The 120,643-nt window shown below is 41.3% G+C and overlaps 2 protein-coding genes across 4 annotated transcripts in view; both read right to left on the bottom strand.

Annotated features, from left to right (window-relative positions):
- Positions 1 to 18,840: 18,840 nt before the first annotated feature.
- KDM7A (lysine demethylase 7A) lies at positions 18,841 to 80,281 on the bottom strand. Of its 2 annotated transcripts, none has more exons than XM_039707906.1 (20): positions 80,104 to 80,281; positions 54,566 to 54,651; positions 48,546 to 48,663; positions 47,559 to 47,719; positions 45,782 to 45,923; positions 45,336 to 45,522; positions 44,314 to 44,476; positions 41,607 to 41,694; positions 40,763 to 40,869; positions 38,108 to 38,199; positions 34,952 to 35,041; positions 33,889 to 34,098; positions 33,178 to 33,293; positions 32,510 to 32,667; positions 29,274 to 29,371; positions 26,627 to 26,775; positions 26,279 to 26,487; positions 25,859 to 25,944; positions 24,463 to 24,739; positions 18,841 to 23,853 (listed from the first exon to the last, which is right to left on the bottom strand). In XM_039707906.1, the coding sequence occupies exons 1-20, from the start codon at positions 80,217 to 80,219 to the stop codon at positions 23,759 to 23,761; spliced, it is 2,748 nt and encodes a 915-aa protein (XP_039563840.1). In that variant the 5' UTR covers positions 80,220 to 80,281; the 3' UTR covers positions 18,841 to 23,758. The 2 variants fall into 2 exon arrangements, with proteins under 2 accessions (XP_039563840.1, XP_039563841.1); XM_039707907.1 differs by having other exon boundaries at positions 26,627 to 26,772.
- A 26,355-nt stretch (positions 80,282 to 106,636) lies between these two features.
- Positions 106,637 to 120,643, bottom strand: part of SLC37A3 (solute carrier family 37 member 3) — a 22,134-nt gene continuing 8,127 nt past the window's right edge. For both annotated transcript variants that reach the window (XM_039707993.1, XM_039707994.1), the window contains exons 7-15: positions 120,471 to 120,567; positions 119,362 to 119,446; positions 118,177 to 118,361; positions 115,523 to 115,664; positions 114,197 to 114,298; positions 112,648 to 112,695; positions 111,675 to 111,826; positions 109,890 to 109,955; positions 106,637 to 109,095 (exon numbers count right to left, since the gene is read on the bottom strand). In XM_039707993.1, the coding sequence (XP_039563927.1) occupies positions 109,003 to 109,095; positions 109,890 to 109,955; positions 111,675 to 111,826; positions 112,648 to 112,695; positions 114,197 to 114,298; positions 115,523 to 115,664; positions 118,177 to 118,361; positions 119,362 to 119,446; positions 120,471 to 120,567 (970 nt within the window). In that variant the 3' untranslated portion in view covers positions 106,637 to 109,002. The remainder of the gene's footprint in view (positions 109,096 to 109,889; positions 109,956 to 111,674; positions 111,827 to 112,647; positions 112,696 to 114,196; positions 114,299 to 115,522; positions 115,665 to 118,176; positions 118,362 to 119,361; positions 119,447 to 120,470; positions 120,568 to 120,643) is intronic.

Below are 120,643 nucleotides of genomic sequence, written 5' to 3'. Positions count from 1 at the left end.
ATTATGACCAGTCTGCCAAAACAGACAAATGGAGATGTTTTGTAACTGTAGTGCTGATTGATTTCCAGGATGCATGGATCATACAACGTCATCTCATTTTTCTAGGCATCCATAACATCCATTCAGCTGCCACAAGGAACTTGCACTTCTGTGTATCCAAAAATGATTTCCCATTAATGTTGTTGTGCAGGAACATTGGCCCTTTTATGAGTATTTTTTCCTCACATGTTGCCAGTGACATGCAAAACACGAATCTGGAGTGATGCACGCCTGATTAAAAAAGACTTCAGTCTTCTTCCACAGCACCAGCTATTAAAGACTGTCAGGAAAGTGCACCAGCATCCCTGTAAGATGAACTAACATGATTCCTCTTTCTTACAGGAGCAGAGAATACTCAACTTGCCTCCCAGCCCATCAGATCCAAAGGAGCAATAACACCCAGAGCACCAGGCAATGGAGCACATGAATCCTAGGAAAACAAAGAAAGAAAACACTTAACAAGAGACTGTCTTACATAGTTGTGTTTCCTGAGGCAAACATCTTGGCTCTACATTATCTCTAGTGGGGAACAGCACAGAGAAGTGTACTCAGAGCTTTGTTCTTTTGTGGACAGTCCTCCAAGTAGTAAACTGTTTTCACTCTCCAGATCAGACCTCCTCCCTGGAACAAGACAATTTGTCCTATTCAAAACTGTTTTCTTAGCTGCGTAAGACAGAACACAAACAAAAATAAATCTAAATGTTTCTAGCAGAAGACACCCAACAGAGAAGTCTAATGTTGTAGCAAAGTACAGTCAAATTTTCCCCAAAGGAGAATTCTTCTCATGCACTTCAAATTAAAAAAAAAAAAAATCCAAAAAACATAGAAAGAAACATCCTTCCTCATTCCAATGGTTTGTGACAGTGCATCAGTGCTGAGGCCTGGGGGGTTGTCTGCCTTTGATCTGAGGCTGGGCAGTGCCAATGCTCAACAACTCTTGCTCCTGCAGGGGAAATTCCTCCATGAACCAGGCCTTTATTTTACCTCAGGCCTTGGCTGAGGGCTATAAAGGACACTGCTTCCTAGCCACTGCTTGGTGACTTAGAAAAAAACAAGTTTGAGAGGCTCAGGCTGCTTCATGGGAGTTGTTACTCCTCCCTGGGGTTGTTGTTCTGCAGGGCTGCTATGGCAGGGTCTTCATCAAGGCCAGTATTCCCATGAGCAATAGGCCAATGGCACCATCATCCAGAACCAGGCGATGCTTTGGAGCTGCAGACTAATCCCTAAGCCTCTCCATAAATATTCTGCAAGAACAGGACACATTTCCTGAATGGGGGAAAAAGCCAAAATGGCCATGCTCATCACCAGCTTTCCTCAGAAAGAGGTAATTTCTCACTAATACCAGCTATCTTATCCTGCTACAGAGACAGGTCTCTCCTGGTGAAACTGCTGCTGGAGTCAGAAGAAACCCTCTGCTGCTTTTGCTGTTGTCAGATGGTGGGCCCCATTGATAGGGGTTCGTGATCTACCCTGCTTTAACCATCTGCAATGGAATCCTTTGAGAGTTGGCTGAAGTAATAAAATTCCTCTTTCCATATTGCTTCATATATTACATTAGTTTCCCCCTCAGTCTCACTGCAGTGCTGATGATTTATCACCTCAGGCTTCCAGTTCCCCTCAGACTCAACCTCAGCACCGGGGTTTGCTCCCTCTCTTCCCACCTTCAAGGAATTCAAAATGAAATTTAAACATTAAAAAACAACAACCCTTTAACACCTGCATTAGTCACTCTGGTTGCCACGCATGGTCTAATCCACAGTTAAACTTCAGTGTTTTATGCTAAATCACCCACTCTGGCACCTGACTCACACACAGCCCAACCTCTGCCTTGAACATACCTCAGGGTAGGGGGAGTCTCTCTCCATTTGGCCTTTCTGCTCAGCTGTTACTCATTTAATGAAATATAAGCCAAATATACAATTATGCTGGAAGGAACATGTTTCCTTGTTAGGCGTTTTTGGCTCTTATCCAGCAATTTGCAGGCAATGGGGATTTATATTTTACTACACAAAATTTCAGATTAATTCCTTACCATTTTTCAGGCCTCTGATGGAAGGAAGGGGAACCAGAAGGGTTTTCTCTGACCTCTACCTCACCCCCCATGAGACAGCACAGGAACACACGTCCTTGTCTGTACTGGGTAACAGGGAGCAGTGACTTGTAAAGACAGCATGTGTCTTTTTATATAATATGGCACCAAATAATCTCAGGCCCTGCCAGCTCCCCAGAGCCAGAGGGATGGCACTAGAAACTAATCAAACAACTAACTCATATTTTTTTCAGGTAACATACAGGCCACCCCCCATTTTCACTTGTATTTAGTGAGAATCGGATTCTAGGAACAAGCATGTCAACAAAACCAGATCAACATGCTCACTGAGCAGGTTAAGTCAACACAAGGGCATGTTTATTCAATTTTAATGTAAGTACAGTCATGGAAGTATCTGCTGGGAAGGATCTCTGGGTGCCTCTGGCCCTGTCTCCCATAAGAAGCAGGATTGTTGCCAACACTAGCTCAGATCATCCCTTGCTTTGTCTAGCCAAGTCTTAAACCCCCTCCAGAGTCCCTGACCTCTCTTGGTAACCTGTTCCAGTGCTGCACCATCATCCTGTGGAGAAGCTTCTCCCAAAGGCCACTCAGAACATCCCAACCACTGCTTGTGGCTGTTACCCACAGCTATGTCATCTGTCCCTCCAGAGGCCTCCAGGAATTCACCTCCAGACCAGCTCATAGCTGCCTTTGGCGATGGTTCTTGCCACCCCTCCCTCTCCAGCAGCCAGGGCTCCACCAGCCCCCAGAAATTCACTTCTCTTTGGGTTTCTCTGAAGTCTGTGGACTCAACACTGCTGCAAGTTGTGATTGCTTACGTGCAGAGAGCTAGTGGAAATGAAAGGCACCAATCTGGGATGTTCCACCCCAATCTGGAGGCTCCAGCATGTCTCTGATGTCCCCTGAGCCCCACACTGAAATGACCTCTGGCCTTGGAAACTCTATTTTTGGTGCTTTTTGTTCCCCTCCCTCTCTCCTCTTTCCATCCTGGACTTTGAACCTCTCTATGATCTTGTCCAGATGATTGCATCATTCCTGGCAGGTAAGGTCAGCATGAATGGAAGGAAGTACAAACAGCACTTCACACAGCACGCCGGCAGCTGGGAGAGCCTGCAGCCAGCAGAGGTTATGGACCCAGTCAGGTCTAATAAAGACCTGCATCAGTGGAGGGGCAGGAGCTACAACAGCGACCATTCATGTTGAAACAGAGGTCACTGCATCCCCTGCTTCAGAGGAAAATCCGAGCCCTGCAGGGTGTCTCAGGAGGAGATTTCCTTAGCACATAGCACTGAGCCAGGGCAGCCCAGCAAGCCTCTACTGCAGGCTGCACAAGGGAAGAAATACCATGTGTTTTCTTATCACTGTAGCTGAGCACAGATGCAGAATATGCATGGAGAGAGGAAGGGAGGAGTTTCCCTCACAGGACTCAGCTGTAGCCCTGTGAGGCACTTGGATCTGGGGTGACTGTGGCCAGTACCAAGGAGTCACCATCCTGAATATGGAAGATGTGAATTCAGCTCATCTCCTGGGTGCCTTAAAACAATACCAGCCAGTGTATCCCTAGCTCCTGGCATCTCCACGTGGCTCCATCTTGGGAGTCCTTGCTGTGCAGGCACCAGCACTTCAAACCTCTGCTTGTTTCAATCCCCAGCTGACTTGCCATGTGAGACAAGGAGAACAAGGGGACTGCTCAGGGCAGCTACTGCTCCCCAGGTAGAGGCAGGACAAGGAGACTGTTTGCCTGAGGAAGATCTGCCCTGGCAGGGGCTGTAGCACTGTCAGCAATGCTGGCTGCCTCATGGGACACCCTCTATGTGGCATCAGTGCTTTGTGAGAGGTGCCTCATGCAAGTGAGAACATTGCAAAATTCAGGACATCTGTACAAATTCAGATTGATGCAGCTGCTGAAATGTAATTATGAAAAATATTAGCCATTCAATTGAGAAGGAAAAACATGTAAGGAGCAAGAAAATAAACTAGCATGCTGTGATTGATGTAAGCCCATAACAGCCTCCACATATCATTGGGACCAGCACAGGCTGCAGCAGCTGAGGCACTCCTTCCAGAAATAGAAAAGCTTCCAAGGGGAGCAACTACACAGCTGGGGCCAAGCCCTTGTTCCCTGTCACAGTGCTGGTGAACCATGTTGGCCTCTATTGCTGCACAAGGAAGGGTTTTCAGGGGCACAAGGTCTCTGGCCACGGTTTGGGCTTCTGCACTTGTCAAAGCTTGGGACTGAAAATTAGTCAGCTGGGATGAGCTAACTAGATGTCAGGAATACTCCTCAGTCCTGTTCAGAATGGACCTCTGGGCGACCAAGAGTGTTTGCTTTCAGTCAGCAGATGCTGAGCATCCCCAGACTTCAGCACCACTACCAGGAGCTGCCAGTCCCTGCTGGCCACTTTCCATCCCCCTGCACCTTCAGATAACAGCTGACCTGGCCCTTTGGTGCTGGGCTCTGGAGAGATTCAGGGACAATCAAAAAGGGAGGTCATGGTCAGTGCTGCTCCCTGGACTCACCAATGGCCAAGGTTGTCAAACAATCACTCTCTCCTTTGCCAGTGTCTCTTTGGGTGCCCTCAAGAAGCATCCTCGTACCAGTTTGGTGGGAAAAGTTACCATTCCAGCTCAAAAAGGTCAAATCCAACCCCCAGGTCAATGGGTCATGCATTAAACAACTGTTCTCACATGCAAAACACATCTAGCCTCCTGCTGTACTTTCATAAAGTATATCCAGAATAAAGATGCAACATACCCTGCATATCAGTGGAGACAAGACAGTAGGGCAGTATTAAGAGATTATACCACATGCATCCAACTGTTTCTGTTTAACAGGTGGCTGCTCAGCAGCAGGTACAGAGCATACAGGGATTGCCAGAACTTAGTGATTTTGTAACTCTTTCATATCTCCCCAGCTACCTAGTGCTCTTTTAGGTGAAGGAAACATGAAGGAATATGTTTGTTGGGGTTTTTCCCCTTCCTCCTCTACACTCTTTTGTTCTAACCGGAGAAATGTAACTCAAAAAGGCACCAGCAGAATGCCACAAACATGTAGCTGATGGAGAATCAAGCTATAACTTCAGTCCCGACACATGGAGAAGCCAACAAGTCTTCCCACAGATTTCAGCAAGCTCCAGGTAAAGACCTCCAGGATAAGGAAGGAAAGAAAACACAAACCCGTGCACTTTGATCACACCCTCAAGCAGTGAGGAGCCTGGAATCCTCGGGGTGAAGCCTTTGGGAGTGCCCTGTCCCCATGTCATGCAAAGAGGGAACAAGCCAGCAAGTACATCTGGCAGTGACTGCTCCCGCCCAAGTGAGACGCCTGCAGATGGTTTTTCTAGGAGGCCTTTGAGACAGCCTGAGGGTTTGGCTGCTGGATCAGGCTTTCTGCAGCACAGGCAGAGACCCCACTGCTGGCGCCGAGCCCTGCAGCTGCACAAGGCCTGGCACGAGCCAGCAGGGACAATCCTGCCACTGCCACTCGCCCGCTGCCAGCCCAGGGCATCACTGGAGGCTTGCATCCTCTCAGCAGGAAAAGTTGAAAAATAGGCACTGCTGGACAAACCACAGGAAACACGGCCCTTTCTGGGACAGAAAGGACTTGTTGTACAGCACACGTCGTAGACATTGGGACACAGAGGAGGCGTGTAGATTTGGCACTTGAGTGCAAACACTATGTCCCTGCTCTGCCACATCACTGGCTGCCTTAGCCTTAAATATTTTGGGTCATCATCTAAGAGTACATGTTCTGAAATATGTAATTGTCAGGCTTTTCTGAAAGCTCCTCAAATGCAGAATGCCTTGGTCCTTCCTCCCAGACAGCTTCCACATGCAGGAAAAGACCTTGTCCCTAAAAGCCTCATTTTCAACAGCCACCAAGTGTTTATCTCTGCAAAGCAAGCAGCCAGGGCCATTTTTCTTCCTGCTTTGCTGTAGGCTCTTCAGAGCAAGAAGCTGTTGAGCATGAGGCAGCACAGACCTTGGCCAAGCTCTGTGCATACCGCAGCAATGCCTATGTGTACATTCTCCTTCCTTATTTCTCTTTGGAGCGAGTTGTCTTACAAAGGACTTGGGGCAAGCACAGATACAATGCCACCCCTCCACCCAGGTTTTAGTGTCTCCTGGAAAGCCCAGAGCCTGTGCATGCCAGCACGGTGTTTAGTATCTAGCTCACAGGAACGGGCTGGGAAGGGCAGGACCTGTGCGACTTTGTGGCTGTGTTTTCATTTCCTGTGTTTCCAGAGCAGCTCCTCTCCTTTGGCAGATAGCAGGAGTGGGCAGGTAAAGCTGCTTCTGAGGGAAGCAAGGGTCTCGCCTCCCAAGTGTCTCACTCCAACTGGCAAAGGCAGGGGACACACAAGTGAGAGCAGCAGCTCTGGAAAGGGAACCAACAGGGACAACCATAGGAAGACAGGGGAATTGGAGATTAAAACATCAGATTGAAAAGGAACCATAAATCCCTGTTGGGGAATATAACTGGGGGGTTGAGCAGGAACAGAATGCAGCTCAGTAATGAGGCAGATGGCATTTTCTTTGGAAATCCATCTGCAAATCCATTTGGGCTTTCTAGCAAACAAAGATGCCATACTATACAGAAATCAGCTTGATACATGACCTGCCTGCCCCTGTGCTTTCAGTGGCAATAACTGCTGGAACAAGCAGCCCTGGTAGAGCCCACCTGGTCCAGCAGCACAGGCTGAGGCCAGTCTGCTCTCACAGCCAAGTCCCTGCTCTGCTTGGGCCATAAAGAAAAGGTGACAGCCAGGCTCAGTGTCACAGGCATGGCCCCAGACACAAAGGGCTCTCTAGAACCATTAAGGGCTCTAAGGGCATCTGGCAAAACACTGTCCTGCTGCAAGGTCCTTGGAGTACTAAGACCGTGGCTCCTCCACCAGGCAGGACAGCTCCAGCCGATGGTTTGCATGGGTAAGGGCTGCAGGCAGCAATGCAGAGCATTCCAGGTCATGACACCCGTGGCGCAGCGATGTTTCTACCAGCCGTCAGCACTCGTGTTCTGTAAGTGCTGAGGCATTCTTGCAAAACACTTCCAGGGAAGGAGAGGGAGGAAAAACAGCAAGCTGCAGATGCTCACATCTAGCCCCCACCCCTCAGTTCCCTGTATTTCATTAGACAAATAATACTCGGGGTCAATAGCATCAGCCTCTTTCCTGGAAATGAAATAACTACAGCCAGCTATCAGGTTGCCAGGCTGGGGACCTGGGGGTGCAATAGAGGTCCCTGCTCTGTAGTCAGCTTCTTTTGGTGTCTTTAGCACAGCATTGCTTCCGTGTCTCGCCTTTGCTGTGATTTGGGTAACACATGTGTATGAAAGATGGGGCAAGAGTCCCACCCACATATTTGGTTTCCTCATGGAAGCCTTGGCAGAAGTGCTCTGGAATAAATGGGTATCAAGTGGTGCATCAGCCCTTTGAAATGCATCCTTCCATCCATTAGCTGGCATGGGCTCTCCTTGACTAGCAGTCAGCCCACACCACAGGCAGGGGGACAGATACAGACCTCACCTAACAGCATTTCACAGTGTTCCTTCTGATGCAAAGAGTCAAGACCACGTGCAACAATTGTAGACTGGTGTGTGCTTGCAGATGTGCAAATGAACTTACCTCCTCCTTGGCTGCACATCCATTATGTGTTATCACCAGTTTTTGTGTGGACCATCAGATTTAGCTCTTGCATTTTCCTCTCAGGTAGAAGTTTTCATCATGCTTTGGGCTCAAGATCTCTGACTCTTCACAACCCACCTCAGGCCCTTTATTTCAGCCTGTTTGCTTACAGAGGGTGCTGTTTTTCTAGCTAGGGCTGGCATTGCACACAGTGTTTAAAAAACCCATCTGTAAGCCTGCAAGGACAGGGCATTTTCTGAAAAGTAACAACAAATAGGCAGACATCATTTAAAATGCATCTCAGACCTTCAGTCACTAAGGTGCTCAGCTTTATCAGTCTTGCTTGCAAAGGACTGAGTACCAGCCCCTGTGCTTTGTGTTTTTTCATGTTCCTGCCTTATATGAAAAGATGCTTCAAAACACCTGTCTGTCCCAACTTTAAAAAATAAATAAATTTAAAAAACAAACTAAAAAAAATGTGCTCCAGCTCCAGTCATAGAAACACTATGCAAATCCTCATGAGCTGATTTTTTCCAGGGAGGTTCCTTACCTCTAACATTGCTAATAGAAAGTCAATATTTAACAGAATAGATGCCACAGAGATACACTTCTGTTTCTGGAAATAAACCTGAAGGCCATATTGGACATGGCCTCACATCCCCAACACGAGAAACTTACCACATGGCCCCAAGGACATTCATAGCTGGGTCTCAGAAAGCTGGCTGAGTTTATCTGCAGACTGGTGAGGAGATATGAGGGAAAGTAACACAGTAAATTGCAGTCTTGAAAAACTGTAGTAGTTCCAGGGTCTACATAAACATTCTTCCAAAAGACAGTGCAAAACCCAAGGGATAAGTGCAACATCAACTTTCTCCAAGTACTTTCAGCTAGGAAAACAAGTTGCAGAGCAGAGGTTTTCCATATTTAAAGTAGCAATAAAGTGCCTTCAGTGGTAACAAATCCTCAGCCCAGCTGAACAACACATGGCTTTCTAGAACTGTTGAGACATGACATATGTAGCTTTCAGTGGGAACCATTTTTTTTTCCTTCTCTTCTTTTGAATTCCCTCCAATCTTTTCATTTTAGTGACAGATGGATGGATCCCAACAAAGAGATACTTGAACTTTTTCTTTCTTTCCCGTGACACTCAACACTCACTTTAACCAACAACCATAAACCCACAGCAAAGATGGCATTAGATTCTCACCTGTGCTTCCTCGAGCAGTGAATGCCTAAAAATTGATGATGGGTCTAAAATCCTTCTGAATGTTTTACAGCATGCAGAAACATCTATGGAGTGAAGAAGGCTAGGGGAACTCTGTCAGGCAGCCTGGAGCAGGAAAGCTGCAGGGAAGTTTAAAGAACCAAGTAAAAAATAAAAGGTTGTAACACATTACACAAGGAAACCCAGCAGGAAGATGCATTTGCTCTGCCTTCACATGGGTATCTTCAACCACTGACAGCAACAGCCAGGACTACAATGTTGGTTTTCTGATAGAAAGGACTGCTGAAAACTCCAAGCCTACCAGAGTAGCACAACCCCCCCACAGATCCAAGCTACAAAAACTGTCACGAGTTGGTATTTTCACTTCCCTCCTCTCTCCCACAGCCTTCTCCCCTAAAAAGCTATTGAATAATAATAAAAAAAAATTAAAAAACCCCACATTTTGGTTTTATTGTAAGGCAGTGGCTATTTTAAGCCCAAGTTACTTTGAAATAAAAATATAATTGTTTGCTTCCCCCCCTCCCCCACTGAAGGAAAGCAGCATTAAAACCTAATCTCCTTTCACACACAACATAGGTGCAAGGAGTTAGCATTTTCCCTGCAGAAGAATGCTGTGGGAAAGACATCCCATACACATCTCCTGAGTTCAAGGGAACTGGAGGTGAACTTGAGGACCAGCTGAGACATGCAATAAAAAGACTGGCTTTATTCTATTGTAGGAATATCCCTTTGACTGTGACCCTGCCATTCTAGTCATGATTTCTCTGGGGTACCTCATGCCTAACATCTCCCACTGTACATCCCTGAGAGCAGAGGAAGTGCTGGCCTCCAAAACTGTAACTGTCCTTTGTTTTCACCGGATATTTTCAGGGTAGCACAGAAAAAGCAATCACATCTGGGACCACCTCAAGGGGCTGCTGGCAAAAATCCAGAGGCTCCATAGAAGAAGCAGCAGATTGCAGATTTTGATGCCTTGGGCAGGATGTCTGTTTCCACAATGGCTGGGGAAGGAAGCAATATAAAGGGAGATGGTCTGATAAGAGCACAGCTATGATAAAAAAGCCTCTGTTCAGTACTAATTTCTTTCAGCAAGAAGAAAGGTACCCACAGTCACTGGGTTACAGACATAAGACTCTTGCCTCAGTAAAAAGGGAGCGGGTGGCAATGTTGAATACTAGATTTTAAAACAAGTACAAAAATAGACAGGGAGCAGAACAGATGTGACAGACAGTGGGTTCTTCTCATTCATCCTGCAGTTTTGCAGAAAATTGTTAAAATAATTTCTTAATCAATTTCAATGCTGGTGCCTCTGTCCTGCTTTGTCATAGAGGGAAAAACAGCAGCTGCAAGGTGAAGCTCTGTGCTTTGTGGAATCAATCATCATTTCTACAATAGAAACTTCCAGGCTTTAACTTACAAATTTGTTCTGCCACCCCTGGATAACTGGGAACATTCACATTAGCGAAGAGAGTGACATTACTGACTGGCCTATAAAGAACTTTACTAAAACTTTAAAAAACACTGTACCATGGGAACACTCCCCTCTTCTGGCTGCCAGCTGGTGTTTATGCCATCTTGCCTTTTTTCTTTAACCAAGGGGAAAAAAACAGATTTTGGAAGTTAAGTTTGAGGCCAGGATTCTCTGTATAAACAAAGCCATTCACAGTATGATTGATAATCACAATTCTCTTACTTCCCAGCATCTGCCCATGGCACATTGTCCCACCTGCCCTCGGGTTTGGCTCGCTTTACCTTTTCCAGGTGTAGTTTTATTTTGTGCATTCCTATGTCAAATGCCAGCACTGACAGAATCAAGGGGATGGCTGCCCCTGCACTGCTCCGACTTGAAGTTCCCTCTTTGGAGAAATTCTGACAGGCTCGGAGGCAGGAGGCTACCGCTGCAGGCTGTGTCATGAGCTCCTCCTGGCGGCCAGGAACACTGGATTAACTTCCCTGTTCTAAGAGCTCAAGGACAAATATTTAGCTTTCTACTACTCTTCTACGCTCAAGAAACGCATGAAGTGGAAACGTAAAATGAGTCACATATTCTGGGAGTGCTATAAAGGCTTTCATTCCTCACTGCTTGCACGTGTGGCTAAAGGGAATGAACACATCTTTACCCCTCATATTTGGGGAATTTTCATAAAAATCACAAGTTTCACGTTTTGTTCCGAGTGGAAGAATCAATTTCATTTGCTGTGCTTTCCAGTCTTGTATGACCCACAGCCAAGGAAATACACCCTTCCTAAACATTTATGTCTGTTGAAGCATTCTCCATGCTGAGTCTGCAGGACAACAAGAGGGAAAGAGGAAGGAGTTATCCCTACCATCTTCTGGGATTGGAATGGAATGGATAGAATGGGAAACTCTATTCAAATAGCATGGTTAAAAATATTACAGACAGTTGAATTATAACTAATCCTGGCCTAAGGTGTTACCTGAATCTCCTTGTTAGGCACTGCACAATTATCCAGCATCCAACAGCTGCCATCCCAGAACGGATACATCACAAAGGACAAGCAGTAACACCCAAGTGAAACAAGAGGGAGGAAAGAAAACAAAATAGGAGATTTTGCAAAGACTGTCACTTAGCAATGGTCTCCACTCCCTTTCTGGCTGGCCATGAAAATATAACATTATAACACTGCAGAACACCTTCTGATTTCTTTATAAAGATATTTAAATATATGAATATGTGAATACATGTATAAATTAATTTATATTCATTTATTATACACACTCTACCAACCAGGTAGTAGAAACATCACCTTGGCACTACATCTGCCTTTGCTCAGAGCCTTGCCATCAAAAACCAACAGGGGAATTTCAGGAGGGATCAGGCAGTTCCCTCAGGTTGTGCCAACAGAAACTGTTGTTAATCTTGCCAATTTTCTGTACGCGCCCAAGAAGCCTCACATCAGAGCTATTAAAAGACAGTATCTTGCACTAGAAAGGCTCCTTTTAGAAATGTTTTGTCCAGGACATCCTTCTAATGACTTGGCAGAGATTTGTTCAACAGTTGACCAAAGTAACATCAGAGGGTTCATTTTCCCCCCACAAACTTCAGCATCCCTACATTTTCTTTTTCCCTTTGCTGCTTCTACATGATCACTGTCCCTTATTCCATATCTGAGGTGCAAACAGTGGACTTCCAAAACCTAGATTTTGCACAGGTTCTGTCATCCAGAGAGAGAAGCGGATTACGCCATGGATCAGAAGCACAGCCTGGCCCTGTGTCCAACTGCATTTCTGTGAAGACAGTATTTACCTCAGAAGTCAACCCCTACTTGTGGAAAAAGCATGGATTAAATGTGCTGCATTCACATGGACACAAATATGTATCTTTTCTTATGCACACCTCTAAGATACCCTGCAAAATAAAAATTATGCGGGTTCTGTATTTGAAAGTGGTCTAAAAGTCCCTTGCCATAACATCTCCACAAGAGAAAAAAACCCTCTTTTTAAAAATTTTACTGTTACACTTTTTAAATTTCCCAGGTATTGATGTAATTGATTATGATTTGATGGTGTTGATTTGGAAGTTCTTTGGGCTGTTGAGTTTTACTAGCTGTTCACAGGTATTCCTGCCAACCTTCGGGCTCAGACTGTGTCATTAATTAGCACTTTAAAATATCAATAGCATTTGAGGAGACAGGAAAATCAGCTAGCAAAATTACACTCAGAAACATCCCCAAAGATTTGGGGAATTTAAAAATGTAGAAGGGAAGGCCAAAGATGTCTTGGTTTACATATGAGAATCACATCAGTGAGAAGGAACCAGTACTTCACTGCAGAAATACTGCAAAGCATAACCAAAAAAAATTAAGTGGAGAAGAAGTAAAAATCAATATAGATGTCTAAAATGCTCATTGAGATTTTGTAGTTTTCACCTATAAAAACTAAAAATATATAGTAATAATAAATTTTAAAATTATCAGATTTTTCCTGTTCAACTTGTATCAAACTTGGTTGCAACAGTATACAAGTCAAACAATGAGAAATTAAATATATAATTTAAAAAAAAAAGTCATTAAATATCCTCCAGTTCAGATCCTTCGCAAAACCAACTGGAATCTGGACCCATTATAGCCCAATCTTTTTGGCAGCTAATAAAGAAATTCAAGCAGAGGGATCCAGAGTTTTTAAACAAGTCTCCAAGAGATCCTTGGTTTACATATTTTTATACAAAAGCAAAATGTGTCTGTTCAACCTCCTTCCATTCTGTTACTGCAGTGACAGAAATGTTGATGATTCAGTGCCACTAACATGACTTTCCAGGCAAAGCTGCTCCATTATTATGTGACTGGAACATCGGACAAAGCAACATTCTACTCAGTTTCAAAGTAACAAAGGAAGGATGAAACAAACCAAAATGGCAGTGGTTTATAAAGAACTTTTACAAAATTGCAAAATGGAGAGGTTCACTTCATATTATGACAGTAGTGTAAGCGTAAAAACTGCTCTGGAAAAGTAAGACTTCATTAACAATTCAAAATGCTCAAAACCCAAGTTGACCTCATGGTTGCATTTATAAGAAAGCTCACACCATTCCAGGTACAGCTTGAATAACTCTAGGTTAAGAACATTCCTGTGATAAACATGACAAAAATTAACCTCTGAAAACCTGACATCCATGCAAAGGACAAGAGATTTGTCATGTTTATCACAGGAATGTTCTTAACCTCTGAAGACCTGACATCCATGCAAAGGACAAGAGGAGGCCACTGAAGGGAAGGAACACCAAAAGCCCTTTCCTATTTGGCTGGGATGGAAGCTGAACTCTCAGCTGACCCAGGTGAGGCTGGTGAGAGCTGAGTCCAGCTGTGGCTTATGCCCGCAGAGAGAAGGCAGGGATGTCTTTCAGGGTCCCACCCTTTCCATGCTCTCCACACAGGGGCTGGCAGGTCAGAATACTCTGCTGACTTGCGATTCCTCTGACCCCTTCCCTCACCAGGACACCCCTGCCGACCTCATCACATTAGCAAAACAAAAGTCTAGATTCAGCAGCACAATCCAAAGCCTTCACCCTCAAAGAATTCTTGCACAGGAGAAAGCAACTCCCAGGCAGCAGAGGTCATCTTGCCTCCTTCCCACAACAGGCTAGGACAAAGCAAGATCACTTTTTTCCAGAAGAGCACCAGGAGTTCTGAATCATCCTAAATCTTGACCAAGGATCCCAAAAGAGCAAACCGCAGCATCACCTGAAAACCCTCAGAAGAACAAATACATATTTAAAGATACGCCACTGTATCAACAACTGAGGCATTAATACTAATCTCATCAGAACTATCATATGCATGTTCAGTATATGAATTGGTTAGAAGTAAAGGGTAGATATGATGTGCAAATCAAAGCAAATTCTTTCCTAAAAAAACCCCAGTGGTGCTTCTAGCTAGAAACCAACCCTATTATGGCCCTGTTACTTGCAGTGAATTCTATCAACCTCATCTTCCAGGTATTAAGCCTATTCAGTTCAACTCCTCCATGTAGATGAGAATGAAAAATCTAGTACTCCTGTATCTAATTAATAATTACTTCATTTTATATATGTTTTCTTTCTATTCTCTACCACTATGTACATTTTGATCTGATGAGTCAATATGACATCTTTAAGATATCAAGTTATACCTGTGCTCTAGTGCTTCAGCTAATGACTGGACATATGGGCTCCAAAGAATATTTAACAGATCAGTGATTTCTTTTTTGTGTTGTTCCCAATCTATAAGTCCTTTTCAGTGAACCACAATAGTGCAGGCACAGAATAGTAACTCAGCTTTTTCTTCAAGCCATGAACTGTAAAATATAGTGAAATTTTGTAACAGTGCAGGAAAAAAATTACAGAAATAGCTGAATGTCCTAACCAAGGGGAAAAGAATTTAAGTATTTTAAGAGTATTTACAGCACTATTTTGGTGTCCATTGAAATGTGCAATAAAAGGATTAGTGAAGACATTCCTTTAATCATAGCTAATATTACTAGAGTAGCTAATATGTTATACTGTTGAAAATTGAGATTAGTGGCAACAGAAAATTAATGGAAACATTACTGAAAACAGTCTGTAAGTTATCAGGGCATAGCAGTGGCCTTGTATTGTGAGTACATACAGTTTGTCTGAAGGAAATGTCTGACATCGGAAGCATGAGTGCTGCACAGGAATTTCCACTCTCCAAATACGTCAGATGTTCCAACAGAAATCACTTCTGCTTACAAACCTCATTCACAAGGGAACTAGGATGTATAACACGAAGTATCTTTCATGCTCTGTATAAACTGAACTTCTTAAAGTGAAATCCTCTTAATAGTGAAGAGAATGCATTAACAGAAACAGTGTCTAAAATTACTTCCTGCAGCACCAGAAGAGGTGTGTTACACAGTGGTTTTGAGTTTTCCCAAGGCATTTCACCAATTCCTTTTCTGACCTGCTGCAAAAGCCAGAGAAAAGGGCATCCTTCCCATGCCATTCCTCATTTAATGCTTGGTCTCCCTCCCAAGACTACAGGTCAGCAACACTTGCGGTGCTTAATGACAGGCCCAGCTGTCCAGCAGTCTTTGCAATACAATCACCCCAACTGGCAGTAGTGCACTGCACAGCTCACAGATTTATCTTCTCCCCACTCCCAGCAAACCTGGGCTGAATACAAACAGACTGGGAAGCAAAATGGTTCCACTCAAGGAAGAACCTCATCTGAATAACAAGTTCTGACATTACTTTTAGAACAGCTGGCGTGGGAAATACACTTTGAATGCTCTCCTTCAAGAGGTGCAACGCTTTAACACACGGGAACAGCTCTGTTCAGTAACCATATCATGATGGAATTTAAAACTCTTTCTACAAGAGCTGGTTGAGCAAAATTTCTACTGGGCCGGAACTGTGACAAAGCAATTCAAAGACCTTTGTAAAAACGTAAAAAAACCCTTGGTAACTAGAAATCAACTTAAGAATGAATCACAAGATTTAATATCTTCATATTAATACTCAGCTAAAACTGCTGCCAAGTTAAGCCAACATTTCGACAGCCCACATCCTATTTGAGGAGACCAGAACAGCAGTTTCTAGTTTTGTTGGCTTAACCAGAACAAAAAGCCAACTTGTATCTTTATGACTTACCACCAAGGTGTATGATTCATGGGCAAATGTTTCTCCCACACAGATATCATATTCTCCAAGTATGGATGGGAACTTTACTCACACTCATTGCAGCAAAAATTTCTTACAAGGAATAAACTTTGGGGCAAAGCATCACAAACAAGCAGACTCTTTGTAAACTGGTTTTTTTTAGTTGACTTAAAAGTTCCAAAGTAGAGTATTTTTTCCAAGACCAAAGCAAATACAGCAGAAGCAGTACAGATAAATAGATCTATTAAGCCAAACACAATTCTTTGAAAAATTGCAGTAGTTATTCTAAAGATTGAATATAATTGGCTTTTGAGAAATCATACCTTAATCTAGACAAAGCAAACTGTGCTATTAGCCAGCTGTTAGGTGGAATACTACAAGCTCTGGCAATGACAGATTTTATTCACTGTCTTGATCACCAGCTGTTTTTTCTGCAAGTAAAAATTTCAGTCACCGCCATTGTAGAAACCAAGGTGTTCAACAATCCTGGCTGGATCAGGAGTAGCAACATTCTAGTCTTAGTTTCAGTCCTCACTAACTTTTGGCTTCAGACAGCTGACATTACTTACCAGCACTAAAAGTGTAATTTCAAGGGCTCCCAGGACAAGTACTTCTATATAAAGAAAAAAACTAAGTTTCTACAGAAACTAACACTCAGCATGATTGACTTCACCATGTTCATGCTATTAGTCATGTTTCCATCATGAATCCAAAGGTCCACCTAAACAAAACGAACCAAAAAATGTTTGGTTGAATGTGTTAACTCATGAGCCACCACCACAAAAGCTTCACAATTTAAGCAGGTCAGGACAAAACCTCTGGAGAGAGCTGAATTTCACTAAATGTACAGAAATGGAAAGCCAGTCTGTAGGCACTTTACCAGTGGGTACTTTACCTCAAACACAGCAGAATACTATTGATTAAAGACCAAAATCAGCACTTTAGTCTTCAGATACCAAGATGGGTATCTTGTCCATTCCCTGACTTTAGAAATTCTTTTGCTAGATTTGGTAGCTTTGAAATCTTTAAAACCCATATGTCCATCAGGAAAAGAACAATCCAAGTAATTATTTCTCCATTCTCTGCAAACAGAAAAGCAGAAGACCAGAAACTGACTTTTAATGAAAATATGGCTCCAGCTGCTGAAGGCTATCCAGTAGCATTTAAAGCAGCACTTTAGACATTTCACATTTTCCAGTGTATTATCCTGTCATCCACTAAGTGGCTGAGACAGAAAAAAAAATGTCTGAAGTGTAGCTGGCAAAAAACAAAAGGGCAAATAGTAAAGTTGTGTAGGTTTTTATATGGGTATGGTACTTGTATTTGTGGCCCACTAAGGAGCTCTCTTAAGTCTATTACTTTAAGACCAAAACATTAGTCTGAGCAGTGAGTTGAGTGTGGCAAATCCAGATGAGTATTTGATGGAAATGCATAGGTTATAGCATTGCTATTCAATCACAGTGATTAAGACCTTTCCAAAATATGCAGTTGCTCTGACAGACAAACAGCTCTTTCAGATCTTTGGCAAATCTTGGGCAAATCAAATTTAAAATCAGTTTTAACACATTAATTGAAAAGATGTAAAGGCATGTCAAAATACAATGGGAACAGATATCTGGATGTATAAATATTTCATCAGAAACCCCTGTACTTGACTCTGTTTTTCCCTCCAGTCAAATGAAAATTGTTTTTCAAACAGCATAGAAGTTTCTGCTCCCCAAATCTGCAAGACTATCATGTTTTAAACTTTAGGCCACAAAACATCCCAGTTTGTCATGGGTTTTCAACTGTCCCATTAAGCAGTATGTGGTTTGATGTGGTCAGCATTCTCATTCTTTATCTGCAAAGCACCTGGCACAATTAAGTCAATGAACAGATCTCCTAGTCATTACACTCATCCATAAATTCTCTTAGAAGCCAGGCTAAGAAGCAAACCTGAGCAGCTGAACAGGATGCTGATATCAAACCCTTTTGCCATCTGATTCTTCCAGTGCCATTGGTGCATCATTTATCCCAGGCTCCCCTGAATGACCCTCAGCAGAGCACTGCAGCAGGTCAGTGGGGCAGAGGAAAAGTCTGCACACCAAGCTGCAGGATGGGGCAGCCATGCCTTCACCACCCTAGGAAAGCAACCACGTTCAAACACTGCACTGCCACAGGAGCCAAAATAGGAAGCACTGGCAGCTGCAAACCAGATGATGATGTCTGAAAGGAAAAAGCAGCAGGGAAGTCCTCCAAGACAAAAGCAAATATGGCTAAGCATATGCAAGTGTGAAAGAGAAAGCTCTTCCAGAAATTGCACATGCTTCAAGGAAAAACAAAGAACCAAACCAACCAATAAATCAAGAGCTGAGTCAGCCATCAGTAGCATAAGACAAACCTGAACAAAAACCAAGAGCAAGAATACAAAAATACCATCTGACACCCTTCTTAGAAATCTAGATCTGATAATACGATGAATCACAAACACTTCCACCTCCTTTTTATATTAGGATTCAAAAAGAATATACACATCATCACAAAATGCATTTAGTTGCCATATAATATACCTGGATTGAAATGAAATTTGCACTTTGAAAAAAAAAATTTTAAAAATGGTATGAGAATATTCCCTCACATTTCTCCATAAAACTTCTTTAAAATGTAACAAGCAAAGGACACAGATTGGACCTAGAAAAGCATTTTTTCTCCTAATGATACTCTGTACATTTTACTGTATTTACACTGAAATAAATGAGCAGAAGTCTGAAGAAATTAAACACTTTCCAGTGCTAAAATCAAAACATAAGCATACAATTTTTTAATTTCAGTATTTTAAAGTACAGAAAGTGGAAACTATGAATATCAAATACAAATTTAAACAAAGTCACTTGTCCTCCCCTAGAATAATCAATGTGAACTACTTATAGAAACTTACAAATTTAAAGTAAAATCAAAACAAAATAAATACTGTACATACACTTTCCCTGCCTGCAGGCAAAAGAGGATGGGAAATACTGTTATGAATTGAAAAAAATGCTCTTAAAGCTGCAGCATCCCATTTCCCAGCCAAATACTTAACACAGTAGTGCGTTTCTGTAAAAAGGAAGACACACATACACCGACCCCGACTGAGCAGACAAGCTAACATTTTCAGAAACATTAAGAAGGAAAGATAGAAATTAGACTATGAGAGTAGAAAAAGGAGGAAAAGACAAATGGGCCAGCAAAACATTACTACAAAACTAGTAAATATAGCCAAGAACTTGCCCCTTTTTTTGTTGGTTTTTTTTTTTCAAATTCCATGTTTGTTTTTTTTTTTTTAAAAAAAAAAAGATTCATCAAAGCATTGGCAGCAATAGACATTTCCCAGCAGAAGTGACAATACATATCAATAAAATCTCTTAAAGTGATCCCTTTCATTCCCTTCCCACAGCATGAAACTCTTATGGCTTAATTTATATTAAAAGTAGAAAAAGTCCTTTTTATTCCAAACAGAAATGCAGCCTGTGAAGAACATGCATCTCCTTATCAGTGCTACTTTCATTTCCCATCCACTGCATGACTTATCATTCATACTCTTCCACAAAGAGGGTTACCAGGGTGGTTTTTTGTTGGGTTTATTTTTTGGAAAAATGGATGTTGCAGCTTTTCATCTTGTTTAACAATATACAGTAAGGCCCTTGGTTCCATTTGTATTTCTTCTGTCAAAGAGTAGTGCTGGGCTCACTCAGCCCCAGAACTACAAACAGCTTTTAATGGTCTGGAAGTATGTGAATGACACTCTGGAAAGACACAAAGCTTGGGGGTCATGGTGGGAGTGTAAAGGGACAGGTGGGCACGTGGAGCCTAAAGAGGGCACTAGTCACTGGGTCATTCTAGTTCTGCTTAGTCTCCACAGCTACCAAAAAGGGAGTAGGCCAGATTCCCACCACATCTGACTCTGAAATCCTGCAAAAATGTTTAACACTTGCAACTTTATGGTCTCATGAGTGAAGGTAGCTTATTCCTTAGAGCAAAGTTGAAGTGTCTAAAATGTGGTCATGATGCTGTGCTCTCTTACATCTCTACCAAAGGTAACACAAACACTTCAACCACAAAAAAAAAAAAAAAAACACCAAAAAAAACCCAAAAAAACCACAAAACAAACAAAAACAAAAACCACCTAAACCTCACCATGTGATAAGAGAACAATTTTAATTCTCAACATCTAACCCTTCCAAAATTCTCTTTAAGAATGAATTCATGTAGAGTTTCATAGGTTGCATAGGTAATCTACCTCAGAGGTCAGCAAAGGCTACCCTGTAGCCAGGGTTTATTAGCAAGTATAATAGGAGAAGAAAAGGGAAAGTTGCTGGAAGAATCTTAGATATAGTTCCTAACTGGTCTTTCCATTTTCATATTTGTTTCTTTTTTTGCAGGAACGTGAGAACTTAAGAGAGTGGGAAAACCCCTACAGTATTTCATTTTCTACTGTTCTGCCCACAAAAAAAATAATTAAAAAATTGAGTTCTATGCCAAATGTGAGTTCTCTGACTTTTCAAAAAAGATTATCCTTGAAAACAAGTTACCATAAGAGGCATCATCTGCTGTTGTCCAGCCAGTGTTCCCTACTCCCTCCCTCTTCCACCCCAAGTGAGACAGCAAGGAAAAAAATTGGGCTTTTTCTCTCCACTACAACAACACAAGGTTCAGTCCATCTACAGAAAGATTGGTGCAGAAGTGATTTCAGCTAGAATACAATAAATATATCTCTACATACAAGTACACAACACAAGTGAGGTCACCACATCCTCTTCATGAGCTACCAGGAGATTTCTTTTTTCTCCTTTGTTGTTTCTCTTTTTTTTTTTTTTTTTAATACTGCTCAACATGGCAATTTCTTTTGAATTACTTGTTCTGAGTTGGAACATTAGATTTAACTTCTGCTGGAAGCATGGATATTTGAAGAAAATGGGAATGAACCTCTGCCTGTTGACAGCCTGTGAAGAGACTATTACATAAATTCATGACAGTGGAGAGCCACTCAGAAAAAAAAAAGCTAGAAAATTAGAGCAATTGAAAGGATAAAACCAAGAAGAAATAATATATATGGGTCCAGCCATATCTATATTTCAACTGTAAGATACAGATAAATAGCGTGGATGGTCAGAAAAGAGACTCTGTATAAACCAATCACATGTACAAGAAAGCATACTCTATATTTTAAAATTCCTTACTCCAGATTCTATTCTGGCATATTTTTACTTCAGAAAAAATGCATCTTTAAGGAGAGAGAACTCATTCTTTATTCTGCTCTGAATCTGATTGGTGCCCTAAACTGGAATTTTCTATCATTAGAAATTGCACAGCCAGCAGAAAGGAAACAGTTTGTTCAATATGCTAAAGCTGAAACAGTTTCCAAAGCCTGGCAGGCATTAAACCATTTGCTTAAGTTTAAATTAAGACAGAATTTATACGGGTATATAATTTTAACTAATATTGACAACATAGTTTATTTCTTTTACTTACTTTGGTGAGAACATATTAGAAGATAGTTAAAATATTCTCTTTTAACTATATCCATCTAGAAAACATAGCACCTGAGAACAGCAAGTCCTTATAGTCATTTTCAGCATCTGCAGAATACGTCTTAGCTTATCTTCTGCTTTTTAGAAATCCTTGACTACCACCATTCCCAATATTCTAAAGGTTAATAACTTGTGTTAAATTAAAAAAATTAAAAGACTAAAAACCTGGTTTTGTGAAACATTAATTAGCAAACAAAAAAAAAAGTTTAAAAATTAACCCATACAAGTCACAGAAGTTAAGTCATCATAATGTAGAAGTAGGGCTGCAAAAAATCACTCCTAACCTATAATTTCCAAGCTTTAGACAAAGTAAAACTATGAAAGCTACCTTTTTTTTTGCAGTGGTACTATATTTTGATGTTTCTCCATTTAGAAACAGGGTAACATAGTGCTAACTGGTTCTGACCCTGCAGTAATAAAGAACACCTGACATCAGAACTACGTCCACAGATTTCTAAATCCATTCATAGTTTAGCCTAAATAACTCTGCACAAATATTCTGGAAAATAAAATTGACTTTGTTTTTAAACCACAAGAGAAAATTATTCCAGTATAGGATATGGAGGAAGGAAAAATTGGTGTGGAAAATTAAAATCAATTTGATGACTTGGACAGCTATGCAGGAGTATTTTTACTCTTACCAATCAAAAAAAACCAAACAAACAAACCCCAACCAACAATATTGTTGTCATTAGCATATTGACATTTACGTTTTGGCTGGACCCTGCAAAATGCCCTTTTACCAGAAACAAGTAAAAGTATTCCCCTTCCTGCCTTCATCCCCGTCCCTCAAAAGTTAAATATTTAATTTTATATTACAGAAAAATACATATTTTAAATCAAAATTATTTACAATAATTCAGAATTGGCATTTGCTATCAGCTCAGTATGAAGTCTGACACAAATGGTCATTCTGATACCAGTAAGCTACTTAAATGCTTATATATATGGACCAGTTAAGACTTTTAATTCGCTGTCTTGCCCAGCTTTGAAAGCAATACACATTCTCCTGCTTTCATGACTCCTCCTTAAAATGTGTTTAATGTACAATAACAACACTTTAAATGCTTCTTCCATGCTACATTAAGTAAAATGCCCAATCTTTTAACTGCAATGTGTATCTTATGAGTTACTTGAGAGCAACTCTTCTGAAGAAAATTTATCTTAACTCATGTCCCCGTTCCTCCAAAAGATATATTGGGTCTTCCTCCTTTGGACCAACTCTTAAATAACTAGTACAATTTCAGGGAGTCTTTTTACAGAAGAAAATCATCACAGAGAGATCATCAGGAGGAAAATATGAACTCGGATTTGGAGGAAAGAGGTGCAGTTTAAAACAAGTTAGCTACTGGACCAACATAAGAAAATTCTTCTGTCTTTAGGAGTCTCTTCTAGTCCATTAAATAAATAAATCTGATATTAAAAAGGACAGGTCAAAAAATAATCAAGCTGGCAGAAAATATGCAACTTGCAAGTCAACAGAAGCCCAGCCAATAGCTTACAAAAAGCATGAAAAAATAATAAGATGCCTTATGCCTTAATTTAAAAAATAATTAATAATGCATCTCACCCCTATTTAAGACTATAACCTGAATATCAAATTTAGGAGTCCAGACTAATCACAATTAATGTGGCTCTCCACTGCACCAAACACACATTATCAAAACAATTTAAAACTTTCACATTATTAAATCTAAATTAACAACCCCCCACAGAAAAAGTCTTCCAAATAAATAGTTTCTTAAATGAATTTTAAAGTTGTGAAAAATCTATCAGAAATAAATTATTGATAAACCACCTTCATCATCTTCCCCTCATTAATTTAGGTCAGAAACTACCAGCAACAAATTATATTCAAGCCCTGATGAGAGACTATTTCTCACAGTCTGTGTCTCTCTGAAGATTTCCCCGTTCCTGTATGGTTATTGCTGAGCAGGTGTGGCACAGTGAAAATGCAGCATTGGGTTGGGTTTTTTTGTGTGGGTTTTTTTTTCCTTTTTTTTTTTCCACTTTCTTTCTTTTGTTCATCAGGCAGTGTTTTCTATGGTACATGCAAGTCTGCTTCAAGCAGAGGAATAACAGCAGCTCCAGGCTCTGTTGCCCTCAATACTGGTCTGTGTAGGAAAGACAGCAGTAGTAGAAGTAGCAGCTAAATTAAACAAAGAAGCGTGCATGGCCATTCCGGTTCAGCTTCAGGATCTTCCCAAGGCGCTGTTTAGCAGTTGCCATTCCTTTCTTTGGACGTTTGCCTGAAAAACCCAAGCAAGGACTTCAGTCAGAAATTTCAGGATGAATTTTAATCATTGTAGAACAATGGTGAAACCCAGCTTTCAAGCTGAAGCAAGCAAAATTTTCATCGGAATCAGTTTGAAAAACAAACAGGGAACCAGAATAGTTAAAAAGAGCACCTCCAGGAACTGTTTTCCCTGAACTCTGGCTAGAATTATCATAAATAAAATAAGTGTATTATTTACAAATATTTCCAGTCTAGGAAGCACAGTGGGTGCAGTAGGGGAGAACTTGAACTGAGCTTCCTAAATTTTACTCAAGTTATTCTTGAGTAAATTACAGAATATAAACTAGAAACTAAAACCTACATAGTATGCTCATCAGACTACTTCTGAAGTGTTTCTAAAGAGTTTCTAAACCTTCATTTCAATAAGCTAATCTGATTCAGGCCAGTTAGAGCTCTCTCAATTCCACCTCCCCATATTCTGTGCCAAAATTTGAGTGTCCACAGCATGCTCTCTTAGTATTTTTCCTCAAGGTCTAATCCTGTCCTTTACTCAGTTTGTGCATTTAGTCTTTTACTTCCCTACCCCAGCCCGCTTTGGCAAGGGGATGGAGATCAGCATTACCTTTTGTTGCCTGGTTGCTGATAGGGGGTGGATTTGATGCTGGCCTTTTTGTTGGGTGCAGTGGTACAGACAAGGACGTTTCACCATAGGGCCTGTCAGGGCTAAGGCTGCCATCGCTCAGCTGACATTCTGCTTGCATCAGGCTGGAGTCTCGTGTGTATTTGCCATGCTGAAAACTCAAGCTGCTGCTGTGGACTATGCTTCTGTTTTCCTGAACCTTAAGACTTGCTTCTGATGCACCCTCCTTCTTGATATATTTTTGAGTTTTATTTGCATCCTAGTATGGAAATGAGAAGAGAAGATGTACAAGTTAGTAGCTTCTGGCTACAGGTTTACCCCAGTTTTTCTGATTGTACTACTGTCTTTGAAACAGGCGTTTCAGTTCCACCAGTATCTGGACATTTTATGAGTCCATAATTTCTTTTAGAATAGATACCCCTTAAAGATAACATGCAACATAGTCTTTGTGCAAGCTTTTCCATATGCACCTAAGGGCAATGCTACACTTAGGTATACATACTAATGTACTCAATTCCTCTACTTCTTGTTTTCAGCTTGCAGTGACCAAAACAAATGCAATTGTTCTTGATTAAACTAGCCACTATAACAAGACAATCACTGACTACTTCAATAGGTAATTTGTTTTCAATAGTCAGCTGATGAAAGAATAAATACTAAACTGGAAATTACAAACTGCAAAGGAGTACCATGCAGTCAAATATTCTTACAAAGCAAACACCACAAAGCACACAGTCAAAAACAGTGCTAATTTAACGGCTGTAATTTTGCAACTTTAGTTGTTCTAGTTAATTAATTATTCTAATACTTCTAATACAGACAAGTTCAGAAATACTACAAAAAAGTTCACAGTGTAGAAAAGCTCAGACGGTCAGAGTGTAAAACACACAACCTTTCATTCCATGCTGGATTCCATCTGGACATCAGAAAACAAAAATATTCCTACCTGCTGGCTGTTGAAAGCTATCACTTTAGTAGTACCAATTTCCTAAGCAAGTATCTTTACTATACATACTATCAACATGTTCCACTTGTTCTGATGTTCTGGTTGGGAATAACAATGAATAAACAAAGTGCTTCCCCAGCTAGAATTAATATAAATTCACACATTTTTAGTGCAGTATTTTTTCTTTTTCAAGACATGGCTCTGAGCACCTTAATATTAGGCACTATGAGCGAAAAGAATTTGAAAGGAAAAAAACCAAAACAGCAACAACAGTGAAAAAATGCATGACAAAAATAACCCAGTTACCAGAAGCAGAAGTACCTGTCAGATACACAGTGTTTAAAGACCAGTCCACCATGCCTTCTGTATTTACAATTTCATGATCTCTCCTACTATAAAAATGTGTTCAATATGTTCTAAGTATTACTTTACCTGAGGGGTAATCCTCGAAGCGTCATTCAGGTGTCTAGTCCATGCTGAAGTTCCCAAGTCTCCTTCCTCTTCCTTCACAGACCTACCTACACAGAAGTCCAACGAGTTTAAATTTTAATACTTCGAATCTAGCCACTACTTTCCCATTCTGGCAAGTATGCCACAAAACTTTAAGATGGAAATATTTAGAAGGGGTATTCTGATAACAAGCTAAGTTTGCTCTAGTTTTCAGAAGTAATATTTACTTTTTATAGAAGAAAAATAATGCAAAACCACAGAATACACCTTTTTAAATGTAAATGTGATACATTTAAAAGCTACTAATCTAATAGCTACAAATCTAAAAATGTAACTTTAAGTGACTATTCTGAGCACTGTGCCAAAAGCAGGGAGCAGCAGTTCCTTAGTTCAGATACCTACCACATTCCATGGTTTTGTGGCTCTGAGATGGCTGTCTGTCTTTATGCCGACTCCTGGGGTAGCTTCTGTGTTCCTGAAGAGAGGTTCTTTTATTTGTGCAGTCTGTGCTTTGAGTATGACCTGGTAAACATGTAGTATAGTGCAATCCTGCCATAGAAAGCATGCCCTGAATAGCTTCTTCTTCTGTACTTGTCGAGGTAGGACATTCCCTAGGAAAATCAACGGAGTAGTGAGCAGCTCAAAACAGAACCCTTTGAAGGACTGATATTTACATTGCTATAAAGTAGAACCATAAATACATGCTAAAAGATCTAACAGTTCATAAAAAAACGCCAACAATGTGCTTACTTTTTACTGGGAGTTTCATTTCTGGATGGCTTCTGGGTATTTTGACAAAGGTCTTTTGTGACCTTTGATTCCTCTTTGAAATTTGATGTTACTTCCTGCTTCTCTTCATCACCTGAGCTTTCTGACTCCTCTGTGGAGGAATCCTTCTGCTGAAACAAGAGGAAACAGTATGCAGAATGGTCACCAGCCCTAACTGGAGATTCTGTTGATGCCTCAGGTTTTAGCTTTTATATTTTTCAGATTCTATACTGCTTTAGTATGTAGTTCTCAGCTTCATATTAGGGGGTGGTAAGCTCTCTTCACAGAGCAAGTAGACAAAACAATTCCTTTCCTAGCTTGGGACCAAGGACAAATGATCTAAATTCCAGGTCCAAGAGCATAAACAATGCGGAGTGAAGAGAGAAAAACAAGAAGGATGGGACTTCATAAGCTGAAGCTATAATTGGATAATTAACTCCAATATGCTAATGGACCAGACCTTACCAAAGGGTGAGACCTTGTGACCATTTTTGGGTTCATCTTGGCTGTAGCCCTGCCTGGGCTTTTGTACTGCCCAAAGTGTATCCATTGGGGCCTTTTAATAAACACCTACTTCATTCCTTTAGCTCTACCTAGCCTCTGTTATACATCAGCACTCACAAGGCATCACTACCTTAATTTATATTAAGTGAAGAATTCAAAAGCTTCAAGGTCTAACTGTTCTTATACTTATAGTATCCAGAATGCAGTTAATCTGAATATAGCAGCTGTATATATTTGAATATACACATTCAAATTTTGTAATACTGTTAAGTACATGTTCCACAGTACAGAAAGCATCTCCAAAATCCATTTTTTACAAAGCACCTCACATATTACACCATACACAAATCACCGCATTCTCTTTATATAATGAGAGCAGTCATTATTCTTATCTTCAATATTCAAAGTACAGGGAAAAAATACAGAAGCATGGCTCCAAGCAGCAGACAGAATTGATGCCTATTATATATAACAGGACACGTTCTGCCCCAGAAAACTGTTTCTGGTTCCTGCTCTCACAAAATATAGCTTTCAACAGCACCATCGCTGATAAATGACAGATGCTCTCAGGTAAATCCAGAGGACATCAGGAACAGAGACACAACAGCTGTTGCCTCTCTTACAGAGGCACAGCCTCATTTCATGAATGAAAGAGCTTTTCAGCTCCTGCTGAAATTACAGCTTGTATGGGCAGGAGCTTCTCAAAGGTGGAGCAACCATATGTGACTCAATATGCCTTTACAGGAAGCAAGGGCTACAGTACATATGTTCCATCTTGGTAATTCAGACTAATCTATTTTCAACAAGTACAGAGAACATCACAATTTTTTTTCAAGCCAAGGAATATATGTGACACTCAACAGAGGCTTTGAAAACAGATGATCAGAACATTCATAATCCTTAAAGACTGACACCATTATCCCCACCATCAAAAACAGAACTGGAATCAATTAAGTGCATTTTATCACCAAGAGGTATTTTTATACAATAGTTTCATTCACATGAGCAGCTTCCTAAAATTAAAAAGCAGGAGAATAGGGAAAAAACTAAGAGAATAAGTATAGCATAAATTTAAAACATTCACATATTTACAAAGTCATACAAAAATGGCTATATTCTCCGGCAAAGATGGAATATATCACTTCTGAGAACCACTGATTCTGTGTCTTAGAAAAGGAAACCTGAGCCAAAGCTGCTGCCAATGCAGTTTAGGAAACCAGAAGAAACCACACTGTGAAGGTTCCTATCACTTCAACATTTAGATTAGGTGATGATGAAAGAGAGCAAGTATCAAAAAAAAAAAATCTTGACTACCATGGAAAAAGTAGGAATTTGAAGACTTCTTGTAAAGTCATATAACAGGCTGACAACTTAAAGAAAGACCAAGACATTAGCCTTCCAAAGCATTAAACAAAAATGTCAGGTAATCACTTCACCTTACTGCTAACCAATAAAAATTTAAATTATTAAGTACAAACCAAATTTACAAACAAAAAAATAAATGAAGTATTTATAGACACATACACACATCTCTAAATTCTAGAAGTTGTATTAAAAAATATGTTTGTAAATATCTACACACGTGTGCCTTCATACTTCATTTAATTCTGAAGAAACCACCACAATCTAGACCCTCATATGGAGGACTCCCATCTATTTCCAATAGTCTAAAATCCCTGAAAAGGATTTAGCCACTTCAGGCTGTTTATAAAACTGAATACGTGTAAGATTGTTTCCTATTAACTGTGCTCTAAAAGGAAACTATGTGGTAGATACTCATAATTTGAATGATGAAATTTAGAAGTGTTATTAAAGAAATAAATAAAGCAACTAGGATCTGACTTTCCTCAGACTTTGCTTGTTCCAGAGCAGGGTTCATCCTCTGCCAACACTACCTCAATGACAAAGAAGATGAAATTTGGCAAGACAGCATATCTTATCTTTTTTCTCACCACTAGAATAAATGAAGAATGAAGCAGCACATTGTTTGCAGTATTAATCTGAACAAGAACTACATACTTTGTTATTGCTGCTTTAACACAAACTTTGACCAGATAAATATGAAGTACGTGAGCAAAATTATATTTAATGGCTTCATTAATTTCTGAGACTTTTTTATATGTACCTGTGTAGTGCAATCAGGCTCAGATTCTTCTGAATCAGAAATATCAGAGTACTCTGAGGATCCATTCCTGAGTTCTGATTTCACACTTTCAAAGAACACTGAAGAGAGAAGGATTACAATATAAGACACAACATTAACTATGTTAATATTTAACAATTATTTTTGAAGCAAAACCCAAGAAACACATATTCTGTTTTTAATAGTCTGTAAACAAAGGCAAATGCACACACTGATCTGGTTCACAAGTTTGCTTAGGATGACAATGAGTTTTCTACTGCTGACCAATAGACTCCTCAAGCAATTGAGCAGATGAAGACAGGAAAAGAGTTTATATTTCTTCCTTCCCAAAGGGCACTCACTTCAGAGATGGCATTTGGGCAGTTTCTGGTTTTTTGTACAGGCTGGAGTCAGAGCAGCTCTCACCAGCATGTACCCTTAAAAGACTGCATTTGTCCCAAAGAACCAGAAGCAGGAAACACACTGCTAAGTGTTTGGATTCCTGGGCTCAAGGCCAGTGAGCTGTAGGTATACTTAGGTTAAGGCTGCTGGCAAAATTTTTTATGAAGTACAAATTTGTTAAAGATGACAATGCACAGTTCAGGTAGCATAAATTTCTTGGAGAAAAAAAAATAGGGTAAAAAAATAATGACTGTGTGTCAAGAAAATAGGGTCTAAAGAAAAGAACATCACTTTAAAAGTATTTATAGTTTCATACAAAACAATGCTGAAAGCAAAGCTGCACAAATCAGAAATTAACTCTAGAATGAAGACAAGTGAAATTGAAATGTTGGTTTGTTTTCAGCATAGTTTTACAGGAAATCACAAAAAAGAACACAATTCTTCCTAACTATAATTATGCAAGAATAAAGGATGGACCTGTAACTATATAAACACTGCATTTCTAGTCGAGGTTTGCTCCTATTGAAGACTGTGGCAAAGATCTCAATTAGGCATCAAATATATTTGAAGGGATATTAGTGATTTCTAAACACTGCACAGTGATAATTACTTTTAGAGATAGAAGAAAGCTAACATGAGATTTGTCATCAGAAAGTGAGTAAATTAAACAGCTGGGACCAAAAGCTACAGAAGACTAACCAAACTTAAGATAGTATTAGAAAGAACCATGAGGAATATCCAAGCACATTAAATGAACAACACCACTGTATAGGAAATTAAGCTATATAAAGTAATGCTCAACATATAATGATAAATTAATGGTTTCAATTACTGCAGCTCAAAACAACCCAAGGGATTTCTGATTATAACTCAAGCCTTTGGCTCATTTCAAAAAGGCAAATAAGATTCTAGGATAAGCAAGCGCAGGAACAATACAGAAAACATAATTTTAGAGATCAAAAGAACTTTCCTTTAGACTACTATCTTTCCCAATAAACTATACTGCTCTGTATGCCTCCATAGACAAGGAGGAATATTCCCAAATTGGGTGAACGAGAGTAGTCATTATCTGTAAGATCAGGCTAAGATACTGTGAGTTAAGAAAGATCTCAAACCACTTTCCCTTCATTCACATCAAGTATCTTACTCAATTAAGGACAACACTTGATCTTTGTCCCTTTGCTAACACTGGGTCACCATTTAAAACCAGGATCTTGGCATGACACACAAAGCTAGATAGAGCTTGATCTGTTTAAAGGCATCTGTCTGTGGACATTCCTCTTGGCCTCAATCCCAGTAAGAACAACCAAAGTTGGCAGCTGTTCTAGGAACAGGTAGTTCCTCTTCTAAAATTCACTGCGGACAATGCCCTCCCCCGCCTCTCTCTCTAGAGTCTCAGTTAAGGTAAAATAATCACACGTAACACACAGGGAAGTCTGAAGGTGCTCAATATTCAATTTAAAAAATCATGATTAGTGCTGAGTGCTCAATTTTTGGAAGAACAATCTCAACATTCACTTCCAGTTCTAAGTACATTTAATACATTTGGATACTCACTGCCATATTCATTCTGTATCAAATAAGAGCAATAATTTTGAAGAAAAGTTTACCATTTTTCTGTATGATTTAATAATTGATTCAAGTGCAAAATTTAGTTTGATTTACTTAGTTTAATTTTGGAAGTTGAAAACCACTACAGTAAGCCTTCACTCAACAAGCTGTTTGCCCTGTTTCAAGAATACCCAAGAGAGACTTCGCTCACGTGCAGGTTTTTTAATACTGTCCTCTGTGACATATGGAAGCACAGCCAACAGGGATTACAGTTTGCCTCGTTAATGAAAATAATTAAATATTTTATTCAGGCTGACAGCAGAGTCAAATGGTGTGGTCTGCTGTGCAGGAAACTCAGGGAACTGGAAGTCTCCAGAGGAGTCTTATCATCTTTTAAGTGTTTACTTCAGTTTCATAACAGACACCTTCTGAGCCCTTTTAAACTCTACTGTGAATGGATGTGACTTACAATTAAGCAGGGAGCTGAACACCTATGTCAAGGACTAATTCTATCTGCACACAGATAAGAGCTATTAAAAACAGGCATTGGCAACAGGCATTCAATATTGATACTTTAGTAAAACACTATGTGATCATAGCTGCTGAACACTTGGCAGGAGGCTACCAAAAGACCACTAAAGATTAGTTCCCAGTGAAGGGTGGTTTAAAGCACTGGAAAGTGGAATTACAGTATTTTACAGATAACCCAAGTTTTTTCCTAACCTTGCAGATTACAAAGGTTGAATGTATAAGATTTTATGAATGTTACATTATGTATTTTCACTTGTATGGAATAAAGCAATTCATTAGTAAAACATACAAAATTGTATGATCAACTACGAAATTGCCAGGTTTAAAATTAGCTATGCATTATAATCCTTCATTCTCTACAGTGAAATGATGTGATAAGCTTTTCACAATGAGGTATATCTTGATTTACAAAAAAAAAATCCAATCAGCATTCTTACATTATGAAGCAGACCTAGAGTAACAAATATTCATCCAGAACACCAATTAAATCTCCACTGTGAAAAATGCTATCCATAGCATTCAAGACAGCACTAACATAAAAGGTGAGTTTTACTTTTCATCTCTATCCTGTTAGCTTCTTCAGCAGACAGTTAATATTTAAGACATGTTTTGTGTAACTTCTAATACTACTGCTCTAGTTTATTTCTTTATCCTCTATATACTTAGTTAGTCAGATTGAAATATTACAAATGGTAGTTAGACCCTCATTGAGGCCACCAAAATGTTCAACTGATAGGACTTGAAGACATTCTTACTGTTCAGTGGTTTCTGGGCATCTGCATTCCCTTCTCCTTCAAATCCTGAGGGCTGGTCTTCTACCTTCACAGCTGGCTTTTTTGACCTTGTCCTGTCATCTTCATCTTCACTGTCTGCCGTGTAAAGACTTTGATCTGTAAATGGACGTCTCTCATCTCTTCTCACAAGAAAAAAAAAGAAGTCAGTTTTTACTCTCAAAAACCTGAAGCAAACATTCTCCTTCCATTATTTAGCACACACTCTCAAGATATAATAGTAATATTCTCTTATGCTCATCTCTTAATTCTGAATTGTAGGTATTCCCATTTACTTCCTATACAACTGTCATTTCCATAAAGATACGAAGTTTAACACCAGAGTACTTTTAATGAGAAGCAGTCTTATAGATGGATACAAAACAACGTTTTCTACTTTGAAGCATGCCCTTCAGTACAGACCCCACTAAGCAAGTGAATGAAATGCTGTAACAAGGGAAAATGCAAAGAATCCCTTCCTCTTCACTTCCTAACTGGTTCCACTAGGGGACAGCAGACACAGACACTCCTTCTGTATTCCTAACCAGACTCTTACTGGTAAGAACTTAAGAGTTCTACAAATAGAAATATCAACAATTAGCATACTCCAGACCAATGACCAGGAAAAAATATCCACAACCAATCCTTTATACCTAATTATCCTTCCATTTGACAGCAGAAGGCGAAGATCATTGTCTTTTGTTCTCCATTCAGGTACTGTAGAAGAGGGCTTGTTAAACCTCCCATTCAGTTTTGAGCTTGTGATATCCTAAAGAAGTAAAAGCAATTTTGCTTATTATTTCTTCCTATAAACTCAATTGTTCATTATTCTGCACTACATAAAAGATTAAATTCCCTACTAGGATGGTTACCACCTGGATAATCAACTGAAAAAACCTTAGACAAAACATGTTTGGATGTAAAGCACTTCAGGAGATGACTGCACCTTCTCCTTCCTTGAATCTATACTACACTCTCCTGAAGCACCTGAAACAAATACTACTTTCCTACAATACCCCTTTTATGTTTCCTTTGGAGAAATACCAATACACTCAGGCAAGGCAGAAGCTGGGCTTGGAACTGCAACAGCAACTCCTGGACTGGGTACATGCTCCCTGTTATTAGTATCTCAGAACTTATTTAAAGGACAGCAAAGCATCAATAATGGAAAGTAACTTGCCTTAAAAGCAGAACTTTCTTAGCTCAAAACAATTTACACTTGACATGTACTCTGAAACAATCTATCCATATTTCATATGACAAAGAGTTCTAGTCTGTATTCTTATGCATCTTAAAACCATTTTCAACAGAGATTAGAAAACTACTCTGGTTTTGTTTTTCTTTGCACATAATTCAATACTTGCCTCTTCCCATGGTGACATCTCCAGCCTTTTCAGTACCTCCCTAGTGTGAAGTTCCAGGATGTCCAGATTAGAAGGAGTTTTGGTAGCATGGTCTCGCAGCTTCCTCACCCTTCGTCTGGAGTGGTGAGGGGAAGCTGTTTCATGTGAAGATCGTGAAGTTGGAGACACACCAAGAATTCCCTGAGTTTTAACTAATTTGCTGTTTTCCTCCTGTAATTAAAAGCAATTTTCAGAATAGTCTCAGAGGAATAAATCCACATATTTAAGTACTGCTTCTTATTCATCTAATTAAATGTAAATTATGTAAGGAAAACTGTTAGACGTTTTAGAGAAATAACTACATGTTTCATTCAGATTTGATGTACAAAGTTTAGATCTACTGCACCTTTTTTTCATTTAAGGCTTTTATGCTATTCCACAAGAGTAGTGCCACCAAAACACATGGTTTTATTCAGGAAGGCAGCACAGGGAAGACATGTATTGTACACAACACATCACAACCCCTCAGATCCATTCTCTTCACATGGAAATGTGAGAATTTTTCAAGAATCAATAACCAGCAAAACACTGGTATGGGAAAGCAACAAAAAAAAGGAAAAAAAAAGGGAAGCCCTCCCCCACTGACTATAGCACACAGCCATAAAACAGAGGAGTGAGCAAAAGAGATGACAACTGGACCAGAACTAACTAACAAGTAGAAAGGAGAATGGAATATGGACAGAATAGCAAATTAAAGTTTTTAATGATACATTAATAATAATTTTAAGTAGCTATAAATAACAACATTTTAGAAATACTAAACTACAAATAATTTCACCATTAAAATCTAAAAATCAACAAAAAATACATAAAGCACCCACTATCCATTTTCTTTATCTGAAATACCCATAGCTTACCATTCCAAATAGTTTTCCTCTTGACATTCTATTATTAATAGTATAATAAAATAAATGGTAAGTAAATTAAAAGATTAATATGGTCAACCAGAAGCAAAACTATGATGGAGTTCCCTGATTCAAAGATTATTTTCTGAAGACTTGCATAGGGTTGCCTCTGCTCTTACCTCCACAGAACGAATCACTTTAGAGAGCTCTTTGATGAGATGCCCAGGTCTAATGTTGTCTGGAATTTCAAAGGCATGTTCTGTTACAAGCTGTATGCAAAGGGGGAAGAAAAGATACTTAGTTTTGGGGGTTTTTTTTCCCAGATAAAAGCAGAAATAATATGAAACAAACAAAATTACAAGGGGAAAAAAATAAAAGAAAAACCAGTTTCATTTATGTAATAATGACAAACAGCCAGGACTGATATACATATGCAGTAGCTTTCAAGCTTTAGTAGCCAGTAGATATTCCTCAGGGTCTCCAAGATTCCAAAAAAGGGGTAACAGAAAGCCATACTGACAACCACTTAATTTTTTTTATCCTCAGTACAGTAATCACCTTTTTTCCCTTTATCATGGTCAGTATAGAGCAATACTTTGACATTCATTACAGTCATGACTTTAAAAAAACCTTAAGACTAAGGGAATTTCACCATGACAAAAATTTAATCGCAAGAATAAGCATGAGTAACCAAGATGCAGATTTTTAGACATCTTCCTAATATCCATTTCTTAAAAATTACCTTCTTAGCTTATTTAAATCTAGCAGGTTGGAAAATGCAACCCAGAAAAAAACCCCTATTCCTTAAAAAAATGGAGGAGTCGTAAGAGTTTATGTTCCCTTTAATCCTCTGAAACAATATTAGAGACAGATTTCATATATATATACACACAACAAAAATCCAAACACTCTATAGTTAGATCCAGCAAAAAATATTTTGTATGTAGTTTAAATGTCCATTTAGAACACTTTTAGTTAGAATTAAACAGATAAAACATCACTTAACACACAGGTTAGAATGACTGCCATGAATTCCTGCAATCAACTACTTAAATGGAAAAACATCCCAAACACTTTCAGCTACCCACATTTCAAAAATGAGATTCAACAGCAAAATGATTGCTAGAAGCAATTCAATATTGTATGTGCATTTCATTGAACCTGGCTTCCTCTCAGTCATTAAAACAAATGCTTTCTCCCTCTCCCAAAAAAACCCAACACCAACGTATAATCATGATATGATTATTCATTTCAGTGCCCCTAATTCTACAGGGAAGATTAAATCAGCTGCTATTATTTACCATTGTTCATTCCTTGACTGTATTACACCTCTACACATTCACTCTGGAGAAAACAGCAGCTCTGTCCTAAACTGTCTAATTTTTCCATCAAGCTACTGGTCATTTTAGGACCATTCAATCCTTCCTACCTCACTATCTCAAAAACAATCCTGTATTCACCTATGTTTAAAATACATACTCCATGACACAAATGTGAAAGCTCATGAGAAGGGTTCTCATTTGAGGAGCATGTATTTGCCATTTTTAAGGAACTGTCTGAATTCCTCAGCATGAGCAGATCAAACTGCAACTCACGAAGCTCCTCCTGTCCTCACCTGCCTACAACTCCAAATCTACCACTCGTGGTCTGCTGCATAGCAGGACTGGCTGAAGGATGAAGCAGTAGCCAGAGAAGATGCATGTAAGGCATGAAACATGATAGCTGGTGGACAGCAGCCAACACTGTGGCTGAGTCATTGATGCTCTGCACTTCCCTACCAATGGGAAGTGTGTCTGTTCACCCAGTGGTTTAGGAATACTCAAAGGTCTCATTAATAAGCATTCAGAATGCAGCAAGTGCAATTGATTTTTCTTCCACAGAGAAGTAGAGAACGTACCACATTCCACATGAATCAAAATACTTAATGACCTACTAGAGAGTACACAAGTGCTACAATACTACACTACAGCAATCTAGAAAATGAATGCTAATCCAACTGAAAATCAAAACAAGGATTTATACAGGCTGTGTTTGATCTCAGTTCAGTAGCCTGATCACTTGGCTTGCTTATTGTCCATGCCATAGATGCTAAGATGGCTTGGATTCACACGTAGTTCAACAGCCTAGGCCCAACATCCTGTAAACTGTGACACTGCTCACTAACAAGCCTTCATCCAGGACAGCAGAGACCAAGAGACACTGGAGAACCAACTCAGAGGGCCAATGGAGATTCATCTGGCATCAGTAATGCTACACAGGCTGGACCTCAGCACATTCCACACAAAAAAACCACTTCTGCATTTGCACCTCATGTTCAGTTCCACAGAGCTCATACTGTTGGATGCAGCATTGTGCAATATCATCCATAACATCAAACATACATGTTGCATGGTAAGTTCCCTCACGAGTAGAATTTGTGGGCATAAAGAGCCAGTTCAAGTCTGGCTTGCAACAAGGCAATTTCACAAGCAGCAGCAAACTAGAATTAATACCCTCAGTCAGAACCAACGTGCCTGTCAGTGAACAACACTTCCCAGGAGCACTGGTTCCAAGAGGGTTTATTAGCACAGGCACATGAAAAAGCACATGGAGTTAGACCAGACCCAGCTCTGTGCCAAGCTTTCCTGGAGAAAAGAGCACCAGCAAAGCCAGCACTGACTGCATACTTATGATTTTACAAGAGTCAATCAATGTTGAGCAAGGAGAGTATTCAACTGAAGTTAATATTCCTCAATCTGAATCTAAACTGACTCTTCAGCAGGTGTAGCTGAAATGTGCTTTCCACACTATTGACATGAATGGAAAATAAAAAATACCATGGCATTCCACCCCTCCGCTGCCTCAGACGAGGACTAATTGATTGTATATACACATTTCTTAGAAAATTCCCCATCTTATCACCTTATCCTCTAGCATTCTTATCCCATCCTGAGGTAAAGCAAGATACTACCTCAATCAGCTACAATACTTGAGCTTATTAAATGGCCTAATAGACTTGGAATAATCATGGAATCATGATTATTGAAATAAAGTCTTGATGACTCTGGATGCCAAAATCCAATATAAACTTCACCCTAGCCACGGAAACACCAGTTTTGTTTTTGTTTTTAAATGAAGTTTACAGGTCATAGTGTTGTTCAGTGACTAATCATGGAATATTAAATTGCCTTTATGATTCTTCCCCAAATCAGCAGTAATAATTTCAACAGACTTTTTCAGTACTCATTAACAAACAGATAAAAATAATCTTAAACTTTAAAAGGGCATAGACCTTCACTTAGTCTTTAATCAAAACAGAGGTCACCAAAATAGAAAACAAAATCATTTATACGTACTTCTTTTTTCATCCATAATTTTAAAGCAGTAAGTAAAGCCTTCACTCCTTGCACTAAATAGCTTGGAGGCTGGAAACCATCTTCCCTCAGTTCTAAAAAGGATACAGAAACCAATTTAGAAACAAATCAAGAGAGAAAATAGAATGATACCTACCCTTCAGACAACAAAGTTGCCAATGAAGTTGTGTAACAACACAGTAAAGGAAAATTTGTGCAAGCAAATGAAACATGGTGTGCTGCACTTATGTGCATACTGTAACAAGAATGACCACAATAAAACCAAATCCAACCCTAGAGTGATTCTACATAAAATCTTCTTTTTTTAAACTTATACTTGTATGAATTAGGGTTAGTTTACAACATACTAAAGGTCATTTAGGGAAAAAGAATCCAGATCTAAAATACAGAAATCACTTTTATTTCATTGAGAAATATTCTCATCAAAGGGGACCAGCAGGATGTGGGATGTATCTCTAAATTAGAATTTGCATTGCTTATCCCCATACATATGCAAATGGCTCACACTAGCATACTTCCACTTCCCAAACATTTTTGTCACCCTTCCACAATTATCACAGCTCTTTCTCACATGGTTTACATAATTTTTACTCCCAAAATCAAAGGGACAGGGGGTGGAAAGCACTCTGCTTCAGAACCTTCTCTTCTTAAGGAATTTGGTGTTCCCAACTGATTGCAATTCTTTTTCATTCCCTCTTTTGCTTCATAGGGGTAAAAAAAAAAAAAAAAAAGAAGGAAAAATAAAAATCCTCCATAAGCAGCTGAAAGTAGATGAAAACCTCACCTCATGTTCCTGACAAATATTTTGACTTGTCAATAGCAAATGGATCAACACTAGAACCATTTGGCTAATTTTATCCCCTTAAAAAATACTCTAGTAAAACACCATTCTTATGGATGATGTATTAGGAAGCTGGCAGAAAAAGGAAGGTTCTGTGAGTAAACAGCTGTTCTTCTCTCAAAAGCCTCCTACTTGTTAAAGGCTATGAGAGGTAGTGGCAGCAGAAATCTTCCTACCCATTAGCTGACTCAGTTGATAAAATTTTAACAATACAATGGAGTATCACAGACTGAATCTTTTAGATGCAATAGAAACAACTGCATGAACTAAAAGTAATTCAAATTAATGAGTACAGCATACATGAACAACAGCACACACTGCCTATTTTGAAACCCCAAGAATTAAGAAAAATATTTAGGTGAATGCAAGAATACGTATCATGAAACACTTTCTGTCAACAAAAAGTCAAATTCAAAATGTTTGTGACCCTGTTCCCATTCTATAAAATGAAGCAGAAAGACATATTGTGCTGATTTTGCTCACTGACCTGAATTTCATAAAAAGTACTGCTAAAAGCTGGACATCACCATTATCCCACGAAAGTGAACTGGCATCATCCTTTATTCATAAAACAATGGATTCTGACTAGCAAACACCTAATTCATGTGAGTCTTGATGCCGAAATCCAATATAAACTTCACCCTAGCGCTATGGTAACATCCTTTTTTACTTTTTGTGATGTTTATAGGTCATAGTGTTGTTCATAACAAAACATCTGCTAAACCAAAGATTAAACATAACATGAGAATAAGCTTCACAGCCCTTCCCTAAGACACAAGAGACTCATAGGCTATGGACTCAAGGAGGCACGGGATAAAAAGGGGAGAGGGAAGAGTGGGGTGAACAGACACAGCTTATAGTTAGCTAGATCTTACAGAAACATACGTGTGCTTTTCCAGCAGGAACACAGTTGCTATGGCTTCTGACGAGTTTGTAAACATTAAATATGCATGAATGAGACAAACCAAAGCTTTCAAGATAAAAATACTCTTTTTGGAAGGAAAAATTTTCTGCAATTTTGTTCTCTTTGGTAAAATTTCTGAGCTGTTCTGGGGTCACTGAGACTTTAAATGCTCATTTAGGAATCAAGGTTTGTTCAATGTTTTAATTTCCTGAAAGGAGAAGAGATAATTTTCAATAACTTGTACTGTTTTCACACTAAGAAAAAGCTACATGGGATTCTGATCTATTCCAAAACAGAAATTGAATTCAGCGGCCTCTTCTGAAGGTTGATTTCTGTCCTTTGAAATACATTGTGTTATTAAGATTAAACACAGCAGGCAGTGGGCAAGATACTTGAGGAAAAAAAGGTGAAGTCAGATAGGCACTCTCTCAAACACAAATATGAAGTACAATTACAGCAATTAATGAATGGTAAGACCAGCAACTGTTAAGAACTGGAGGCTGTTGAGACACCTCTTGGATAAACATTGATATAAGTAATTTAACACAGCTCATAGGAACTGATGCATCTTTCCTTCCACAACCAATAGCAGCGGACAGCAGGCACTGTGACTGGAAAGGCCGAAGAAAATTGTAAAAGTGCAAGAAAACGTCTACGTTTGGCTGTGAAGCCACCAAAAGAAACTCACAGGTATAAGTTAGGGGGATTGTTTCATAGAACTATTTGATTTACTTTATTTGAAAGTAAAGGCTATCAAAGGATATTCAAAGATCTTAAATTATATGAAAGCAGCCTGGGCGAAAAAACTGATGCCATGGTCCATTATCACTTAAGAGAAAAAGAATTATAAAAGCAGCTATATGTGCATGTGTTAAAATAAAACATGCATTACCTTTCAATGTTTCCAGTAAGTTTTTGGCCACAAACCAACAGATGGCTTCAAAGAAAGGAAATTTGAAAAGATCTGGGGTTTTTAGCCTCTTCTCCATTTCATAACACCTGAATAAATGCAAATATTACAAAGCATGAATGTTTTAATTATCAAATTCATTATTCAACTATGTAATCATTCAAATTTACACAATGTCCAAAATAAAATGAAATAAAATAACCATGGCCATGATAAATAAAAGAAGTCAAGTACCACATAGTTAAACCCCAACAAGACCACAGACAAGATTGAACTCTGGTCTCATTCAGGCTCTGACCTTATCAAGTTTGACTGCGGCACTTCTAAGAATAAAGTTGGACTTCATAAAACTAGGATACAAACCCAATGTGTGATCTTTTAACAGATGGAATTTTATCAGGATTCCACTGTAATAAATAAAAACAATATGTTTAGAAGACAGCTCTACATCTTGGACAAAAACTAAATACAGCTGCCCTTAGAGCAATGCTGACTTGAGGATGCTCATTTCAACTCAGTGTTGCACACCTGGGCTTGCTTACTTTTGTTTTACTCACTTATACTAATCTCCAAAGTAGAATTTTTTCTTTTTATTTTTCCTCCTTTTAGTCACTTAAATTCTTGCATAGCCTTCATTTTGCTTTTGAAACAAACTTTGCAGAAGTAAAATAAGAGAATGTGCTTTATACATTCTAACTGAAAATGCCACTATTGTCTGTTAGAGAGCCTGTACCAATTTGATCCTGGTTAAGCGCATGAAGAAAAATCTTTATGAAAAGAATATCCTACTTACTGGGGAACAAGTACAGGAAGAGCTGAGACTAACCTGAGCTGCATGCCAATGTTGAGGTTGTGCAAAAAGTTTCCTCCAAAAGCCATACAATCCTGAGATGTGAGCACAGCATGAATCCAGCCTGAAATGACAAATTGTGAAACTTAATACATACGTATTAATTATTCTAAGACTGTTCTTAAATACGCATATAAATAAAAATGCTGTTCCTGAAAGGAAAAAAGCAAACAGATTTGTATTCTGTGCTAGGAACAAGTTACAAGTTTTAACAACATGTAAACTACAGTTTTTCAGAAATCTAATGAATTGTAGTTTTCTGAAATAATTAAGCTTAAAACATTTATCACTGGGAGGGAGTGGTAAGGTTGCCAAGCCAACTTGTCAAGTAAAAATTCCAAAAGTTTTCACTCCAATCCACAAATATAAACAACTCAGGAATGGAAAAATATACTGAACAAAAGATCAAGTCATAAAAAAATAAAACAAAACTATACGTCTTTCAGTATTCACATGTTGCTTACAGTAACTGTGTTGTTTGCACAACATAAAATCATTTAGCAATACTGAAGTTTCTCAAATAGGAATTCAGAAGTGGTCCTATAAATTATTCTAAATACAGCCATTCTCAGTGAAATTATGATCAGTTTAACACCCAGTCTAGACACGCTATAAAGTTTGTCACATAACTGAAATATTGTCCTTAAGAAATCCACTATTCAACATGGTAAAGCATGGCCAACATTACGCTATCAATCTAGCTAATTACTAGGGAATAATTTCAACAAAGCATACAAAAAACCACAATACATGAGCTGCCTGATTAAAAATAGTTATCTGTGAAATTTATACTGTGGAGCTTTAGTGTAAGCAAACTACAAGGAAATTTTCTCTGTCAAGATCTGATTTTGCATGCCTGCAGATGCTCTTTGACGCAAGATGAGGTGGCCAGACATTTGCGGAATACTTCATGCTTTCACTGCATGTAGGCAAGATGGATAAACACAGGAAGCTTCTCAATTTGAGGAAAGATCAGACCAAATCACAAAGAACTACATTTTACAAACTAGCATTAAATCTATGCCCTATTCAGGTAATAATGAGCAGTTTCACAGCATACCTGCATCAACCTAAGATTTAATTTTTTTTTTCATTCCTGCTTGCTATTTTTATGCTGCACTTTTGATCCAGGTCTACATAACAAGGAATGAAAATTTGGTGTAGACCACACAGAATATCTTGAATAATATTTAAAAACTCTAAAGAGCCTCCCAGTAGATGTTATTCACCTACATGAAAGATTAATTTTAGATCAGAAAACTACTCTGAATGTATTTCCAAGATTATAAAATAATTATGACATCCACTAGCACCAGTACAAGCAGAAACAGCAAGTGATTTTCACCAGAGATCAGGGGATTTTTTTTCAAATCTTTCCTCAGTCTTACAGAATTTCCCATTTTTTTAAACACCTGTCTTGAAAGCCAGTTTAATTTACAGCTTCTTCTGCTGCACTCCATCATATGTATATGACTAAGTGTGTATACACATACATGCACATGTGTATTTGAAAGTATCTCTTTATGTGTACACACATTGAAATACATGTATACATGAGAAATTAGCAGATTACTCAGAAAGCAGTAACTGCTTTCTGTGAGTCACAGTAAAGTTCTACAGTCTGTAATTCTGCTTTCTCTGTTCATAGATCTATGAACTTACATGGACAATTAATGCTATTTCTTGCTGGAAATACATGGTTTTAAAAGCTCTGGCTGTTCAGGAATGTCAAAAGCACATAGAGGGCCTCATCAGGTAGTACTTATTCTGCACAAACTGTAAACTAGAACAGTAAACATTGAATCCCACAGGTACAGAACTGAGCTATGAGCAAAATGAAGTAGTCTAGAAAATACAGGATGGAATAATGTACTGATTATAATCTTCAAAGCTTCTTCCAGAACTAAAATTGTAAACCACTTTCCTGCTCCATGTATCTAAAGCTTTCTTTCTGCTCTAAAAAGAGAGGACAGCATCCAGTACAAATTTTCAATAATAAAATACTAACAAGTATTTATAGGGATAGGTTGGATAAACAAAAATACCAAAACCTGGCAGTCACTTTATTGGCAAAATATTGTTTGATTTATTAAAGACTTGTAAGCTTATGGCATTTGGGAGTTTGTGTAGGATGAGGTGTTTTGTTTGAACCATTCTTCTCTTTTTTATTCTTTTATTAAAGAATTGTTTTGGCATTTCTCACAACAAAAGCAAACCATAACATCCATCCACCTTGTACTCTTAATACTCTAGCCTACAGCATAAGAAGTTTATTTGATATTTTTGAAATAATTAGGCTTAGTAGGCCTTGCAGTACTAAAATCTGTAAAAATAACCTATATTATAAAATAAGGGTAAGAATTCAGTCTGAATACTTAACAAATAGTGAACAATGTGTGTTTTATTAATTGGAATACTTCCCTGATAATCAAAATCAACTTAAATTTGTTGTATTCAAAGTGGGTAACAAATACCCTTTCATTGCCTGATAATTGTTATGACTGCCAGGCAATCTTAAAAGCTAATTATTTGGTTTGAAAATCTAAATTTCTAATTTTTTTATAATTCTCTCTTATCCGTAACTTTAGAGGATACCAAATGTTGATAATGCAATCATTTTACAATATTCCTAATTCCTGGTGATTGAACTTGCCAAGTCCTAATACCAAGAGTAAACTCTTACCTGTTGGAACAAATAAAGTGTGTCCTTGCTTCACAACACACTTGTAACACTTGTCAACCTTGTCTCCAAAATATACTTCACTCTGGGTGACAGATGAACTCCAGGACTCATAGAGAGCTAAATTTTCATCAGTGGGCTTGATCAAATAGAATATCTTCTCACCCTATTAAACAAATATACCAAACAAATAAATTAATGTTTTCCTAAAGGTACACTACAACCTCTGAGTCACTCCTAATGAAGTAACAGATTGACCTAAATGTAAAGTATTCCATCTTCCCACTATGGCATCTTTAGGCAGTGTCTCACAAATGCAATTCACCAAGAGCATGCAGCCTATTAAACAGGTGGTGTCTTGTGATTTAAAGGAAGCAAACAAACCAACAAGACCTTTTCACTGGAATACAAAAAAAATCCAGTTTTTATAAACAATTCACGGATATGCACCTACCAAAGGAGAAAGGAGATAAAATAGAGATGAATGGATAAAACCACTTTGCCTCTTCTATGACGTACACATGGTCAGATTTGTGAGAATAAAAAATTGCGCATGCCAATGATTTTCATCCAATTATTTTTTTCCTGCTAAAACCTCACTGTATCACCCACAACTCTACTGAAGTGATCAGTCAACCAATTACAGTCTACAAGTCACCAACAGCATACTAAAATAAAAGCATAAAAATGCAACTCCAGTGATCAGTAATTCACTTTCAACCTCCTCCCTTACCACTGCAAGCCCAAAATTTCATGCAGGTGATCATGCCACAACAGATAACTGAATAACATTTGTTTCACATAGTCATAGACATCCAAGATGTGGCTGTGCACTGAAACAGGCTCTCCAGCAAAGTAGGCACAGCACCAAGCCTGACAGAGCTCAAGAAGTGTTTGGAAAATGCTCTCAGACACATGGTGTGACTTTTGGGACGTCCTGAGCAGGGTCAGGAGTTGGACTCAATGAACCTCATGGATTCCTTCCAACAGAGCATGTGATTTTGTAAATGAAGCAGCATTCATACCCAGAGAACGTGGTACCAAACTGATGTTCCTCCAAAATCAATATGAAAATCTGTATAGCTGTCTTGGACACCCATTAAGCAATACTTCTGAACAAAAGGCTTAGGGAAGACAGAATCATCTGGCCAGTAATTTTCCACCCACGAAAGCTTTCTGGCAATGTCTGGTACTTCCACTAATTCAGACATCCTTTTAAAAAACAAACAAACAAAAAAGAACTGTTAATATAAGCAGGAGTAAGTGCACCTCTTTTTAAATGACAGCTTCCTACAAAGACATTACTTATGAACTAATAAATATGTTTTATACCCACATTAAATGACAGTGGCTGTCTACATAAAATACACCTCCTCCTGTCTTTCCCACTACAGGCATTATACTCCTACACATATTGTTCAGGTTAGTGAAAACCACTTCCTACATTCAAGGAATTGAAGTCAATACTCACTTTGTGTCCGAGAATTCCAGGCTGATCACATTCAATACTTTGGGTCGGTCAGGATTTGTGAAGTATTTAATGTAATTATGGAGCTTCATTTTACTGTCTGCTTGCCTTGCTACATCTATGACATCTATCACTTTGTCCCCACCTGTGAAAAACAGGATGACTCTCTTAAGGCTATCACAGATAAAAGACATTTCAGGAATTTAAGAGAAAATCATCTTTTTTCCAATCCTTATCAAAACATTTCTGCAGAAAAACTCCATTACTATTATTATTCTCTTGGAAGAGAGACAGATCAGTATAAAGCAACTTTTTATTAGGTTTAACTTTAATTACTATAATCAGCCAAGGAGAGAACTGAAAACACTCTAAAAATAAATCCTCTTTCCTGTGGTTAACCAAAAAGCATAGAGTAGTATAGAATTTCTGCATTTGTTTAAAAAAAAGGATTTATGGCTGCAATTGCAAAGAGTAGCATGGAGAAAGTTATGAAGGCAGATCTCTTCCTCACTTTTCCTATCAAGTATCACCAAACCACCACGACCTTCCTTACATACATGCATAACTTGCAAGCACGCAGTAATTTCACTGAATAATTATCACAGGTGTATTTCATTTCTAATGACAATAAAGAGGGGGTTACACACCATGTGTTCTGAAGTGATACATTTAGGGAACTAGACAAGCCAAGAAGGACTAACACCACCACTATAACAGCAATTGGTTTATGTCCTTTTAGTTACAATGGCCAAATTTGACACTTAATTTTGGAATGCTGGAAACATGCCTAGATGTACATTATAAACATATTCACTTTAAAACTCTATGTTTGTATCTTGATAAATTCCAGCTGAAATAGTACTCATTCAATTTTCTTATTTTTAATTTCAATAATAGGAAGGTAAATCTGTGGCATTTCAATTTTTTCCCTGAACTGGAAAACTAGGCAGGTCAGGATGAGACAGTCAAGTTTCTATCTGAATCCAAAGAGGCAGTCATCCAGAAAAAAAGATTCAGAAATATCACCATCATAGTTACTCTTTTAAGGCAGAACACACATTACTATTTATCATCACAATGGTGTCAACACTGCTTCTTCTGGTGCCTTTGTAAAATATTGATGCTCAGAAAACCTACTTTCAGCACATATCATTACATCAGGTGATCATGAGAACACACTCAGACTCTCAGCTGTACCATGTGTTACACGAAATGTCCTGCTGCACTTGGCTCAGACTCTGAACGCTTACATGAGGCTGGCACAACTACAGACTGGTAAGAGATATGATAAGAAAAAAGTGGTTCTTGGGAAACCTCTCCTGGCAAAGGATGACAAAGTAGCAAAATTTCAGGAAGGCCAATACACTGAGTCCAAGTAAGTTTTGTCATAGCCTAACCAATTATTAAATTTATTAATCCTAAGAGTGATTCATTCAATTCCCATTATCCTTGGGATAATGTAGCAAAAAAAAACTTACATGTAGCAAAAAAAACAAAACTTCAGCATTCCATATATAACTTGCACTGAAATTAAGAGGTTTGAAAGTTGAGACATAAGGCTGTAGTCCTATCACACATCTACCAAACAGACAAGACACACCAAAGAAAAAAAAAGGGGGGGGGAAGAAAAAAACCTCTCCTAGTCTTGAATTTACAAAAAAATATTTAGCACTCTGGAAGCTCTTATAACAATTTAGTATTTAATAATTTAGTATTAATATGTATTCATTTTAATTTACAGACAGGATCATTTTAATAAGTACTCCAGAGTGACTCTTACCCACATAGCGTTCCACATCTAAAACAGAGAAAGTTGGTGGAGGAAGTCTGAGTCCCAGACCATCTAATTTAGGAACCATAATGGGAACATCAAACCCATGTTTCTCCAGATATCTTTGTGTTAACTGGCTTCCATGCATTTTCAAAATTACTTCATCAGCACTGGTGGAAAGAAAGGATGGAGTATTAGCAGAAAAGCATCCTCCAAGCACTACTGAAGTTAAAAAAGTCTCAGTTTGGGGAAGGACAGATGGGAATGGCTACATCTGAATCAAAAAGAAATTCACAGTATTGTTTTATTAAGCATTTAACCAAAAGACCAAGGAAACAACTTCAACAAGCAAAGAAATTTTTACTGTAATGCATTATCTGGAAACTCATAGTCTTTCTATATGACTGAAGAGAGAAAAGGACAGGGAAAAGGAATTCTCAGAGAAGGCATTAAAGTACATTTTACTAACAACAACCACCAGCTGCTCTGAAGAATTTTAAGTCATTATCTTTCAGTGAGATAGCCAACCAAACTCAGGATTATACTTTAATCACGTTTCTCCACTTTCTTCTAAAGCATGCAAGAATAGGTAGACTCTATCAGTTCACGTGAATGTTCTATGAAACTGAGAACTACTCCTGAACTAAAGGAATAGACAGGCAATATTCTGACACTAAGAGCACAAACACCCAACAAACAAAACCAAAACCAAACAAAGAAAAACCCCCACCCCAAAACTCAAAACCTCTCAGACAACCCTGCAGCAGTCCCAACAGACAACCCATCCCAGTGCAAAACTGAGCAGGGGAAGCTACTGCATGAAAAGGCAAATGCATCCATTAGAAACAGGGATGCACTGGGAAGAATTCTGAAGGAGGAAATCATCTTCAACCTTCACAATGTGAAGCAGAGAAACATTACTCACTTCCTCTAAGGCACACTCAGATGACATTTCACTCTGTTTCCCCACCAGAACACGTAAGGAAGGTTCTGTACCTTGGGAAAGAGCGAGCCCGCAGCTGTTTAACAAAGGTCCGTGTTCCAGCCTGCACTGGTTTGGAGCCATCATCTGGCTCTGTGTAGTCATGTCTGTGCCAGTTTCTCCTCTTCTTCACTGCAAGTTTCAGAAGGATTAAACACGGAATTAGTTAAATCAGATGGCTCAGATTAGCAGTCATCCCATCAGTGAGACAGACATGCCTCAATCACATTAGAAAAATAAGGTATGTTAATCACAGTAATCAGGTAACATTCTACCTCTTTCCAACAAATAACATTGCAAGACGCAGTAACTTTCTGTACTTTTATAGCTCCTTCTGTATGAGAATCTCAGTGCACACGATACAAAATTTAAGACTCCATATCCAGTCCAACACAAGTAAACAGGTGCAGCCTGAAAGCTGTACAAATCCATAAAGACAGCTACAAAACTAACAATCAAACTTTAATTTCTTAAAGCTCAGACTTTTTTTTTAATAAACAAAAGAACCACACCTCTTGAATAGCCAGAGACTTCATTTTACATATTCACACAAGGTTACAAGACTTAATCCTTCTGTGCTATTACATCCCATAAGCAAGCCCATATCCCATCTGATAATATTACTGCTATTCACTACCATTTCTACTGCTTATGTTACAGTTACAGTTGTGTGTGCAAACTGTTTAGGGCAGGTGTGACCTTTACAATACATGTAACAAAAGCACTGCACTCCAAAACCTACAACTTCTTAACAGCTTTAATGCACTGCTACAGCATACAGCGTATTAATAAAAAACAAAGGATAAATTAAAGTTCTATTACAATTTTGGGAATCTGGAACTGATAGTTCAATAGTAGTAAAATTGCATTTCTAACTGCTCCTTATACTTAAAGGTCCAAGGAAATTGAAACACTAGACAGTCTCATAACAGTCTCATAAAAACTTGTTGCGATGATCTCCCTACGACAAATGACAGACACCCAAATGAAAAAAAACTATGTGTAAAAAAAGTGTATGTACTTTCACAGAATCATAGAATGGTTTGGGGTGGAAGGGACATTAAAGATCATCTAGTGACAACATTCTGGCATGAACAGGGACACCTTCCACTATCCAAGACTGCTCAAGGCTCCATCCAACCTGGACTTGAACATTTCCAAGATGAGACATCCACCACTTCTCTGGGCAACCTGTGCCAGCTTTTCACCAATCTCACATTAAAGAGTATCTTCTTTAATCTAAATCTACTGTCTTTCAGGTTAAAGCCATCACTCACTGTCCTACCACTAAAGACCTCAGTAAAATTCATCCTATTTCTTACAAGTCCCCTTTACATATTGGAAAGTTGTTCTATAAAACATAGTAAGCTGTATGTACCTTCCCCATTTGAATTTTTTGACCTTGAGTGAAGGAGAAGACGAAGTAACTTATGATATTGTGGTTAACTTAACTGCCTGTCTTCAAATTTCATAATTCCATAACAAATAATTTCATAATGGATATTTCATTGATTCAGCTTCCTCAACCACTCATTTTTCATCTCCATACACAAAGAACACAAGCTTACAGCCTTGAACAGAAGCCCCTTGGTTGTATCATCTGTTTGTTAGTAAACTGCTCTTTAGAGCACTTCTCCCCTATACAAATAAGCCTCTGTTTCTCATCCTCAAACTCTCAACAGCCTGAGAAGCCCTATTAAATCATCAAGAGGTGCCACTGCAAAAGGGACCACCATCTCACCATTTGGGAAACAAACTCCAAGAGTGTTGAACTTCCTACTTTTATACTTACTGTACTAAGAAGCACACTAAAGGTCCTGTAATTTTAAGGCTGCATTTCAGTTTTTCCTAAAAAAACCAAACTCTGCTCCACAGCTAGACAGCTGCTACTGGAAGATGGCCCCAAAAAGATTTACAGATGCCAGGTCTATAATTTAACCACTAATATTAAACAGAAATTGAGTTGCATAAGCTCAGGAAATTCAGAAGAGGAAAAAGCTAATGTTATTTGTCAACACAAATAGTGTTTTACAGTTGTCTGCCAAACAGCCTGAAATACAACATCCAGCAAACCCACTGCATTAATACAAATTTTAACCTCATAGCAGAGCTCATTCTTAAATTCACTAAGCCATGATGCACCCAAAATGTAAAAAAGCACTAGCAATACCGAAAACACAGCTCACTGTAATAGGCAGCTGAGGAAGTATCAGGAAGGGGAAAATAGTTTCTAAAAAAGAAAAAAAAAACTTGCTGTTTCTCCAGATAAAACAGTTGGTTATACAGGAATAATGGACATTTACAGTCATTACACATAAGAGGGAATAATTCCTGTTGGTATGCTGTTTCCCACAGACATGACAACATGGACCCTTTAGACGACTTTTAAGAGAATAAACTGACATTTATATATCTTTGCTAACCTGAAAACCAGTGCTGCTTAATGAGCCAACTATCTAAATACTGTAAAACTTCATAAATAATGAAGACAGGTTTATTAAGTTTTCAAAGCTATTTTCTCAGTCATAAATAATAATGCAAGAAATTAGTGGCTAATACTAATTTTCAACAGAGTAGTTTCCCATAAATTCACTGCTGTTACAACAGCTCATTAAAATTGTAAGACGATACAGCTGCTTAAGAGATTTTATAGCACAGACACACTTTTTAAAGTCTGTCTTTCCAACACTTACAAATTAGAAAATAAAATCATTCTTTTGCTTGTACTTGGCAATGTACATCATCCTTTCATAAGAGAATACTGAAGAAGAGGAAACAGTAATGAAAACTTTCTGTTTACTTATCCCTTCATTCTAGAGGTTTTTAACCCCTTAAGACATTACAGGAACTGCAAAATAAAACCATTTTATCTGAATGGATCCTAATGCTCAAATGAAGGAAGATGCCAGTGTTCACCTATGGTGTTTATAAAAATTGAGGTAAAACCTGCTATGACAACACTAAGAACTACACAAGAAAATTGCAGGGAGGGTGAGAAAAAGAAGAGTGTACTGGAAGTTTTCATGAAAATTAAGTGCAAAGCTTCCTTTTCCATTTCTTTAATTACATCCCTCCTACACTCAAAACAATGGGCCAATAACTCTACTTAGGCAAACACTCTTCTCTGCCTTCTCCCAACTCTGGACTGCTTCCCACAGAGATCACCATCTGCTAGACTTCAAATGGAGACCATCAAGAGGTGTACACATATACAATGAGGCCCAGGTCTTGGAAGAGGTACTGGAGAATCCCAGTGGCCAAAAAGGCAAGAGCAATGTTGGCAGAGGAAGACTGCAAGATTTTAAGGAGCAGACAGTAAATCACAAAATACCCTGCTTAAGGCTTGGTCCAACATCTCATTCTCACCTCAGACCAAGCACAGGCATTAATACTACAAACAAAGATACTGATTGGAGGGTAGTTACAGAATTGAGAAGGCAAAACCAGATAAAGAAATTGATGTCCTGACAACTACAGTCTTATTAGCATTTACTGAACATTGTGCTTTCTCAAAGCTCTGGACACAAGCTGGTAACACATCTGACTCACAGCATTCATGCAAACAGAGCATTTTAAGACTTAAGGATTGCTGAGAAAATTTTGAAACTAACAAAATTAACATGAATACTCTAAATCAAATAATCTTAAAAAATCCCTCCACTGTAGATTACTATGTTTTTAATTTTTCTCTTTTTAAATTACTTACGTTTTTAGGATTCATTATTTAGCATTTTATACACATGGCTGCTTGCTAAAGGTTTTGTAAAATTGTTCTTTCAAATCACAGAGGATTTTTTTCTTAAATACATGGAGAAATTGATTTGTTAATTTCATCTTTCCGTCTAACTATGCAGTAGCTTTCTTTTCATTACTGGAACTTTTACACAATTAATTTTGTAGGATACTGAAATTAACCACCTATTTGTACTGTAAAGTATGTGTTTCTTGTATATTTTAAGTAAAATCAAACTTATTTGATTACTTATTTGGTTGAAACCACATATATACTTGCCCTCTTCAACAACTGAACTTTTGTCTCTTGGAACTCTTTGGCAAAATGATTTTAGAATATGAAGCTGAAAATTAAAAAGCCTTTTTTTTAATTTACATACATAATTTCATATGACTGAAGTACTCTGGAACATCATTATCAGTCTCTTTAAAAACTGAAGGAAGTAGGGCCCAAACCACAAACTTCCATACATTTGATTCTGACACCTGAGAACAATTCATGAAATTCAATGTGAAGACATATTTGATTATATCACTTCTGTCTGGGTTGGTAATAACAGACATGTCTGAAGCTTCTATTAAATCTAGATAATCTACACACTTGAGGCAATATGAAATAACAAGGATAATTTTTACCACAGATTCTTGTCTTTTTGAAAAGACTTCCAAAACAAAAATCCCTCTTATCTCACTGTCTAATTGCTGCAGGTGAGACAGCACTTACATTACAGGAAAAGTTATTTACAGGCATCAGGGTGAAGCAGACTAGTTCTCACTAATAAAGAAAAGTTTCAAATTTACTAGTTTATTTTTTGAAAAGTCTGATATTATCTCTTGTCTACTGCTCTTCCTAGTCCCTCTATTCCACAGAAGAAAAGAGACAGAAGTTAAGGGGAAAAAAGGCTGCTGTTTGTATTCTGATATTTAACACAAACACGCAATTTTGAACTGAAAATGACCACTGGAGTACTAAAAACTATAAGTACATAAACCAGCATTTATCTTACCTTTTAGATGACAGACCATGAACCCATATATTAGAGAAGCTAACTATCATGCAACATGTATTAATTAAATCAGCAATTGATGCTTAATCACTTTGTTCGTACTCCACAAGATTATCACTGAGGGTGGTTTTACACTTATTTCTAAATGTAAAGTAAATTCATATTTCATTATGTGGTGTCTTCAAGAGGAAAAAACCAAATAAAAACAAAAAAACAACCAAAAAAAACCCTAAAGAAACAAACACCAAATGAACAACAAAAATAAAACTAAACAAAAACACAACAAACAACAAAACCTACAAACAAACCTGCATTAGAAAACACAAATTACCATGGCTCAGTGCTTGGAGGGTGAAGACACATTGCTTATAAATACTTTTCAGGTCTGAATGTAGAAATTTAATTCATGGTTGGAAAAGTGATTTCTTTTTTTTAATATTTTTTTACAACCCTGTTTCCATTTGAGAAAGGGAGACATGGAGGAAAATCTTGGGAATTAGATAAAGCAGTATCCTTTCAGTAGTTAGCAAAAGAAAATCTGTTCCATTTTTCTACTGCAGATCTCTACAGCAAATTTATCTACTGAAAGTAGAATCCAAGAGATGTCTCTTGTTGCTCTGTTCCAGACTCTCCTGACAACTCATTTTGACCCTGGTGGAACCTTGTTTATAAATCAGAAACCTGAGATTTGGAACTGTGTAACTTTTAAGGACATAAATGGGGGTAAACAACAAAATCAAAAACAAACAGCAAAAAAGCACAAACAAATACCATTCACAGGATGTTCATATTCTGCTGTCACTGATGAAAAGTTGTGTTTGACTATTGTAGCATAAAACCTACAACCATCAAGAAAGGAAAGACACCTAACTTGTACATGTTTTCGAAGTTGCCTTCCTAGGTATTTATCAGAACTTGGATAATTAAAATACAGGAACCTTGAAACCATCTTCCGTATTTTCCTTTTTTTTTTTTTAATGATGATTCCCTAATTTTCATTCTCTCACTTTCTGCCAAGTCCAGATTGTTTTCTACTTACCCTGTGCACTTTGATTTCTCCAATCTATAGCCATGCCTTGTATTTTATTCTATCTGCATCTCCACATCAGGGAACGTTTCAAGACGGTTTGTTTGTTTTTCAAGTTTTTAATCGGCTCATAGTTAGTCATGTAGAGCCATTGCCTTCTAAATAATCACACTCATCTTGAATATTCTTCTGAACAGTCCTTTGCAGTTGTATATGGGAAGCAAACAATCTGAACATGGAAGATGAAATCTGAATAACCCATACTTACTTAGAGAAGGTCCATGGAGAATTGCACAGTTGGGACAATGGTATAGATCAATGTCAACAGCATGGTGCTCCTCTACCCCAACGCAGCTGGAATAATATTTTTTACATGTTAATGAGAATGCACACAGGGTTTACTTTTCAAGCTAAAAAATAATTAAATCTTAGGTTTTTATTAAAATGTGCTTACTCTACAAAATTATAATGAGATACCAGATTATCTCCACTACTGGGCTGCCACATAAATTTTGAGCAATAATTTATCATTGAACACAGAATGACATTTTAAAAATTCATAAAGAGGAAACAAGAATCAAATTCCTTTAAAAATGAGCAAATCCACAATATATACACCATTACCCCCAAAAACCTTGGTCCTAATTACAGGAAACAGTTTATACAAAATCATTAAAGCAATTTTCCTCACAGAAGCTATGAGTTTAAAAAAAAAAAAAAAAGAAAAGAAAAAAAATCCAAAACAAACCTGAGGTTTATGTGCTGTTAAATTATAGAAGATATCATGGATATTTTCCTTGTCTTTCTTTATCTTTCTGCAAAAATCATGTAACTGACTCCCACCCCCTAAGACAAATTAATGAAGAATACTATCATGTTATTCTTGAAATCCTTTCAATAGAACTGGATTCATAAACTACGCAAGTGTCCACATAAATAACTTAGAAGAACTGGTTCTGTTTTAAAATAGCAGCAAGTATTTTAAAGAATCCTTGAGAGATGTAATGCTTTCTCAGTCCATATTTTTTCCCAGATAAAATAGTCAAAATCTGATTAAAAGCAAAATTTTTACAACAGTCATGACAAAGCATCTACTCCACTGATACCTAAGCAACAAAATGTTAAAGTCAGTTAAGTACATTTTCTTAGAAGCTGAAACACTAGAGCTTAATTGGAGAACATATGCTTTTGCACAAAGTTCTTAAGGAAAAAGAAAAAAAACAAAAAACAAGTAATCCCTGCTTGCTGGTCTGAATCCTGGCAGAGTTCTTCATTCTCTGAAAAGTTCACTGACACTTACAAAACTGCTGACTTTACAGTTAATACAGAAAATCAGAGTACAACCCTGAACATTTACACCAAAATTAGGTATTTACACTCCATGCACTGCAGTAACACAAGAACTGGAACAGTACCCAGTCACGTAACCCATTTCATATCAAGTGTAATGAGTGCTTATACAGTGAAGTTTTGAAATGATCCAGCTACACAAAGTCTTTTCCTCAGCAGCCTTGTGCCAAAACTGCTGACATGCTCCAGCAAGTGTCAGTACGTGCTGCCAAAACAATACAAGAAACAGTCTAGCACTGAAAGCACAATAAGCAAATCCAATCTGAAACTAAAGAGCATCTCCCATGTAACTATCAATTGGAAGTGCATTCTGAGTTCCTTCTAAACATTCAGCTAGTTCTACTTCCCCATTCCCTACATACCACATGAAATCCAGAAATTATTTCACTTTTTTTATATGCATACTATTTTAAAATCTAAAAACTAGGCTGCCACAGTTCATCGCAATTCTTGCAATATTTAGCAACTGCTTTAAGACCAAAGCTACAAGAATCATTGTTACATGAAAATCCAGCTGACATATAAACAAAAAGGAAGGCAGAAGCGGTCTTTAAAAATGCATATCCCATTTCCTCCTGCTTGTGTTCTCTCTCTTTTTATAGAATAGATGAATGACTCATAATCCTATGTATTATAAGAAAATTGTTTTAAAATGTACATTCTAAAAGCCCCAAATCAGAAGGCTGGTTTTTTTACATCTTTAAGAATCTCATTATTTTAGCTAAATTTCTAATTTTTGAACATCTAAATACATTTATGTTGAACTGTATCTTGATCAAGTTTGCACTTCATTTATTCCCTTCCCTTTTTCTTGATGTTTATCTGATACATTCATCATCATTCCAATCAGATTATCTTGCTAACAGTAAGAAATTTGCATAAAAATATAGAAAAAATAGCTTTGACAACTATTTGTCCTATTCTGTTTAAGAGTCTTAATTCTATTGTCTCTTATTGAGTGTTACAGATAACAAAATTTCTGCTTTATTTTCAGGCTTAGTACTAACGATTAACTCCATAACCTTTCATGGAGGCACATGGGATTTTGCATACAGGGACTGGAATGGTATTATAACGTCTCGAATAGCCATTCAATAAGGGAACCAAACATTTTCAGTCTACTATTTATCCCGTAAACTCAGCACTGAAAACACACAACACTAACTGCAGAGATCATGGAAGCGAATCCAGCCTGACTGAAGCAAAGGGCAAGCGAGGTGCCAGCACCTACAAGAACAAGCACTGCCAAGGATGCTATGGAGCACATCAATCACACACAGCACCACTACAAGTCACTTCCCTGTGTCCCTTTCTCCAACATACACAGATGAATCTGACATTAATCACTCTGGCTACTAGCAAGCAATCAATTACTGTGGTAAATGCAACTTCAGACCTCACGCATCAAAACAAGGTCACCAAGAGGTAGCAGAGAGCCTGGAAAACATTAGCATACTCAAACACTGCAACACTCCCAATCTACTGATGTTTTCCTGTATGAAATATTATTACCCTTCACCTTGCAATCAACCCAATATATTTGGGTTGAAATGTCTTGAGTATATATTACCTAGTTTCTGAATTGCTCATCTCCTACAGGGAGGTCACAGATTAATCCTCAGTTGAAAGCTCACAGTATTAAACAATAAAATACAATAATACTAATTTAAAAAAAAAAACACAAAAAAACAAACAGCAACAAAACCCCAGCCATACAAGACTATTCAAAAATACACCTTTTATTCTGTTCATGAAGATGAAAAGGTTAACCAGGCCCAATTTCACTTGCAATGCTCCAGAAGGAATGGCAAGATAGAAAAAAGTTAGTTAAAAATACCTTCCTTCCATCAGTCTTGGAGTGGTCAGATACTCCAAACATCCCATGGTATCTAGCATCAACGAAAGGTCAACAAGAGGTAGCAGAAGATTTGGGAAGTGGAAAGTTTTTTCACACGCAAGAACATGCCCATCCCTGGCACCTGAAGAAATCCCCTGCTACTCTAAGTTTGAGGAGCCCATTCTCCCAAAGTCTCTCTTAAGACTTCTCTTCTCTAGAAGGTGCATGTGCATGCTTTTGATTTAGTCTCAGCTTTCCACTTGATCATTACATTTGTAGCTATGTAAAAGCAGCAAGTGTAAATCAAAAATAATCAGAAGAGGACTCCAACATATGACAAGTACCAGTAGACCCCTGCTTTTCAATAAAGGACAAATAAGGCTTCTTTCATAGTGCAGGGGGAAGTCCAGCAGAAGCTGTTCTCTTCTTCAGTATTGTTATTAATTTAGATTTTAAGAGATGGGTACTAATAATTCAGAATGACAGATTAAACAACCATTTCACATTTATGCTGGAATGCCTCGTACAAGGAGTTTGCTGAAGTCCAGAACAGTTACAGGAAGTTTTATCCCTGGAGACTGCATGGTTGTACATCGTGAGCCACCCAAGGCACCCAGCACATCTCTCCCCCAGCAGCACAGTGTGAATAAATACTGGATCCGTGTCAGTCACCACATGGGCTGTTGCACCCTATTGTCTGCGCACCTAGCACATCTCTCCCCCAGCAGCACAGTGTGAATACTGGATCCGTGTCAGCCACCACATGGGCTGTTGCACCTATTGTCTGTATCTAATACCTGCTTGCTCTCAACCCAGCCTGGCTTTTCTCTTCCCTCCTTCTGATATGATCAAGCACAACCAAATCATTTTTAGAGGCTACTTAACTGCCTTCGCTAGTATGACTGAAAGAAACCTGATTTAAGAAAAAACTCCAAAGCACTCTTGATCAAAAGCCTTATTTTCAGTGTTCTTAAGGGTATATGACTACTTAAAAATTTAATTTATTAAAACAAATAGTATATGTACCCTACCATTATACAAAATTTCCAGTGTAAAAGGGAACGCTTACATAAAAAAGCACTCAATGATTCAAGTAATTTCTTGACTTGATAGAAGTCAAGAAATGAGCAAAGTGTGGATGCTCATTTTCCTAGTTTAATCCTTAGATTAAACCAGAAAGATATTCCTACTAGGAATATTCCAAGATTTTCCATGTATGAGGCATACTGAGAATAAAATCTTGAAAATTGAGAGATGCAAGCAATTCTCAATAATCTAATAAAAGGACAGCAGAAAACAGATTAATCACCTTCAGCAGAAAAAGAGCTAATTTGTCAAGAAACTGGGTTGTACTCGGGACATCACCCTCTTGGATACCCTCTTGTGTTCCCTCCCCCTACTGCTTCAATTGCATAAGGTCCTTTTCCAACTTTCAGCAGCATGTACAAAACAACTGAACAGGCTCATCTTTCTAGATGCACTTGGACTTTTCAGGAAGTCTCCCACAACAGTTTCCACTCCTCTCCACAGCAGCACCATACTTTGCACCTACTAAGCTTCACCTAGCAGATGACGAAACAGGGCAGGCCATCACAGGCATGTCCAATACTATTTCAACAGATATTGTTGGATAGATATTATTTTACAATTAGATGTTGATTTACAGCTCAAAACTAAGCCTTTTTTTTAAGTTTCTTACTTATTATTGGGACACATGAAGTTCAGGCTCCAAGATCTTTGTTTTCCAGTGTCTAACCTGAACAATCTGACTTTTTGTGGTCACTGTGCAGCAAAAATGCAGGTATGGGGCTCTGGCCAGTATGTTTAGTTAAGCACAAACTCTTGCATCTTTTCCAAGCTAGAAAACTACAAAAAAATGACATTTTTCAAGATCCCCTTATATTCTCCATGAATAAACACTGTGGACAATCTTTTCTCATTCTGAGCAACAACTCAGCATGTCCTTCTTGTCCACCCTTGCATTAGCAACCACAACCTTTCCCTGATACACTTCATTGAGCACTCCAGGCTTTATCCATTAAAGGAGGGGAAAAGCACAGGTCTTGACATCCAGTAAGAAAAAAAGAAAAGAACAAAAAAGAAGCATGGAAAGAGTGAAAAAATACTAGGGGTATTAAAGCATGTTCCCTGTTACCAAGAACACAGGGCTATAGACAATTACTAGGGGTATAGGCACGTTTCCTATTATCTGACAGAGCAGATCACCAAAATCCTTTTTCAATTTCCAGTCATCCACAGAGCAGCCAAGATTCATAGGTAGCGAGCCTCTGCTGGGTCTTAAAAGCAATGAGGACAGGAACAAGGCAATGCTGGACATAGCAGAGATTCACTAGTAACAGGACAGCCTTAATTGTCCCAAAACCAAAGTCACTACCACAGGGTACAGTTTCTCACAGCATTAAGCTGAACATAGCTGTTGCTGCTGAAAAAAAGGTCCCACACTCCTTCCTCCAAACTGCCTGATATGGGCTTCCATTGTTTCTTTCACCAAATCTAAACCATCAGGCAGCCACATGACAAGTCAGTTCAATAACCTGATCCAAAAGAAAAAAAAAACTGCCACTCAACTCACTTTTTCAGATAGGTTTTGAAAACCTTGAGAGTAAGATTCCATAAATAAAAAATAAAATTATACACATTTCACTTATATGCAGTTACTTAACAAATATATAACAATGTTATTTACAAGAAGACACATGAAAGAAAATATTTTGTTACTTCATCTCTACTTTGTATTTCTAAAAGTGATTGCTAAACAATAAGGAGATGACAGTTTAGCAATCTTATGCTGATACTATACCTTTTACTATCAAGCCTTAATATTGAATTTCAAATCACCAGGGATGAGAGCTATTTCTATTAATATACTGAGCAAAACATTATAGCAAACTTTTCATTTTACCTGTAACAAGGTCTGCAGCTGCTACTTTCAGTCCTAATCTGTTTGAGCATAACAAACCAAAAAAACTTATTGCAATTATTGCCAAAATTAGTTAGTGAGCTTGCAAGTTATGCAAACGTTAGCTTCTCCTACTCCATTCCAAGAATGCAAATAAAAGTATAGGGTAGGAAGTCTGTCTGGCAGATTTTAAGGAATTCTGGTTAGTCATTTAATTTAAGCCTATGCTTTCCAAGTGGGAAAAGGATGCCAAGGCAATATTTACAGGTTACAACAATGGAAGTACTAAAGATGTCACTGCCACAACCAGCCACATCTGCCACTTGTTATGGGACAATATTAAAATGCTTAATTAGGAAGAGAAAGACAAAGCCAGTGTGACAATACTATGAACAGACTCCATACTATCCCATAGCACAAGAAGAGTTGAAAAAATGAAGTTTATTTGAAGAAGAATTTAAAACTTAAAATAAATGTTGTGAGCTTTTAAGCTGGATAGATTTCCCCTCCAGCTCATGCTTCAAAAAGCATGAAGTTACAAAGAAAACAAAACAGACCAAAAGAAGCCACAAAGCAACATGAGAAAGCTGGTGATTCTTTCCATTAGCTCTTCATCTTACCAAGATAAGCAGAGTAACAGTTTTGGAATAAACTTGGACTTTGGAATAAACTTAATAAACTTTGGAATAAACTTAAAAAGTATTTACTTCACAAATGAAATAATTTTTGAAAATGACAAAATTCTATACACTAGATACTGAATTACTGCTTTAAATTACAAAAAAAAACAAACCCAAACCACTGCGTAAAAATATTTGAGGTTTTGCTTTTGCCATATTCACTTTGCAAAACAAAATGCCTTTTAAAAGGGAGCAGCTGATATCAGACACAACAAAAAGAACAGGCAAAACTGCACTTTAAAATTGTTTTTTAAATAGCAGTTCTTCTGCTTTTCTATCTGTAGAAAACTTCCCCTAAGTTACCCATTTTCTCCAAAAAAAAGACAAAACAAAACAAAAACCCCGCAACCAAACAACCCACGATGTTTTAAGATATGTATAGAATACACGCATGTTGGCCCAACAGCTTCCTTAATTTTTGTACACATTCACTCACACACATTCCACCAAGCTCTTAAGGGCAGAAAAATGACATGTAAGGCCAACTCTCAAAATACCTAAAAACATACTAACTTATTAAATACTGCATCATCCTTCAACACAGATAAGAATCCCAAGAAAAATAATGCTGCATGCCATAATATACAAACAACTCTGACCTTTGACTGCTGAGACACATCTGTTCTGATATTTCCAAAGTCCTAAGAGGCCTTGGTCTACTTATGATTAACCTTCAAATTGCACATTAAAAATGTTAATGTTCATTACATAGGTTTAGACTTCCCTAATGTAATTCAACCCTACTCCTTTTAAATTATGCAATATTTCTCTGAAATGAAGTATTGCAGTAACACAAACATGCAAACAGGTATATGATCTATTTTGAATTTTCCAAAGGAGGTGGCAAAGGTTCAGACTTCTGGCACCTTCTGAAATAAAACTTAAAAGTTTGATAGTAATGCTAGTGTTGTCCTTTCAGAAAACACTTTTAATGGCAATACTCTTGCACATTTTTCTATTGAGAAAGAATTATATATACTGATTTTCTTTCTTAAGTAACAGTGTTTTTCACACCCTCAAAGCGCAGAGGTTAAAATAAATAAAATCAGTATACGATACCTTGTCAACAAAAGCTCAATTCTAAAAAATAGACTCTGAAATGTAGAAAACTAATAGGAAAATTATGGTCAATGGAACAAAGCTATCAAGTTACATAATTAAATAAATTCAGTTACAAATACAACAAACCTACTTGTATTGAGAAAATAGCCACATAATCTACATAATCATCATGTTACGTCAAATCTCAGGAAAAAACAGTGATGTACATTATTTGTAAACTAATTCTTCCATTCCACAATTCCAGTCCAGTCTGAAAACAAACTGGTATGGTTTTGAAACTCAAAACATTTTTTTTTCCAAGATCTGTTTTTAAGTGCACTACGTTCAATGTATTGAAATTGCTAGAATGAAGGTAAGAGAGAGTTATTACTTTTAGAAATATTTGACAACTGAATATTTGGCATAAACAACAAGTTCTTATTTCTTATTTCATTGGTGAAAATATTGTGTGGAAAGCTGATTTTTCACACAAGTATTTCATGTAACAATTACGAATTTATGCAAAATGAAGTCAAATTACTGTTCAAACTGAAGTCAAATAATTACATGCTCAGAAAATCCAAACAGTTTTATGTGCAAAAATATACACTGAGGTCAAACAACATTTTCACTACAATGTATGACTTCTAGGAAGAGACACACAGTCCAGATTAATCCATAATGGCAGCCACCATCACATATTATGTGGAGCAGCTTTATGAGCAGTTACTTTTCCTAAAGACAATTTCCTGATAGAGCCAAGTTAACATTGCTGAAGTACTTCTGATGTATTCCTCCTGTTTAGTATTGTCTATTAAGCATATAGCAAACTCTTCATCCTTCCTATGCCAAATGAAATTCCTACTTATTCTTCCCAACCAGATTGATTGCATGAAGCTGCTTTAAAAAATAGTATTTACAATTAATTCTGTTTGGATCCTTTTAAAAGTACTGTGTTACAGAAATGAAGGTCTGAAGGAACCTGAATCTTCTAGTGTAGATTTTGGCAAAATAAGCTGCCTCAAGAAAATCAAAGAAATAATATTTAAGAAAACTAGCAGACCTCAAAACTAAACAACTTGTCAGAGAGCAGAGGGGGGAAAAAAGAGGCATTTTGAAAGCAGCTGTGATAGCTGAAGGCCTTATTTCAGTGTGAAACTATTGAGAGAAACAAAGATGATATCAGAAAGTGAATCATGACACAATATTTGTCTGAAAGTAAGAAAAAATACACATTGATCTGACATGAAGAAATTCTTTTTAGCACTTTAAAACCAGTCATCTTTGTAACTCTACACATATGAAGCAAAGCACACTGCTTAGGAATTCAGAAAGATTCTCTACAGCAGTTCAGACTCCTCTTTCTCCATTCATTTTCCCAGCATGGCCAGACTGACACACCAAAGAGAAGAAGGAACAATAGTCCAATCTGACTTCAGGCACTGTGTCTTAGTGAAGTTGCAACTGCATGAAGCCTGTTGAAAAAAATGAGAACTAACCTTCCTTCCCACAACTGATGCAGGAAAAAGGATTAACAATGGATTTCAATTAATTCTAGGAACACTGGAGTACCAATTTATCTGACCACAGCCACCATGAATGTCAGTTCTGGTTATAAGGCACAGTCTGTAAAAGCAGTATTAGGTACTATGGGCCCTAAACATACAGAAGAAAACACATAGTAGTTGTTTGGTTTAGAGAGAGAGGACTTTGAAAGGGAGAAACAAAAAGAGAGAATAACTGCTTCTGTATACACTAATGACAAAGGTTTTCAAAGCAATTAAGGAAGTTCTTCAATGATATATTTATCTCATCCTCAAGACTCCAAGTCAACAGTTAAGTTCTTCCCCCCTAAGATAAAACAGAACCTAGTAAGCCGCCATGACACATAACTACATCTTATTTAGGTAATTAGCCTTACTTCAATTCCCAAACAGGGTTATTCTAACTGTGCTTACTTAAAAAAAAAAAAAAATCCTGAACTTACAATAAGCAAAAATAAGGTACTTTAAAATAATACCTTCAAATCAGAGGCTTAAAGGCAAAACTAACACTCCTGTCTGAATTCTATAAAACAAAAAAACAACCACACTACAAAATCTTCAACCATTTAAAGCAGCCTCCATACACATTTTGAAACAGACATCTTAACTGAGCACCACCGTGTGGTTGCATTCTATCAAAGAACAAACTACTACCCCAAACTGCCATCATTACTTCCCCAGCAGAAACAAGGAAGAAATAACCTAAGCTCTACAGAGACAACAAAAGAGTGGAAAAGGGAAATCAGTATAAAAGTTAATTAAACATTCACTCCTTCAGGAACAAAGCAACTGTGGCAACTTTAACACAGCAAATTAAAGCTGCTTATTATATGTTCCTAATTATTAATTACATGTGTAAATAGATATATATTATTGAATCACCATCTCTTAGTGTTCAAAAAACTTATGGATGTGGTGCCTGGGGACATTGATTAGTGGGGAACATGACAGTGGTAGTTCAATGGTTAGACTCAAATCATCTTATGAGGTCTTTTCTAATCCTAACAATTCAATGATATACGGTCTACACTCGTTTGCCTGCCTCAGCTTTTAGATTCTTAGGTTTTGTCCTAATCTTCCTCTGCTCCAATTTGTGCACAGACTCCTGTCAATTCTCACTAGCCATCTCAAAGAAATACTGCATGTTATCTAGTTTTAAGATCTATTTGCACCCCAACCAAGTCTTTTGACTTAATAAACAGGAATTTCAGTTCCATTTCCAGCGCTGTTTCCTATCACGTAGAGCAAGGGCATTTTATACACAGAAGAGGCATATTAGTTACCTGTCTCAAAGAGAGAGGGCATTGGAAGGGAAAGAAAAAAGACAGAAATTAACAGAATTATAAAAACACACCCTATGAAGAGAACCTGAGGTTCAACAAACAAATTACATTACATAGCTTATATTGATTCAATGGCTTGCAGCCACTGGAACAGGGCAAGTTACCCTCTCCCTTCCAAGCAAGCATCCCCATTCCCCTTCCCTGCAATGGCCCTGATACTTGCCTGGTCACAAGGCAACCTGTTTTTATTCACTAATCTGACAGAAACTAACCTAGCCAGTCTTTTGCCTGTTTATCAAGTCACAGTTGGGCAAGTGTGAGAGGCAATCCATGAGAGAAGAGGACTATGTAACCTGGAGAGAAGGGTATGGGAAGTAGGACAGCTCCTCCCAGCAGTAGAAGTCACTAGACCTGGCTAGGCTTACTGTTGGGACTTCATTATCCACAAAGACTCAGAACTACTGTGGCCTAACAGATACATTGCCAATAACTTATCAATAACATTACACAGAACATCCCCACCTACACCTGAAAAACCTCCTCAACTTTAATCATACACCTGCACAACATCAAGAGAAGCATTATCAAGTCTAAGAGACACATACATTGGCACTAGATGTCATATGTGAACAAAGGTTTTCTTAGCACAGCATTAAGATGGTCCTAGTCTGGCTTCTTTTAGGCATCCTTCTCTGATGAAGTGTCTAATCAGTTCCTTGAGACCAGTTATTTGTAGCTCCAGCTGCAGCAGTAGCTAAGGCAAGTACCCAGCAGGTGTATGACATTATGCCACCAACACTGTATTATTTGCCTACAAACATTCTTTCCAGTAATGCACTGAAGTACAACAGGAATTATAAAACAAATAATCCAAACAGTTCAGAAGCTACATTTCTAAACCACATCAAACACAGTTTTCTGTAAAGCAGGAGAGGATCAAAAGGACAAACCTCCAGCTAAATTCCCACCTTCTAGTTTAAGATACACACGAGGACCACTCCAAAGTGGGAAGATACCTGTGTTTTTTACAGACTGATCAAAACAAAATCTCACTAATGGTTCCTACATACTCACTGACTTGCATACTCTCAGCAGTTTCTAAATTCCATAATTACCTACATCAAAGTCTCACAAAAAACCCATTTATTATATAATTTTTATGTAACAAGTGTCTCTAATATTAGTTCAACCACCTCTTTTAGGCAATCTGCACTCTAAGCATTTTTTAATCCATTTGGGAATTTTTTGCTATGTCTTTAGCAGCTCCATCTCCTTCTCAACAGCTAGAAATGTTGAATGTTCCTCATCTACAAAGTGCACGGACTGCAGACTCCTACAGAGAGAGTACAAGCTGGTTATTCCGGTTGTCTAATAAAGATGAGTTGTTTAGAAAGATCATGTTGCCTAATAAAGATGAGCTGTTTAAAAAGATTATGAAGCCTGACAAGTACTATCAACACTGTTATTTTATGCAATACACAGTCTGCAAAGCTTACGACATCCTGGGTAACGCTGTCAGTAGACACCATCAGATCTGTCTTGTTCTCAAGTATCTCAAGTGATAAAAAAAAGATTTGGAGGTGAACAACAGTAAACCCACAAGGACTTCCTGACCTGAGGGGATTGATTAGTACACTAATGATTGTTTTTACATTGTGTCACTTCAATTGAAAAATTATGTCAGGGATGATTTGAAAATAGGACTTTTTGCTAAAAACATCAGGAGGTACATTTTTCTGTCTCCCACACTGTAGCATGAGCACCAGTATTGGCACAACCTTAAAACTCCATTGCTGCAAATCCCTTACTCTTGAGTTATTGTGTGTCTGTTTGCTTCCTTTACAGCCTGCAGTAACAGCAACCTTGACTTCAGCCTGCTTTACACACCTTTAAGTTGGCTCCTTACACCAAAAACACTTCACCACCCAACTGGGTTAAAAAATTTCTTACCTGGATTAGTTTTAAAGACCTCCTGGAACTGTACACTAAGTAACTTAACACTCACAGTAGCATTCAGAGCCTCTACAGCTGTATCTGAAATAAAGCTTCCTTTGCCTTCAGAATTCAACTCATTAAATAGTTATCCTTTAAGAAAAATTTAAAAATTAAAAATAAAAACCAAGGACATTTTTCAACTCATCTTCTCAACAGAGTAATTCTTCCTCCATCCTGCAATATTTTTCAGACATTGCTAGGGACTTTTTAGCAAGCTTTTTATTAAGCTGAATAATTTCTGCATCTTCTAATCACAACACAAAAATTTACACGATGGCTCCTATAGCTTTGAAATACCTTACTTGTATAAGGCAAATAGATTTGCAGTCAATAGCAAATAGAGACAGATGCTTCATTTCCGAAGAAATCTGAGAGCAAACTGGCTCATCTCTAGCGCATCATGCTCATTTCAAAAGCAGATGGAGTATCTGATTACATTAACTTCTATTTAAGCTATGATACAAGCAAACTGTTTCAGATACACAGATAATGAGTCTAAATATCAGATGTTACACTGGCTGGCTGGCAGAGCAGTAAGTAGGAAAAGCTCCTTCAGTCAACTAGATAATGCCTATAATCTAGAAATCTTCATTGGATTCTCAGCTGCTTATAGAAGTCCAGAGGGGCATGCTGGTCAAAACCGCACCAATGCACTCCATAATATATCAAGAAGTTACTTCTACACATTATTCTAGCTACAGAAATCTAACTGTTCAGTCCTCTTCAGATGGAATTAATGAAGCACAGTAATTTCCAGACCATGTGGAAACTTCAAATAGTGAAGAACAAAGCTAAAAAGAGTTTGGGGGTTGAGTTACATCAGCACTGAATTCTATCTGCATCCATTATTTTTATTCTGGATATAATTGGACATACTGATTTTAATCTAAAATTCTTATGAGTTCAGATCCAGGTTACCAAAACCATTTTTCCTCTATCATATGCTATTTAGAGTGATCTGAAGTATTTGCAAAAGCACAAATCCACATGTTTTAATCTAAATTTTGACACACACACTTTTAGCGGTAACCTTGACTTCACAGTGTGTGCTTCTATAGGAGGAAAAAGAAGATGATTTTATCCATATATCAGTGTATGTGTAGTGTGCACATATGTATCTCTTAAAATGCTTTTTCTTCATAGCGGGCAAAATTTCCATGACTCCAACAAGAATGTTCAAAGAAATGCATTGGAAAAATATGAAGCATGAAGCAGAGGGCCTATTGCAAAAGGTCCCCTGGAGATGAATACTGATTTACCATTCCTGTAAAAATTACAAGAGACATCATGGTTCACTGATTGCGAAAAACACAAAATTAATTCTTTGGGAGAAAATTTCTGACCTTACCAATATGTGTAAATATCAATGTGTGAAAATTGTCCTGATGGAAGGGGAAAGGTAACAGACAGGAAAAATGCCAATGGCCACAGACGAAAGCATATGAAATCCATCTAAACAGCAGGGGAAAAAAGAAATTGCAAGAACACAGAAGAAATCATTCATCTATATATGGCTATTAGGGCAATATCCAGTTAAAGATGCTGATCCCTGAAGCCTACTTAAATTCAGAAGAAAGCTAACCTCAGAAGTACCTACACTCAGCTTGTACCTCACCACTTCACCCAAAAATTCCAGAAGCACCCCCTATTAGTGCTCACCCTGTGCTCCTACCCAGCATGTGCCACGCTCCCTGGTGTCTAAGCCAAACTATCAAAGTGCTGGGCACTAAAAAGTTGTTATGAAGGGAGAAGTTACTTTGTTTTACAAACAGAGATGTGCTTATTCAGGTTATTAGAGTTCAAACCCATACATCTCAGGGAAATGTTCACCTCCAGCTCACTTTTTATGTAAAGATACCTTTTATCTCCCCCACTTAGGACCTCTTACTCTACAGAAAAGTATCCAAGAATTATGGGCCCTGAATAGAATGTAACATGACGCCAGCACCAGGGTCTGGTTAAAACCCTCAGACGCTGACAAGATTATCTTAAGTTCTGGTCCCTGCTCCTGACATCAGTGAATAAATAGATAAAGTGAGCATGAATTGCAGCAGAACCTTTTCCAGCTCTTAAGACATACTAATACTTTTTTTGAGTCTTCAGATTTAATAGCACTTCCTACAGAAATATAGTAGTCTATCCCCTGGACTACGAATGCACCTGTTTTCCTTTTAAAAACAGCAGAACTGTCCATTTCTCTAAATATTTCAGGAACTGGCAAGGACTTGAAATTTGCCAAAGACATGCTGCATACCTGCAAGGCTTTTTGGAGTATAAGCAATACTTGACGGGTGTTTCTTTTCTGGCTTCAAAGTGATAATGATGTTTTGCTTTTCTTTACAACCTCCACTAACATAATGTGAAAGTGCCAAAGAGGTTCTTCTTGGATAATTAGCAAAAAGCAGTAAATACTTGACAGAAGAACAATCTTTTACCAGAAGTGTTTCCTAGATAAAGATTTAGAGGTCAATGATCTCTAAAGAGCCTTTAATGAGTTTGACATAATGCTGAATGTGAACTATTAAGCTATTTTCTTACAATTCAATTACAGAAAAAAAAAAGTTTATTTATCAGTTTGTTTATATTACATAGCATCAGCTATAAAACTAACTGAAACTAAAAATACTGAAAAAAAATTTTAAAAATAATTCCACAACCTTACAATGTAATGTGTAGTACATCAACTTAAATATACCCAGAGTCTTTAAAAAGACATCTTTAAAAAGATGTCTTTTAAAATACATCTTTTCTCCTTTAGCAAGTCAAGACAGAGTTACATAAGACAACCTCAAACCATGTATTTATCTTCATAAAATGCAGTAATTAAAACTGCACTAGCTGCACCTGATTCAGGTTAGATTCCATTCAGAGAAAGATACTGAAAGTTACATTTTAAATTTGAATTAATGTTGATCATCATCCTTATGTTCTGCACACCATAAAGTAGTTTCCATCCAATCAAAAACTCAACCATGCATTTTTATCAGCAAGTTTCACCAAACCCACTGGCTGCTTTAAAACGTGGATCTTCCTCACATTGCTTCAGAGTGACTGGTCACTGTGGCTCCACATTTTCATTGTTTTGGTAAGTTTTCTTCACATTGTCTTTACTCTCCCTGAGTTCTCTGCATCCAGCTTTTCTCCAACAAGACTCCTCTATACAAGGCTGCTTACCCCCTTTGTAGATACCCCACCTGAACAGAAAAAATCTTCTGATCTCAGCTCCAATTTTTCAGACACCTGAAAACTAAGTTCCATTCAATTATTTTGTGTCTGGTACAGTTTTGAAAAGGAAGTATCTACTTTACTCCCATCCTCTTGGCACATAGTCAGTATGTTTCCAACAATAGTAATTCAGAGATTTACAGTTTTTCTTCTAAACACATGGCAAGCATATTAAGAGATAGAGCACATTTCCTAACAAAAACTTGTTCCAAAATAGTGTAGTGCATAAGCTTCATAGAAAGCTTACGGATTTCTCATGGGCTCAGAGCAATGCATATTTTCACGTTAGGAAGATGCTTGTCCAGCTTCCTCAGGTTGGCATAAAAACCTGAATTTTATTTTACTAGGTTAACCAACACATTTATACAAAGCATTTGTCTGCTACTTCAATCTCCAAATTCCCTATTAAGAGGTACAAGAAAAAAGAAAACAAGGGAAAAAAAAAAAAAACCCACCACCCCAAAAAAATAGACTATTCAAAGCATTTAATAATGTGCCATGAAAATCATGTCAGAGTTTACTATTGTTGCCCTGGAATGGACTGGAGAACTGCAAATAGACGCTTTACTGCTTCAAGTTGCTCTGTGGTCCATTAGCAACTCCTTGAGAATTTTCCATGTAGCCTGCATTGAGAACTACCATCACACACTGCAGGGATGCATTCACTTCCCTTCTGGGCACAGGTGTATCAGAAGCAGTAAGGAATGCACTGCAGCTCACTCTTAATCACATGGTGTAAATGTACCCATGCCTGTTTCACGTAAATTTAGTCCAGACAAACAAGATGTCTGCTCAACATCATTTCACTGATCATAATGAAAGGCTAAAGCTTTTTTTCCCCATGTTTTACCACTTGTTCATGATATTGGCTCATTTCCTTGTCCCAGTCCCCTCATCACTGTTTCAGACATCAAAGAAAATAAGGAGAATTAGATACACTGCAACCCTATGAAAAACAAAGATCCAGCCAACTAGACACAAGCATATGCGGGGGGAACGATAAAAGGCACAACAGCACTAATATGCAATAAGCCAAGAGGGTTGTAGAGAAATGTCAGATATCTTCCCTAATGTAAGGAACTACCTGCAAGAAAAGACCACTTCTATGCAAAGCATCTTCGTAGGAAGCAAGTAACAGCACCTGACATTGAGAGGCTGAACACTGGTACCAGTGATATTTTCCTTTCACTAATATATAAGATTTTGTTCCTTCTTACAGTGATAGATCTATTCAGTATCATAACCGGCCAGGAGCCGAAAGGCTTATTCTTCTCTAAAGTGAGGGTCTGTGTTTTCTTCATTAGACAATAGCTTTATTTCCACAGACAAATAAGGACCAGGAAATAGAATGCTCAGAATATTCTCACTGGCAATGCTAACTGAGCCATCAATTCCAAAAACTGAAGGGAAGTTAGAATCTGCCCTTACTGGCAAAAATATAGAAGTCAGGAGGTAACATTTGCAGAAGGTCTTCAATTTCTGAATTACTCAAATGATACTCTAACCCTAGTTCATACATAAATCCTTCAGTTTCATGATGCTTCAAGCACAAGCCAGCTGACCATGCTGGAAGTGGAAGGTACAGCCAAGGCATCTGCTTTCACTCAGTTCTAAAGTGCTAAATAAGCACTTCTCAGCAAGGACATCAGGCCAATCACTCAATACTACAGCTGTTCCATCCGCTGTCAGCCAGAGTAAGAACAGCATTCTGAACCACTTCTGTGATACCCATTCCATCAGGGCAGCACATCTTACTGCAGTGTTAGGAGATGCAAAGGGATGCCCCGAGATGTCCTAGCTGTTCACACAGGACAGCACAGCATCAGACGCAGCAAGTTGCTGCTCAACTTTGCCTCATACTGACATGTCGCCTGGGCAGACAAATACTGTAGTCAGAAGGTAGCTTGAGATTTAAGAGACTACATGTGCACACTGATTTTCTTGACATGATTTTGGTCCTCTGTTACATAAGCAATAGAAGCACAGAGAAATACCTAAGACAGAGGGCTTGAGGCTGAGATATGTCAACACTGCACACTTGCATGAAATAAGTGATAACACTATGCTGAGGGGGCAGACTGTTAATATTTTCCTGAGCACAGTGCCCCATTAGCACACATACCTAGCTTTTGGTACTGTTTCTAGACTGCTCCATACAGCACTCTGCACCTCAGAGATGTGCCCAGCAGTACCCTGAAAGCCCTGTGCTGACTTGCAACACCTCATTTCTCTTCTTCTGCTTGCTCTTAACACGAAGTTTTGCAAGTCAACAGCATGATGTAATCCTTCAGCGAAAAGATCCAAATATTCTTGTAATTGAAACAAAACTAAAAATCTGTATGTTGAGCAAGACAACCAGAGGTCTTACAAGTACTGCTGAGTAATAAGATACAGCAATTTCTTTGGCTGCTCTTCATTTATCTGATCTGGACTTCGTTTATTGGCAAACATCAATATTCCAAAAGAAAAATGTCACTCCCTTTAGAAAATACTGCCTGGTAAGTGGCAAGAATGCAAGAACAGAGCAACCACGTATCTTCAATATGAAAGATTCCATTTCTCAGTCACCTTTCCTTGCATTCATTTTCATGAAAACAGCTTTAAGAGCCTTAAAGTGAATAAAGTATTCATGTAAATGGAACAAGCACAATTAAATTTACGAAATTAATTTCCCAGCCTAGCTGGGAAACAAAGTCAGCTGACAGTTTCAGCTGAAAATAAATAGACTTCAGACCACAATATACTAAAAATCTAGAACAATCATACTTACTCCAATTGGCTTTTTTTTAAGACAGAATAATGTGGGAGGATTTAAAAAAAAAAAAAGCTTTCTTGCTTTTGTGGCGAACATCAGCATTTATACCTGCCCGAGCAACAATAAACTCAGTATTTTCAAAAAGAAACACCAGTTTTGAAGTCAATTTTAGTTAATGCTGTAGTAATGGAGAAAACAGTATTAAATATTAATTCCATTCAAAAGCAGAATTGACCTGAAAAGGGTTACCAGCCACATAAATCCATATTACCACCACACAGCAGACATCTCACGACAATTCATACTCCACAGATTGTTAGTTCTGTGTATTCATGAGCTGATGTTGTAATACATTAGAAAGGACTGACAAAAAGAAAAATAGCTTAGCTTTTCCTAAGCTATATATTTCACTAAAATACTTCTCATATGTTGATAATAAAGCAATAGCAATGCTGTTAATTGAATTTTCATACTTGAGCAATGAGACAAAGGTAAAATTTGAGCATATTTACGGTTTTAAGTATGTGCATTGCACCTGTGGAAATCTTTACTGATTACTCAGAGCAGTTTTGAGACAATGGTATTTTATTTCACAGTGATGTAGAGAAAGTACAGATAGTTACACGAAGAGTATTAGTTCATCTTCAATTAGTGCAAACTGTCATGTGAATGGAATGGAGACACTATTACAGCATGATCTTTCAAAAGAAAGTGCACGGAAACTGCACTGATCATAAAAAATCTGCTAATGAATATGAAACTGCACTGATCATAAAAAAAAAATCTGCTAATGAATATGAAAACTATCCAAAAAAAAAAAACAAACTAGAAACCACAAATGAAGAATGAAAACAAAAGTAATGTGATTTTGCCCACTAGCAGTTAACAGAGTGATACTCCACTGTAAGGCTTAAGCCATTTTACTGCAAATGTGCTGCTCTAAGAGAATGCATCATTATCAACATATCAAGATAAGTTTAAAATAAAAAGAATATATTTCATGTTCTGCACTGTAGCACCTAGTAGGTATATACAGAAATTAGGTGCACCAAGCAGCAGTCCACCAACCAGACTCCTTTCACCTCTCTGGTTCTTAGATACAGAAGTCACAAAACTGAGCCTTCTGAAAACATATGAATCGCTCAAATCATTTATATGTTAAACATAAAGAGAAAGGAAGATACTCAAGTGCTTCATGAGCATCAACAAAAAACATTTCAGAATATAAAATTATCATAAATTGACTAGCTAATAAAAAATTCACTGTTCAATTACACAAGTACTTACAGTGCCTTCATTTGCACAGTCAAGACCAAAACAAAACAATTATACCAAAAATATAGGTGAACTATAATATTACAGAAAATTAGAGGTAGCGTTTAAATAACTATATCTGGATCTCTTTTAACTAACACTGAAAAGGTAATAAATAATTTGTGCTTTAGAAATTAGAACTATTACCATTAAATAATTGTTTAGAAACTCACTAGAATCTTGTTGGACTCTAATTTAAAAAGCTGGATTGTGCACCATTCAGTTCTCTTACAGATCTTTATTGGATAATATGTTTTTTTCTTATCCTAGTTACTTTATCAGAAAGCATAAGCTAAACCATCTACTATTTTTAACTCCAGAACAAATGAAAAAAAATTACAAAATTACAGATCTAAAGGAAAGGAGTGTTAACTTTCAAAGTACACCTATTTCCAATAAAGCCAGTTCTTCAAGGAGACCATAAAGAGAAAAACTTCCACACAGTTCTACATGTTATTACACAGTTTCAAAAATTGAAGCAATTTGAATACTTGCAACTCTTCAGTGCTTATTGTGGTAGAACACATCTAACTTTAATATATATTAATAAGTCTTCCCACTTCACAGATGGGAACCAAGAGGAAAAAAATGGTTTGTCCAAATGAAGAATATAAAAGGATTGGAAACAGACACCCAGTTACACAAGTGCTTGTCTGGCATCCTCATTATAACAAGTTTCTTTTCAGTTTAACCAAAACTGTTTCAGCTTTTGTACTGTTAGAAGAGCTTGAAGTCACTTCAAGTTACTTAATACTTTGGCAGAGGGTACACGGCTCATTGGACTGAAGTTGAGACTTCCATCTTACTTCTGAGGAAACATGGCTAAGCCAAAGAAAAGTAAGATAAAACACAACAGCTTTCCCTTGAGGTCTAAAACACTTCCCTAAGATCCACCAAATTGCCGCATAAAGGATTTAAGGCTTATACATCACAAGAGCCAGAAAGTCAGCTTCAAAGTTCTCTGGTGCCAGACCAGAGCTCTGTTGACCAGAGAAGGATTTGTTGATTCAGTTCAGGTCCCTGGATGTTTCTAACTACAAGGCCTTAATTTTCTGTAAAGAGAAGGTCAATATCAGAAAACGTCTGTAAGCAGTCTCTTTGCAACCTCCACATTCCCTGACATGAGCATCACCATGCCCTTGTCCTCCAGCTCCACTGGATGAGCAACTGGGCCCAGGCAGAATCACACATGGTGACTGAACACAAAAACAAGGCTCTACAAAACTGGGTGAGCTATCAATCGCGAAGTGGGCAGTGAGCTAAAAAAATGAGCAACTCTTCTGTCTTTTCCCACCAGTATCATTTCCCACAACACATTCCTTCAAGTGTTTTTCAACACTCTAGGACTCATCCTAGCCTTTGACAAGCCCACTCAACTCAGTAACCCAACAAAAAGCTAACCCAGCAAGAGAATGGGCCCTGTCAGTTTTCTGAGCAGAGTTGATTTACCAATCAGGCAAGCACTGAACCAGCAAAAGAGGAATTATAGTAGCACGCAACCAGGAGCAGGACAGCCTCTTTCAGCAGCAAAGAGTTGGCAAAGCCCATCGTGCAGAACCTCATGTATAAAGCTCCAAAACAAAGAACCAATTCAGGAAAAGTAGTCACTATAGCACATGCATTTCCTTCTTTTCTTAAGGAGAAAGCCTGCCTTGAGAGTACAAATCAGTGCGTTCAGACAGACCTGTACCATGGAACCTAACAGCTGTAAGAGGGAAACCTCAATTTTACATTGAGATCATATTAAGGTATGGATGAGAAGTTTTGTGTTTCTTCAGAGACCAAACAAAGACGCGTTCAAACCCCTACAATATCAGAAAAAATATTTTCTATGTGAACTTCACTCAGATGTGACTTCGGCAACAAATTTTTCCTCCATGTGAGGAAAAAAGGCCTCAAGGCATCTGCACTTTAAATGATAATCTTCAAACAGTACATGAATCACCTTTCTTTTCAAATTATGTTGTTAAATGTTTTCTAATAACTACAAAGCTGTAAAAAAGATCAAACACCTAATGGCAAAATACCACCAATGAACAGCTGTAGGAAAGGGCAAAGTTAATTCTTTCAAGACTATACACAATACAAAATTAATCCTGAGAGCAAGAGCTATCAATTTAAAAACAATTCCATATAAATTTAATCAATTTGACTTTGATTTGCAACAGAAGCATGTACATGTATACACTACATACAGATTAGTGCTGTACTTCCCTGACTGCCCTCTAAGCTGCTCAAATTAAATACTTCTGTAAACATAAAAAATTTTCTCCTTGAGGGGAAGACACCATTTATGAAAGTTGACACCATTATGAAATTTTCAGGTAAACTGCTTATTTTGAACAACAAAAAAAGGATGCTTTCCCTTTCTTATACCCCACTGCTCTAACTTTGAAGAGTAAAACATTTCCTTTGTGTAATTAAAAAAAAAAACAAAACACCTTTTTGTAATGTAAAAATACATTAGAAAGGTTGCAGGCATTTCAAAAGGCAGAGATCTGTAACTGACACACACACATTAGATAATTTCTTAACCTATTCATCACTGAGACATGTTAGAAGTTCACTGTATGTTTGTTGAGAAACAAAACATCCTCAGAAAAGTGCAACACACAGGACTTCATAGTCTGCATAGACTGCATTTTTAATTCTCAGTTTACCTGACTGACTTCTCCACACTCTTTTACAACCAGTACAGTACCACTGCACCTTTACAAAGCCAGCCTCCTCAAAAGGCCAATTCTACAGTGCTTTACTTCTGAAATATCATAGGCAACCTTACACTGTGCAGACAAAAACTGAATTATATGCTTAAACTTCAGTTTGTTCTGACCTGAGATCTAGTCTACAGGAATAAGTCACATCTATGCAAGGCGTATAAATCTAGTCAAGTACATGTATCATGGACAGAAAAAAGGACAAAAATTTCAAAAGGATTTCTGCAAACTTCATAAATATATTTCAAGAACAGAGCTGACTGCAAGAGCAGTTTAAAAAAAAAATTATGTAACTTTGGCACAGCAAAAAACAGAGACAGAAAGAAGTATCATAGATATCATATCATACATATCATTTGAAGATGAAACCAAGAAATTAAACAGGTTTCAAGAGCTACACAACATATCCAAGAAAAAGTTGAACAGGCAGAGCAACATAAAGGACTTCTTATGCTTCATTCTAGCTGGAGTATATTCTAGACAATTCAGAAAGCCGGAATCAGCTTAATGCAACATTTTCATTTAAAGCAGATAAAATGATGGAGAAAACACAAAAATTGTCTAAAATATAAATGGATTTGCACGTCCAAAAGCTTTGACAGTTTGTCACATCTAAAGCTCTGTAGTCTCCGCACTCTTGCAAGCCATTCAGGAAGGCAACGAAGCCTCAAACAGCGCTCAGGCACCCGTGTTACGCTCTTTTGTTCACAAGGGGTAATTACACCAGACTGTGGCTGGATGTTAGGCCCACTCAGAGAGTAACTGAAACCCACAAAGCAGGTTCACAGCCTCGCCAGGCATAACAAAACATTTGCTTTAACACAAATTTATTTAACAAAAGCAATAAAATTCATATTTCATACAACTAATATACTGATGATAACAAACTAAAGTACAAATCATTTGAAGACAGAGTGTGCAAGAAGAATACACAGGAAAAAAAAAATCACAAATTTAAAGGGACTAAATAACAATCTGCCAGAACAGACTTTGTACAGCCTCCACTGTACTGTTCAGGCACTATCCTGACTACACACAGGAAGGCAGCAAAGAGTCCATAATCCAGTAATATGCACTAGGTATCATGCTAGCACACCACAGCCTGGGTTTATATGTTTCTTAAGACAGAACACACATCAGTCCCATTCCACAGGCCAGGGAAAAAAAAATTAAAATAAAATCAAGAATACATGAAACTAAGAAGTTCACCAAAAACTTCAAGATTTGAGAGTGTGTGTTTTCTTTCACAAGCCATGTAACAGTCTTCAGACACTCTTAAAGCAAGGGGAAAGGCACTCCCAGAGCAGACCACAGCTGGCAGGGTGTCTCCCAAAAACCCACTCCTTAGTCATGAGACTGGGTGAGCATGCAACTAAATCCCAAAGCAGCATGGCTGTTGCCAGCTCTTGCTGGCCTGATTATTTTCCACTCTTAGGATTTCAGACTACCAAGGCAGTTCAGTGCTAGCAGGCTTTTTCTACCCATTACATGACAGAGCTCACTCACAGGAACCTGGATGGAGCTTTTTGCATATCAAGATCCAAGAAAGCTACCAAGTGGTCTGTCCCAGCTTAAGATCAGACAATGCTTTCCTCCCCAACAACTTCAGAAATTTAGTTCACCCATACCCCAGCAATACTGACGCACAAGGCTGGCATTTAAGTTAAGCCTGCATGGAACCTGAGCAATTGCCAGGATACTCTGAAAGAGCAACTACACAAATGTAGAAGACTTGGAAGAGAAAGATTCTGTAACTGCACAAACACTTCAGGCAATGCCTGCACCTTTATTGCAGGCAGTGACCGAGTTCTGACAAACTTGTATTAAGCTTCTGTAACCCAGAAGAGCTGTTGTGTGTCTCGCTCTAAACAACAGTACTGGCAAGAGTAGTAGCAGCCTAGTTAGAAATATTAACGAGAGATTGTTTTTAAGGTACAACAATCCTGCTTTGCCAGTTTTTATGGTTTACAAAGCCCTTTTCACACTTTCTATTACACTGCAATTCGAGCCGGGAGAAGCCCATGTACAAAGAACAAATCAAACAAGTAAGCATCTAAGACGCTGCGAGCCTTCCTTTCGTCCTAAAACGTGGCAACAAAACACCCGTGTGTAACAATTACTGTTAAGTAACACCTAGACACGCAACCTACTTTCGGTCCGCGTTTTGTTTTTTGCCGTTTGAGGGGAAGAAACCGGAAAATAAATAGAAGGAAAACAAACCCAAACAACTACGGCCCCGCACACGGCCCCCGGCGGGCAGGCTCGGGGGGCGGCGGTGCGGGCCCTGGCCGGCAGGGGGCGCGGCGCGGGCGGCCGGCGCTGTTGTTGTTGCCGCTCGGGGTATTTAAACGCCGGGCTGTCAATCACGGGCGCCGCGCGCTCCCCGGCGCTCCCCGCACGGCGGGGGCGGCACCGAGCGGCCCCACAGCCCCGGCCCGGCCGAGCCGCCGCCGCCACCGCCGCGGGCCCCCAACTTGTTCCTTTGTTTAACTGCCCGTGAATCCCCGCCGCCGCCGCTTCCTCCCGCTCGCAGCGGCTGCCGACGGGCCTTTTATTATTCACACGCTCGGCTCGCAAAACACACGCGCGGCGGCCGCTCGGGACCGGGCTGGAAACGTCAAAGCGGCGAGAGGCGCGGAGCGACCCTCTTTCTCCTCCTCCGCCGCCCCACGAACAAAACGCACGGGCAGCCCGGAGCTCGCACCCGGCCGGGGACAGCCCCGGTGTCCGCACTTGTCCGCCGGGAGACGGCCCTGTCCCGGGAGAGACCCCCCCGGGGGCGCGGGGGGACACGCGACGCCTCTGCAGAGTCGGCACAACTTCGGGGTGGCCCCGGCCCCGCCAGCCCCGCATCTGTTGCTCTTTCGTAACCAGCCCCCCCCGCTCGGCCCGGCCCGTCCGCCCCCTCACAGCCGCGGACCCATGTGCCCGGGGACGGCCGCAGGCGCCGGCACTGTCCCGGCGGCGGCGGGGGGAGGTGGTGACGGACCGAGCGAGCGCCCGCCGCTCCCCCCGTGCTGCCGCCGCGCAGCCATTGTCCCCCCCGGCGGGAGGGGGGAAGGCGACTGCCACCGCCTGCGCCCGGTGCCGCCCGGCGGCTGCCCCGGCGCGCCGCCCGGCCCCGGCGCGGCTCGCGGCGCCTTACCTGCCGTGGAACCAGTCCTTGCAGATGTCGCACTCGATCATGAAGCGGCTCACGTCGTAGGGCTCGCGGCACACGCAGTACACGGGGGTCGCGGCGGCGGCCGTCGCTCCGGCCATCTTTAAAGAACTCCCTGACTGAGCCGCCCGACCCGCTCCGCTCCTCCCCGTCCCGTCCCGTTTCCGCCGCCGGCTGGCACGCGCACGGGGCGGGCGGCACGGGAGCGAGCGGACAACAGCGCGCGGGGGCGCGCGCACGTGCGTCACCCGGCCCCCGTGGAGGCGGGAGGAGGAGGAGGACGGGGATGGCGATGGGAGGGGGGCGGCGGGAAGCACCGCCCCGACCGGCGGCCGTCCCAGCCGCGCCTGCGCCCCGCGGACCGAGCGGCTCGTGCGGCCCCGACCCGCCGGGCCCTGCCCGCCCGGACAGCCCTCTGAGCAGCCGGTGCTTCCTGCCGCCCAGCCGGGGGTTGCAGTGGTTCATCTCTTGTCCATCTCCCTGCCCACGTGTGCATCATGCGCCGTTCCGTTCCATGCCGTCACCCTTTCTTTCAGGGCACAAAAGTGACACTGATGCTTTCATTACGTGTCATCGAGAACAAAAAAGTAGATTTTAAAACAGAGTTGCGGGTTGTTTTTTTTCCTGCAGCCTATGGAGATTATATTGTGAGAGGGAATGGAGAGCCATGTCCTCCACACTGAATGTACCAATTTAAAAGCAAAACAATAAATATGTCGAAGTGCATGTTACAGTGATCATAACTGTAATAGACACTGCTTATAGCGTTATAATTTTACAATCCATGGCCTTAACCACTAGTAGCCACAAAAAAGCAAAGGCTGTAGGTTTGTTTGGCAGAGGGAAGCTCAGAAGTAAATGTTTCCTTTCCAGACTGTTATTGTAAAGCTTGCTAATGTTAACATTTACATAAGACAAGCAACACGAGATGATGATTTGGCAGGAAAATGGACAGCAAAGAAATATAAAACAAATAAATCCTGCATGCAGGCTCTGTGACTGAATGGAGAATGAGACAGAGAAATAAAGGAAGTGTAAAGGATATCTTCAAGAAATACCCAATTCTCAAACAAAACCCTGACCTATTTAGAAAGTGCACAAGGTTCTGACCTGCAGGACATTGTTTGTGGATGTTTCAGTATTCTTTAATTTTCCAACACACCTCAGTATTTCAGCAACTCAAAATGGGGCCATATACGCATCAGTCTTCTAAAAAGCTAATGTAAAATTTATTAGGGGCAACACACACCAGTAAGGCAACAAATTACAATTTGAGAGTTTCAGGAAAGAATACATACCAAGAGGCTCTCCCATTAAAAATATTGTTTCCCTTTATTAATATGATTCAAAGACACACGCAGGAAGTTGCTTTCTAATGGTAGGGCCTGCAAACTCTTGCAGAATCAATTACAGATACCGTCACGACTACCAAGAGAACTGTTCCAGTCAGATCTGTTACTCTGTGTTTGTACAACAAAGTGTTGGTGTATGTAGCCACTCTGGAGCCTGAAAATGCACAATTCCTTGCTGCTTAGTGGGGTGTTTCTTACATTGTCATGGGGTCAGTCTTATCTGGAAGCTGCAGTTACCAGCTGGAGTCATGGCTTTATCCAAATTTGCCATAGAAACGCAGACGTGTTGTGTATCAGGAAGTGTCTGCAAAGGACAAACCTGCTGAACCCTCTCTTGGTGGGCACATGGGAATAGGGTGGGTATTCCCGGGAGAAATGGGGTGAGGCTGCACTGTGCAGGGCCAGGCCAGGCGAGTCCAGTGCTACTGGGTTGGGTGAGGAAGTTTTCACTTGACACAGGAGAAAGCAACCCTTCAGTGAGAGTGCAAAGAATGAGGAAGCAGGCTGGACTCAGCACCCTGTGGGGAACCTGCCCTTCACTGGCCTTGATTATGGAAAAAAAAACTTAGTTAGTTAGTTAGTTACTTAGTTCGTTAGTTCGTTACTTAGTTAGTTAGTTTGTTTGTTTGTTTTTTAAAGGGAGTAGTTGTAATCTTAAGCATGCAAAGTACCGCTCTCTGTTTAATAAGCACTTTGCCTGCTGCTACAAGCAATGTCATTTTGCCACTGTGATTTATTTCAGAACAAGGTGTGTTAGTGATTCAGTCTGCTGCACCTTAATCAGGTGGGGAATGCCAACTTCATCTGTTGCAAAAAAAGTGGTATAAACCAGCTCCATCTCCATCTGACCTGCTTTTCTCTTTCCAAGCTTTCTTTGAAAAACACTAGACTATACTTGAATGTAACATAGCAAAAGTTGAGGAAAGCTGAGGACCACAAACTATAACAATTACAAAACCCCTTTTAATAAGTATTCTTTCCAGAAAATTGGAGAGCTTTTCTATGACAATCTTACTAAAGACAGTTCAGAAACAAAAATTTGCAATACCTACCTTCAATGTAAATAAGTAAATGAAGCAAGTTTAAAGGCCAATCCCCAAAAAACTTCAGAAGCAAGCTCAGTATTCATATCTACACAACAATATCTGAAGACACCTGAGGCCATAGCACTGTCCATTCTTGTCTCCCAACCAGCAAGACACACCTATGTGAAATACAGTGTGCAGACCTCCTTCTAGTAGGCAGCATAGGGTTCATATGCTTGGCCTCTGGCTGAGCTCTGACTGCCAAAAACAGGTGAGGCAGCAATGACAGAGAGCTAGGGAGGGCTGAAGAACCAGCTCTAGAGCAGCTGGTAGCTCTGGAAATCCAAAGGCTGGAGGAAAATGCTGGGGACAGTGATGAAGAACCAGTGGAAGGGCAGTGAGAGTTAAGAAGGTGGGAACAATGAAGTTTGTTTTAGGAAAGGAGAGTGATCAGTGCCACAGACCATGACTGCCTGCTCACTCACTGATGTACAGATACTGTCACACTGCCCCATGCCCTGTCTTGTACCCAGCCTACCATCCCCTCAGCAGCTGAGCAAGCCACTTAGTTCTTCAAGCCATGCCCAACGTAATCTTTCCACCCTAAAATCCACCAAAACCTGCTCTGCCCCATCAAGCCCAAGCTCTGAAAAACACAACTTACAGCTTGTACACCAAGCAAGTCCCAGTGACTGCCTCCATCTCCATGCCTGGATTCCAGCAAAAACATTAGAAACACAGTCATGTGGGCTGGGGCTGGCAGGGGTGAGTGGCTCTGGCACTCAGAGGTACAGGACTGTGAGTAACAAGCACTGGATCTTCATCAGACACTAAAGTCAGGGTTAGAGACTGGGCACAAGGAATAAAGAGCACCGCCTCTGCTTGCTCCTCAGGGCAAGCCTGAGTGCTGGTGCTCAGTAAGGCACAATGCTTCTGCTTGTGATTCAGGGACTGCTGGCTGATAGTTTATCCTTAAGGCTGGAATCAGGCTGTAGGGTAAAAAGGGCTGTAAGTGTAGGATTATTCCTGAATAATGTGAGGATTGTACAGAAATTATAAACTACCTGTTTATTATCATTATGAGACAAACCTGCAAAGGCACTTGAGTCAGCCACATCAAATGGCTTCTAGTGAGATCTGTAGGGATGATGGATGTGCTCAGGCTTAAGTTTGGCGTGAAATATTACCATGGGTGGACAGTGGAAAGTAGAGAAAATGCCAGGAATAGGAAGAAAATCTTAGGACTGAGGAACTAGAACAATAGGAAGATGATATAGTTGCCTAGTACTGTAATGCATGCTTGTGAATAAATGGGTCAAGTACGGTTCACTGTTGTACGGGCCAGTATAGAGTCAGGATTGTAGTGGGGTTTGGGTCGTGGTGCTAAGTACAGGTCACATTAGGCCATTGCTAGGGACTAAGTGTGGTAATTCTATGGTTGAAATTAACAATCAAATAAGCAGAGTGTATGGAATTAATTTCACTCTGCATGCTCTACAGAATAAATCTACAGGCACATCATCTTCACAGGCAATCTTTGCTGTGCAACACCCTTCATCCACTAGTGTGTAATCTCTAGCCGTTCACAGACCCTCAGCAAGGTCCACAGGGCTGAGGGCTGCTATCAGCAGGGAAAAGTGGTTTATTGGTAGCTCTAGAATGCTGACTTGTGATTACAGGTGAGGGTCTTAGCAAGAAACATGTTGTTATCAAAGACATAATCACCAGCACACTGCACATTAGTAGAGAAGAGAGTATGGGAGAAGAGGGCACTGATTGTTGCACAAAAAAGCATCCAAAGCCTGGATTTGTGTATCTCCCAGAGCACATGCCATACACTGTATATGGCATAAAGGGAGGATAAAGTAGGAGAGCAGGGCAGGGAGGTTGCCAGAAGGGAGAAAGGGGCGTTTTCTGGTACTTCTGGCTGAACCACATACAGGTACACACAAATATGCCTACTTGTCTCTTGGCAGGAGGGGAGAACTCGCAACCATCAGTCACAGGATGGTGGCTGTCACCCAGCAGGACATGGATGGCCAAATAACACCAGAGATTATATGGAGCAGACAAAGAGATGGCCCAGCAGCAACTCAGGCTAGGGAGAATCAGAAAAATCAGACATTGATAGCCATGAAAAAAAATCAGATAAACTGTTGGGAAAACATGGGAGTAGTGGGACTTTCCCCATGTTTGGTCATTTCTTCACTGTATTTATGTACATTTTGGCAAAACACTCATTTTTAAAATTACTTATTTTCACATCAATAGGCTTAAGGCTGCTGAAAAACAAAGCTCTGGGCTGAAAAACTGTTCCAGTTCTCCGCAGGAAACTGTCTGAAATATACCCAGAACTGGCAGTATGATCTTTGCATCAGCAGAGAAAATACTGAGTCATGTTGTCAGCCCACACACATTTAACAAAAATAAAAGCAGACCAACGATTCAAAATTCTCCCACTCATCATTTAAAGAAAACAGAAGTCATTCAGTCATGCCTCATGCTTCAGAGACCTTTAGAAAACACACAGTGCAGGGAACATTCGCCCACATCGTGCCCACGCCCCATTTCAAACCCACGATGTCATTTGCAACTTGTTCTCTCACAGGTCTGGGCACTGTTTGCTTCAGCATCCTCAGAGGAAGTCGCCGAGACTTAAAAGGTTTCTGCTGAAAATGTGACACAATAGCTGGAGCCTCAGCCCTCCTGTAAGCAACACTGCAATGATGTAACACAGCATGCCTGGCTTGAATCTCTGGAGGAGGCAGGAAAGTGCCGTGCACTTCATGGCAACACAAGCTGTAGTTTGAATAAGTGGCTACTGTGCTCTTCCTTCAGGGGTTAATCTTGTACTGAAGCATTGACTGTCCTGTGCTGAGCTCCCCAGTCATTCATTCAAAAGGGAGGCATTTGCACCAACACTGAGACTGGGGGAATTACCTAGGAAGCTCTCCTCCTTTTAACCCTTCCCACATAGTTCTCTGGCAAGGAAAAGCTGGTTTCTGCATTTCACCCAGCTGCTGGCAACATCTCTTCCTCCTTCAGCTCTAAAAGCTGCTTGAAGTATGAGCAGCTGAACCTGTATGAGTGGCAGCCAGCCCAGCTCATGACGGAGGGGGAGACGTCACCACACAGAGCACACACAGATGGAGTTACACAATCTCTGTGGTGTTGAAAGCCGCGCTGGAAACTTGTCAGGAACCCAAAGGCCAGAGCTAATTTGTATTTCCTATTGCACAGCATGATTTTAATCAGAGTGAAAAGCACCCAGTTGTGTTTTATGTACCAAGTGTTATAAGCAGAGACAAGTTAACAGAGAAACTAGGGGCAGGACATGCTCTGAAGACAGCACAGAGGAATATTAGATGGGGAATATACCCAATTTATCAGCATTTCCTTTATTTTTCAGGATGGCCATAGGGCATGAAGCAAGAGAATAGGAGGCAGCTTTCATCAAAATTCTGTGATTGTCCAATACTCGTGACAAGAAGGAGAAAAAAAAAAAAGATACCTGCAAAAACCTTAAAGACAAGCTTATTTTGCAAACCTCTTTCCAAAAGTTCTAGATGTGTAACCAATTAAAATATGCATTCAGGAAACCCATCTTACTTTCTTATTTGACAGCAGTCAAATCTAGGTGATCTCTAACAGAAGCTGCTTTGGCTTCAGCTGTAGATAAGTGTGTGCGAGTTCCTTGTTACAATTAAATTTCTGCCTCATTGAGAGCAGACAACCCAAAGGACTGGCACAGCCCCCAGGCGTCACTGTTCCCAGAAAAGGCTCACCTCCAGCACCCCTTTTCTATGCTGTGATGGCTGGAGAGCTGGAGTCAGGAGCCATTTGGTCACCTTGCCCCAGCAGGGCTCACAGCCGTGCTCTCTCCCCAGCACACAGCATTGGGACACACCTTTGTGTGCTGCCAGCGTGTGCCAGAGAGGGAATGGGGCACCAGGTTAATAGGACAGTAAATACGCCTTGACGTTTCTGGATTGGTTTGCTTTGTACTCCCAATAGATTTACTGGAAACTCAGAGGTGGGGTTTGCTGCTCAGGGAGTGCTATCATTGGAGAAAATCCTTCATTTCAGCCTTTCTCTCTTTACCCACTGGGAATAAATGCTCCTTTCCCCCTCAGTTCAGTTTTATTCCTTGACAGCTGAGATAAAGAAAGAAAGAGGGACAAAAAAAAATCAGATCTTGGACCTTTATTTTGCTCTGGAGAGCCAATGTCTAGTTTAGAGTGGGATAAACTGCATGTCAGGGATATAAAAGGAAGCCTGTCAGACAAGCATATCTGTAGCTTCCTATATTCAGTCTGATAAACCCTATCCCTGGAGTGTTTTCCCCATTAGCTAGGCCCTTTTTACTGCAGCCCTTGAAATCAGCATCCTCTCATTCCTCCTCCACATGGTCCTTTACACCCCTCCCCAATACACATTTGTCCCCCAACTCAAACAACTTCCCGAGGAGGTCAGGCACCACCTGTGTTCAGGGATGGTGAAAAGAGAAGAGCGAGTCAGCTGAATATGCAAACAATTCTATTTGCACCCCAGCATGTACAATTCAGGTCTTTGTCAGCATGATGGAGTGCACTTTGTCCAGTTTGTTTTCCTCTCTGGGATTATCATCCACACCCTTCCCGCAGGAGCATTATCAAATGCTGTACCTGAATCAGCCTTTTCAAGACAGGCTGACTGCTGCCTGGTTAATACCTGTCCACCAGCTGTCTATTTGCTTTTGTTTAAAAATTATAGCCAGTCATGAAATGTAACGTGACATCTACAGCAGCCATAAAAAAAAAAAAAAAAAAAAAAAAAAAAAAAGCAAGCACCACCAAAACCATTTTCCCGATGTCACTGAGGCACTGAATGGAAGTGGTTTTAGTTGCACAAGCCCTCCTTGGACCCAGCCCTGCCTGGACGCAACCCACCTTGCACTGCAAGGTGTTTGGGGAGCTGCCTGCTGCCCACCTGCTTTTTTCCCAGCTCAGCTCCGCGCCGCAGGGACACGCGTGGGGTGCGGGTACCAGACAGTCCCAGCGCCACCGGCCTGGACAGACGGACCGGCCGGGCAGGAAGGACGGCGGGGCCAAGGTGCGAAGTGCTTTTGGGGCAGCGGCAGCCGCCGGAGCAGCACCGGCAGGGCCGCGGGCCTGGCAGACAATAGCTGTCTGCCTGCTCGCTCTCGCTGCCGGTCGCATCCGACGGAGGAGCCTCGTGAATCAAGCCGAGCATCCAGCGACAGGCTGGAGAAATCCATTAATATGCGGCCGCCGCCGCACGCCGCCAGCCCCCTGCCTGGCGCGGCGCTCACCTGCCTGTCTCACCCTGGCAGGCCGCGAGCGAACAAAGGAGCGGCGCAGGGCGGACGGCAGCGCCTGCCCCCGCCACGGAGGGAGGCAGCGGCGGCAGACAAAGGCCTGCCTGCCGCCATGGGTGTGAGCAGTGCTCCCGCTCGCCCTATTGTCTGGGCTCCTTTGTGCTCCGCCGGTCCCCAGCCGCACAGGAATAGTGGGAGCGGGACAGACACGGCTTTGTTGGAGGGAGCCCTCGAATGCGGGAGCTCCCGGGCCTGGCCCTGCCGTACGGGCCCGCCTGGCACACGGGCCCACGCTGCTGCTGCCGCACGGTGCAGGTAGGGAGCAGGGCAGACAGACACACGGGGCACGGGTGTTTCTCCACACACACGGGGCACTCGCCGGCCCCTTTGTAAGCACCTTTTTATCCCTGCAGAGTGACCCTGTGATGCCTTTGGGAGGTGGGGAATGGTCACCAGGTCCTGCAGAAGTGACGGTGAGGGCTGCCCTAACCCCCCATCACTGATCCGCTGGCTAGAGGGGGCAGTGAGGGAGCAGATCTGGGAGCACGGACCACCCATCACACCACCTGTATCCCTCCCAGCCTTAGGAGCAGCACAGACACCTCTGCCAAACCTCCACTGCTTTGTCAAGCAGTAGCTGTGGCACCCCCTGTGCGAGCCACGTCTGTGGCTGCAGCATTGCAAACCCGCAAGTCCTGCAGGGCTGGTGGCAGGATCCAGATTGCCTTGTCTCAGGACGGAGCTGTAATTGCCAAGCGCTCCCGAGGGGTCAGTCCCCAGCTGCAGCACACTGTTAACTCTCCTCCCACTGCCACTGCACACTGGCATTAGAATGGCCAGGACAGAGAGCAGGGGAAAGACAGGGATGCTCTCCAGCGCAGGGAGCAGGGTGTCCTCGTGGTGCCCATGCCACTGCCCAAAGGACAAAGCACTTCCTGGTCCCAGGGCAGCTGTAGCACGTGGATCAGCTCCAGCAAGAGAGCCCCAAAGAGGTATGGCTCACCTGGACTCAGCACTCTGGCTTGTGCAGTCCCTTCCCTGGCCACCCTCAACTGTCTTGATCCTCTCCACTGGCAAAACCAATCCGAACCACGCACAGATATACCTGCAATCATCTGGGTGTCATTTGAACAATATGGCCAATGGAGCATAAGCAAAGAAAGAGAAGAAAGGTCCAAACCTGATCGACAGCACCTAGGACCACAAAGGAGCCCCAGCACACTCTTGTTCCACTGTTGTGACAGCAGTGCTGAGAGCTCTGGCACACAGAACAGCAGGGTCCAGGTACAAGAACCAAGACATTTACTGCAGGGGTGCTGCTAGTGGAGCCTGAGGGTGTCCACAAGGAACAGGGATGAGGAGGAAGCGACATGCAACTAAAAAGCCCATTTCTCAGTCTTGTTCTGGGAAAACAGTTTCTGATATTTTCTGGTTCTAAGGAGTGCCATTAAAGAGGAAGGCTCTACCCAAAGTGCAGTTTCTCTTCCTATTTTTTTATTATATTTGGTATATTTTAAATAAATTATAAATAAATTATTGAAAAAAAACTTCTACGGCCACCAGTAGGGAGGCCTCCAGACAAGCTTTTTTCAGGAATACATTTTTCCTGAAGAAAACTCTAAAATTCCTACTTCAAAGTAAATGTAGAAACCTTGAGTCTAAACAGCATCACTTCCTTCTTTGAGTTTTCCTCCTTCACAGTGAAGCCTCAGCAGATCTTGTAAAGTATATTTGTGCTTTATAAGCAAGAATCATACTAGGCTTGATGGACAAGAGATTCTCAGCAACATCTACGATGCAGAAGCAAGACGGTTGTTCCTAAAGCCACCAAGTAAGAGAAGACTCTGAGAGCAGATAAAAGCAAAAAGCCATGTAGAAGCAAAAGGCCTTCATCTTCAAAAAGTCAGAGAAAGGGGAAATACCTGGGAAAGAAAGGGAAAAGACCTGCTGGGCAGTAGGTTGGTGGCAGAGCTCCTGGCCTCTCTCCATGACCCCTCCCTGTTTCCCCAGGCAAAAAGGGACACGGCAGCTCTCTTCCCCCAATCCAGCACCAAGCTGCAGAGTGGCATTTCAGCAGCTGGAGAACTGGCTGCATCAGCCCAGAGCCGAGCTAATACAAGAGACATTGTGAAATCCAAGATTGGAGGGGCTGCCTGAATTAATGAAGCTGATGGGATTGGGATGAGGTGTAACAAGATGCCTCTTACTGAAAAGCAGAGAACTTCCCCCAGACTACCTTTGGCTCCCGCAAAGCATTCAGGTCAGTTTGTAACTTATTAACACCAACACTCACAGGATCAAAGTTCAGCATGTGTTCAGTTGTTCTTCCGGAACAGCAGACTTGAAAAGCATATTGCACAGGTTTCCTAGCAATAAAAGAGATATGCAGAGAAAGCACCCACTGCCCATCTGCTCAGAGGTGGCCACTGCACCACCTGGGGTCATGAGACAGACTTCCTTCACCACCTCATTCCTGAGGAGCTAGCTCTGCCCAACTACTGCACCCCTCTCCATCAAGGTCCTTCCTCCTTTTGTGACAAAACAGTTTTGCACCCAAGTGATACCTGAAAGGATTCCCACGTTTAGGAGAACCCTTCTCTGTCAAGAAGGCAGATTACACTACATGTTTTAAGTGTCTCCCCGCAGCTAGAATTGTGCCTTAATCTAATTACACATCCAGTGCTCCAACTTAAAGTGTTCAATATATGATGTCACTTGAAAAATTAATCACTTTGCCACTGGAAAAGCAGAGATGGGTGGTGGAGTCAGTGTGGAAGAACAGAGTCCGATGAGAGCAAGAAGGCTGTATCCTCAGCACTGGGAGCTGTGTGCAGGGGCACTGCTGTAGTTCCCACAACCAGCCTCTTGTCAGGCCATTGAGCCCACACAAGCCAGCTCACCTCCAAAGAAATGCAAAGTTCCCAGGACTGGTTTTCTACCTGCTGCTCCTGAGAGGCCTTTCCTTTGGAGAGAAAAGTGACCCTGGCAGACGTGGAGCATGGTCACACCACTGGATGCAGTTGAGGATACACACAGAGGACCTGCAAGAAGGACACAAAAGAAAGGAAGGTGAGTTTGGGCTGCTGGTCAAACCTGGGAGAGAAGCGCTGATGGATGGAGCTAACCAAAGGTGTCACTGGGTGTCACTCGGCAGGATGGCATGAAAAACAAAATCAAATCAAGAGTTTCTGAGCAGGTGACATGCTTTGAATCCTGCTTGGCCTGGGATCACCACTACTTACCCTGGTGTACCTCTGTTGCAGTGATCAAGTTACCCAGCAAGAAGAGGTTGCACAGCAATTACAAGTCCCTCCCCAGAGGGTCCCCAGGGACCAGCAGAGCAACCAAAGATCCTCTACTACTCTCAGCTTCCCTGCAGGCTCATAAGAGAGCCAAACAGGTTTCATGTGCTGTGCAGCTACTGCCCAAACCAGTGTGGGTAACAGCATGGGGCCTGATTGTCAACAGACAAGGCTACACAGAATTGCAGGATGATGCACAGGTGTGCTTGCTTGCTCATCCAAACCTGCAGATGTCCAGAGAGCATATAGTTCTGTTGTTTAAAGGGGGTTTATGTCCATACTTTATAATGAACAGTATAATTGGATTATTCTTTGTAAATATCTGTGCCCTGTGAAGGTCAGAGTTAAAAACACCCAAGTAAAGTTCCTGGAAGCATTCTTAATTTTTAACCATTTTGTCAGAGCAATTGATGATTCATCAACCAGTTCTGACATCAATTGAGAGCACTCTGCTACTGCTTACTGTGACCCATAAAGGGCCACTATTTCAGCTCTATGAGAAGTGAGATGTTCATTGCTGTTTGCAGGGTACCAGTTCCTAGCGCCAAAAATGCACAGATACATCACCTGTTGTCTCTAATCAAAGACAGGCTCTGGTGGGAAGGAAGTTCAGAGGTGATTCCTTTCTGTGTGCTGTTACAAGGCATCACTAAATACTCCCCACACTTACAAATGCACTTTTTGTCTGGTGGGAGAAATCATCCCTTCTCCCTCATGTTTGCAGAAGCAAATACAATTGGAGAAAGGAATGAAGTTCCACTTCTGCAGCCACTTACCAGAAGAAATGACGCATTTTGGCCATCAGGATCATCTGTTTTCCCTGCAAAGATGTATTAACAAGGTCCCTGCTCCTCAGTGACTAAGGAGAATGGAAGAGGAACCTTGACTGCAAAGAGGAACTCAGTCTCTGGGAAACAGGCAAAGAGGATGCTGTAAAACATTTCAGGAAACACTAGGGAAAAGATGGGGGCAGACAGAAGTTTTGAAAGTTTTGATTTCCCCAAGAAAATAAACTGCCTATTCTAACTAGAGGAGAAATGGCTTGTGAGCCCTCTCTCCTGAAGAAGTTTCTCTGATGGTACTCAATACTGTAAAGGGCTGCAGAGGAGGGAACACTTGACTGGATTAAGTTACAAGTTAAGAGTGACTCTTTTTTTCCCCAGGAAGAGTTAAACTGGACTCATGTCCTTGATGAAGAGTGTTTGAAACCCTTCTGCTTGCATGAGGAGTGCAGGACTGCTGCCACTGGAGCCCAGGCATTGCTTAGCCCAGGACCACCCCAGAACTGCCTGAGCGACATCTTTGTGGGAGAAGTTAAATACTTCAGATTCTCTTTTCAACCAGGCTACTTATGCTTTGGATCTGTTTTTGTTAAAGCCTTCTTATTTTAATTAAGAAAGTACTTGTTGAAAAGCAGTACCCTGCCCCTTTGGTTACCATTAACATGTGTCTGCTGAGACCGCCAGCAAGCCTTTGAGATGCAGCAAGGCTGAACTCAGTAGTTCTCAAAGAGTAATAAAAACCTTTTAAATGTAGCCTGGAAGAATGATCATACTCTCAGCAAACTGAGGATACAAAACAGCCCTGAGAAATTCAGCTTTTGGGTCAACAGCAGCCTCATGATGCACAGGAACAGGAGTGCAAAGCTCTGCCCTGGGGAGGAGTAACAGCGGGCATCCACATGGACTGGGAACTGACTGGCCAAGTAATTGCCCACTGAAAAAGGAGCTGGGAGTCACAGGCTTGCCAAGCAGTGTGTGAGTTAGCAGTGTGCTCTCACTGCAAACCCAAACTGCACAGCAGGCAGTGCCAGGGACAGTGTGGCCAGCAGGCCTTGGGGAGAGCATAATTCAGCACTGCTAAGGCTGCATCTGGAACAGAGCTGGAATAGCACGCTTGATGAATTTTATGGATCCCAGAAAAGAGTTCATAGAATTCCTAGAATATATGCTCATTTTTATTATTAGAGGAGTTAAAAAACACCAAAAGGAAAACCCATAAGTTACTATTTCTTCCCAGTTCCCATGTCTTTATAAGTGACCCTACACCACCAAGTTTAGGATGTGTCTCTGAGGAAGAAAGGTTTCCTTTCAAAGCAGAGTTTCTTGAAGGAAGAAGAGTTGAGAAAAGCTACTAAGCTCTGTGTTGTCCAGGACACAAGACAGTGCTGCCAGCAGCCCTCTTGCCAGCAGAACATAAGGAAAGGACAGAAGGAAAAAAAGAAAAGTAAAAACCATGGCTGACAACCTCCCTGCCCTCCTGCAACCCTACCAGCATCATAGCAAGATTTTTTTGAGACAGCAGTGTACTAATAGGTGGTTTTCACAGGGTAAGGTGGAGAAGATCAGATAGGTGAAAGTATGTGTGCACTGAAATGGCCGTGCACTCCTTGGTCTCCTTTGAAGACATGCATTGCTTTTAATCCCCAGGTGCCTGTCCCCTGTGCAGGCCCAGTAGGTAAACAGACACAGACAGTGTTTGTAGCAGGAAGCCAAACCAGAAAGGAATTTTATCCACCCAGAATAGGCCCCTGCCTGGGGCAGCTGGGAGACCTCTCTAGCAGTCAGACACTGACACCAGTGAAGGTCTCACCTGCTCACATGCCTATTGCTTCTCTGCTCTTACTAGCAGAAGGCTGTTTTTCACCTCTGAAAACCAAGACACCCACCTGCATTGACCAAAAATCAGTGTTCAACAATAATTATTAAAGGCAACTGCTGCCCAAGCAGCACCAATAAGCATTTGGCTGGCCATGCTGACAATACTATAGATAATGCCGATGAGCTCCTCTACTCAGTCCGAGGGGAACAGCCCTCAACTTGGGCACTTGGACACAGCCTATAAATCTCAGCTGTTGGACTGCTGCTCATGGTTTATTATTCTCCTCTCCCTTCTTGCCTCTCATCTGTCCATGAGCCCACTGTCCTTCCAACACAGGACAGATTTTTTCTGGAGAGTATCAGCACTTCTCCACAAGACCTCCCAGGCACCGGAGGTGATGGACAGCAAGACGGCAGTGCCTAATCCCCACATGTTATGTGGTTTTTTTCATCCCATCGCCTTCCTTTTACAGCCTAAGTGTGAGAGACTCAGGCCAGACCTCAGCCTCCATCTGCAGGGATTATGATCTGAAGCATAATATTTCTTTATGAGCAAATTTTCACCAAGACTTCAATGTGCTGTTGGCCTTTTAAAAAACTAAGTGTTTAGTATTTTTATTTCTTTCTGCTCTGCAGTTTATAGCTCCCATAAATCAGATGACAGGCTGTGGCACAGAGGGCTGATCTGATCTGTGGGAACTGGGAAAAAGGGGGGAGAAGGGACCGCTGACAGAGCTGTTAACCAGGGGGGGAACCTCTGCACCCTGCTGTAAGAATCCCCATGGGGCAGGCAGGATGCTGCCTACCTGACGCAGTGCTAAAAACCATGCCAGCTCCTTCTTCTCTGACACAGAGTTTTAAATCCTCATTTCTTCTATGCCACCCCACCTCCTTGCAAAAACCCAGTTCTCTCACTTACAGGAGCAGTGATAGATCCACTAGGATTCACAAGGGTGTTGGGACACACACAAGCAAAGTGCTGATCCACTACACTGGTACACCAACCACCATATCTGAAACAATCACATCTAAACCAGTGTATTGCTGATCTAGAAGCCTTGCCTTGTAGCAAATTAAGGATGCTGCCATGGTTAAAATTCCATTTCAGAGTTGGAATGTTGGTGCTGAAGTCCCAGGTCTCACAAGTAAAAGACCAAATCCCTGAAGACATTTATTCACTCAGAGATGCACCAAAGGTTCATTCTAGCAAGCAGCATTCAGGGAATCCTCCTCCTCACATCTCCGTGCTTCCAAATACTGTTAAAATCTGAACTATAGTCAGCCTATGCCCTCTTAGGGAAATGACACACATTCCCACAGCCCTTCCCTTCTCCTGCCCCAATGACTTGGACTCTGCTTCAGGACTGATACTTTCGTACATGTACATACGTGTATGCCTAACACTGCTGAGCAGGCCATCATCTTCACAAAGACCTCACAAGACAAATAATATATACTATTGCAAGGACTTTTTTGGACTGGGGCTTGCAGGGTTCTTCAGTGAGCCTGGGCTTATTGCTAGCTGTACTGCTTTGCTCATTGATAAGAACTGGTCTTTCTTCCTCCCTGCTCAATGCTGCTTTGCTAGGGCAGACTTTGGTACAGGTACCTTATCCTCTTGGCAGTGCTAGGTTTATGGTTGCACTTGATGATCTTAAAGGTCTTTTCCAACCCAAACAATTCTGTGATACTAAGAGAAAGGGAACACAGGCAGCTTAATGCTCTTTCAAGTGAAGGTCTGTGGCAGGCACGATGACTTGTGCAAGGACAAGCCCTTCCACTGGCTCACGTAAGACCAGAAGGTGGTGTAACTTCATGTGGCAATACTCCCTTGAATACTCCCAAAATGCGAATCCTTCCTTTGGTATTTCCAAATCAGTAGAAACTTCCACCAGGAAATTGAAGTCCTATGGATATTTTGCCTACTGAAGCAAAAAATGGTGCTCATCATTTCCCTGCCTGCAATCCAGTCTCTACCACTGTTGTGCCCTTGACCAGTAAGATTATAAAAGGCTGGATAAGAGGCAGGTATTTCTGCCATCCTCAGCAGGGAGCCACCCTCTCGATGGGTGCTGGCAGCTCTGGGCTGTGCATCCATCCATCCATCCATCTGGGTGCCTACAGTTGTCCATACAGCACTTAGTGTGACAACTGGAGCCAGTCTGTGACAGTAAGAACTCCCAGTCAGAGGGCACAGGCAAGTCAGGGCCCTGCCAGTGGCTCACCCCCATGGCTAGGCTGTCACTGGAAGTAACAGGATTAGCAGAGATGAGAGAAAGCTTCCAGGCTAAGAAGAAATAGACAAAGTGAATAAGGAGTTCAGGCCATGTTTTTAAGCAATTTTTGAGCATTAGAGAATATTTTCAATAATAATGAGACTTGAGTATTTTTTAAGAAAAAGGCAAAAAGAGTTGCAAGAACCTGCTCTCTCCCAGAAAACCATGTTGCTGCACAGGGCAATTCCCAAACACAGACAGCAGTCTGGTCCTCCCAAAACTGGGTTGTAAAGCTAACAACTGCTGTGCTATTAAAGTGCCAGATAAGCCAGGCGACAGCACCAGCCAGACTCCTGGAGCTTCAGTACATTCTGGGATCACTCAGATGCATCAGCTTTTATCCTGAAAGTATTGGAATCTAGGAGTGTTAAGACCAGGGTAAACATTATCAGTTGTTGTTCTGCCCTCCCGCAGTGACTACAGCTGACCTGTTTGGACAGAAGGGCTGGGAGGAAGAAACAACACCAATTTCAGAAAGCTATCTGTTCTTTCCCTGAAAGAACTTCGGGGAAATGTAAAATTCAATGTGTGCCTCTGAAAGTCATGCAACTGCTTTCAGTGCTGAAAATGTGCATCTTGTTTCCAGTGCAATGTTTTCTCCATTTTACTCTCCAGTCGTCATGTTGTGTCATGGCTGCTTCTCCATGGTGCTGGACACCTTGGCTCCAGGTAGGTGCTGGCAGCCTGGAGCCCCTCACCACCCCAGATCACCTCCCCTTGCTACAGAGTGAAGGGGCACGTTAGGACGGGGGGGGGGGGGGGGGGGGGGGGGGGGGGGGGGGGGAACAAAAAAGAAGTGAACTAAAGCCAAGTAAAACTACAGGAAAAACACAGGAGACAGGTTGTCATTACCAGAGCTGGAATTTGGCCTGGGTGCCATGGAGATGAAACCTGGCAGATGGTTAAGGTGTACACGGGAAGCATGCGTGCAGCACCTGACTATAGATTTATGACCAATTAATACAACAAAAGAGAAATCTCGACAAGGAAGCCAGAGACCTACAAAATGAGTAAGTGAACCATGAAAAGGGGAGGCTCTCCCATCCAAAAAAAAAGCAGCTGAGTGTACAATACCTACAGAGCCGTGAATAAACTGAAGTTGGAACAGATGGAGAGAGAAACAAACTGCCGTGTGTGTTAGTTGGCTCCCAAGTAAAAGAGCCAGCATGGGGAAAGAGCTTCCCCACAATTCAAGGAGAGAACAATAGGCTCCAGTTCTGCAGCAGCCCCTTCCCCAGGTGCTCAGTGTCCTTCCTACAGCTTAATTTAAGGCTCACAAGCTGCAGCACTCTCAGATACAAGATCCTAACAAACACCAGCAAAGAATATTCTTTTAAATAATGAACCATGTGTCTCTAATTAAAAGAGCCCAGGCACAAGGCAGCAGAGACAGGAACCTTCTCAGGCAACCTATCACACAGACCCCCAACTACATGGCCTTACCTCAGACTGCTTCTGAAGCAGGATCAGAGATAACAAACAAGGGCTTTCCCATGGATGGCGACTGCCCTGAAGTGGCCACGGTTGCAGTCTGATGGGCAAACACTTGGTAACCCCCAGCACTACTTGGAGGCACTGAAGTGACCTTTGCCTTTGCAGGCAAGAACGGCTTCGCACACCAACATTTCCATTTAATTTTGTCTGTCACCTGTACACTAAAGCCCTGGCCAGGTCAGAGATGAGAAAACAAGCAAGGAGGAGATGAGCCAACCCACTCTAGAAAGGGGAGTAGGGAGAGGTTACTGTGGTGCAATTAAGCACAAGGAGAGTAGCCCCTCACTACAGGGCTATTTAAAATCCCAGCCATGAAGAAAAGGAGGGATGCGTCCTGTGGTTCTGTGGAGCACCAGGCACTGCTGCCCCACAGACACCCTCGCCTTGACCCGAGGGCAGCAGCAGGCACGGGGGAAGGCTGAGCCCAGGCAGCAGCCCCCTCCTCGGGATGAGCACTCAGCTTTCCCTCCAGGTCTGCAAACTTGAGGCTGTCCCGCCACGGTATCTGGGATGTAAATGCCAAAGATAACAAGGCAGCTCTACAGACAACATTTATCACCCACTTTAAAGACAGGCGGCTTGGGACTAAGCCCTTGAGGGGCACTCCCCATCCATGGCAAACTCAGCCTGGAAGAAACAAGTTTCAAGTCCTGCCTTGAAGGCGGTGGGCCGAAACTTTACTGACTTCACAGTGAGAGGGCTTTTGCAGAGCCATGTGCTCCCTGGAATCCCTGACCCCAAAAGCCCCTCATTTTGCCCATGCTCCTCACAGACCCTGTATGCTCATGCATCAGCTGGCTCACTTCTTGTGGTGCTAAGCATATTGGCTGAGCTGGGCTTATACAAGAACACTGTCTGAGAGGCAGCAGCACCTCTAATGAGCCCAAGCTGTTAAAACCTCCCCCCACCTCTACCCCCACCTGATTCCCTCTGTGGCTTTAAGCAAATCGCATAACTTTTCCTCTTTAGTTTCTGCACCTAGGAGAGAGTAATATTTACCTATCCCAGAAGGGTGTTGAGGGGATTAGTTAATGTTTGCCCAGCATTTTAAAGGATAAAATATTCTGTATTAATTCCCAGCTGCCAAAAGAACTGACATGTGTGACTCTCATTAGCTCAACTGAAAGATTTTTCACTTGAGTTGGGCTTTATGTTTCTAAAAAGTAGAAGCAAGATGATGTGACATTAACATCTCAGAGAGTGCCTGCAGCACAGGCTGTAAAACCCCCTTCTCTTTTGCCTGCCACCAGCCTCCTGCTACACCGCCTGTTCTGCACAGGTGCACCCGTGCCTGGTAAACATTAAAGCACTCCCAACCCAACAGGGGGCCCTGGGCTGTGCAAGCAGCACCTGGTCCCCCCCAGGTGGGGATCCCTTTGGGGAGCTGTCTCACCTGCAAGGTGGCCTCTTATGGATTAAATACAGCCACTGCACCGGCACTGCCCTTCTGCTCAGCTTTGTCAGCATTGCTCAGCTCTTATTTGGAAGGCAGGTTTGCTTGCCATGACAGCTGTGAGCTGCAGGTGGGATCGTGCAGCACCACACCTGTTGGTGGGTGTGCCAGGTGGGTGGGCATCCCCTCTGCTGCTGTGCCACCGCTCTGGTTGTGTCCCCTGCCACCTGGTACTGGGCAGAAAGAAAAAGCATTAGATAAGAACTGGGCTCCAGCAGCACCCAGCTGTCTCAGCTGGCTTTACAACACAGGACACTCATAGTGCATGGGAAAATACAGCACTGCACATCCCTCAAATCAGACCACCCACTGCTCAAGCCCTTTACATTCCCCATGTGGCACCAGCAGTACCACAACATTGTTGTTCCCTCCCTAAGCACTGGACACCACATTTTTCAGGCTGAGGACAATGAGCTGCCATCCTGGGTTCATTTTCCTTGTCTGTTTCTCATTGCACTTCTCCTCAATGCTGGTATCCCATATGTGATGGGTCCACATGGGGTCTCCACTCATGTGGACAACAAATGGAAATGCCAGCAGCCTTCATGTGCTCCTTTGACAGAACAAGGGGGAGAAAGAGGCTGGCTTTGTCTCTTGGTATCTGTAGTGCTCTAGGGTAAACAGGGCCCTGGGCACCATAGCCAGCCAGAACCCAGCTCCAGCAAGCCCTGAGGCTGTGGTGGATGCACCTCTGTAGGCCTGTCTTCAAACGAAGCACAGCAAGGCTGAGCCCCAGGCAGTGGGGAGGGGGGACAGGGGGCACCCTCCGGAAAGGGATTTGGGTTTAACTGCTGGTTTACTGCCTGCCAGCAGAAGTATATGGCTGTACAATAAGGAAAGGCCACAGGAAGGTGTTTGAAAACCAGGCTAACCCACTTCAGACTCATGAAAGAACAACACCACCAAAGCAGCCCCCCACTGGCCCCACAGTGTCAGGGAGGGAAAGCTGGTTTGAAACCTGAGAACAACAGAGCAACCTTCTCTTCCTTTCTTCTGACAAAGGTAAAAGACCTTGTGGAGGTGTCCACACTGGGGAAGGCACTGAACAAGAAGCCCCACACCAATAAAGCATCCCCTTGTGCCTTCAAACACCACATCCATGCACTTCACAACCTCCATCATTGCTGTCTGCTGGCAGCACCAGGAATTCTTACCCCTTGCTGTGCAAATCCCTGACCAGAGGCAATGGCATGGCCATGCTGGCATGGAGGGCTGTTTGCCAGTGCTGGTCTGTGCACTCCCCATGAGTGGTGGGGAACAGCAGAGGCTTAGTTTTCCTTTCCAGAGGCCTTTGTCCCCATCACTCCCTACCTCTCCTGTCTTGCCCAATGTCCAGGACAGCAGGCAGAGACCAAGGCACTGCAGACAACTGCTGAGCAAAATCAGAAGCACAGACTGAAACATGACTAATTTCTAACACATCACAGCCTACGAGTCGTGCTGTTTGTGAGCCTAAACTGCTCTCTGCTGCTTTCATACCAGCTCGTTTCAAGGGTGAGTAAGCAGACAGTGGCAGACATGACTTTTATTATTCCCAGAGCTTTGAAGCCGTACCATTTCCCTGTGGTTAGCTGGCTGCATCAGCTGTCTGTAGTGACACATTTTGAAGAACTCAGCAATGAGACATAGGTAGCCAGACCAAGCCAAGCTGGAGCTCAGCAAGCTCCACTGGCAGCATTTCATGGTGACTCAGTAGTTGCCCACCCTCTATTATTCATTGTTTTTATCCTGTCATTTTATTTCAATATTCTTGACAACTTCCAAAAAAGCCCTTTCACAAGCAGAGGTCAAAGGCAACAAAATCAGCTTCAAGTTGCAAGTGAAGCCCATTTCCATTAAAGTGAATTTTGGGATGAATATCCTCAGAGAATAAGCAGCACCATATGAAGAGAGAAAAATATAGAAAAAACTGAGCTACAATAGTGTGAGCATTTCATGTATTTATACATGTGTATATACTCATACATATGCAAAAGAATAAAGAAACACAAATCTCTTAGATTGGAAAGTGAAACTTCCTGCATTTTTTAACTACTCTCATAAGCCAGCTTATTGCACAGGTATTTTATATATATATAAAAAAATGTAGCATTTTCACACACCTTGGAGAAAACAGTAAGTTTCCTTTCCATCCCAGGTTAAACTCTGTGGTATTTTCCTGCTGCTCTAGTACTTCCACATTTCTTGTCTATACTTCTACATATAACCAGTTCTACTTTGAATGGCTGAACATTAAAAAGTATCTTTGCATAGCACGAAGCAGCACAAACATCAAAGTCCAAGCAAAAGCACCAGATTGTGATTGTGGGGTTTTTTTGCACAGGCCAGTTCAAATTCTACTTTTAATTCTACTGCCAAAAGTTTAGACCTTGAGATAAATCACTCCTTCCCCTTGAAAGGGGCTGATTGTATTTATGGCTCGTTTCAGAGTCCAAGGGCCCAGGCTGAGATGAAAGGCTGGGGGCAGAGCAGGGCGATGCCCCACGTCCAGTGCCACATAAGAAGAGGGTGAGGGCTCTGGCAACAGTGGGAGGAACTTCCAGATGTATTTCCCAGCAGCGCTCAGCCCCTTTGGGTAACCTCAGATGTGTCATTCAGCCTTCCTCTGACTCAGTTCCTCAGTACTGGGGAAATAACACCACCACTGTGTTACGTAGGAGTTTTGGGCAGATAGACACCTTTTGAATGAGTATTGGAATCCACACTAGAAGCGTAACTAAAATAGAGATCAGTTGCATTTCTAAAGAAGTGACACAAGCGTGGGCTGGGAGGAAGGAACGAGATGTATGGTATAAACACGGGGAGCTCCCTACCACACTCAAAAGGGCTTGATCATGAACTGAAGCACAGATACAGATCCTGGGTTAGGAACCCAGCTGGGATCCTGCTTTGTGACAAATCCTTGGGTCCCCTCAGTGGCTCTGCAGTGCCTTCACCTCCTGGTTGTGGAAGAAGCACCAAGTTGCGTGGCTCCCATGTCCCTGCTGGGGCTACCCAGGAAGGGAAACAAAACACAGTAGCTTTCCTACAAATCTGGTACACCTCTGTCCATACCCTACAACGCCCCCAAAAGCAGTTGGCCCCACCTGAGTTCCCATGCTTGAACCTCTGGGCCATGCCAGGCTTTTGAACCAATGTCATGTTTTGGCATGTCAGACATTACCCAGATTCTTCTACCTAACCATGGAGGGGATGCAAGGGCAGGTCCCAGCCCTGTTACTCTGGCAAGGTCTGATAGCATCTGACACGCAGGGCTGGTGGAGCAGGGCCACCTGGGCCGGGCGCCTCACTTTGTGCTCTGCATCACCTCCCCACAGCGCAGGTGTGGCAGCTACCACAGTGGGAGGGACTGCTTGGCTGGCTGAGAGTTTAAACAAAGTGACCTCGCAGCCTGTTCCCAGCACTGAGGTTTTCTCCTGGCACTCTGTGGCTGACCACAACCCCCCTCTCACCCTCAGCACATTTCAGTGGGCAAGCCAGCGGAGGTAACAATACTCTTTTTTTCACAGAAGACAAAGCTGCGGAAGACACCGATTCCCATGGCAACAAAGGCAGAGAAGTGTCCCAAGATGTGATTTGCTGTCGCTATACCCACCTCGCGGCAGATAAGGACAAGTGATAGCTCTGAAAGGAACTGTTTCCATGGGACCCTTCCCAGCAAGCCCCCGCAATGACAACCATCAACCACAGCTTTTGGCACCAAATAGCTCTGACTGGAAGGGAGCAACGCTGCTTCCCACATCTTGTCCTCTTGTGAGGGACAGGGCTCTGCTGGCTCCTTCAGAGCCTGCCTAACCCCCAACAAGCTACGCTGCTGCTCGCTAATCCACTTACCCAGGCAATTACACTGGGAGAGCAGCCTGCAGGGAGCTGTGCTCAACTTCTCAGCTAAACATCCTCCTGGGTTTTTTAACCCACTGAGTGGTATCTTAGGCAATGGCAAGAGCTCCTCACAGAGCACACATTTGTTCTTAACCAGCATGGCCTATGTTACTGCATTTCCTTCCTATACTTTCGTTTATCATAGTTTTTTCCTCCCAGTCCTGCCCCTTCAGTTCCCTGGGGAAAGTCAGTGAATTTATGAAGGAACAAAGTCACCTTGAACCTTAATCCACACCCTATTAGAAGGAATACATCTGTCGGCAATCAAATCCACCCACTCTGCAACAGCATTACAACAACGCTCACTTTGTTAGCACAGAAAATACTGTCTCCTTCTCTGGTCCTCCAGACAAGCTGCCATGAAGGCTGGAGCAAAGAAAAGACTGGGGACAAAGGAAATGGCCCTGTACATCTAAGGTCAAACAGGTAAACTGAGGTGGAACAGTGGAATTACGAAGAGAAGAGCAAAGACTCGACAAACCTATGATAAACCCTCCAAAATAACTCCCTGCTCCTTTTCTGCATAAGAAGTGAAGGCAGTTGAGAAAATTGTGCTTAATAAAGTTGGAGAAGACAGGCAGAGATCCTCATTCAACTGAGAGCAAAACAGCAACCAAAGCAAGTGACAGAGCAGTGTGGAACTAGACGCATAAGGCAGTTGGGATTTTACTATCTGGAAGCGAAGGACAGATTCCCACATAACCAGGCTGGCACCCAGCTTGCTGGAACCATGGCTCCATGTTCCCCTTTCTCTTTCCCTCAGGGAAACCAGCCCTGATGCCACCTGAGCACATAGGACCAAAACAGTGCTCTAAAATGGGCCTGGGAGCTCAAGAGATACACACAGAGACAAAGCTCTCTCCAGCAGAGGCTGTGCCAGCCCTGCACAGAGAGTGCCCGGACATTTTGGGGGTGTGGGCTGATTCCCAAGTCCCTGATGCTGCCACAGGACTGCTGTCACAGGCAGGGCTCCCACCTTTGGGCCCATCCCCACAGAACAGCTCCTTTGCATTCAACAGGAACAAGCATAGCTGCTTGTTGCCATCTGGCCTTCCTGTTGCCATGACTTGATTATCAGTCCTGGGATGAACCTGCTACTGACTGGAAGAACTGAAATTTTACTATTCCCAGAAGGATGCAGGAGTTACAGCAGAGAGGCGAGGAGGCTGAAGAAGAGGTAAATGGACAGTTGAGCCAGTCCCAATGAAGCTGCTGCCTCTCAAACACTCCCATCCTGCCAGCTGGATAGTGCAGTGGGCTGAAACCCAATTGCTCTGTCATCTTTGGCACTTGCTGCAGGCAAGCACCAGCTTTTGTCAGCCCAACATCCTGTTCTCTGCCATGCACCCCAGAGCAGATGAGTGAGTTTCTAGAAATGGATCCCACCTGACAAACAGGAGATAGGTGAGTGAGGACATAGGTGTCCTGATGCAGGAGTTCTCTGAGCTAGTGTTGGAATCCAAGAGCCCAGAGAAATCAACCCATCCTAAATCCCCAATACTTTGCTAACTGCATTATAAAGAAGATTTAATCAGCACATGTAAGTAATCTCCTCCTTAGCAGTGTCATTCCATTGGTACACTCTGAATTCTGTTGCTACTTATGTGGCCCTCAAGAACAAGAGGTGGGGTTGTATGGATTTCCTTTGCTTCACAAGGCGGGAAGAAGACCAAAACTACAGAGACTTCACCAATTCACCTAGAAGTCCTCCAACTGCCATCAGCCACTTCAAAATGTATTTCCAAACAAAATAGATTGTCGCCAAAGAGCTTACCTGGAATTCTCTGTTCTCAGCTGCAGTCTTTCTTCTCCTGTCAGCACTCAAACTTTCAAGAGGGTAAAAAACTTGCCCTCTGCTCCTGGAGTGCATTTCAGCTTGCCTAGTGCACCTGCATACTGTCACAGCCCTGGTGAAAGCAGACATTCCAAGAGAACCTCCTGGATCCAAATGTACAGAAATATCATCACCAGTTCAGGAGAACCAAAACAAGTGTTCCCAGTAATTGCCTAAATTCATCTTTGTACTAAATACTCTTCTAAGCAACTCTCATTTAGAGAGACTTCAACAGAATCACGGAATGGTTTGAGTTAGAAAGGACCTTAATGCTCATCTAGTTCCAGCCCTCCCTTCTGTAAGCAGGGACACTTTCCACTAGACCAGGTTGCTCAAAGCCCATCCAAGCTGGGCTTAAACACTTCCAGGGATGGGGAATGCTTTCATGGGTGTGTACATAGCACAGGGAGCCCCAGTCCAGCCTCACACATCGTCCTAAGAGCTTGTATTTCCAGGCTCCTGCAAGTGGGAGGCTGTTTACTAAAAGGATTAGACAAGGCTTGACAAAGCAGGAAGGTGGGCATGCTGTGCCTTAGAAAACTTCTGCAATACAGAACCCAAAACATCCCTGTAGGCAATTACGGTTAGAAAAGAACCTGGAAAAGAAGAAGTGGGGAGAAATTTCAAATATGTTTGGCAGAGTACTTTGGCCCCAGCTGGATAGGGGGTTAAATGACAGGAGAGTAACCAAAGAGCAGTGTGTCCAATCATCCCCAAGGAGCCATTGCTTGGACTGGAAAGGTCTGTGGGACTATCTCAAAATACTTTCTCCTTCTATCTCTGAGAGAAAACAACCCCTAAAGCATGCTGCTTCTCCTCCCACTCTCCTGCAGAAGGGAAAGCTGCTGTCCTGGGTTTGGTGAGGACTAGCAACTCACATGCTCTGTAAGGCTGCCCAGCACTTAGAGCAGAAGCTCAATTCTCTTTGCTTTGGAGAGCACGGTGGTACCTACTAGGCAGACATCCATACCTTTCGGGTTCCAGACTTCCAAGGAAACCAGGACACAGCAGCATTGCTTCTAGGGCATTTATTGCAAGGGTCATGGGGCTGAAGCATGCCTTTTCTTTCAGTATCAGTTTGGTCAGTCTGCCATATCCTGGCATTCAGTCTGAAACAGAAATCAGTTCCTTATGCATTCCTTTGCACTTCTGAAGTTAAGCAGTTCCTAGTCTTTTGCCCACCCATTACACTCTGGCGCTCACAGTCACAGTGGTGGTGATGAGGTTTGCTACTGTCAGTATTTTCAGATGCTCAAGCAAAGCTCTACTCCTTCCTCAGAGTACTTCCAGAGTAGGCTGGGAAGTTCCTGATGAGTAGGTGGAGAAAAAAAGTGACAGAAAAGGGGTAAAAACATGAACTGTTACTTTCCTTGAGGAAAAGCATGATAGCACCACCAAACTACTTGGGGTTGAGAGAGCAGAACATGCAGGCACAGGATTTTCTCCAGTGGTCTGGTATTGTGCTCGATTCAGAATTTATTATAAACTATAAAACACAAACACATTTACCAAGTTCCCCACTGTGTCCATTTAAACACAGCAAAGCAAAGAAGCGGATTCATGTTTAATGGAATGAGCCACAAGAGAGAAGGCACAGCAGGACCCACAGCCACATACCTGACTTCTACATGCAGATCAACAAAGAAATAAATTAATAAAACCAAGTATAAGGTCTGGTTCCTTTAGGACCATTAATTACACCGTCTCTGTTAGGGGACTCTCACAAAACTTCCTGTGAGCCCGATCAGGAAGAGTGCCAAACTGCACTCTTCCTGATCGGGCTCACAGCCCTGGGAACATGGTCCCCTTTTAGGCTGGGATGAGGGTTTGGTTTCAGCACTAGTCAGTGCTCAGGTTTTCACAGCAGCTGAGTGAAAAGCAGCTGCTAGAGCCAGACCTGTGAGGAGGAGGAAGGGAGGAGGCTCAGGAGGCTCGGCAGAACTGCACCAGGGAGAGTGGAATAAAGCACACAGAAGAACAAGCCCAGATCAAGTAAAAGAATGTTTATTCATGTGAGGTCAGTTCAGACATGACCAAATTGAAAACCTTTCTCCTTCAGAGAACTCTGCAGAAATACATAGAACCCAGGACAAGCAAGCACAGCAGCAATCCCGAGGCCTTAGGCACACCTCACTAATTGGGGGTGGCCCCAAAGCGCCGTGCACTCGGAGGCAGTGGCTGGGCAGCCTGGGCTTGGTGCTCCATCAATTCTGACACTTCTCAAGAGGGGACAGAACTGTTTACAGGAAGCCATTTGTTACAGGGGCCGGCCTGTCCTCCCCCTTGACCCCAGCAACGTCCCTTTCCCACCCCACCTTTCATCAGAAGCTTATCTGCTGCCCAGAGGCAGCCAAATAGTTCATCCAGGTTGGAATTTGAAACCAGAGATTCTCAGATGTTGTGGCTCAGGCAAATGGTGCCATGATCAATTTTAGAACTAAATTTCAGGGAGTTTTCATTCTATTTGTACAAAGGCTAATGAGTATCTTGGGATGTGAGCACTAACCCCAGGGCATAATTCTGAGAACAGGATGATAGATTATCAGTCTCCTGCTCTAATTATACAGGCAAAAATTGGAATGGGAACGAGAAGAGTCAAGACCAGGACTCAAGCCCTGTATCAGCTTAATGGCATCATTTTCCCAAGCACTGAAATACTTTGAGGGTCGACAAAAAGATGCAACAATCACCTCCACCCAGAGAAAAAGACTCAAAAAAAATATAAAATGGGGCAACTTAGTTCCACATTAAGCAAAGCTCTGCATGGAGACATAACTACAGAAGCAGCAATCACCAAGCAACCGTTCAAAACTGTAAAACCGTAAGGCACTAATGATGTTCCACTCATTACAATCAACACATGACTAAAAATTGACATTCATTAATTAAAATATAAAATAAAATTAATGCACATTTTGAAAAGGCAACTGTTCCCATTTAAAAAGTTTCAAATTCTGAGCTCCAATTTTGCTGTTCCCTACCTCCATCCAGGCAATGACTAGTTAGACAGAACGTTTGCTCACAAGTTCTGCAGGTTAAACAGACCTATTACAATGAAACACCTCAAGGCATAAAGAAAGCATTTTTTTTTAAAGTTACTCAATGATCCCATTAAGATCACCAATAAATGTTAGAGCTGTCAGTTGGTCAACCCCACTTACTACAGTACTGCAGAGCATGCAAACACCACCACAGCAAGCACAGCCACTTGTTTTTAATGCTTGCAGGCAGACTTGCAGCTACCTTTCCCTTCAAGGTACAACTCAAGCTTCCAAACCCTGGAGCTTGAAGTCCCCTATGCAGCCATAGCAACAGGAGCATGAGGAGAAACAGCAGCAGTTGCTCATTAATGCTACTCCATGAGTACACTTCAGCTCCTGTCTGAGAGCAGCCAGGTCCCTTAAATTCCTTTAATTCCTTTCTGATCCTGCTTTGCTAGAGATGAGCAATTGCCCAAGGAGTATGAAGTCAGTGACACCAGTTTCCTTCAGACGGTCACCTCACACTCATTTTGGTCAGTATTGGTCAGGTTCAATAAACAAAGTAGTGAAAGTGTTTGTGTCCCATTACTGATCACTGAAGCCATTCAAGGATCCTTTAGACACAAAGGACCTATTAAGGCTTATTTCAGAGATTACATAAAGTATTGCACACTATTTTGTCTGCTTCAATAGTTTAAAAAAATGAAATCTCCTTTTTCAGAGATTAGTAACATTATTAAAAATGTTAAAAACAAATACAGAGGTAACTTCTTCATATGACTCTACTGGAATATGTAACAGTTAATAGATGCAGGACAGCAGAGGTCCATCTGTGCAGAGATTTAGCAACAGCAGTTTTTAAACAACGGGACAGCATAAATCCCAACTAATTATTTTTGCCCTTTCTAAAAGCTAAGGTGATCTGAAATTTAGGACTACCCATGAACTGCACATGATTTCACCAGCACAAAAGAGCATCAAGATTCATTGCAAGACAGCCTCCTGAGAACCGTCAGTTTCAAAGAGCTGACTTTGGTCAGCACATCCAGAAATAAATAAGAAAAGGTACAGGAATGAGACACCCAACAGAAGACCCTGGTGTGACTGCTGGAAGAGTCTGGGAGGCTGGGATAATCCATCAGTCCCATGGATTGTCTGGCTTAGGTCAGCAGCTCCTTGACACAGGTGGTCTCAGGACAGGTATTTGGTGCTTCACGACTGAGCTCACCACAGGCAAGTCAATCAAGTCTTGTGGAGTTCTTTTGAATCAGTCCAAACCTGGAGGATGTAACAAATAAGTCTCCCAGAGCTTTGATGAGTGTCCAGCTGTCAGTTCCATAGAGCAGTCCAGGCAGAGGGGAGCAGGAGTCACTCTGCCAGCATTCGCAGGCGCCGCTCATGCAGCAGCAACCTGATCTCCCTCACTATCAAGGGTGAAATGAACAGGATCGTTGAACTCGTCTGTGGAAAGAAGCAAATCCAGGACAATTAGCACAGAGCAACCAGTGCTGACTCCCCCCTGCCCCAATGTGCATCCAGGGCCATCCCAGGAAGACACAGGCTTAGAGAAGCAATGACAGAGTGGCACAGCAGAGGAAGGGCTGAGCTTGCAGGAGAGCTCATACAGTTCCAGCCTTTTCACAGAGATGAGCTCTCCAGCTCCTCAGTGACCTTGCTCCTCACCACCTCTGCTGGTTATCAAAGTGGCCTTCTCCCTTGTCAGCGCAGATGCAAAAACATCTCCTGGCACTTCCAGCAGAGAAGTCCACGTAAATAGTGCAGTGTTCACCACTGTGGTGATGCTGAGGACATCAGGGCCTCAACAGCTCTCTGCCCCAGCAGCAAAACAGGGCCAAGGCATTTTCAGTTTGGTTTCAATACCCTCACCACTCTCTCCACTAATCTTCAAGACCTAACAAATGAGCAGCCTAACTTCAGCTCTCTGAAAATATTAGAAACAATGTACCATGGAGATGAAGGAGGGAGAAGCCTCACCTTGGAAGTCAGGTGGTATGAGCTTTAGGAAATGCATACAGGTATTTTTGGGCAAGTACTTTTGTGTCTCTGCTACAATCTTAGTTCCTGTTGGGTAACATGATTTTAAAGGATCCAAAATGAACTCATTTCACTTAGACAACCTGAGGCAAAGCCACTTTGAGAATGGTATCAGAAGTCACAGTTCTCATGCTCCCACAAAAACATCCTATGGCAAATTGAGCTTTGACAAATAATTTTTTAAAAAGGTGATTTCTTACCATTAGAATGAAAAAATAGAAAACCCACATCCATCCCAGGTTCTCCTGGATCAAAGACACTAAATACTAAACAGAAAGGAAAAAAAAAAACATTGTTCAAACTGGGAAGATAAACATTACTTTCAGCATGACACTTTCATTTTCCAGACTTTGTGGGCTGTTGGCACTCCACACAGAGCTGATCACAAGATATTCCAATTGATCTTTTCCTGTCAGAAGGGATGACTCAGGACAGCAGCCGTTTTCTGTACAAAACCCACAGTTTCAGCAAAGCAGAGAAACCACCCTGAAGCTTTACAGTAACTCAGAACAGCACAAAGACAGAGCTGAACTTCAGTTTCAAAGGGTGACAAATTGACTCTGCTGAATACAAGGTTTTTGCACGGAACACTGGGACATAAGTGGATGTAAGTACTCTCAGAAGAACTAAAAGCTCTAGAATGGCTTATAAATTACACAGGACACATTTTCAAGAGCTGTGCTACCAGTAACTACTTAACCCTTCATCTAGGCAAGACACTTGAGACTGCACTCTGCTCTGAGCTGCACCCTAGCTCAACTGGGCAGCCCGGGCCACACAAGAAAATATATCTCTTATTAGTAGATTTATACTCAGATGCTACACAAGGGCCTCCCTTCTTCACCACTGGGTATATCAGAACAGGATCTGAATTTCTAACATGCTCATTGTGCATTTGCTGTCATTCACACGCCCCCAGAATGACGTTGTGGTTGTCTCTGCTGGAATAAATGCAGTGTTGGAAGGCGAGGCAGGTGGAATCTCTCTGAAGCCGAGACCCACTTTTTACGATGACGTGAGTTTGGACGGTATGTGTGTGGGAAGACAAAAACACTGAGATGATGCCAGAAGAACACTGAGTGTAACAGTACACTGATATTTGTCCTCAAAGCACTTGTAATTTTCCATGTTCAGAGAAGATAAGTAGCATCTATCCTACAAAACAGTGACTGAATGATTGTATTTATCAGGCAATGAATGGCAAGCACAAACCCAAAGCTCTTTCTAGAAAAGAAACTCACAAGCCTCGCCTGCATCCATGGTATTTTACCACCACTGGAGGATGCCTGGAGCAGAACTGGCTCCAATCTCTCTGCTAAATCCTCCCCAAAGCACCACTGTGTTCTTTCACATAGCTAACACTTGTATTTGAGAAGAAAACATTCCCAGTGGGCACACTGTCAGCCTCCTCCTCTGCAACGCTCTACTCCTCAGACCTCTGGCAGCATACTGTAAGGACTACTGAAGCAAGTGGGGCTGGATTTACAAGGTGTAAAAGACATCCACAGATAAAAAGAGAAAGCACAAATAAAAACAAATTTTAAATCACTTCATAAACATGGTAACATTCATAATAGGTATTCCAATTTTACTCAGTTATAGAGATACACTTTTCTGTAAGAGAAGGTTTGCCTATCACCTCAAAACAAAAAAAATCTCAAACTTCAAAATATTTTTTTCCACACTTGGCCAAGCTTTTTGATGTTCCAGCTAGGAAAGTCTGTAAAATTCACTTGAATTACAGAAGTGCCTTAACATTAGCACTGTGAATACTTAGTTTAGTTCTTAATTACATTGTTTGCACTGGAAACTGTAAAAACAGACAGGTTCCCTTGGTTGATTCCAAAGTAATTATTTTTTAAAAAACCCCAACCCTCTCTTTGTCTCCCAACACAAATTCAGATTGAGGAATGCACTAACATCTGTAACCACAACAGATACTTCTCCTCCTTCCCCAGACCTCTCTTTTCCTTTGGCAGCCTCACCTGGCCCACGGCAGCACCAATACTGCCTGTTCCATCCACAATTCCTGTGACTGTTGCCAGAGCCTCGCTGCTGCCTTTCACCAGATCCTGACGCCCCAAGTCAGCAGAAATTGCAGAACTGATCATGTTAGAAGGGCCTCCGATGAAAAATCCTGGAAGCGACAAGAAAACAGCCTTGGTGCAAAACAAATACTCACATAGATTCTCAACAAAATATCTTCAAAACACAGATTTTCCACCATGAAAGCTCAGGACAAGAATTAAGACTAGGGACAGTGCTCAGAGACTAACTGCAGGTAGAGGGGTATCTGAAACACACAGTCATGGGACACCCTGAATATCTGGAGTAGTCACACAGAAAGAGCTAACAAGAACATTTTAATCAGCATGGACGCCCATGCTACAGCCTCAGTCTCCAGGGGTTCACGGAAGAGATGGAAGGCAAAAAATTTAAAAAAAAAATTACCCACAACAACAGGACAGAAAGTTCTGAAATCAGAGTGTTTGGAAAGAAAGGCTCTATTCATGCAGACCTAATTCCATAACACAGCACAGTATGTGTGGTAGCACAAAAAGCTTGTGACCTCTCACAGCACACAGGGTATTTTGGATTCTGACAAACACTCTCAAGTTTGAGCTGCAGCTCATGACTGCCATATACCCACTTCCTCAGATACCAGATCACTGCTAGGTATTTTGGCATGAATCCACCTCCATCATACTGAGCCAAGACAGATCCCCTCAGCTCCAGGCCATTGTTCTATACAGTCTGTATTCTGTATCTCCCTCTGTAAGGCAGTTTTCCTACAGCTGTTTTCCAAACAGAAACTGGGGCCCAGTTTTCACTCTTTCTGCAAAACCAGCAGAGATGGCAGCACACACAAACACCTTACCACCACCAGGCTGGTGTTACTGATTGTTCTGCAATGAATTTAGATGTCTACCAGCATAACAGTGGATTTTGAGAAGTTACCTGTAATTGCCATGATCACAGCATTGATAGGTTTGCTGTTTGGGGAACCTGCAAGAGAAAGAGCAGGTGAGTGTAAATAAAACTTGAATAGTAAGAGAATCCTTCATTTATCTCTCTGGGGAAGTCAGACTCAGCTCAAACTCTCTCATCACAAAGTATGCAGCACTTGAACCAGCCCTTTCACTCTTCCTACATTTTCCAAAACCTTACAAAGCCATGTCTGAACACCTACAGGTTCCCCTTGCCTTTCCAGCAGCATGTGTACATGCTGCTAGTTTTCCATTCCAGCCCCTCAGTGCATTTCAGACAGTTTTCCCTGGTATCTCATGTCCAGGCATCACCTGAATTCCTCACTCCCTTCCACTCAGGGCCCACACACAGCGAGTTCCTGCACAAGGCAAGGTGCACCCCCTTCATATATTCTCAGGCCATTATCACTCTTATGTGCAACACACTATGGGCACAACCACGTTTCCTGCCTTGGCTGATGGAAGCTGAATTATCACACTGCAAGAACTTTGGATCACCTGAGGCTTCTGTATCTGCCTGGACAGCAGCACATTTTGAGCTAAGTACAAGGCACCTGGGGCTCTGCCTGTTCTGCTACCTAGTCACAAACTTCAAACTTCATCAGCAATAATTTCATGTTTACTTCCAATTCACTTTTAAAAGCAATGAGTTAACACAAGAGCCTACAAAAACTCCACCAAACCCAATCCTTGCTATTCAATAATAATAACTTACTGACCTTACTTCAAGACCATCTGAGTAAGCCTGCATGCTTCCAAAAGCCACTGTTCATTTCCAGATCTGGCAGAAATTTCTGCCCACAAATCTCAAAGTGCTCTATAAAAGTCTGTCTGGACCACCATCCCATTTTGGAGGAACACAAAGAGAAGTGAAATGGCATCCCAGTGAGTTAAATCACTCTGTACCACAGGATATTGTCTGAAAACACAAACCTGTCACCCCTAAAAGTGCTTCACAGATGTTTCACAGAAATTACATCTTCCCATCTCCTTACCCTCTGTTTTCCCAAGATTCCTTTCAAAAAGTGGACACCAAGAACTATATCTATCATAAAAAAGGCAGAAACTCTCAAATTTCACCATTTTCAGAAGTCTTAAGAGCTTCTCCAGCCTCTGAGTAGTGAATATATACTCCAGCATAGATCTGTCCACAGATTCTCTTTCCTCATAGGATAGGGATGCACCCAAGATTTCTTGCTCTGCCAATTATGGTGTTGACACAATGACAATGTCAAAAATCTCACTGACACTGGAGAAGGATCCGTACCAGAAGGATCAGTACCATAACTCACCACTACAGGGAAATCCAGCCACTCAGAGAATTAATTTCCACCCAATTAACCAGAGAACAGATTTCTTTCTGTGCAGTGCCACACTTGAGCAGAATAGACCAAAAGGCCCCATTCTGATCCAGAAGCAGTTTGAAGGCCAGAAAACATAATGAGAACAGGCTGTGCTCTGGTTCTCTCTAGGAGGTACTGAATGAGCCTCTTATCCCTGTGCAGCACACGAGTACTCACGGCTGTATCCAAAGAGAGAGCCCACAGCAAAGAGCAGGCTCACTGCTAGCACGGGGGCTCTCTTCTGCAGCACATCAGAAATCAAGCCCTGGATAGTCCCACCTGTTAAAAAAAGAAGTCTCACTGTCAGGCTCAGGATGCTGACACCTTGAACAAAGCTCGTTTCACTGAGTGCAGTGGCCTCCTCATCAATACACATTCCCTCTAAAATCCTGAGAGCTAAGCCTCCTACCCTTACTGCCCCAGACACAGAGACAACAGCAAATTTAAGTCTCAGATAAAGCAGAGAAAACTACTCATACTGCTTTACTGGGAATTTATTGCTTCTTTTTTTTCTGGCATGCCACTAGCCAATGCTCCTACTTTCCTTTCTCTTCCCCTACAGGATCACCACAGCTCTACGACCACCACAACCCTGGATTAAGCAAGCTGAATGCTGTGGCTGGCTCCTTTAACTGAAAGTGCAAGAAAAGGCAGCTCTTTGTCACAGGGAAAACATTATCACACAGGGGCCTCACATTCTCTGCTGTCTCACCTACTTAGGGCAGGTGCAACTGAATGCAACAAATGCCAAAGGCCAAGAAAAATCATCTTATGTACCATTGGTACCTCTGCAGGAACTGCTCTGCTGGTAAAAGCCAGAATATTGAGAAAGCCTAATGCAGAAAACACCACAGAGGCAAAACCAGCAAAACTAGACCCTGAATGGACCCAAACAATGATGTCTATTATAAGAAAGCTAACTGAACAAGGGAATAAAGCTAGAACCTGAGCACAGGAGAGTAGAAGTCCAAACACATACATAGAATATACTTTTGATTCTGGAGGAACCGGGTTAGGTTTTGCAGCCAGCAGAAATCAAAGCAGTTACGTTTAATTTCTGAACATAACACAGTTGGTGCCTGCTTTCCTGAGATCTGCAATGAATCTGTGCTTAGAAACACAGGACAGTACAGAACCCACCAAGTCCAGATCTAAATCTTCCCCAAGGGTACCGTCAGAAAGGAAGTAGCAAGCAGGGGCCCCATTTTGTACACAGAACTTTTCAAGAAGTCCTAGTTGGTAAAGAAAAATGCCAGCTGGGGGTAATTTTCAAGGATATGACAGTGCCCTTCAGTTATATGTTGACTCTTTAGGGCGTCATATACTCTGTGTTTAAGGAAAAAAAAGATAAGCCAAGCAGCCACACACAAACCTAGACTTTTCCCACATTAAGTGAACAGCTGGATCCCACTGAACACAACTGCTCTGGCTGCATTCACTGTCTTTCATTCTCAAACACTAGGGAGGCAGCTGCAAGAAGGTGTCCCTCCCCTGCTCACTCACCTATGATTCCTCCCACATCATACCAGATCGAGAGCTGGTCAGCTTCTGCTTCTTTCCATCCAAAGTTATTGCTGAGGTAGAAGGGCAGCCAGAAGAAGAATGAGTAATTCACCAGCTTCAAGCAGGCATAGGCCAAGGAGTACTGGAACAAAGAGAGGGCCAGTGAGCAGTTAGCATTTGAGAAATACAAACAGCATTTCTGCTTATTTCCATAAAGCTCTGGATCCAGCTAAAGCTTTCAGGGGAAAGCACTTCCAAATTTCATGTAAGAAGGCAGCATCATAAAAGTTTAATGCTGAACATCAAAGGGAACCCAAGAATTCAAAAATCATTGTCAAGAAGGTTATTTTTTAAATCACTGAATGCAATGGGTTAAAACACTTTCAGCGTAATCTTGAGAGGAAATGACACTAGGCTTCAGAAAATGAAGAAAATTTAATTCACCTTCTGAAGAGAAGGGAGCCAGCCACATGACACAAAACAAGCTTGAGATTTAGTCAACTGTGCATCATGCTGAGAAAAGTTATGTGAAGTGGCTCCTCTGTGCTATCTTGTGCTGTTCAGAAGGCTCATCTGCTTGCAGCATCAGAAGAGAAAGCTTCACTCGTAATCCCCAGGCAGGTAATCCAGGACATGGGATGAAAGGTTTGGCCAAAGCTGAGCACAGGCTTCCAAACCCAACAGCTGAGACAACTTTTTTTTGGTTGCTGGGCTCAATTTGTCCTTAGCTAGCAGACCTCCTCCTACAGACCCTTCATGTGTGTGGCAAAGATTAGTTCTCAGGGACTGCTGGCCCAGCAGGCAGAGAGACAGGTCACCCTACTTCAGTAAAGATAGCAGTTCAAGGAATCCATTGGAAAAGGCAAACAAGTATAAAGATGTTAAAGCACAGCCTTTGAGGCTCTGTGCATATGGACACTTGACTTTGAATTTCAAAAAGCAGATCTTTTTATATATTAAATGCCACAAAATTATCACTTCTGAATTTTTATTATTTTAATAGATAGAAACTTCTTACCTGTATTGTTAATGCTTTTTCACTCTTACAGGACACAAACTAATTTCCACTATACATGGAAGATATGGGGATGTTTGGTAGGGTTCTCCTACCTCTGGGTGTCAAAAGTACACTGTACAAAGTGATATTTATTACAACACACTAAGAAATTGTCTACCAGACTGTCTGAGTGATTAAACATTGAATTCCTAGAGGCTCAGGGGAAAGCTGTCTGTACTAAAACTCTTCCACTGTATCACTCAGCAGGAGATGAGAGGAGCTACAGAAAAAATATGTCAAATAAATTCTTTGTAGAATCTTGATAAGGCTTTGGAGATTCTCTCAGTATTTGGTCTCTCAACAATCTGACATGTATCCCTGTTTGGCTGGACACTAAGCCAACATCAGATAAAACTCTGGCTCAGAGGTGCTCAGGTTGCTGGATTAGGGTGTGGAACGTATCCCCAAAACCCAAAGTTCAAAGCAAGCAACCTTAGTTGCTGCCATCTCCTTTTGCTCAGGCCAGTGAAAAAAGTCACACATCAACTGAGGCAGATATCATCACTAATGTTTTGTGTGAGACATTTATCCAGAGTAGGAAAGAACTCAAGATGGGTTTGCTTTCTTTTGCCACCCCTCAACTACATCCTTAACAACAGGACTGTGGGTGTTCTGCACTCAACACACTGACAATGCACCCATCCCTTCTAGGTTTTCTGTTGCCTTAATCACAACAGCCAACTGCTCATTAAGGGTACCTGACAACACTGTCCATTCAGTAGTCCTGCTCCATGGCAAATCTGGGCAGCTCTCACTGCTCTGCTGGGCAGCCAGTCTGCCCACTTTCTTCTACAGGTTCCAGTATTCAGGAGGCACACAGAATGTGTGTCCTGATGCAAAAGGCTAACATTGTTTTTTAACGACAGGTTAACTTCGCAGCTGAACGTGAATTGGGCAATACTGCTGATACAGAAGAACAAGTTTTCAAGAGACAGAACAAGGATATGTGGAAACTGCATCACCAGACCTTGTTTCCTGTTGCTCATAAAAAATCCTCCACACTTTGCCAGATGTTACATCATACTGAGTCAGGCTTTTCAGGCCAGCTTTCTGCTTTAAGATAACTAAAAAACTCCAAATCTCAGTATCAGTGCCACAGAGCTCTGTGTGATGCTTAGCTAGGAGTAAGAACCCCACTCCTCGGGGCAGGCATCTACCTTACCAAGGAAGGATGCTACAGCCACCTTTGGCCATGGCAAATTCACAGCAGGAAAGGCAGGATCTCTGCTGCACTTCACTGGCTCCTTACATGCACCTTACCAAGGAAGGATGCTACAGCCACCTTTGGCCATGACCTCCCTTGCAAATTCACAGCAGGAAGGGCAGGATCTCTGCTGCACTTCACCGGCTCATTACATGCAATCCATGAAGCAGGATGGGAAGAGCAACACTCACCACACATCCAGACAGCATCATCCATGTACACAAGGATAGCAGGCTCAACCCCAACATTTTAACAGCATGAGACATCAGATGCCAACCACTACAACATATGGTCAGCATATTAACAATGATGTGTACAAATCCTGACAACACAAAAAGACAGCTTTATGTTCAACAGTTAAGTCAGCTCACTCTTAAGAATCTGTGTGCTCACCAGTACTACACCAGGAAGGCAACAAGCCTGAAAAAAGCCAATGGCCTTGGGCTGGTTGTCATTGTCAGTTGCTTGAATGGAGTAATTCTGGTCATCATCATCTACATCATCATTGCCCATTAGGGGTCTGTTGGCATCTTCTTCCACACTGGCTTCGTCTTCATCTGCTCCAAGCTCAGGGAGGCCTAAGTTTTACAAGGAATAAGCAACAGGAAAAACAGACCACAGCCTGTTCACCCTCTCCCCACTCTAAAGCTATGCTCACTTCTTTTAAGCAATTCTCCCTTCCAGCAGTTCCCTTGCTCTCCCATACCTCCATCCTCCTTTGGCTTAGAAACTCTTCTAGATGGTGTTCTGCAGTGCCGCCACTTTCTACCCCTTGTCTTCTAGGGCTCTTGAAAGTACTGTGTGATCCTGGCGTCGGCTTTGTCTGTTCTGAGTGTCTGGCCATTAGTTGGAAGACACAACAAATTAGTGCACTTCCCCCCTTTTTGAGGGGTTGGGATCCTCAGCCCTGGCCCTGGGTGCCACCTTCCGTGAGCACTGAGGCTGAGAGTGGCAGCAGGGACTCAGACACCTGCTGCCTGTTAATGCCTCTGCTGGAATGGAAGGCCTGGGAACTGCATTGTGCTTCCTGGGATGCAGAGCATTCTTATGAGCACACTTCATGGCAGCTTTAGAGCTCCCAACTTTACAGCCTTTGCAGGCACTTGGGAAACCTCCTCCACAGCCCTGTCAAAGCCCCAGAGTTCTTTTGTTTTCCTGCTGCACTCTGACTTGCCTACCACCCAAAGAAACACATCCAACCCAAGAGTTACTTATCTGGCTGTGGGAGACCTGCAGCCCAAAGCTACTTTCCCTTCCCATTGCACACGTAAGGCTTGCCATAGTTTTCTCCTACAATAGTTATCAGTTTGCCTGCTGTTTCTTTAACAAATACTGATATTTCAGGTGAAGAAAAACTGATAATTAGGCATATTCTAGTGGAGATGTTAGAGCCAGGCTCATGGTAGCATTTAGTGTGATCTTGGCAAGTGAAGCATTTGCTCCATTAAATGCACTAAGGTGCAGCACCATTTGATAAGAGGCCTGAGGATAAATGCTGTCAGAATGAGTAGTACTACATGGAAAGCTGCAGATCTTCTCTCCATGAAGGGACTGCAATAGCACAGCTCTTCCACTCACCCACTTCCTTCGGCGACGTCAGGAGCCCAAAGAACACAATGACTCCTCCAGCAAACTGCACTGAGGCCGTCACCAAGAAAGCATACTGAGAAGAAATAAATAAAACATTCTTTTTTAAAACACTTTCAGTCACATACACCTCCCTCTCTAATGAGGGTTTCTTTACATTCCAACCTCATGAGAGGGCAAACACAGGTACAACAACCCAGACTGCATCCATGACACCTGGAAACAAGTGATCTCTGCATCTCCTAAACAGACTTGGTCCTATGTAGGCTTATCTGTAAGGTGACAGCAGTGAGGAAAGAGCTGAGCCAACACAACCAGACATCCAGCTCTATTGGAAGGGACTGCTCAAAGAAGAGTCAAGCACCAAAGTCAGACAAAGTTGCTCAGATCAATCAGATTCTTGAAGTTCTCCAGAGACAGATCCTCCAGGCTCTGTCCTCTTCCTTGTTCTAGTGTTTAACATACATCAGAGGAAAATGGTTTTCCAAACATCCAAATGGAACCATTCCTGCTTCACTTTACACCCACTGCTTTTTTGCTCTCTCAAAGTGCAGTCCTGGAAAGAGTCTGGCTCTGATTTCCCAGCAAACTTCTCCCAGGCTTTGGAAGACTGCTCTTGGTGCTCTAAGCCTTCGCATGTCCAGAGTGACCAGCTCAGCTCTGACAGCCAGTCCTCAGAGGCCCCATGCCATGAGACGTGCTGGGTCACTCCCATTCCCTATGCTCACTTGTCCACTGCCACACAACAGCCTGGCCTCTTCCCAGTCACAGCAGCTATGCCTCTGTGCCCTTCCAGCTCCAGGGCCTCCAGTCAACTCAGAACCTGTGATGGATGACTCTGAAGAGCACTTGAAGCCACCCAAATCAGAAGATGGTATAATGTGACACTAGACCTCCTTAATAACATCAGTCCCTTTTACAGAGGAGTCTCAGGCTCATTTCTCCCAGCCTGGAAGAGTCAGGAAATGAACAGCCTTTCTATTCTGCCTCCACAAAATTCAGCAAGATGAAATTTTATACACAAGGCTGTTATCTCTCAAAGATGGGATGAAAAACCAGTGTCCCATTCAGACAGGTGTAGCTAGAAGCCAGGTACCTACCTCATAGCCATACTTGAGAACGCAGGAGGCAAGGAATGCCCCAAGGATATTTCCCACAGATGCACAGGCACTCCAGAGTCCAAACACAAAGCCTCTCCTGCAGAAGGGGAAAAAGATTTGAAGCAGACAATGCGAGGACAGATGACATTAAGAACAAGACAAAAACAAAATAT

Source organism: Passer montanus, unplaced genomic scaffold (assembly GCF_014805655.1).
Source record: "Passer montanus isolate IOZ18808 unplaced genomic scaffold, ASM1480565v1 scaffold20, whole genome shotgun sequence".
NCBI classification, from domain to species: domain Eukaryota; kingdom Metazoa; phylum Chordata; class Aves; order Passeriformes; family Passeridae; genus Passer; species Passer montanus.
The sequence above is the reverse complement of the archived record's forward strand: the minus strand, read 5'-3'. Positions and strand labels throughout refer to the sequence as shown.

Coding starts and splice junctions, on each gene's coding strand:
- KDM7A (XM_039707906.1), bottom strand. CDS start 80,219: ATGGCCGGAGCGACGGCCGCCGCCGCGACCCCCGTGTACTGCGTGTGC. Junction 32,668..33,177: donor TCAAATGGAAGGATAATTAG/GTATAAAGGATT, acceptor TCTTGTGAGAAG/AGATGAGAGACGTCCATTTA. Junction 25,945..26,278: donor CCACAAAACCATGGAATGTG/GTAGGTATCTGA, acceptor ACTTCTGTGTAG/GTAGGTCTGTGAAGGAAGAG.